General features: G+C 43.0%; 1 protein-coding gene and 1 pseudogene across 4 annotated transcripts; one reads left to right on the top strand and one right to left on the bottom strand.

The window, feature by feature from the left end:
• The first annotated feature begins 31,744 nt into the window (after nt 1-31,744).
• UGGT1 (UDP-glucose glycoprotein glucosyltransferase 1) lies at nt 31,745-138,513 on the top strand. 4 transcript variants are annotated; one of them, XM_015109807.3, is made up of 42 exons: nt 31,745-31,970; nt 35,851-35,973; nt 37,455-37,590; nt 45,194-45,276; nt 49,614-49,744; nt 51,660-51,772; nt 55,720-55,894; nt 57,555-57,651; nt 58,674-58,752; nt 62,958-63,058; nt 63,804-63,903; nt 65,830-65,890; nt 70,036-70,127; nt 71,842-71,992; nt 76,254-76,373; nt 77,962-78,047; nt 81,906-82,041; nt 86,227-86,358; nt 91,603-91,767; nt 98,933-99,053; nt 101,618-101,716; nt 102,525-102,548; nt 103,388-103,482; nt 105,880-106,086; nt 106,827-106,958; nt 107,582-107,712; nt 110,836-110,931; nt 116,362-116,464; nt 117,283-117,362; nt 118,856-119,045; nt 120,061-120,219; nt 121,041-121,126; nt 123,065-123,149; nt 124,079-124,167; nt 124,723-124,827; nt 126,052-126,136; nt 127,155-127,337; nt 128,382-128,542; nt 129,923-130,037; nt 133,506-133,622; nt 134,259-134,424; nt 136,816-138,513. In XM_015109807.3, exons 3-42 carry the CDS (start codon nt 37,469-37,471, stop codon nt 136,839-136,841), a joined length of 4,599 nt encoding a protein of 1,532 aa, XP_014965293.1. In that variant the 5' UTR covers nt 31,745-31,970; nt 35,851-35,973; nt 37,455-37,468; the 3' UTR covers nt 136,842-138,513. The 4 variants fall into 4 exon arrangements, 3 of the variants coding, with proteins under 3 accessions (XP_014965293.1, XP_014965294.1, XP_028686436.1); XR_003721203.2 differs by lacking the exon at nt 129,923-130,037; XM_015109808.3 differs by lacking the exon at nt 35,851-35,973.
• On the bottom strand, nt 82,909-83,773 carry LOC106992532 (spermidine synthase pseudogene; annotated as a pseudogene).
• Nucleotides 138,514-144,179: the final 5,666 nt, after the last annotated feature.

The following is a 144,179-nucleotide window of genomic DNA, read 5'->3' as shown; positions in this document are numbered from 1 at the left end:
ATGCTCTTCACAACTGAGACAGCAGTTCGGACCACCGAGAAGGGCTGGACTCATCACACTCAAGTTAAGCGGGCACCACCCTTCCCAGAATCATGGACCATTGTTCCAGGACCAACTCTTTCCAAACTAAGTCTAAAGCGGGTTTAACCCTCTTATTTTGTATTTCTTTCCTCCCCGCCCCACCACCATCACTAGTCCCATTATCATTAATGTAACCAAGTCAAGCTTACCCCAAACTATTACCTTTGATGCTTGCCTTGTTATACCCGGCGGAGATTTGTCAAGTCAAAAGCAACTCTCCTCCACCTCAGAAAAGTGTCTCTGTCCTTCCTGGCTCTCCTCAGATTGGACATTTGTTAACTGGGATAAGTTAGTTTGGGAAGAGTTTGATAAAGATTCCAGTATCAACTGGGAATCTTGTCCTCTTAGAGCAGAGCTTCTCTGCTGAAGTTGGTCCAATGTTCTATGAAATACTAAAGAACAAGCGTGGACCGCCCCAGCTAGCACTTGCAGTTTCTTAAAACCATATACTCATTTTACTAAAGGAATTACCCTTCCCAACTGTCAGTTGAACCAATGTAATCCAGCACAGATTACCATCTCTGCTCCCCAGAGTTCTTCCCCTTCATTAACCATTTCTATGATATAGGAGCAGAAGTGTCGGGGAAGGACCCCATAGGAGTCCAATGTTGTACTTTTATTCCTAATAACATCATCCCCAATGGAACAATAACAAAATCTTTACAAGGCCTTACCTCCTTATCAAATTAGCTAAAAATTCTAGAATAAATGACCCCTTTACAAGCCTCATGGAAAAATGTTAGGGAAATGGAAAGGAATTATGACCTCAGTACTCACCTCCCTTGTAATCATTATAGGTGTGCTCATTCTTGTAGTATGCTGTATCATATACTGTATTCGTGGTTTAGTGCAAAGATTATAGAAACAGCTCTCACCAAAACCTCCCTTAGTTCACCCCCAGCTTATTCAGATAAACTCTTCCTTCTAGATGCCCAAGAAGAACAACAGAGCTGAGATATGCTAAGGCATTTTGAAGAGAAACAACTATAAAATCTAGAGGGGAAAATTTGCAGAGATGATAAATTCCTCTTCAAAAGGTTTTAATACCCTGTTCTTCCAGTTCTTTGTTTCTCTAGTTTCTATAGTTACCAGTGCTTAACCAACCCTTCCCACCCTTGCTGTGCCCTGACATGCCCTGAGAAGCCTTGATATGCCTTCAGATATGCCTAGACATGCCTAATGGATAGCCTTCCCCTTCCCACCTGGAAAGCTGTGTTCAATTTCAAACATTGGCCAATTGGGTTAGTTTAGACTGTGCAGTCCAACCCCAGTCAATGAAGAAAGAACACAGCAGTAGGAACCTATTTCATTAGGGGTAAAAATGCCTGCCCTATCCTGTTCCGTGTGCTCTTGCGATAGTGACCGATGCAAGCTGCACCCTTCTGCAGAAGTAAATTTGCCTTGCTGAGAAAATTTCTGTTCGAGTGCTATTTCTTTTGTGGCACCAAAACTTGTTTCTAACACTAGCTCAGTCTTAGGCCAGCCCTATAAAAAAACAAAAACTAAAGCTAAGCAGGGACACAGCAGAGGAATCCTCCAGGGAAGAGGAGGCATCAGAATATGGGAAAAGTGATGTTCGTATGCAGAAATGCAGAAATGATTCTCTAAAATATGGCACTTGGACATGCTGAGTATATCTGAAAATCTAAATGCCTCAGGAATGAGCCCCAGAATCAAGGACCCTCTAATCTTGTCTCATTCTTTCTCCCCTCCTGTCCCCCAAAGTGCACAGAGGGACTCTCTCTGAAATTTTCTTATCTACACTAAGAAAGCTTCTTATCAAAAGAAACACAATTGCCTCCAAACCCCTTACTGAATCTCATTTCAGACCTAGGGATGTTTGAATTACTAGGTGCAAAAGTAGTTGCAGTTTTTGCATTGTTGGAATTTGCAATTTGATATTGGAATTCATTCTTAAATAAATGTGATTATGGGTTGGGCATGGTGGCTCATGCCTGTAATCCCAGCACACTGGGAGGCCGAGGTGGGTGGCCTCTGAGAGGTTGCTGAAGAACTCAACGTCAAACATTCTATGGTCATTCGGCATTTGAAGTAAGTTGGAAAGGTGAAAAAGCTCAATAAGTGGGTGCCTCTTGAGCTCAGGGAAAATAAAAATAATAAAAAAAATTGTTGTTTTGAAGTGTCATCTTTGCTTATTCTATGCAACAGTGGTGAACCATTTCTCAATCAAATTATGACAGTAAAAATTGGATTTTAGATCACTTGAGGTCAGGAGTTCCAGACCAGCCTGACCAAGATGGAGAAATCTTGTCTTTACTAAAAATACAAAATTAGCCAGGCGTGGTGGCTCATACCTGTAGTCCCAGCTACTCAAGAGGCTGAGACAGGAGAATCACTTGAACCCAGGAGGTGGAGGTTGCAGTGAGCCCAGATCGAGCCATTGCACTCCAACCTGGGCAACAAGAGCAAACCTCCATCTTAAAAAAAGAAAAGAAAAGAGAACAAAAGAGAAAAGAAAAAAGAAAAGAAAAGAGAAAAGAAAAGAAAAGAAAGAAAAGTGGATTTTATACAATGACTGGTGATAACTAGCTCAGTGGCTGGACCAAGAAGAAACTCCAAAGCCCTTCTCAAAGCCACACTTGCCCCCCAGAAAAGGTCATGGTCACTGTTTGGTGGTCTGCTGCCAGTCTGATCCACTACAGCTTTCTTTCTTTCTTTTTAATTATTTTTTTAAATTTCCATAGATTATTGGGGAACACGTGGTGTTTGGTTACATGAGTAAGTCTTTGGTAGTGATTTGTGAGATTTTGCTGCACCCATCCCCGAGCAGTATACACTGCACCCAATTTGTGGTCTTTTATCCCTCACTCTCTTCCCACCCTGCCCCCCTGAGCCTGCAAAGTCCATTGTGTCTTTCTTTTATGCCTTTGCATCCTCACAGCTTAGTTTCCACATATAAGTGAGAAGACACAATGTTTGATTTTCCATTCCTGAGTTAATTCACTGAGAATAATGGTCTCCAGAGGCCAGGCGCTGTGGCTCATGCCTTTAATCCCACCACTTTGGGAGGCTGAGGTGGCTGGATAACCTGAGGTTGGGAGTTTGAGACCAGCCTGACCAACATGGAGAAACCCCATCTCTACTAAAAATACAAAATTAGCCAGGTGTGGTGGCACATTCCTGTAATCCCAGCTACTCGGGAGGCTGAGGCAGGAGAATTGCTTGAACCCGGGAGGTGGAGGTTGCAGTGAGCCGATATTGCACCACTGCACTCCAGCCTGGGCAACAAGAGCAAAACCCCATCTCAAAAAAAAAAAAAAGTCTCCAATCTCGTCCAGGTCACTGCAAATGCCATTAATTCATTCCTCTTTTTTTTTTTTGGAAACAGAGTCTTGTCTTGCTCTGTTGCCTAGGCTGGAGTACAGTGGCACAATCTTGTCTCACTGCAACCTCTGTCTCCCAGGTTTAAGCGATTCTCCTGCCTCAGCCTCCTGAGTAGCTGGGACTACAGGTGTGCACCACCACACCCAGCTAATTTTTTTTTTTTTTTTTTTTTTTTTTTGAGATGGAATCTCACTCTGTCACCCAGGCTGGAGTGCAGTGGTGCAGTTTCGGCTCACTGCAATCTCCGCCTCCTGGGTTCAAGAGTTTCTCCTGTCTCAGCCTTCCAAGTAGCTGGGATTACAGGCATGCAACACCACACCCGGCTAATTTTTGTATTTTTAGTAGAGATGGGGTTTCACCATGCTGGCCAGGCTGGTCTCAAACTCCTGACCTCAGGTGATCCACCCACCTCGGCCTTCCAAAGTGCCAGAAACACAGGTGTGAGCCACCGAGTCCGGCCCTCTTTGTTTCTTTTAACTGCTGTTGCTTTAAAGTTTGTTTTGTCTGATATAAGAATAACTACCCCTGCTCCCTTTTGGTGTCCATTTCCATGAAGTGCCTTTTCCCACCCCTTTACTTTAAGTTTATGTGAGTCCTTACGTGTTAGGTGAATCTTCTGAAGAAAGCAGATGGTTGGTTAGTTCTTATCCATTCTGCTGTTTTGTATCTTTTTTTCTTTCTTTCTTTCTTTTTTTTTTCTGAGATGGAGTTTTGCTCTTGTTGCCCAGGCTGGAGTGCAATGGCATAATTTCGGCTCAGTGTAACCTCCACCTCCTGGGTTCAAGATTCTCCTGCCTCAACCTCCCAAGTAGCTGAGATTGCAGGTGTGTGCCACCAAGCCCGGCTAATTTTTGTATTTTTAGTAGAGACGGGGTTTCACCATGTTGGTCAGGCTGGTCTTGAACTCCTGACCTCAGGTGTTCAACATTCCCTCTATCCACCTCAGCCTCCCAAAGATGTATCCCAAAGATACAGATGTCCGGCCATCTGTATCATTTAAGTGGAGCATTTAGGTCATTTACATTCAAGTTAGTATTGAAGTGTGAGGTACCATTGCATTCATCATGCTCTTTGTTGGCCTGCGTACTTAGTTTTGTTTTTTGTTTTTGTTTTTGAACTTGTATTTTTGTTTTACAGGTCCTATGTGATGTATGCTTTAAAGAGATTCTGTTTTGTTTTTTTTTTTTTTTTTTTTTTTTTTTAAGTTTTATTTTATTATTATTTTTTTTTTTTTTTGAGACGGAGTCTCACGCTGTTGCCCAGGCTGGAGTGCAGTGGCGCGATCTCGGCTCACTGCAAGCTCCGCCTCCCAGGTTCCCGCCATTCTCCTGCCTCAGCCTCCTGAGTAGCTGGGACTACAGGCGCCCGCCACCGCGCCCGGCTAATTTTTTGTATTTTTAGTAGAGACGGGGTTTCACTGTGGTCTCGATCTCCTGACCTTGTGATCCGCCCGCCTCGGCCTCCCAAAGTGCTGGGATTACAGGCTTGAGCCACCGCGCCCGGCCAGAGATTCTGTTTTGATGTGTTTTCAGGACTTGTTTCAAGATTTAGTGCTCCTTTTAGCAGTTCTTGTAGTGGTGGCTTGGTAATGGCGAATTCTCTCTCAGCATTTGTCTGAAAACAATTGTATCTTCCCTTCATATATGATGCTTAGTTTCACTGGATACAAAATTCTTGGCTGATAATTATTTTGTTTGAGGAGGCTGAAGATAGGGCTCCAATCCCTTCTAGCTTGTAGGGTTTCTGCTGAGAAATCTGCAGTGAATCTGATAGGTTTTCCTTTATAGGTTACCCGGTGCTTCCATCTGTCTCACAGATCTTAAGATTCTTTCCTTCATCTTAACTCTGGATAACCTGATGACAATGTGCATAGGCGAAGATCTTTTTGCGATGAATTTTCCGGGTGTTCTTTGTGCTTCCTGTATGTGGATGTCTAGGTCTATAGCAAGACTGGGAAAGTTTTCCTCGATTATCCCCCCAAATATGTTTTCTAAGCTTTTAGAATTATCTCCTTCCTCAGGAACACCGATTTTTCTTAGTTTGGTCATTTAACATAATCCCAGACTTCTTGGAGGCTTTGTTTATATTTTCTTATAATTCTTCGTCTTTGTGGGATTGGGTTAATTGGAAGACCTTGTGTTTGAGCTCTGAATTTCTTTCTTCTACTTGTTCAGTTCTATTGCTGAGACTTTGCAGAGCATTTTGCATTTCTAAAAGTGTGTCCAAAGTTTCCTGAATTTTTTATTGTTTTTTCTTTAAGCGATCTATTTCATTGAATATTTCTCCCTTCACTTCTTGTATCAACTTTTGGATTTCCTTGCATAAGGCTTTGCCTTTCTCTGGTCCCTCCCTGATTAGCTTAACAACTAACATCCTGAATTATTTTTCAGGCAAATCAGGGATTTCTTCTTGGTTTGGAGCCACTGCTAGTGAACTAGTGCAATTTTTGGGGGGTGTTGACGAGCCTTCTTTTATCATATTACCAGGGTTGGTTTTCTGGTTCTGTCTCATTTGGGTAGGCTCTGTCAGAGGGAAGGTCTAGGGCTGAAGGCTGTTGTTCAGATTTTTTTGTCCCACGGGGTGTTCCCTTTAGGTAGTACTCTCCCCCTTTTCCTGTGGATGTGGCTTCCTGTGAGCCGAACTGTAGTGATTGTTGTCTCTCTTCTGGGTCTAGCCTCCCGGCGAGTCTACCAGGCTCCTGGCCTGGTACTGGGGAGTGTCTGCACAGAGTCCTGTGATGTGAACCGTCTATGGGTCTCCCAGCCACGGATACTAGCACCTGTTCCAGTGTAGGTGGCGGGGGAGTGCGGTGGACTCCAGGAGGGTCCTTAGCTTTGGTGGTTTCATGCTCTATTTTTGTGCTGGTTGGCCTCCCGCTAGGAGGTGGCGCTTTCCAGAAAGCATCAACTGTAGCAGTGTGGAGACAGACCAGTGGTAGGCAGCGTCCTGGAACTCCCAGTATTATATGCCCTTTGTGTTCTGCTACCGGGGTGGGTAGGGAAGGACCATCAGGTGGGGTCAAGGCTAGGCACTTCTGAGCTCAGACTCTTCTTGGGCGGTTCTTGCTGCAGCTGCTGTAGGGGTTGGAGGTGGAGTTCTCAGGTCACTGGACTTGTGTACCTAGGAGGATTATGGCCGTCTCTGCTGAGCCATGCAGGTTGTCAGGGAAGTGGGGAAGACGGGCAATCACAGGCCTCACCCAGCTGCCACGCAAACTGAAGGGCCAGTCTCACTCCCACCGTGTCCCCTGCAATAGCCCCAAGTCTGTTTCCAGGTGGAGGGTAAGATGGGCTTGAAAACTTGCCCATGGCTTCCCACCTCCCAGCTGTGAAAGAATTGGGCTTTAGTTCCTCCTCCGCCTGTGAAGTCGGTCAGATTCGCACCCTACCGCCACCGCACTCGGTTCTGGCCAGGAGGCTTCTCGCCTGGTTCAAATTGTTACTAAGTTCAGCTACAGAATCCCTTCTCCCTGTGGAGTTTTACCCCCTGGGTGTCCGGCGTTGGTTCCTTCCAGTGGGTTCTTGGTCTCGCTGACTTCAAGAATGAAACCACAGACCTTCACCATGAGTGTTACAGCTCTTAAAGGTGGCACGGACCCAAAGAGTGAGCAGCAGTAAGATTTATTTTGAGGACACAAAGCTTCCGCAGCTTGGAAGGGGACCCGAGGGGGTTGCTGTTGCTGGTTGGGGTGGTGGGACAGCTTTTACTTCCTTATTTGTCCCCACCCACATCCTACTGATTGGTCCATTTTACAGAGCGCTGATTGGTCCATTTTACAGAGTGCTGATTGGTCCATTTTACATACCTATAGCTAGCTACAGAGCGCTGATTGGTGTGTTCTTACAGAGCACTGATTGGTGCATTTTACAAACCACTAGCTAGCTACAGAGCACTGATTGGTGCATTTTACAATCCTAGCTACAGAGTGCTGATTGGTCCATTTTACAATCCTCTTGTATGACAAAAAAGTTCTCCAAGTCCCCACTTGACCCAGAAGTCCAGCTGGCTTCACCTCTCACCTGCTCCTCTGGCCACCCTCCTAATAGATCCCTATCGTGCCAGGCAGGAATGGGCTGCTTCGGGACCCAGTGAGCTACCAGGGCCTTTCTGCTCCTTCCTCTACCCCTGTGTTTCACTGGGCTTGGCTCTAACTTGACTCAGCTCCAGGTAAAGTCGGGAACTTCTCCTGTAAACAGACCTTCAGCTTCTCCAGTGGGGGTGTGTGTTCAGGAGAGGGGGTCTCCCTTTTCCTCTTCTGCAGTTGGGGCGCTCACTGTATTTGGGGTGTCTCACAGGTCCTGCAGGAGCAGTCCACTTCCTTCAAAGGGTCTGTGGGTTCTCTCAGGATTGCTGGTCTGTTCTTGCAGTGGATCTGGAGCTAAAATTCACAGTGCAAGCCTCCGCACACTGCTCTGTCCAGAGCTGCAATCTAGTCCTGCCTCCCATGATCCAGCCCCAGCCAAACATCTATTTTTTTTTATCCATTCCAGCTTTCTGAATCCTTGTGAAACTATTACGTCTGAGAAGTACGCTCACAAAATTGATGAACTGCACCAAAAACTGCAACGCCTACAGCCAGTATTGATCAACAGAAAGGGTCCGATTCTCCATGACAATGCCCGACCACACGTCGCACAACCAACGCTTCAAAAGTTGAACAAATTGGGCTATAAAGTTTTGTTGCATTTACCGCATTACCCTGACTTCTTGCCAACTGACTACCACTTCTTAAAGCATCTCGACAACTTTTTGCAGGGAAAATGCTTCCACAACCAGCAGGATGCAGAAAATGCTTTCTAAGAATCACGGACTTTTTTTTTTTTTTTTTTTTTTGAGATGGAGTTTCGCTCTTGTTGCCCAGGCTGGAGTGCAATGATGTGATCTCGGCTCACTGCAACCTCTGCCTCCTGGGTTCAAGCGATTCTCCTGCCTCAGCCTCCCAAGTAGCTGGTATTACAGGCATGTGCCACCACGCCAGGTTAATTTTGTATTTTTAGTAGAGACGAGGTTTCTCCATGTTGGTCGGGCTGGTCTCAATCTCCCAACCTCAGGTGATTCACCCACCTTGGCCTCCGAAAGTGCTGAGATGACAGGCATGAGCCACCGCGCCTGGCCCTGAAGCATGGATTTTTATGCTGCGGAAATAAACAAACTTATTTGTCATTGACAAAAATGTATTGATTGTAATGGTTCCTATTTTGATTAATAAAGATGTGTTTGAGTGTAGGTATAATGATTTAAAATTCATGGTCCAAAACTGCAATTACTTTTGCACCAAACTATATCTGGATGAACTTTTACACAAGATTAATGCATGCCTCTGAGGCTCATTCAAAATCCAAACAGAATCATTTGCAAATTAATTTTTATTCCCCTTGTCCATTCATTCTCCCTAATTATCATTTACTGCCCTTCAAAAGAATTGTCTACATTCCCATGTCCTCCCTCTCCTATGAAAAAGGATAGGTACAGCCAGGCACAGTGGCTCCTGCCTGTAAACCCAGCACTTTGGGAGGCCAAGGCGGGCTGATCACCTGAGGTTGAAAGTTCGAGACCAGCCTGACCAACATGGAGAAACCTCGTCTCTACTAAAAATACAAAATTAGCTGGGTGTGATGGCACATGCCTGTAATCCCAGTTGCTTGGGAGGCTGAGGCAGGAGAATCACTTGAACCCAGCAGGCAGAGGTTGCAGTGAGGCGAGATTGTGCCAGTCCACTGCATCCTGGGTGACAGAGCAAGACTCTGTCTCAAAAAAAAAAAAAAAAAAAGAAAGGAAGAAAGGTTGATCAAAGACTCAAAAGGATACAGGCACTTGCCTTTTACCTATGCACACCCTTTTAAAAATTACTTCTTCTCTTGGCCGGGCGTGGTGGCTCACGCCTGTAATCCCAGCACTCTGGGAGGCCAAGGTGGGCGGATCATGAGGTCAGGAGATCGAGACCATCCTGGCTAACACGGTGAAACTCCGTCTCTACTAAAAATACAAAAAATTAGCCTGGCGTGGTGGCGGGCACCTGTAGTCCCAGCTACTGGGGAAGCTGAGGCAGGAGAATGGCCTGAACCCGAGAGGCGGAGCTTGCAGTAAACTGAGATCGCGGCACTGCACTCCAGCCTGGGCGACAGAGTGAGACTCTGTCTAAAAAAAAAAAAAAAATTACTTCTTCTCTCTCCAATACCCTCCCTTTTCCCTTTAAATATTGAGACCCCTTAGACTCTCTTTGGAAAAAGCATGGACCACAGTTTTTCCTGTGGACCTAAGGTCTTTCCTGGGAGTGTCCTTAACTTTGGCAAGTAAGCCTCCTCAAACATTGAGACTTACCTCCGTCATTTTCTTTGATTTACAAATGGGAGAAAAAGATTTGTGTGACTAGTTGGGTATAGAGACTCTGGATATTTTTGGTATGAATATTCATATTGTCTGACCCCTTTCCTCCCAGAAATAGTCTTGTCATTTGCCACTGTCTTTCTGTGTTGTCCCGTCCTAAAGAGAGATACCAGGAGGGGGAGAACCTGGCCTGAAACCCCCGTAAGCCCGTTGTTGCAGTTGGCGCTGCACGCTGGTCAGTTTTGTGGTTCTGACCACACTGGCATCCATTTAGATAAACTTCGTTGTCGGTCCCCAAAATAAAAAGCCTCATCTTGTTTTAGGTCCCTGAGAATTTGACTTGTGACCGAGTGGGAATACTCTCGCTCTCCACCATCTGAAAGGTGTCATTTTTGGGGCATGTCCGGTGGCCAATCTAAAAATGGCTGAGAACCTGGAGACATGTAAGGTTTTAACCAGCACATTCTTTGTTCCAATCCGTAAGAGTCTTTTGTCATCTCAACTCTTATTTCCTGGTTCGTCCTGGGGAAGTCCAAGCCCTGGAGGACCTACCAGGTGTCATAGATTAATGGGTCCCTGACTGGTGGCCCTCCACAAATTTGTGGGATACTAGAGGTATTGTGTGCACAAGCACCATCCTTAACCTTCTGTGGCAACAAGTCTTTTGCCATCTTAGCCTATTCCTGGGAATGAATTTCTTGAAGTGAGGGGGTTCGATCATCAGGACTGCCTCTTTGATTTCCTCTCCAGGAAACACCCAGTTTACATGGTAAAAAGTTACACTAAACCAGGAAAACTACCTCTAAGTTTTCCATGAAGAAGCTTATTGAATTGAGTCACTATTGGAATGAGTACAGCATGGGAAATTCTAACCATCAGTGGCCAAAAGATGAATCCTATCAATTAGAAAGACCCTTAAATTGAAGAAGAAAAAAAAAAGATTTTAGAGTGATCTCTTGTTCTAAACAATCGCCCTTTTTTGTTTGTTTGTTTGTTTTTTTGAGACAGAATGTCACTCTGCTGCCCAGGCTGGAGTGCAGTAGCGCCATCTCAGCTCCCAAAGTGCTGGGATTATAGGTGAGAGCCAATGGCCCAGCCAAGACCCTGTCCTTTTTCTTTTTTTTTTTTTTTTTTTTTTGAGACAGAGTCTTGCTCTGTCGCCCAGGCTACAGTGCAGTGGCCTGATCTCAGCTCACTGCAAGCTCCGCCTCCCGGGTTCACGCCATTCTCCTGCCTCAGCCTCCCAAGTAGCTGGGACTACAGGCGCCCGCCACCTCGCCCAGCTATTTTTTTGTACTTTTTAGTAGAAACGGGGTTTCACCGTGTCAGCCAGGATGGTCTCGATCTCCTGACTTTGTGATCCGCCCGTCTCGGCCTCCCAAAGTGCTGGGATTACAGGCTTGAGCCACCGCGCCCGGCCTCTTTTTTTTTTTTTTTTTAAAGTCTGTTTTTTAAGCCACCCAGTCTTTTTAAGCCGCTGCAGCCTCGGCCTCCTGAGTTCAAATGATTCTCTTGCCTCAGCTTCCAGGTAGCTGGGACTACAGGCACGCACCATTGCAACATACCACGTAGGGCCAGGAAGCATGATTTTAGCACATTCAGGATATTTAATGGCTCAAAGGACATTATTTTTACAGTAAGTTAAAAAATAAAAAGGATGATTGCCTTGGCTACAATATGAAGCAACCGTTACAGTGAAGATAGGTTGAATAAACAAAATGGGAGGTATTGTTACATCTCACATTATCTGTCTTACTTTAACTTTTGCTCTTGCCATTCCACAAGAAAAATGTGAAACATTAAAGAAAAATATTGAGATAAAAGTATCCATGTGTTGATAATTGAATTAAATGCGGAGCCTGAAGGACAAGCTGATTTCTTATTTACACTAAGGAATGATTATGAAACATTAAGATGAAAAAATGTAACTATCAAGTAGAAAGATTGTAGTGTTATTATTATCACTGTTTCCAGTGACCTTCCAATGTCAAACACAGAGGCAACCCTGACCTGATTAAAGTCAAAAGCGAGTCCTGGCTCTTGTGCCTGGTGTATTGTCCACGTGTTTCAGGCTGTACTGAATTTATCAAGAAGCAAGGACACTCATTACAAAATATATGGAAAATATAATGTAATATATACATTAATATAAAACTATAAAATATATGATATAAGAAATTTTTTTTCCGAGTGGAAGAGAAAGGATTTGTTGATCTGTTTGTTACGTACTGAAGGGTTGTGTGTCTCCTCACATTCCTATGTCCCCGTTGTGATGGGATTCAGAGGGGGTCCTTTGGCAGATAATGAGGTCATTAGTGCAGAGCTCTTATTATGGGATTAGTTCCCTTATAAAAGAGTCACAAGACAGATGATCCATCTCTTTCTCTCTTTACCATTTGAGGATACAAGGAGCAGATGGCGTTCGCAAACCAGGAAGAGCGCCCTTAGGAGACACTGCATTTGCTAACACCTTGATCCTGGACTTCTAGCCTCCAGAATGAGAAATAAACGTCTGTTGTTAGCCACGTGTAGTGGCATGCACCTGTAGTCTCAAGCTACTGCTGGGACAGGAGTCCAGGAGTTCCAGGCTGCAGTGTGTTACGGTCATGCCTGTGAATAGCCACTGTACCCTAGCCTAGGCAATGTAGACAGAGCCTGTCTCTTTGTTTGTTTTTTTGAGACAGGGTCTCACAATATTGCCCAGGCTGGAGTACAGTGGCAGCATCACAGCTCACCGCAGCCTCAACTTCCCAGGTTCAAGTGATCCTCCCCACTCAGCCTAACCAGTAGCTGGGACTACAGGCACATGCCATCAGCCCGGCTAATTTTTTCGTATTTTTTATAGAGACGGGGTTTTGCCATGTTGGCAAGGCTAGTCTTGAATTCCAAACTCCTGACCTCAAGCAATCCACTCACCTTGGCCTCCCAAAGTGCTGGGATTATAGGTGAGAGCCAATGGCCCAGCCAAGAACCTGTCTTTTTTCTTTTTTTTTTTTTTGTCTGTTTTTTAAGCCACCCAGTCTATGGCTTTGTTATAGTGGCCCAAATGGACTAAGACACTGCTGTATTTAAAGAATATTTTGGGCCGGGCACGGTGGCTCATGCCTGTAATCCCAGCACTTTGGGAGGCCAAGGTGGGCAGATCATGAGGTCAGGAGATCAAGATCATCCTGGCTAACATGATGAAAACCTGTCTCTACTAAAAATACAAAAAAATTAGCCGGGTGTGGTGGCAGGCACTTGTAGTCCCAGCCACTTGGGAGGCTGAGGCAGGAGAATGGCGTGAACCCAGGAGGTGGAGCTTGCAGTGAGTTGAGATCGCGCCACTGCACTCCAGCTTGGACGACACCTGTAATCCTAGCACTTTGGGAGGCTGAGGTGGGCAGATTGCCTGAGCTCAAGAGTTCAAGACCAGCCTGGGCAAAAAGGTGAAACTTCGTCTCTACTAAAATACAAAAAATTAGATGGACGTGGCAGCGTATGCCTGTAGTACCAGCTACTTGGGAGGCTGAGGCAGGGGAATTGCTTAAACGTGGGAGGTGGAGGTTGCACTGAGCCAAGATCATGCAACTGCACTCTAGCCTGGGTGACAGAGCGAGACTCTGTCAAAAAAAAAAAAAAAAAAAAAAAGGAAGAATGTGGCCGGATATGGAGTCTCATGCCTGAAATTCTAGCACTTTGGGAGGCCGAGGAGGGCAGATCACTTGAGGTCAGTAGTTCGAGACCAGTGTGGCCAACATGGTGAAACCCCATCTCTACTAAAAACACAAAAAATTAGCCAGGCGTGGTGGCGGGTACCTGTAATCCCAGCTACTCAGGAGGCTGAGGCAGGAGAATTGTTTGAACCCAGGGGGCAGAGGTTATAGTGAGCCAATATCATGCCACTGCATGGCAGCCTGGGCAACAGGGCGAGACTTGGTCTCAAAAAAAAACGAAGCAAAGAATATGCTTATGTAAATATAATTGTTTTTCCTTACTGTATATTACGGGTAGGATAATGTTCCCCCTAAATTCATATGTTGAAGTCCTAGCCCCAGGATGACAGAATGTGACCGTATTTGGAGGCAGAGCTTTTAGGTGATTAAGTTAAAATGAGGTCATTAGGGCAGGCCCTAATAGAATCTAACCAGTGTCTTTTTTTTTTATTTTTTGAAATGGAGTTTTGCTCTGGTTGCCCAGGCTGGAGTGCAATGGAGCGATCTCGGCTCACCGCAACCTCCGCCTCCCCGGTTTGACTGGTGTCTTTATAGGAAGAGGAAGTCTGGACGCAGAGCAACTTCAGGAGCATCCAACTATGTGGAGGAAACATCATGCGAGGAAGTGGCTACCACGAGAAGAGAGGCTGGAGAAGAAACCAGCTCTGCTGAGACCTTGATCTTGAACTTCCAGCCTGCAGAACTATGAGAAAACAAATTCTGTTGTTTGAGCCCCCTAGTCTGTGGCATTTTGTCATGACAACGCTAGCAAATTAATGCACTATATGGAGTAGAATATTCTTTTCTGAAATTGCAGTTTCAGCTGTGAGTATGTGTACTGGGTGTCAATACAAGATGCATTTCTTTTTTTTTCTTTTCTCTTTTTTTTTTTTTTGAGATGGAGTCTCACTGTGTCACCCAGGCTGGAGTGCAATGAATGGCATGATCTCGGCTCACTGCAACCTCCGCCACCAGGTTCACGCCATTCTCCTGCCTCAGCCTCCCGAGTAGCTGGGACTACAGGCGCCTGCCACCACACAGGCTAATTTTTTTACTTTTAGTAGAAACGAGGTTTCACTATGTTGGCCAGTCTGGTCTCAAACTCCTGACCCAAATGATCTGCCTGCCTCGGCCTCCCAAAATGCTGGGATTACAGATGTGAGCCACTGCGCCCAGCCAAGATGCATTTCTTATTATGGGGTGTAGGTCAAAATGTTTGAAAAATACTGAGCTAGAAGAAAGGAAAGCTTTTGCCTCTCCCTCTGAAAGAAGACGGTTGGAGTAGAAACTTCCACAAGGCAAACTTAGAGAAACCCTAGTCCCACATTTCCCAGGGGAGGACTGAGAAAAAGAAATGGCCTCTATGGCTTTGGATTCTGTAGGTAAAAGACTCTAGAGCACTGTTCTAAAGTGGAGTCGTCGAGATAGGATCTAGTGGGTCCGTGAACTTGGATGGGAAAAAAGTGCATATTAATTTTCATCAGTGTCTCTGAAAATTGCCATTTCCTTCCATTATAAATACAAGAACAGATTTTGGTAATATTAGCAGTACCTGTAATTTTGTCACCAATAGAAGTTACATGTATTTTCAAATCACATTGCACAAACTCTATGTCAAAATACAAATTGCAATCATCACTATCTTGAAGGTATATTGGTTATTAGATTTACTGATAGAGGTTGCTCCTTAATACATTGATAAAGAAGCATAGGTATTACTATGCACAAATTTGCCTTGCCTTGCCTTTCCCTTCCTTTCCTTTCTTTTTTCTTTTCTTTTTCCTTCTTTTCTCTTCTATTCTCTTCTCTCTTTGAGACAGGGGCTCCCTCTGCCACCCAGGCTGGAGTGCAGTGAGGCAAAATTGGCTCACTGCAACCTCCACCTCCCAGACTCAAGCAATCCTCCTGCCTCAGCCTCCCAAGTAACTGGGTCTACAGGTGTGCACCACCACATCTGACTAACTTTTGTATTTTACTAAAGACGGGGTTTCACCATGTTGGTCAGGCTGGTCTCGAACTCCTGACCTCAGGTGATCCGCCCGCTTTGGCCTTTCAAAGTGCTGGGATTACTCACCGTGCCCAGCTAATTTTTAAATGTTTTTGTAGAGATAGGGTCTCACCATGTTGCCCAAACTGATCTTGAACTTCTGGACTCAGGAGATCCTCCCACCTCGGCCTCCCAACATGCTGGGATTGCAGGCACGAGCCACCATGCCTGGCCCAGATTTGTTTTCCTACATTTTGATAATAAACATGTGTGTATATAATTTGTTCCCTTTGGGGCCCTATGTATTTTATCTTACACACTTAAGGACATTTTTCTTTCTTTTTTCTTTTTTTTTTTTAAATTGAGACAGAATCTCGCTCTGTCGCCCAGGCTGGAGTGCAGTGGCTCGATCTCGGCTCACTGCAACCTCCACCTCTGGGGTCCAAGCGATTCTCCTGCCTGAGCCTTGCGAGTCGCTGGAACTACAGGCGCCCTGCTGTAGAGAGGGGGTTTCACCATGTTGGCCAGGCTGGTCTCGAACTCCTGACCTCATGACCCGCCCACCTCGGCCTCCCAAAGTGCTGAGATTATAGGCGTGAGCCACTGCGCTGGGCTGAGGACGTTTGTCTTAAAAGGATGATTGGGTTTCTTAAGACTGTCAAAGGTGGTCTGTGGCAAATAAAAGGTTAAGGACACTTCTACAGCTCTATTCTTAGAGACTCAGGCCCTGCCTCCTCTGCACTTCACCTTGATTCTTGTCTTATCTGTTTCTTTCAACTTCCATCCTTTTGGCGACTACGAGAACTCTCCTTCTGACCAGTCTCTTTTAACTGAGGATTTCTTTGGTCCTAACATTGACTTGACATCTTCCTGAGGCTGCCTCTTCATTTTCCATCTCTGCTCTGGCAGTGCAGCTCAAGGGTAGCGGTCCTGCTCTGGCACCTGGCCCAGGCAATGACCCACAGTGCTGTGACTTCAGGACTGCCATGCACCAGCCAGAAGATATGTTAGCCACCCAAGGCTACGAGGCCACCCAAGAAGCCAATCGCCCTTAGAAAAACAGCTAATAGCATCAGGCTGGGAGTGGTGGCTCATGCCTGTAATCCTAGCAATTTGGGAGGTCGAGGCGGGTGGATCACTTGAGGCCGGGAGTTCGAAACCAGCCTGGCCAACATGGTGAAACCCTGTCTTTACTAAAAAAAATACACAAGAAATTTAGCCAGGCATGGTGGCAAGAGGGAGGCTGAGGTAGGAGAATCGCTTAAACCCAGGAGGCGGAGGTTGCAGTGAGCTGAGATTGTGCCACACTGCACTCCAGCTTGGGGGACACAGTGCGACTCTATCTTAAAAAAAAAAAAAAAAAAGAAAGAAAGAAAAAGAAAAACAGCTAATAGCATCAGCAGTACAGAATGGGAATTCCTGTGGCCCCACGCCCCGTGGACCTGTTCCTGCCTCCGGAGGGTGTTGGCCCTACTTCTGTGGCTTCCCTGACCATGTCATTTCATATTTTGACACCTGGCTCATGACCTGCATTTGTAGTGCCACACATGGCCTTCTAGATTGAAGACGTCCGCATTTCCATTGCTCACTTAACCCCGTCAGTGGCCATATGGAACATATCCACCTCCCACAGAGCATCCTTGCATAGCCCGTCTGCCAGTTCGCAGTAATTAGGTTCGCCACTCCCTTGGTTTTCCTTAGCATTTCCACTGTGGCACCTGCTCAGCATTTGGAGGAATTCCACGCTCCCATAAGACCAGAATGATGCCTTCAGGTGGCTGGAAAGAACCACTCCTAAATCTCCAGCCAACCAACCCCATTTGTAGGAGAGGTCATCCCAGAGAGAACCCTGTGCAGCTCAGCTCCTGCACTCCCCGTGCGTCAGTGGCACACTCTGGCCTCTAGAGGGATCTCCAAGAACAAGGAAGAGAAGGAGGCTCTGCACTGTCACAGAATGGGGGTCCAGGAGCTTACCTCACCAGCTGCCCTGGAAAAGGGGGCTCATGTCCTGACGGTGTCTCTAAATGCACTGATGTCCTTTGGTATCCTTTGGGCAAGCACGTCCTGCTTGATTTACCCCGCCTGGCCTGTTTTTTCTCTCTGGCCGCTGGCAACATTCATCTGTGACTGCTTAGGCTGAGCCTGGCCTCACCATCAGTACCCAAGCGCTCCCTTAATGGAGACTCCAGAGTTTGGCCAGGCGCAGTGACTCACTCCTGTCATCCCAACACTTTGGGAGGCCGACGTGAGTGGATTACCTGAGGTCTGGAGTTCGAGACCAGTCTGGCCAACATGGTGAAACCTTGTCTCCACTAAAAGTACAAAAATTAGCCAGGTGTGGTGGTGCATGCCTGTAACCCCAGCTACTCAGGAGGCTGAGGCAGGAGAACCACTTGAACCTGGGAGGTGGTTGCAGTGGGCCGAGATCACGTCACTGCACTCCAGCCTCGGCAACAGAGCGAGACTCTGTCTCAAAAAAAAAAAAAAAAAAAAAAAAAAAAAAAAAAAAAATCCCGAGTTTGACAAACAGGTAAACCAGGTACAGTGGATATATCTAGAAAGCAACATGGGCAAATGTACATATCCAATCTCATCTAGGCATCTGTCTAGGATGAAACAGTGTTCTGCATTATGTTTAGTTTTGACTTTGTCCTTTAAGTTTACTGTCTGAAGTACTTAAAAATATTTTTCTTTTTCCATCTTATTTTGAAATTTCCAAACATCATAGAAGAGATGGGAAAAAAAGTATAGTGAGCAGCTATATTCCACCTACCTAGATTCAACCTTTTTTTTTTTTTTTTTTGAGACAGTTTCCGTTACCCAGGCTAGGCTGGAATGCAGTGATGCAATCAGGGCTCACTGCAGCCCCAAACTCCTGGGCTCAGAAGATCCTCCTGTCTCAGCCTCCCAAGTAGCTGGGATTACAGGGTGCATGCCACCACACCTGATTATTTGTCTCTTTGTTTGTTTTTTGTAGAGATGGGGGGGGTCTCACTTTTTTTTTTTTATTTTTTTTTGCCCAGGCTGGTCTCAAACTCCTGGCTTCAAATGATGCTCCTGCCTCGGCCTCCCAGAGTACTGAGATTCCAGGTGTGAGTCACGATGCCTGGCTGATTCAACCATTTTTAACATTTTGGACATCTGCATTTCTTGTACCTTCAGTCATCCCCCTATACATGTATATAATTGTGTACATTTGTATACACCCACTTTTTTCCCCTGAACTGAATATACGTTCAGTCGTAGTTGCTTCACTATAAAATACTTCAGCCGGGCACGGTGGCTCAAGCCTGTAATCCCAGCACTTTGGGAGGCCGAGGCGGGCGGATCACAAGGTCAGGAGATCGAGACCACAGTGAAACCCCGTCTCTACTAAAAATACAAAAAAAAATTAGCCGGGCGCGGTGGCGGGCCCCTGTAGTCCCAGCTACTCAGGAGGCTGAGGCAGGAGAATGGCGGGAACCCGGGAGGCGGAGCTTGCAGTGAGCCGAGATCGCGCCACTGCACTCCAGCCTGGGCAACAGCATGAGACTCCGTCTCAAAAAAAAAAAAAAATAAAAAAAAAAAATAAAATAAAATAAAATACTTCAGTAAGCATCCCCTAAGAAGGATAATTTTCTCCAACACTGACTTGCTACAATGAGCTCCAGGGTCCCCAGAGAAACTGGGTCCTTTATTATTCAGTTATCCCCGCAGGTGGCTTCTCAGCAGGTGGATCAGTAGGGGCAGGCAGGCACCCAGTGCCAGGCTGTTGCCTCCAGCTGTTCCCAAGGGCCAGCCACTGAGCCTCTCTTTTAATGGTTCGGTGGGGCCTAGTCCTGATTCTAATTAAGAGGCCAGTCATTCAGATTCCAGGCTTCCCAGGAACAAAAAACCCAGTAATCCCTTTATTTTATGTTTCACATTTTATTCTTTTTCAACAGGCCTTGCGGCCGGGTGCTGTGGCTCATGCCTATAATCCCAGCACTTTGGGAGGCCGAGGTGGGTGGATCACTTGAGGTCAGAAGTTTGAAACCAGCCTGGCCAACGTGGTAAAACCTCACCTCTACTAAAAATACAAAAATTAGTTGGGCATGGTGGCGCACGCCTGTAATCCCAGCTACTCGGGAGGCTAAGTAAGGAGAATCGCTTGAACCCAGGAGGCAGAGGTTGTAGTGAACTGAGATCATGCCACTGCACTCCAGCCTAGGTGACAGAGCGAGACTCTGCTTCAAAAAAAAAAAAAAAGAGAAAAGAAAAGAAAAAAAAAAAAGGCCAGGCATGATGGCTTACACCTGTAATCCCAGCACATTTTGGGAGGCCAAGGTGGGCGGATTGCCTGAGGTGAGGAGTTCAAGACCAGCCTGGCCAACATGGTGAAACCCGATCTCTACTAAAAAAAAACATTAAAAAATTAGCCAGACAGTGGCTTGTGCCTATAGTCCCAGCTACTCGGGGGGCTGAGGCTGGAGAGTCTCTTGAACCAGGGAGGCAGAGGTTGTGGTGAGCCAAGATTGCACCACTGCACTCTAGCCTGGGTGACAGAGTGAGACTCTGTCTCAAAACAAAACAAACAAACGAAAAATAGGCCCTGCATTCACACATTTTAAATGTATGTACATGGCAAAGTCTTCCCACTTCTGCCTCTTGCTTGCTCACTTCCCTCTGGAGGAAACCAAACTTACCAGCTCTAGTGTGTCATTCCCAAGGTTGCCGACATGTTTACAAGCAAATCTGTGTATATATATATGGTCCTTTTTTGTTATAGAAACAGTAGCACATTATATATGCTGTTCTGCACGTTTCCAACAATACTTTAAAAGCATGTAACTAGAATGAGGGTCTAAGTCCACGCAGCCAAAGACCATGGTTAGCAAGATAAAGATGTGCAGATGAGCCGGGCGGGGTGGCTCACACCTGTAATCCCAGCACTTTGGGAGGCTGAGGCAGGTGGAGTACCTGAGATCCAGAGTTGGAGACCAGCCTGGCCAACCAATATGGTGAAACTGGCTACTAAAAATACAAAAATTAGCTGGGTGTGGTGGCGGGCACCTGTAATTCCAGCTACTCGGGAGGCTGAGGTGGGAGAATCACTTGAAGCTGGGAAGCGGAGGTTGCAGTGAGTCAAGATGGAGCCACTGCATTCCAGCCTGGGAGACAGAGCAAGACTCCTTTTCAAAAAGAAAAAAAATGAAAATAAGGTCGGGCGTGGTGGCTCATGCCTGTAATCCCAGCACTTTGGAAGGCCGAGGCGGGCAGATCACGAAGTCAGGAGATCGAGACCATCCTGGCTAACATGGTGAAATCCCGTCTCTACTAAAAATACAAAAAGTTAGCCGGGCGTAGTGGCACATGTCTGTAGTCTCAGCTACTTGGGAGGCTGAGGCAGGAGAATCGCTTGAACCCAGGAGGCAGACGTTGCAGTGAGCAAAGATCACGCCATTGCACTCCAGCCTGGGTGACAGAGCAAGACTCTGTCTCAAAATAAATAAATAAATAAATAAATAGCATGTGACCAGAGTGAAGGTCTAAGTCCAGGCCGCCAAAGAGTATGGTTAGCAAGATAAAGATGTGCCGATGAGCTGGTGCAGTGGCTCACACCTGTACTACTAGCACTTTCGGAGGACAAGGTAGGCAGTTCACTTGAGGTCAAGAGTTCGAAACCAGCCTGGCCAACATGGTGAACCCTCATCTCTACTAAAAATACAAAAAATTAGCCCGGCGTGGTTGTGGATGCCTGTAATCCCAGCTCCTTGGGAGGCTGAGACAGGAGAATCACTTGAACCTGGGAGGTGGAGGTTGCAGTGAGCCGAGATTGTGCCGTTGTACTCCAGCTTGGGCAACAGAGCAAGACTCCCATCTCAAAAAAAAAAAGATGTGCAGATAAGAGCAGAAATTAACCAAAAGTCGATAGAAACTGCAGAAAGAAAACACCTCAAAGAGTTGCTGAGAGCTAAATTAATTGAATGTGGCTGGAATTGTAAAAGTAGTTAAAGAACTGGAGCACATTACTGTTGATGACTTGGTGGTTGAAATCACTCCAAAAGGCAGAGCCCTGGTACCCGACAGTGTAAAGAAGGAGCTCCTGGCCAGGAGCAGTGGCTCATGCCTGTAATCTCAGCACTTTGGGAGGCCGAGTTAGGTGGATGGCTTGAGCCCAGGAGATCAAGCCCAGCCTGAGCAGCATAGCAAAACCTTGTCTCCCCCCCCACTAAAAAAAAATTAGCTTGACACGGTGGCACATGCCTATAGTCCCATCTACTTGGGAGGCTGAGATGGGAGGATCACTTGAGCCCAAGAGTTTGAGGCTGCAGTGAGCTATGATCACTGCATTCCAGCCTGGGTGATAGGGCAAGACCCTGTCTCAGCAACACACACATGTAAAACAAAGAGGGCGACTGTGGTTTTGACTGCTGCTAGTTAGTTTCCAAAGTGTCAGAGGCCAAGTACAGGCCAAGCACCATTAGAAATAGGGTCATCTTGCTGGTCCAAGTGCAGTGGTGTTTACAAACAATTGATCAAAACCAGTTACAGATTTCTTTGTTCCTTCTCCACTCCCACTGCATCTCTTGACTAGCCAAAAAAAGAAAAAAAAAAAAAAAAAGAAAGAAATAGGGTCATCATTATCATAGTGGACAGTAAGTATGGATGGACAATAATCAGAATGACTTTACTCAAGATATTCTCCCCGATGTCTCACTGATTGTGATGTCCCTAGGCATAAAACATACGGGAACTGCACTAAAGTCTTGCTTTCTTTTTTTTTTTGAGACAGAGTCTTTCCCTCTCTGGAGTGCAGTGGCGTGATCTCGGCTCACTGTAACCTCTGCTTCCTGAGTTCAAGTGATTCTCCAGTCTCAGCCTCCCGAGTATCTGGGATTACATGTGCACACCACCATGTCTGGCTAACTTTTGTATTTGTAGTAGAGATGGGGTTTCACCATGTTGGCCAGGCTGGTCTCGAACTCCTGACCTTGGGTGACCCTACTGCCTCAGCCTCCCAAAGTGCTGGGATCACAGGTATGAGCCACCGTGCCTGGCCTTACTTGATATTAAGAAGTACAAATGTTCTTCCCCCACCCCTGACCCCCCACCAATACAGGGTCTCGCTCTGTCACCCAGGCTGGAGTGCAGCAGCATGATCTTGGAACCTCTGTCTCCTGGGCCTCAAGCCATCCTCCTGCCTCGGCCTCCAGAGCAGCTGGGACTACAGGCATGTGTCACCACTCTGAGCTAATTTTTCTATTTTTTCAGTAGAGACAGGGTTTTGCCATGTTGCTCAGGCCTGGTCTCTAACTCTTGAGCTCAAGCAATTCACCCAGCTTGACCTCCCAGAGGGCTTAAATTACAGGCATGAGCCACCGCACCTGGCCGAATAAGTACAACTGTTATAATTATGGAGTCCCCAGACCTGATTGTAGGGTCATTGTCCCTCATCCAATTCTCACACCTGAGCCAGTTTATAGACTTAGTGCTTCTTGAATAAAGGGGAGGAAAAGCCCCGGGGAGGATGACCCTGCAGCGTGGCCACACAGACATATGCCCTCTTCTTCCTTGCCTTCCCACGGGGGATCTGTGGCCTTTTACCATAGAGATGGTGCATTGTAGAAAGGAAAATACCCAGAATTGTCAGGGATTGCTGGATGCGGTCTCTTAACTGATGCTGTGTCCTGAGGAACTTTTGTGTGGTGGGCTGAATAATAACCCCCCAAAATGTAGTCCACTTCCTAATCCCTGGAGTGGAAACTGGGAATACGTGGCTTGGCAGATGTCATTAAGCTGAGGATCTTTGATGGGGGCATTATCCTGGATTATCCATGTGGAACCAACGTGATGGCAAAGGTCCTTATGAGAGGGAGTCGGGAAGGTCAGAGAGAGAGAAGGACGTGCGACAACAAAGGAGAGGTTGGAGTATGTGGGGCTACGATCCAAGCAACGCGGACAACTTCTAGAGGCTGGAAAAGGCAAGCAAACAGACTCTCCCCTAGAGCCTCCAAAAAGAATGCAGCTGGTCAACCCTGACCTCCACAACGGTAAGACTTTGAATTCTAATTGTTTCCTGAAAGGGCTGTAGGCACTGTGCATATTGACTCGCGCAGGTAATTCTAGTATTTTGGGAGGCCAAGGTGGGATGACTGCTTGAGCCCAGGAATTCGAGACCAGCCTGGGCAACATAATGAGATCCCATCTCTTAAAAAAAAAAATCACTGGTTGGCTGGGCGCAGTGGCTCACGCCTGTAATCCCAGCACTTTGGGAGGCTGAGGCGGGTGGATCACTGGAGGTCGGGTGTTCGAGACCAGCCTGACCAACATGGAGAAACCCCATCTCTACTAAAAATACAAAATTAGTCAGGTATGGTGTCACATGCCTGTAGTCCCAGCTACTCGGGAGGCTGAGGCAGGAGAATCACTTGAACCGGGGGGGGGCGGTGGTTGCCATGAGCCGAGATCGCACCACTGCACTCCAGCCTGGGTGACAGAGCGAGACTCCATCTCAAAAAAAAAAAAAAAAAGTAAAGGACGGTTGAAGGCAACCCTCCAAGGAGAGTACATGAGTCATGGCCTATAATTTGATAACATCAAGGTTGACACGCTCTTACGCTAAAGACAGTAAATAAAGTGGAAATCCTGGAGGCATTCCCAGGACGCGGGTTAATCAGAAGTCAACACGGAAGATTAGCGTCCAAGATGGAGTCACTAGAGTCTCCACACTGGTCAAAGTGGCGACTTTTGGAGTCATGATAAATGGAGTTATCGTCTACGTTCATCCCACAGTAAGTCTAGTGTTCTGCGAACCCACTGTGTATTTTTTTTCTATACTCAATAACTGGTAAAATCCTCACAATGGCTCTCTGACCCATGGAAGGAAAGCTGCTGTTATGGTACGAAGTGCCAAGTGGAAGCCCCGAAATTGCCCCCACACCCCTTCAAAAGCAATACAGCATCCCTTGGGAAACTTCAGAGATTAATATCACCATTAAAGAACACAAAGATGTGGAATTAGTGATTCCCCACTTCATTTACCTATTAGTTCTGTGCAAAAAAATGATTTTGAGGAGGACAACGGATTGTTGTAAATTTAAATTCCAATTGTGGCCGGTCGTGGTGGCTCATGCCTGTAATCCCAGCACTTTGGGAGGTCGAGGCAGGCAGATCACAAGGTCAGCAGATCGAGACCATCCTGGCTAACACGGTGAAACCCCATCTCTACCAAATATACAAAAAATTAGCTGGACATGGTGACGGATGCCTGTAGTCCCAGCTACTCGGGAGGCTGAGGCAGGAGAATGGTGTGAACCTGGGAGGCGGAGCTTGCAGTGAGCCAAGATCGTGCCACTGCACTCCAGCCTGGGCAACAGAGCAAAACTCCATCTTAAGAAAAAAAAAAAAAATCCAATTGCTTGCTTGCTTGCTTTATTTATTTATTTATTTATTTATTTATTTATTTATTTTAAGATGGAGTCTTGCTCTGTTACCCAGGCTGGAGTGCATTGGTGCAATCTCGACTCATGGCAACCTCTGCCTCCCGGGTTCAAGCCATTCTCCTGCCTCAGTCTCTCAAGTAGCTGGGATCACAGGTGCCCACCACCATGCCTGGCTCATTATTTTGGTATTTTTAGTAGAGATGAGGTTTCACCATGTTGGCCAGGCTGGTCTTGAACTCCTAACCTCGGGTGATCTGCCCGCCTTGGCCTCCCAAAGTGCTGGAATTACAGGCGTGAGCCACCACGCCCAGCTGCAAATGCTTTTTTCTAACAACCAATTAAGAAAAACCGTAAGGTGTTACTTGTTTTCACCTAGAAAGAATAGTGGTCCTATTTGCTGGAAAGCATTCAGCTCTTCTAAGGGACTCCACTTCACTAAGACAGACTGTTTGGCCATACTTTTCTCCCTCCTGCTCTGAAGTCTAGGAATTAGAAGGAAAACAACCCCCAAATCTTCTTCTTCTTTTTTTTGGGGTGGGGGATAGGGTCTTGCTCTGTTGTCCAGGCTGGAGGGCGGTGGTGCAATCATGGCTCAATGCAGCCTCGACCTCTTCAGGCTCACATGATCCTCCCATCTGGGCATCCCAAGTAGCTGGGACTACAGACACGAGCCACCATGTCTAATTTTTTTCTAATATTTTGCGGTGGGGGGTGGTTCACCATGTTGCCCAGGCTGGTCATAAACGCCTGGGCTCAAGCGACCCTCTGGGCTCAAGCGACCCTTCTGCCTCGTCCTCCCAAAGTGCTGGGATTGCAGGTATGAGCCACCTTGCCCAGCCCTCAAATCTTGATCTCAGTGATTTCCTCCTGTTCCTCTCTGATGAACTAATCTTCCCCCTCTGGGTTACCCTCTGCTTTTCATGGCTGAACAAGTTTCCCCCGGGATGGGTACTCTATGGAGCATAATATTTTAGTGACCATAACACTTTTTCTGCATTTTGTCTCACCAACTTGGAGTGCAAGTGATGGCCTTCTCATGTGTCACCTTTTGCACATGTGCAGTCCATCACTATAAATTTTTTTTTTTAGACACGAGTCTTGCTCTGTCATCCAGGATGGAGTGCAGTGGTGTGACCTCGGCTCACCACAACCTCCACCTCCCAGGTTCAAGCAATTCTCCTGCCTCAGTCTCCCAAGTAGCTGAGATTACAGGCACGCACCACCACACCTGGATAATTTTTGTATTTTTAGTAGAGACAGGGTTTCACCATATTGGCCAGGCTGGTCTCGAACTCCTGACCTTGTGATCTGCCCACCTTGGCCTCCCAAAGTGCTAGGATTAAAGGCATGAGCCACCACACCCGGCCTCATCACTGTAACTCTCATTGAGTTGCACTCCTTTTCCATCTGGAAATCAAACATTAAACGCCAACTTTGCTTTCCACAATCAATTTGGCTATTGTATTAGGCCACTCTTGCATTGCTATAAAGAAATAACTGGGACTGGGTAATTTAAAAAGAAAACAGGTGTAAGTGGCTCACAGTTCTGTTGGCTCTACAGGGACCATGATGCAGGCATCTGCTTGGCTTCTAGGGAGGCCTCAGGAAGCTTCCAATCATGACAGAAGGTGAAGGGGGAACAGGCATGTCACATGGTGAAAGCAGGAGCGAGTAAGGGGGGGGATAAGGTGCCACTCACTTTTAAATGACCAGATTTTGAGAGAACACACTCAGTATCACGAAGATAGCACCAAGCCTTGAAGGATCTGCCCCCACCCCAGACCCCTACACCTCCCACAAGGCTCCACCTCCAGTACTGGGAATTATAGTTCAACATGAGGTTTGGGTGGGAGCTTAGAAACCTAGAGGATTCTATGCTGTGTCTCCAGCAGCTCAAGGGGCATTTACTGATTTCAAGGTGTGTCCTTTGCCCATCAGCCACCTGGATGTGAACAGAACAGCCGGCCAGCTCAGTTGAGTGTATCCTCATGGATAGAGGAGGGAGGTGCAGAGAGAACTGTTCATCCAGTATTGGTTGAGCAATGTCCTAGGGGCTAAGGATGTAGCACTGAACTAAATGATGTCCCTGTCCTCATGGAGTGATACCTACGGGGGGATGCAAACTATCAACATACATAAAATGGAAAAAAGTTAAAAAGGTGGAGGAGCGATAGTAAGTTTGAGGACTGAACTTCAAAAAGTCAGGAAAGGTCCTTTGTTTTTGTTTGTTTTTTTGAGATGGAGTCTTGCTCTGTCCCCCAGGCTAGAATACAGTGGCATGATCTCAGCTCACTGCAACCTCTGCCTTCCGGGTTCAAGTGATTCTCCTGCCTTAGCCTCCCGAGTAGCTGGGATTACAGGCTTGTGCCACCACGCCCAGCTCATTTTTGCAGTTTTAGTAGAGATGGGGTTTCACTACATTGGCCAGACTGGTCTGGAACTCCTTTGAGATCAGGTGATCCACTCGCCTCAGCCTCCCAAAGTGTTGGGATTACAGGCGTGAGCCACGGCGCCTGGCTCTGGTGAATAGTTCTTAGGCACGTCACTAAAAGCAAGATCCATAAGAGAAAAATGGATAGACTGCACTTCACCAAAATTAAAAACTTTTGCTCTAAGAAAGATCCTGTTAAAGGCATGAGAGAACAAGCTATACACAGGGCGCAAGTGTTTCCAAACAACGTATCTGACAAATAACCTGTATCTAAAATATATAAAGTACCCTCAAAACTCAATAGTGGAAAACCAAATAATTTAATTAGAGAATAAGCTAGGGCATGACGAGGCACTCCACCGAAGGATATACAGATTGCAAATGACCATGTGGAAATATGTTCATCACCACCATTAGGGAAGTGCAAATTGAAACCATGATGAGGAATTACTATATGCCTATCAAAATAACAAAAATTTTTAAAAAATGACAGTACCAATTGTGGGTAAGAATGCAGAGAAAATGGATCTCTCATACACTGGTGATGGGAATGTAAAATGGTACAGCCATTCTAGAAAATAGTTTGGCAGTTCCTTACAAGCAAAATGTACATTTACCATATGATCAAGTAATTGCACTCTTGGTCATTCATCTCAGATAAACAAAAACTTAGGTCTAGGCCAGGCATGGTGGCTCATGCCTATAATCCCTGTATTTTGGGAGGCCAAGGCAGGCAGATCACTTGAGGTCAGGGGTTCGAAAACAGCCTAGCCAACGTGGCAAAACTCCATCTGTACTAAAAGTAAAAAAAGTAGCTGGGTGTGGTGGCACACACTTGTAATCCCAGGTACTCGGGAGGCTGAAGCAGGAGAATCGCTTGAATCCAGAGGCGGAGGTTGCAGTGAGCTAGATCATGCCACTGCACTCCAGCCTGGGTGACAGAGCAACACTCCATCCCAACAAAAACAAAAACATACAAAAAGCTTGTGTCTATGTAAAAAACCTGTACATAAGGCTGGGCGTGGTGGCTCACGGCTATAATCCCAGCACTTTGGGAGACCAAGCGGGGAGGACTGCTTGAGCCCAAGAGTTCGAGACCAGCCTGGGTAACATGGTAAGACCTGATTTATTAAATAAATAAATTTTTTTATTTGAGATGGCATCTTGGTCCTCACCCAGGCTGGAGTGCAGTGGCGCAATCTCTACTCACTGCAACCTACTCCTCCTGGGTGCAAGCAATTCTCTTGCCTCAGCCTCCTAAGTAGCTGGGATTACAGGCGCCCACCACCATGCTCAGCTGATTTTTGTAATTTTAAATAAATAAATAAATAAATGAATACATAAATACATAAATAAAAATACAAATCTGTACATGAATGTTAATAGGAGCTTTATCTGAAATAGTCCTGAACTAGAAAAAACCCAAATGTCCTTCAATAGGTGATGCTAAAATGAATCCGTGTTTGTACCATGGAATATTACTCAGTAATAAAAAGGAAGAAACTATTGATATCTACAACTTGTATGGCTCCACAGGTGGCTATGCTGAGTAAAATAAATAAATAAGCTACACACTAGATGATTCTATTCATATAACATTGTAGAATTGGAAAATCTTATATTTAGTGATCAAAATGATGGTTGCCACAGTCTAGGGGTCTTGGGGGTGGGAAGGTAGTTCTGACTTCATAAAAGGGTGGCACGAGGGAGATCTTTGTGGTGCTGCAATAGTTGCGGGTCTTCATTTTGGCAGTAGTTACAGAAATGTACAGACACATACAAAACTATGGAAATACCCCTGTCTCCCCCACACAATGTACCAAGTCAATTTCTGGTTTTGATACTGTAACATAGATACTTGAAATGTAATCATCGGGGGAATGGGCTTAAGGGTACAAAATACCTCTGTGGGCCGGGCACAGTGGCTCACGCCTGTAATTCCAGCACTTTGGGAGGCCAAGGTGGGCGGATCACAAGGTCAGGAGATCGAGACCACGGTGAAACCCTGTCTCTACTAAAAATACAAAACATTAGCCAGGCGTGGTGGTGGCGCTTGTAGTCCCAGCTACTCAGGAGGCTGAGGCAGGAGAAGGGCGTGAACCCGGGAGGCGGAGCTTGCAGTGCAGCCGAGATCGCGCCACTGCACTACAGCCTGGGCGACAGAGCGAGACTCCGTCTCAAAAAAAAAAAAAAAAAAAACAAAAAAACAAAACCTCTGTGTACTATCTTTGCAACTTCTTGTGAATTTACAATTATTTCTAAATAAAAAGTTTAAGTTTTTTTAAAATCTGTTTTTGTTCAAATAAGGTAGCACTTTTCAGAGAAAGGTTTGGAAAAGGTGAAATCCAACTTTCTTAGAAGCTCTGCACTACCACTTAGTTGTATTTTAAAACTAAGCAAACTTTGGTTTTGTTCATGTATCACATAGCAGAAGATCAAGATAAGGCCAAGAAAAAGTATATAATCAACTTTGTAATATGGTGAATTAACAATTTCCTTTTTATGGAAGCATTAGCTGATGTGATTTTAAGAGGGCTAGAAAACACGCTAAGGAAAGCTAACGCAACAGCTCCCTTGTGAAATAAATTTTAAAATGCTCATTGTTTTTTCTTTTTGTGTGTGTACACATTTAGTTTTATTGTAAGAAAGCAACTTGTACACTTTTAACCCTTAAAACTGAGCATGAGCTTTCCTTTCCAGTGAAACAAAATTTAAAACTAAACAGCAACAAAATTACAATCGAGAATGTCAATTCCAAATAAGATCCTAGGGGTTCTGCTGATTCTCCCACTGAGTGGCAGGGCTCAAGTCATCATTAGGAGATAATTTATTTTAAAAGTGTCATCTTACGCAAGGATGTCTATCAAACATCACAATTAAACATGCCAAAGGAGAAGCCATGTTGTAAAATGTCCACTGAACCCATCCAAACATCTCAGACCCATTCTTTGCTGAATTCTAGAATCCCATTTTAAAAAAGTTTTTCTTTCTTTTTTTAAACACGAGAAAGTAGACAGAAAGATGTTGGTAAATGCTAACTGTCCATATTCACTAGAGACCCAGTGTACTCTCCGAGCCCAACATACAGAGCCAGCAGGAAGAAAGCTAGAATTGAAGGCTCTGCTACGCAGGGGCCTAGAGCCCTCCAGCTTCCAGCAGAGCGAAGGAGGTAGGTTTTTCTTTTTTTCCACAGAGCTGGGTGGTGGTGATTCCATACAGTTTTTGCTCAGACAGGCAAGGGATAAAAATGAATTTCGAACAGAAAGCGTTAGAGCCTCTTTTCCCATTGTATTCTGCTCAAGGTATTTCCCCCAAAATAAGTTGAGAACCAGAGTGTAAAGAAACCTCAAGAACAGGGAGACTGAGCACAAGTAGGGGGCGGGGGGAAAGACTGCAACTTGCTCCCAGGGACTGGAGAAAATGTTAAAAAAAAAAAAAAAAGGAAGGCTGGAATCCATCAGTGTTCTATTACTCATCTCCTTCATCCTCCTTTCCTTCCTCCCCTTCATCATCATCTTGGCTCATGTTTATTTCCTAAAATTATCTTGGGCCGGGTGTGGTGGCTCATGCCTGTAATCCCAGCACTGGGGAGGCCGAGGCGGGTGGATCACCTGAGGTCAAGAGTTCGAGACCAGCCTGGCTAACAGAGTGAAACCCCGTCTCTACTAAAAAGACAAAAATCAGCCCGGTGCGGTGGCGGGCGCCTGTAATCCCAGCTACTGGGGAGGCTGAGGCGGGAGAATCGCTTGAATCCGGGGGCGGAGGTTGCAGTGAGCCGAGATTGCGCCACAGCACTCCAGCCTGGGAGATAGAGCCAGACTCCAAATCCAAAAGAATACAAAAGTATTTTTGGCTTTTCATTCACTTTGACTTAATATAGTTAAACACATACCCTCCAAGAGACATTCATTTCTGGGTGGGTTAAATGCTACCTATTGCAAAACAATTTTAAACTGGTTTACATTAGTTAAAAATAAATAAATAAATAAATAAATAAATGGACAAAGCAGTCCCTGCAGACTAAGCTGCCGCTGCCCGAATAAGATAAGCTAAATCGGCTCCTAAAATTTAAAAAGTCTTCCTTTCATCCTGCCCCCCTGGAAGGTAGCTATCAACATTTTAGGGTTTAGTATAAAGTCGAAGATGCTCAGAAACATTAAGCCAAGTGTCCTTACTGTGCCACCGAAAGGCTAAAGGGAGTCAGCTTTTAACAAACGTTTAACGGAGTAGGTCCCAGAGTCCAAATTGGATTTCATCGACTGTTAAAGGTTTCGGGTCTCAGCTGCTGGCACAACGAACCTTCCCAAGACCTTGAGGACTGGCAGCCGACCCGCCACCCAGGAGAGCGGAAGTGCGGAGAGACGCCGGACGCCCCCGCTCGGGGATAAGACGCCGACCGCCCGACGCTCTGGCCTGCTAGGTCTCGACTCGGTAGCCGGAAGTCCTCTAGCGTTCGCCTTTAGGAAGCGGAAGTAAGAGGGCGGCCGGCAGCCGGGCAATTGCTTTGCGAGACTGGGTGTTGAGCCGAGCCGCGGGAAAGGCGCGTGTCGGCTTCTCACTGGCGCAGCCTGCACCGCCGCTGCAGCCCCGCCCCGCCCTGGCGTTGTCCCTGGCCCTGTGGCGGACTAACCACGGCCCGGGCATAGGCGGCAAGGGAGACGCGAGCGGTGCGTGTGCCGCGGCTGCGCTGCCGGTGACAGGTACCCAGGGGTGGCGTGAGGAGGCCTCATGGATGGAGAGAGGGTTTGGAGCGCAAGGCGACCCTGTGCCCCCGTCACATTGAGCTTTCGCCTCTACCGTGACTCAGTTTCCCCTCCGGTGTCCTATCCCTTCCCCTATTCGCGAGCGCCCTGAGTTGCCCTCAGTGGTGGTCTTGGCAAGGTATCGCTTCCGCGGGGGTGGCGGCTGGCTCTGTTCAGAGATCTTGAACCTTTTCTGAAGAGCTTTGGATCCTTGTGCCCAAGTGCAGAAGGAAGTGGGGGAAGTGTCCTACCATGAATTTAGACCAAGCTTGATCCTCAGTGAGTTGAGAACCAGCACTTTGCTGGACCCTGATTGCAGAACGACGTGCCTTTTAAAATAGATTTCTATTTTTCCTAAAATGAATTCGGGTTGATGTGCCTTGGTTGCTGTTTTCGTTTAATACTGTGATCTGTTGGCTGGAAATTGGATGATCCGGTTTCACTTTTAGTGTGGGACCTGCCAGATTGAGATCTGCAGCGTCGCCAATAACTTATAGATATGAACTGTTTTTGTTCCTTGGCCAGAATCTGCAGTTGTTTTGCATTTCTTGCCAGATTTGAGAAGGAGCATATTTTGTTCGTTTGAAGTCCTGGGGTCTTTTGCCTTATTGTGCCACACTAACTGTTTCGGAAACATTCACTGATGCACTTGCCAGCCAATTTTAGTGTAAAGTGCGCTCTTTCTTTCAATAATCTTACACTTGGCAAGCGTTTGAAGACAGCACCAAAAAACTTGGAATGATTGTAGCCTTTCACTTTGCTTTTTTTTTTTTTAAAGCAAGTCGAATTTAGCAACACTTGACTTCCTTTTGATAAACTTAGCTGAAGCTTATTTTTAAAAATTCTTATTTATTTTTTTGTAGAGACGAGGTCTTGTTATGTCCCAGTCTGATCTTGAACTCCTGGCCACATGAAACTTACTAAAGGAAGTGAGCATAATACTCGTATAGTAGCATAGCACATTTATAATGCACATTGAACTTCAGGGGAATATATTAAACTATGAAGAAAATTCTTTTAGAATTTTCCTGCAGCTGTCTGTGAGCATTTTCTTTTTTAAGTTTCCCTGTAACAATACAAGACAATGTGATAATTTTCTTTTTTCTTTTTTTTTTTTTGAGATGGAGTTTCGCTCTTGTCTTCTAGGCTGGAGTGCAATAATGAGGCGATCTCGGCTCACTACAACCTCTGCCTCCGCGGTTCAAGTGATTCTCATGCCTCTGCCTCCCAAGTAGCTGGGATTACAGGCACGTGCCACCACGCCCAGCACATTTTTTGTATTTTTTGTAAAGATGGGGTTTCACCATGTTGGCCAGGCTGGCCTCGAATTCTTGACCTCAGGTGATCCACCCGCCTTGGCCTCCCAAAGTGCTAAGATTGTAGCAGGACAAGCCACAGACAAAACCCCTCAGACACCGAGTTAAAGGAGGAAAGGTTTTATTTGGCCGGGAGCTTTGGCAAGACTCACATCTCCAACAATGGAGCTCCCCAAGTGAGCAATTCCTGTCCCACTTTAAGGGGGTCCGCGTGAGAGGATCGTGATCGATTGAACAAGCAAGGGGTATGTGACTGGGGGCTGCATGCTCCAGTAAGAACAGAAGAGAACAGGACAGGGATTTTCACAGTGCTTTTCTATAGAATGTCAGTAATCTATAGATAACATAACCCATTAGGTCAGGGGTCGATCTTTAACTACCAGGCCCAGGGTGTGGTGCGGGGCTGTCTGCTTGTGGATTTCTTTTCTGCATTTTAGTTTTTACTTCTTTCTTTGGAGGCAGAAATTGGGCATAAGACAATATGAGGGGTGATCCCCTCCCTTAGGATTACAGGTGTGAACCACCACGCCCGGCCTGATGTGATCATTTTCATATCAGATGTATAATAACCACTTCTAGCTGAAATTAGATTTATGTGGTTCACAGGAAATGGCTTTGCTAATAGATACATAGTAAATGTGTGTTATGCTTAATAATTTGAGAAGTTAATTTGTTTTTTTAAAAAGATACTTCCTAATATTTTTCCTTGCTACTATCTCATATATAGAATCTCAGATGGCCGTGTATAAACTTGCAGATTGCATTTTTTTTTTTTTTTTGAGACAGCTGTCACCCAGGCTGGAGTGCAGTGGCACGTTCTTGGCGCACTACAGCTTCTGCACCCTCCAGGCTCAAGCGACCACCATGCCTGGCTACTTTTTGGTATTTTTAGTAGAGACGGGGTCTCATTATGTCTCCCAGGCTGGTCTTGAACTCCTGAGCTCAAGCGATCCATCCACCTGCTTTGGCCTCCCACAGTGCTGGGATTACAGGTGTGAGCCACCCTGCTGGGCCTGCATATTGTTTTTTAAGAGTCTGGTTTTTTTTTTTTTAACTAAAAAAAACTATTATTTTAGTTTAAAAACGGGAAAAGAAAAAGTTGGTGATGACTTAGAATTTTCATTGCTCTCCTGTTTTCCAAAAAGGGTAAAGGATTTTTTTTTTTTTTTTTTGAGATAGGATCTCACTGCCCAGTGTGCAGTGGTGCTGTCCCGGCTCATTGCAGCTTTAAGCAATCCTCTGATTTCAGCCTCCCAAGTAACTAGGACCATAGGCGTGTGCTACCCTGCCCTGGTAATTTTTTTTTTTTTTTTTTTTTTTTTTTTTTTGAGACGGAGTCTCGCTCTGTCGCCCAGGCTGGAGCGCAGTGGCCGGATCTCAGCTCACTGCAAGCTCCGCCTCCTGGGTTCATGCCATTCTCCTGCCTCAGCCTCCTGAGTAGCTGGGACTACAGGCGCCCGCCACCGCGCCCAGCTGGTTTTTTGTATTTTTTGTAGAGACGGGGTTTCACTGTGTTAGCCAGGATGGTCTTGATCTCCTGACCTCGTGATCCGCCCGTCTTGGCCTCCCAAAGTGCTGGCATTACAGGCTGCCCTGGTAATTTTTAAATTTTTTTGTAGAGATGGGATCCGTGTCGCTCAGGCTGGTCTTGAACTGACCTCCAGCAATCCTCCTGGGTTGACCTCCCTAAATGCTGGGATTATAGGTGTGAGCCACCATGCCTGGCACATAATATTTATTAATATTCCCTATATTTTACTGCAGATAAATAAGCAAGAGATAGTGTTTTAATTTTTTTATTTTTATTTTTTGTTCGTGAGACAGAGTCTTGCCCTGTTGCCCAGGCTGGAGTATAGTGGCATGATCTTGCTCGTTGCAACCTCCACCTCCTGGCCTCAGGCGATCCTCCCCGCTCAGCCTCCTACAGATGGTTGTTGATAGTTGGGCCTAGAACTTGTTAAAGAGTGTTTTCTGTTTATTCATCATGCCGCAAGTATAATGCCTATGATCATGCAACACCACATGGCACATTCTGATGGCCATTATCTCAGACTGTTTGTCTTTATAAGCAACATTTAAGGACCCCTAGGGTCAGAGTGATAAGGGAGCCTATAAAATGAAGACATACTCAAACCAGAGACCGCTCCTCTTCCCGTTCCTCTTCCCCTTCTCCTCCTCCTCCTCCTTTCTTCTTTCCTCCTCCTCCTGTCCCGCTCTCCTCCTGTCCCGCTCTCCTCCTATCCCGCTCTGTTGCCCAGATGCAGCATGGACCTCCTGGGCCCAAGCTATCTTTCCACCTCGGCCTCCCAAGTAGCTGGGACCATAGGTGCATGCCACCATGCCTGACTGATTTATTAATTTTTTTTTGTTTCAAAAGAAGCTGGCAGTGCCTAAACTTAAAATGCTTCTAAAAGCCACTTTTCTATTTGGTGTAGTTTATTTTGCTTTTGCCCATCGTTCTTCAGAGATATTGTGTGTTATATGAAGCAGGATGTTAACACAAATGATGCTTTTTATAAAAGGAAGGTATTGACTGGTCCCCAATGTGGACGGCCTCCCTCGATAGATTTTATAAGCAGTACGAAGGAACTGGGATGAGACGGAAGTGAACCTTAGCAGAGCGAACATCCTGAAGCCAAGGACAGGTTAGTGCTTCCCACATAGTCATCCCCCTTTAGCTCTCATTCAAATGGGTAGAGCTTGGATACTGACTTTTCTGTGGCTCAGGGGAGGTCTGATTAGGGTTCTGTTAGGTGGACTTTTGGGATGAAAATCAGAGACATCTGCAGCTGGACACCTTTTTCTGAAATTGTCTGGATGCTGTCTGTGAGGATCTTGACAGGCTTGGAGCGGCTACTGAGGGAGTCAGGAGGCCTGCATTCTGTGGCCATCCACTTTGCCAGTGACCCCAGATCCCTCATTTTGTGGATGGGGACAGTTGGCTTGGCAAGCCACTAAAATTTTACATTTATTTCAGAACCTGTCTGAGTTTACATTTGAGACCCGTTATGTTCGTTTCCTAGGGCTACCACAACAAAGTATCACAAACTGGGTGCCTTAGAACAACAGACATTTACTGTCTCACAGGGCTAGAAATCCTTAATCAAAGTTTCACAGGACCATGTTCCCGCTGAACTCTTCTTAGGAGAATCTGTCTTTGACTCTTCAGCTTCTGGTAGTTTCAGGCATTCCTTAGCTTACAGTATAATTTTAGTGTGTGCCTCTCTCTTCCCCTGGTGCTTCCCTGGGTCTCTACATAGTTGTCCCTCTGTGCTGTCTATCTCTGTCCAGATTTGTCCTCTTTATAACGTCAGTCATTGAATTAGTGCCCACCTAATAACCTTGTTTTAACTGATGACCTCTGTAAAGACTGTATTTACAAATAAGTTGACATTACGAGGTACTGGGGGAGAGGATTTCCATATCTTTTTTGGGGGACACAGTTCAACCCTTAATATCCATCATTTATATTTTCATCTATCTCAGCTTTGCTTTCCTGCTTTATAAAGAATGGTTGTGTGCAAGCTGGGGTGCCACCAACTGATTTTTATACCCCTGTATAGTGTAGATTCCTTGGGAAATGAAGCAGAGCCTTTGTAGGAAAGAATGTAATAACCTAAATGCCTTCAGTTACAGTATCAGTCACTCAGCAAATATCTGTTGGACTAGCTAGATATTAAGTGCTATTATATGTCAGAAGCATTTCTGTTTTGCTAACTTATGTTATTTTGTGTCTCCAAGTATTAGCATTGTTATTTTGTGTCTCCAAGTATGAGGTTAAAATTACTTTGTAGCAGGCCGGGCGTGGTGGCTCATGCCTGTAAGCCCAGCACTTTGGGAGGCTGAGGCCTGCAGATCGCGAGGTCGGGACTTTGAGACCAGCCTGGCCAACATGGTGAAACCCTGTCTCTACTAAAGATACAAAAAATTAGCAGGGTGTGGTGGTGCATGCCTGTAATCCCAGCTACTCGGGAGGCTGAGGCAGGAGAATTGCTTGACCCTGGGAGGGGGAGGTTGCATGAGCCGAGATCGCACCACTGCACTCCAGCTTGGGCGACAGAGTGAGACTCCGTCTCAAAAAAAAAATTTCCTTGTAGCAAAACTTTTTTTCTTTTTTTCCTTTTAGGAGTTTGCTATAAAATGGGAGTTCTGATTGTACTCACTGTTCTGTGGCTGTTCCCCTCAGTAAAGGCCGACTCAAAAGCCATTACAACCTCTCTTACAACAAAATGGTTTTCCACTCCATTGTTGTTAGAAGCCAGGTAAGAGAACGTTTTTTTCCCCTCCACGTATTTGAGTATAAATATAGGCTCTGACAGTGAACATTCAGGAGCTTTTTAAGCAGTGAGATTATCATCAAATGCATTTATGAAGAGCCTCTTTCAGTGTGCACTGTGGTATGTACTGTACAAAGGCTGTTAGGGCATAGCATCATTCAGTAGGACAAGGGCTATGTGGGTTTATAGAGATATGTAGAACTTTAGACAAATAACTGTTGGATAAGTTAGTATGTTACTTTCCAAAAAGCATAACAAGGGAAGACAGAGTTGTGTTTATTTATTTATTTATTTTTGGAGACAGGTCTCGCTCTGTTTCCCAGGCTGGAGTGCAGTGATGAGATCTTGGCTCACTGTGACCTCCGCCTCCTGGGTTCAAGGGATTCTCATGCCTCTGCCTCCCGAGTAGCTGGGATTACAGAAATGCTCCACCACACCCTGCTATTCTTTGTATTTTTAGTAGAGATGGGGTTTCACCATGTTGGCCAGGCTGGTCTTGAACTCCTCAGTCTCATGTGATCTGCCCACTTTGGCCTCCCAAAGTGCTGGGATTACAGATGTGAGCCACTGTGCCTGCACAGTTGTATTCCAATTTTCTCCTTATTTGAAGGAAGTTTTAAGAGGTGATTGATAAAAGGAAAAGAAGAGGGCTTAGCAACGTGGGGGAAAGAGGACTTATTTCCCATAAGAACCTGGAAGAAGGCTGGGTGCAGTGACTCTCGCCTGTAATCCCAACAGTTTGGAAGGACAAGGTGGGTTGATCACCTGAGGTCAGGAGTTCGAGACTAGCCTGTCAACAATTAGCTGTGCGTGCTGGCGCGTGCCTGAGCATCAGATTAGGAGATTATGCCCATGCAGTTCAATCTTTCTTTTTTTTTTTTTTTTGAGACGGAGTCTTGCTCTGTCGCCCAGGCTGGAGTGCAGTGGCCGGATCTCGGCTCACTGCAAGCTCCGCCTCCCGGGTTTACGCCATTCTCCTGCCTCAGCCTCCCGAGTAGCTGGGACTACAGGCGCCCGCCACCTCGCCCGGCTAGTTTTTTGTATTTTTTTAGTAGAGATAGGGTTTCACCGTGTTAGCCAGGATGGTCTCGATCTCCTGACCTCGTGATCCGCCCGTCTCGGCCTCCCAAAGTGCTGGGATTACAGGCTTTCTTCAATTACAAGATTGCGCCCGGCCTCAATCTTTCTTTCTTTTTAAATGATAAAAATGGTGGCTAGGTACAGTGGCTCATGCCCTGTAAATCCCAGCACTTTGGGAGGCTGAGGTGGGTGAACTGCGTGAGTCCAGGAGTTTGAAACCAGCCTGGGCAACATGGGGAAACCCTATCTCTCAAAAAAAAAAAAAAATAGCTGAGTGTGGTGGTTCGTGCCTGTAGTCCCAGCTACTTGGGAGGCTGAGTGAAAGAATCACTTGAGCCCAGGAGGCGGAGCTTGCAGTGAGCCAAGATCACGCCATTGCACTCCAGCCTGGGCAACAGAGCAAGACTCCGTCCAAAAAAAAAAAAAAGAGAAGTTACCTTACAATTAAAATGGGTAGAATTTTTCATAAAACAACAGTTGTCTTAAAATTAGTGAAACACAATATAGTAAATAATTTCATGAGAAATTTTGTATTCCAAGTGTGCTTTTCAGTGAGTATTTGTAAGTAAATATAATGAGATATCTGTCTGTATAGGTAGGGCTTAAATGCTTATGGATGGAAACTTATTTGATTGTATCTCAAGTAACCTAGAGGTAGAACTAGCAGAGACTATCCAAAGGATAAGTGTGGGTAGACTGAGCAGCAAGCACTTGGTAAGTCTCAGCGTTTGAATGTGCTAGAAATTTGGGCTGTCACATCACTTCGATCAGCCTTGTGGTCTGCCTTCTTCATCTTCAATTTAGAATTTTTTTTTTTTTTTTTTGAGAGTTTTTGAGACAAGGTCTGTCTCCTGTTTTTCAGGCTAGTGTAGTGGTGTGATCTCAGCTTACTGCAGCCTCTGCCTCCTGGGCTCGAGCCATCCTCCCACCTAGGCCTCCCTAGTAGCTGGGACTACAGGCGTAAGCCACCACCCCTGGATTATTTTTGTATTTTTTATAGAGACGGAGTTTTACCGTGTTGGCCAGGCTGATCTCGAACTCCTGAGCTCAAGTGATCCACCTGCCTCGGCCTCCCACAGTGGTGGAATTACAGGTGTGAGCCACCGTGCCTGGCCTCTAGAGTTTTGTATTCTAACATTTTCCCCTTAATTCCTAGAAAAATGTGGATGAAGAGTTTTGCTATGTTGATTATGTGAATGAATGGTTGCACCTCTTAAAGAGAAAGCCCCATTTGATATTGCCAAAAGGACCAGTGGGAAGGGGCATGCAGCATCCAGTCTTGACTAGCTCAGGAGCCTAGCAGACTTTCTGCTAAATAGACTTCCTTCCATCGCCTCTCTCTGCCTTTCTTTCTCAGCATGGAAGTGGCAAAACAAAGACAAAACCATTGTATATATTTCATAGTGATAACTAACTTGATAAATGGGTCCAGCTTCTCAAATGTCTGAACTTTATTAGATATGGCATAGTAGTAAATGTGAGGTGGCTCTTTTTTTAGAGTTCTTATGGTGGGGAAAAAAAGCCCAATAAAGCAAATAACAAACAAAAAAACAGTGACTGAAGATATTTTGAGACTGCCTGAGCTAGACCACCTGAGCTTGGACCCTAAAAACTAAAGTTTTTCTTTTCCTTTTTGCTAATCTTATTTTGGATGATTTGTTTGGTATAAATCTGTCATTGAGATTTACAACCCCTCCCCCCAGCCCCACTTTGTTTTTGAGACAGAGTCTCATTTTGTCGCCCAGGCTGGAGTTCAGTGGCGCCATCTTGGCTCACTGCAACTTCTGCCTCCCAGGTTCAAGCCCATTCTCATTCTCCTGCCTTAGCCTCCCGAGTAGCTGGGATTACAGGCATGTGCCAGCACGCCTGGCTAATTTTTACACTTTTAGTAGAGACGGGGTTTTACCATGTTGGCCAGGCTGGTCCGAACTCCTGACCTCAGGTGATCTGCCCGCCTTGGCCTCCCAAAGTGCTGGGATTACAGGCGTGAGCCACCGCACCTGGCCAAGATTTACTATCACTTTCTGATTCATTTTGTAAAATTAACTGTAACAGTTGTTTTTGTGAGAGTCTGTTTAACATTCTTTTTTTTTTTTTTTGAGGCGGAGTCTCACTCTGTCGCCCAGGCTGGAGTGCAGTGGCGCAATCTTGGCTCACTGCAAGCTCCACCTCCTGGGTTCACGCCATTCTCCTGTCTCAGCCTCCCGAATAGCTGGGACTACAGGCGCCCGCCACCATGCCCGGCTAATTTTTTGTATTTTTAGTAGAGACGGGGTTTCACCGTGTTGGCAAGGATGGTCTTGATCTCGTGACCTCGTGATCCGCCCGCCTCAGCCTCCCAAAGTGCAGGGATTATAGGCGTGAGCCACCACGCCCGGCCAACATTCTTTTTTTAAGATGGAGTTTGCTCTTGTTGCCCAGGCTGGAGTGCAACGGCGTGATCTTGGCTCACCGCAACCTCCGCCTCCCAGGTTCAAGCTATTCTCCTGCCTCAGCCTCCTGAGTAGCTGGAATTACATGCATGCACCACCACACCTGGCTAATTTTGTAATTTTTTTTTTTAGTAGAGATGGGGTTTCTCTATGTTGGTCAGGCTGTCTTCTGGAACTCCCCACCTCAGGTGATCCCCCCTCCTTGGCCTCCCAAAGTGCTGGGATTACAGGTGTGAGCCACTGTGCCCGGCCTCTGTTTAACATTCTTACCCCGAATTACATTTCATTACTTTCACTTTTATTTACACTAACTTCTTGATATTTGTACATTCTTGATCATTGTACTAGAAGATTCCTATGGCATAAAACTATGGAGTTTTGAGAAAGAATGCTAAATTTGCCAGCCCTAATTGCTCGATATTTTCAGTTTCTTTGGTCACTGTGAGGTGAACAGGGTATACTGTTTTCTTCATCAACTTGCTTATCACAAACATTTCCCCCTTTCATGATATCCCTGGTCATTTGCCATTTTGTTTTATTTTTATTTTTATTAATTTTTTTCCTTGGCATGTGAAGTAAGAGCTACATTTGCCATTTTGGTTTACTATTTTTAGGCCCCTTCTCCTGTGGCTGTTTGTATACAGTTTGCCAAGGTAATACGACATGTAGGCAACTCATAGAAATGAACTATACTTATTTGAATCCACTTAGTATTCACCTCCAGAGCTAGCAGAGCCCACTATTCTTCATTCTCATGTCTGTGGGAGACCCTGATGAAGGATCCAGGTACTCTGTCCATCTGGTTAAGGATGAAGGGTCAGAATCTTTTACTACACTTTATGGCATGCGGCCACCACAGATCTTTTGCCTTCCTTGCATCTATCCCTCAGGGACTAAAAATATTCCTGTTGTGTATTTTTAGATTGGACCTGATGTTTGTGAAGGAGTTGTAGCTTTGTGGTTGTCAATGAAGTGACACTTATCTTTAATTGAAGTAAAACACTAAGTGTGTTTTCTGCAGCTGTAGCTACAGAAATATTACATAAGCAGGTATTATTAAAATCAAAACTAATAATCATTTATTGAGTGCTAAATTTTGTAATGACCCAGAATGTAGCATGATAGAAGTATAAATTAAATGGACATGAATTTATATTCCAGCTTTTCCATTGACTCACTCTATGTCTGTAAGCAAGTTAGTAGCATCTCTGAATTACAGCTTATTTACTTGAAAACCGGTTATATCTGAGGGTGGCTGTGTGGATTTGAGGACACAAGTAAATATGCCAAGCTTAGTGACCGTCACGTCATAGACCCTCCTTAAATATTAGTTTCTTCTCTCCTTCTAGTTCTACATAGAAGGAAGACCAATGCTGATCTCCCACAATAGCTTTGGAAATCTAAGAAAACAAGTTGCTACCCTATTTGTACTATCTTGTGGGCATTCATTCTGGTTGTTTGTAGCTTTTTTTGTGTTGTAGATTAAAAACTTGTCCTAGATTATGGCATTTCAAAACATTTACATATGGAGAGAATGGTATAATGTACTCTCTCTGCACCCATCACCCTGTTTTAACAATTATCAATTTAAGTACAATTACCACCATCACCACCACCTTCTCTCCTCCCGCACTAGAATATTTTAAAGCAAATCCCAGACATCATATAATTTATAAAATCATGATTTTTGGGGGGAGGGGGAGGGAGTTTCACTCTTGTTGCCCAGGTTGGAGTGCAATGGCATGATCTCGGCTCACTGCAGTCTCCCCTTCCTGGGTTCAAGTGATTCTCCTGCCTCAGCCTCCTGAGTAGCTGGGATTACAGGCGCCCGCCACCACCCTTGACTAATTTTTTCTATTTTTAGTGGAGATGGGGTTTCACCATGTTGGCCAGACTGGTCTCGAACTCCTGACCTCAGATGTTCCACCTCTGCCTCCCAAAGTGCTGGGATTACAGGTGTGAACCACCGCGCCCGGCCTGTAAAATCATAATTTATACTCGGTGGAATAAGTGTTAGATAAGAAGCTAAAAAAACAAAAAGCAACAAAAATATGCTTTTAAAAAAGGCAGCATTTCTTTTTTTTTTTTTTTTTTTTGAGACGGAGTCTTGCTCTGTCGCCCAGGCTGGAGTGCAGTGGCGCAATCTCGGCTCACTGCAAGCTCCGCCTCCCGGGTTCACGCCATTCTCCTGCCTCAGCCTCCTGAGTAGCTGGGACTACAGGCGCCCGCCACCGCGCCCGGCTAATTTTTTGTATTTTTAGTAGAGACGGGGTTTCACCGTGGTCTCGATCTCCTGACCTTGTGATCCGCCCGCCTCGGCCTCCCAAAGTGCTGGGATTACAGGCGTGAGCCACCGCGCCCGGCTCTTTTTATTTTATTTTATTTTTTTTTTGAGACAGAGTCTCGCTCTGTTGCCCAGGCTGGAGTGCAGTGGCCGGATCTTAGCTCACTGCAAGCTTCGCCTCCTGGGTTTACACCATTCTCCTGCCTCAGCCTCCCGAGTAGCTGGGACTACAGGCGCCCGCCACCTCGCCCGGCTAGTTTTTTTTGTATTTTTTAGTAGAGACGGGGTTTCACTGTGTTCGCCAGGATGGTCTCGATCTTCTGACCTCGTGATCCGCCCGTCTCGGCCTCCCAAAGTGCTGGGATTACAGGCTTGAGCCACCGCGCCCGGCCTTGGCAGCATTTCTTTAATAATATCTTGTATTGTTCTTCTCTCCCCTGGGTTGTTTCAGTGGATCTAGTAAGCAATATTAGGACTGTTCCAAGTTTAGACCTTGTAAGACTTATGTAGGCAGTGGGGTGAAAAGAATGTATGTTTCAAGAAGCTTCCCTGTAATTGTATGAAAAGCATGTATTTGTGTGTGGCCTTTACTGGGAGAGTCTTCGCCTGATTGAATCTTAGTTTTCACCACACTGGTGAGTGTGTCACCTTCCCCCTCTCTGCTTATCTTGTGAATGTGCCTTTAATTAATTAATTTAGTGTTTATTTGCACATCCTGGTGTATCTGTCTTAGTACTTGTTTTCTTAGACTATAAGCTATGCTAAGCTTGGTGTGGTGTCTATGTCAGTTACTAGAAAGCCTAGAAAAATACTACTCTCAAGGAGGCATTAAGAAATTTAATATATTATGATAATGAGTATTTTCAGAAACCTATTTTTAGAGAAGCTGTGCATTACCTGGAAATGTGTCTTATTTTTCCCATATTTCTGTGTCTAGCTGTGGAGTAGAGTGAGATTGTACACCTCAGTGTTGACAAGTAATGGGAAGGTCTTCCTTTGGCTAGGTAAGCTGAGGTCCAGATCTGTAGTTTGCTTTAAGACAGTGAAAGATCACTACTGCATTAGTATTATGGCTCAGAGGAGAAGAGAAGCAGTTGACATGAGTCATTCAATTACTACATGCATTTCCTTTTAGGGGTTTTAGACTCTTGAATGAAGGGAAATTTAGATTGGCCATTATTTTAGTAGTGTAAAGTTGAAAAACAATTAAGATGGCATTAAGTTCTTGGATCTGATTTTGTTAGATCAGTGCTAATTTTAAACTAAGTTTGGTGATCTTGAAAATTTGGATTTAGGGGTGTTAAAAGATTACAACATGCTGCCTTTAGTCTCCCAGAAATTTTTCTGTGGTTCATATTTTACTGTGGGAGAACTTTAGGCAAAACATATTTTTTGTTCTTTGTAAGGCCTTTCAGAAAATAAGTAAACAGAACTAATACTAGAATCATCAGTTCCTAGTTCTGCTTCCACTACTCATAGTATTTTTGTCAGTGGGGTTTCATAAGCTTTCTTTATATTGAGACTTCCCTTTTATGTTTTTATTATTCCAAGTTTCTTAAGAAATAGCTATTGGGTGAAAAAGTTCATAGGCTAAGTTAGTAATAACTAATATGCTGGTAGGACTTGCTTATCATTAAAAACATATTATACATAAAGGAGTATTATGTATTATAGATTAAAAGTCAAACTACGGACATTTGGAAACTTCAAAACTTATTTTTACTCTCTTTAGTCATATAGCTTATATTAGAAAATTTTATTAAGTTGTTTTATTTCTGATCTTTTCTCCCAGTGAGTTTTTAGCAGAAGACAGTCAAGAGAAATTTTGGAATTTTGTAGAAGCCAGTCAAAATATTGGATCATCAGATCATCACGGTAAAATTGAAGCAAATTCCTCTTTGACTTTGGTGTCTGGGAATATATTAGGAGAAAATGGTCTCTGTGTAGTATGTGTGGCATGGCCGTTAATGGAAAACATTGTTGTCTTTAATGATTGGAGTTATGATCGTGGTCAGGAAGAGCCAACACAACACAAATAATTAGTTTTGAAGCAGTTTATAACTTTGGCTATAAGTGGTACCTTTGTTTTTTTCCCCTTTTGTTTTTGTTCTGTCATGATCTTTTATTAAAATGCTATGTGAATATTTTGTGGAAGTACATTTCATTTTAAGTCATTCAGTATTAATAACCATCTAATCTGATTCACTGTTTTTTTTTGTGTTATGAACTAATTACACAACTGATCTATTATCTATTAAGTTCATTGTCATTAAGTTAGTATCATCCAGAATGTTTTCCACTATGCCTGCCAGCCACCCACAACTTGAGTGTTAAGGTGTCAAATTAATGATTATCCTGTAAAACCTCATTTACAGTTTTTATGATGTGCTTTCACATTTTTTAAACTTAGTATAAGCTATATAGGGTGTAAACATTAATAGTTGGAGATGCTGATATGTGAGTAGTTAAAACCTTGAATATTAATTTACATTGACAGATACAGGTTATTATTATTTTTTTAATTATTTTTTGAGACGAAGTCTTGCTTTGTTTCCAAGCTGGAGTGCAGTGGCGTGATCTGGGCTCACTGCAACTTCCATCTCCCAGGTTCAATCATTTCTCCTGGTTCCAAGTTGCTGGGATTACAGGCATTCGCCACTACACCTGGCTAATTTTTGTATTTTTAGTAGAGATGGGGTTTCCCCATGTTGGCCAGGCTGGTCTCGAACTTTTGACCTCAAGTGATCCACCCGCCTCAGCCTCCCGAAGTGCCGGTATTACAGGCATGAGCCACCTTACCTGGCCAGATACAGGTTCTTACAGAATAGGAACTGTTTCAAAATTGTGTGACTGCTGTTGATGTTAATGGGTTGGTTTTTTTTCTTCTTTTAAAATTATTTAATTAAAAAAAAAAAATACAATGGAGATGAGGTCTGTCCCATTGTGTTGCCCAGGCTGGTCTCAAACTTCTGGGCTCAAGTGATCCTCCCAACACAGCCTCCTAAAGTTCTGGGATTATAGGCATGAACCACTGTACCTGGCCTGTATTGATTTTTTAACTTTTTAATTTTTTATTAAAATAATACATATTTTAAAAGTTGTCTGAATCTTTTTGTTTTGTTTTTATTTTATTTCACTTTTTTCACTCGGTGTGATCTATCCAAATATTTATTTTATTTAATTTATTATTATTTTTTATTTGGGCTAATTAAAAATTTTTTTTTTTGTAGAGACAGGGTCTTGTGTGTTGCCCAGGCTGGTCTTGAACTCCTGAGACTCAAGCGATCCTCCTGCCTCGGCATTCCAAAGTGCTGGGATTACAGGCGTGAGTGACTGCACCCAGCTAGATTTTATTTATTTTTATTTTATTTTATTGTATTTATTTTTTTGAGACAGAGTCTCGCTCTGTCACCAGGCTGGACTGCAGTGGCGTGATCTCGACTCACTGCAATCTCTGCCTCTTGAGCTCAAGCCATTCTCCTGCATCAGCCTCCTGAGTAGCTGGGATTACAAGTGCCCACCATTGCGCCCAGCTAATTTTTGTATTTTTAGCAGAGATGGGGTTTTGCCATGTTGGCCACGCTGGTCTCAAACTCCTGACGTCAGGCAGTCCACCCGCCTCAGCCTCCCAAAGTACTAGGATTACAGGTGTGAGCCACCAAGCCCGGCCTATTTTGATTTTGGAAACAGAGTCTGGCTCTGGAGGCTGGAGTGCAGTGGTATGATCATAGCTCACTACAATCTTGAACTCCTGAGCTCAAGCAGTCTTCGTGCTTCATCTTCCTTAGTAGCTGGTGTTATAGGTGCGTACAGCTAGGCCTGCCTAAGTTTTAAATTTTGTTAAGATGGGTCTTGCTATGTTGCACTTGCTGGTCTCAAACTCCTGGCCTCAAGGCATCCCTGCCCCGCCTCCCACCTTGGCCTCCTAAAGTGATGGGATTACAGAGGTGGGCCACCATGCCCAGCCTGAATCTTTTTTTTTTTTTTTTTTTGGCAATATAGATATCTAAATATTTTAAACAAGCATCTGTAAGTTTTACTAATTTCAAGGCAACTAGAATTAAGTTATCAAAAAATACTTTATTTTTAAGATTTTATAGAACAAATTTATCAAAGTGGGTTTATAATCAGATTTTAACTTTGACATTTAAAATGACATTTTTTCAGTAAAAATGATAATACATATTCATTAAAGCTATAGGAGTATGAATTCTATGAACAACATAAAAGCGTGTTAAACATTTTATTTGTTTGAAATATTATTTATATTCCTGCCACCCAAGATTGACACCATTAACATTCTGGCATCATTTTGAGATATTTCTTATCTATTTTTTACGTAGAGGATGCTATTGCAGTATAGAACCTTTTATATTCTGCCTCATAAAATGTTAATATTTGTATTTTCTTTTTAAAATGGAACATTTTATTTTATTTCTTTATTTTTTGAGACAGAGTCTCCTCTTGCTCAGGCTGCAGTGCAGTGGCGCGATCTTAGCTCACTGCAACCTCTGCCTCCCGGATTCAAGTGATTTTCCTGCCTCAGCTGGGATTACAGGCGCTTGCCACCTCCCATGGCTAATTTTTATATTTTTAGTAGAGATGGGGTTTCACCACGTTGGCCAGGCTGGTCTAGAACTCCTGACCTCAGGTGATCCACCCACCTCCCCCTTCCAAAGTGCTGGGATTACAGCATGAGCCACCGTGCCCTGCCTATTTTTATTTTTTAAAAAAGAGACGCACTATGTTACCAGGGCTGATCTCTTGAGCTCCTGGGCTCGAATAATCCTCCTGCCTCACCCTCCTAAAGTTTTGGGATTACAAGCGTAAGCCACTGTGCTTGTCCTTTAAAATGCAAAATTTAAGTTTTTGTGCATGGATAACATGTGATTCCCAAGTCAAAGCTATATAAAAGGTTATATGCAAATAACCTTTATATTTATATTTATAAAAATTTGAAATAATTGCATTTGAACTTCGACATTTAAGATGACATTTTTTCAATAAAAATTATTTGTGCCGGGCGCGGTGGCTCAAGCCTATAATCCCAGCACTTTGGAAGGCCCAGACGGGCGGATCACGAGGTCAGAAGATGGCGACCATCCTGGCTAACACAGTGAAACCCCGTCTCTACTAAAAAAATACAAAAAAAACTAGCCGGGCGAGGTGGTGGGCGCCTGTAGTCCCAGCTACTCGGGAGGCTGAGGCAGGAGAATGGCGTGAACCCGGGAGGCGGAGCTTGCAGTGAGCTGAGATCAGGCCACTGCACTCCAGCCTGGGCGACAGAGCGAGACTCCGTCTCAAAAAAAAAAAAAAAAAATTTTTGTATACATATAAAAAAAAATTGTTTCCTCCTTGACCCTGTTCCTTCTGTTTCTTTCCTGCTTTTTATAACATTTTAAATTAATTTGTTTAGCCTTCAGTGTTTTTTACAACAAATATATACATATGTATTCTTATTTCTCATTCTTTCTCCTAGTTAAAAAAAAATAAGTTACTATGTACATTGTTTTGTGTCCTTGCTTTTCATTTATCCTGGGGATTTTTTCACGTTAGTATTTGGATTTTTTTTCTTTAAAATAATTTGGTCCAACTTTTTGTTTAAATGCTTCTTTTCAAACTTTAAAATGTCATCAGTATTCTTTAATACTGTAACTTCCTCATCACACTGCTCAGTTTTGTTTAGTTTTTGGAATAGTTATCATGTGCTAGGCATCATGGATATAAGGATAAATAGGTCATAGCCTCTGCCTCTGGGGACCAGAAGTCTAGGCAGGGTATAGATAGACAGTGAATAAATAATTTAGTAAATGATATGATAAGTGAATGAGGCAAACAGAGAAGTGTTCTGGGATTGAGGAAGAGATGTAACTGGTCCATTGAAGCATGGGGTAGGGACTGTGGAGACTTCCTGGAGTAGGTGATTTCACAGCTGAATTATTTCTGAGGAAGTACGTAACTATCAGTCATCCAGGTACGTGGGAAAATAGTGGTCCAGGGGAGGGAATAGTTTGAAAGGGAAGAGGAGAGGAAGAGCCCAACTGCATTGTGTATTCCAGGGAATTTTAAGCATTTGATGAGAGTTCAAGACAATATACTGGTAAAACTTGCCATCACATACCTTTGTAACACAGCTTTGTGCTTCATGAGCTATCTTCTTTAGATTTCTCCAGTCATATGCAATTACTTTGGTTAATGTTCTTCCTTGACAGGTACTGATTATTCCTATTATCATGCAATACTGGAAGCTGCATTTCAGTTTCTGTCACCTCTCCAGCAGAATTTGTTGAAATTTTGTCTGTCTCTTCGTTCCTACTCAGCTACGATCCAAGCCTTCCAGCAGGTGGGTCCCGTGCTCTTAAAGAACAGCATTTTATGTCACGGTGAATGGATGTCATGATGAATGGATGTCATGATGAATGGATAGACTGCAGCTGTCCTGGAATTGAATTACAGAGCTATCACTTTTTTGCCTGAAATTTTCTAGGATTTATGATTTAAAAAAAGAAATAATAAGCAAAATTGATGTTAAGTCTTCAACCCGCAGATTTAAAAAAAATAAGAAAAAGAATATCGGTATGGAAAAGAGACAGCAATATTTTATTTATGCATTGCAGCCTGGGAGATGTAATCTTGTTAAACCAATGAACCAGCATCTAATCACAGCCTGTAGTTCTAAAAGCAGTTCACAGGAAATACAGGAGGCAAGAAATGTTTAGCATCACCACAGGGATGCAGTCAGGAAAATCAAGAATACAGGAATCGTTGTAATCCAGTTTCTTCAATAAATAAATTATGGAAATTTCTATTGTAATTGAAAAGAAAAAGAGGGACAGAGGAACCTCAAGTTAAGAGAGACTTAAGGCCGGGCGTGGTGGCTCACGCCTGTAATCCCAGCACTTTGGAAGGCCAAATTCCAAAAGTTGGATCACGAGGTCAGGAGATCGAGATCATCCTGGCTAACACGGTGAAACCCCGTTTCTACTAAAAATATAAAAACTTAGCCAGGCCTGGTGGCAGGCGCCTGTAGTCCCAGCTACTCGGGAGGCTGAGGCAGAAGAATGGCGTGAACCCGGGAGGCGGAGCTTGCAGTGAGCCGAGGTCATGCCACCACACTCCAGCCTGAGCAACAGTGAGACTCCGTCTCAAAAAAAAAAAAAAAAAAAAGAGAGAGACTTAAGAAGAGACAGTCAAAGGTGTCTGCACCAACTAGATATTTGATATAAAAGCAAAGTTGATTTTAAAATTATTTTTTATTATAAAATAAAACATAGAAAAACCACTCACAAAAAATATATAGTAATGGATTATTATAATGTGAACAGCCTTGTAATTTTCACCCAAGTCAAGAAGCAGCACTTGATCTGGTGCCATGGAAAGCCCTCTACGTACTGTGTCCTGACTGTGGCCACCTTTCGCCCTCTGAAACCAACCACCCTGTTAACTTCTGTTGGAATCACTTGCTGTGTTACTGTATTGTTGTATTGCCCAAGGATACATCGTCATAATATGAAGTGGTTTGTTTTTTTTTTTTTTCATTTTTCTTTATTTTGGGACAGAGTCTTGCCCTGTCGCCCAGGCTGGAGTGCAGTGGCGCAATCACAGCTCACTGCAACCTCCACCTCCTGGGTTTAAGTGACTCTCCTACCTCAGCTGGGGTAGCCTGCTACCACACCCAGCTAATTTTTGTATTTTTAGTAGAGACAGGGTTTTGCCATGTTGGCTAGGCTGGTGTCGAACTCCTGACCACAGGTGATCCACCCTGCCTCCGCCCCCCAAATTGCTGGGATTACAGGCGTGAGCCACTGTGGCTGGCCTGTTTTTGCGTTTATTGATTTTGTTTTTTTGAGACAGGGTCTTGTTCTGTTGCCCAGACTGGAGTGCAGTTCTGTGGTTATGGCTCACTGCAGCCTTAGCCTTTCAGGCTCAAGCAATCCTCCTACCTCAGCCTTCTCAGTAGCTGGGACTACAGGCGTATGCCACTGTGACTAACTAATTTTTTATTTATTTTATTTTTTGTAGAGATGGGGTCTCAATATGCTGCCCAGGCTTAAGTGGCAGGCTTAACTGCTCAGGTTTGGGCTTAAGTGATCCTCCCACTCTGGCCTCCCAAAGTGCTGGGATTACAGGCACGAGCTACCACACTCAGCCACTTTCACCAATGTTGTCTTGTCATAATTTAATCACCTGTTTTGATTATACATGTCTTTATCTCATCCTTGGTTAGAACTTTAAAAAGTGTGTGTCTTCTGTGACAGATCGCAGCTGATGAACCTCCACCGGAAGGATGTAATTCGTTTTTTTCCGTGCATGGAAAGACGACTTGTGAATCTGATACCCTGGAGACTCTTCTACTGACAGCCTCTGAAAGGTAGATTGTGTGTTCCTTTGTTTTCATATCACGCATTTCCAGTGCTGCTTCTGTATGTCATCTACCTTCTGATTTTCTCATCTGTTTTGTATCATTAGGTGTAATGGTTTAGAGTATGGCTTCTGGAACCAGACTGACTAGATTTGAATCTCAGCTCCGTCACTTAAAATCGTTTTGTGAAATGTGGCAAATTAATCTCATTTCAAAATGGAGATAATACAAGTATTCAGTATTAACTGTTATTATTTAGTAATGACTGCATCTGAGCAATGACATGGGCTTTGTCATTAGCTTAGTAAGAAATACTGTGTGTGTTAAAGCCAGTGCCTGAAATAATGACATTAATGATAATATCTCTCAGGATATTATTAGTTTCAGACAAAGGAGGATATTTGAAAGATAATTGCAGGCTTGATTTGAATATTAATTTGGTAACTAATGTACCAGCTTTTTTGCCCAAAGGTAGGTTTCCTGTGGTAGACAACTCGGCTGTGTATCATTTTGCTGACTGGCGAGGGCAGCAAGCCGCCTGTACCTCCTCTAATGCTGTTCATAAACACAACAGTGAGCTCTACATGGGGCTGGCCTGCCCTGTCAGCACTGCTAATGGCAGTGAGGTAGTGCAGGTCTTCTTTAGTGAGATTGTCTGCCCAGCACCCATCCTCTGCCCACCAAACGTCAGTAGTGATTCTTACTCAGAGTGCTAACCAAAAAACACAGTGTGCACTCCAGCCCTCTCAGGGTCAAGACATGGACATTCAGAAACGGCTGCATGTGATACATTCGTGCTCTCTCGGGGGAAACAACATTGATGGCTTTGTAATTCTTTTAAAAAACTTTATTTGATTTGCTACAACAATAATGCACACCTTTATAAAGAAAAGAATAATAGTGTCTCCAAGTGGTAACTACTTTTAATGGTTTGGCATATATACCTTCAGACTTTTTTCTATGGTTTTAAATTTATACATGTAGGTAGTTCTATTTTTATAAAAGGCATCTTTCCATGTAGTACGAGTGGGTGTATCTCATCATTTTGAACACATGCATAACCTATGTAAGACTGCCCCATAATTGATAATTTATCTCTTACTGATGGATTTTTAAGTCATTTTCTTTTTTTACCCCTGTTACAATAAGGTTATATGGAGCATCCTTATTCATGTCTTTACTTTCTGCTGAGTTATTGGTAGGTCATAAAGTCTGCATTAAGATCTGTTAATATCGGCCGGGCGCGGTGGCTCAAGCCTGTAATCCCAGCACTTTGGGAGGCCGAGACGGGCGGATCACGAGGTCAGGAGTTCGAGACCATCCTGGCTAACACGGTGAAACCCCGTCTCTACTAAAAAAATACAAAAAACTAGCCGGGCGAGGTGGTGGGCTCCTGTAGTCCCGGCTACTCGGGAGGCTGAGGCAGGAGAATGGCGTAAAAACCCGGGAGGCGGAGCTTGCAGTGAGCTGAGATCCGGCCACTGCACTCCACCCTGGGCGACATAGCGAGACTCTGTCTCAAAAAAAAAAAAAAGAAAAGATCTGTTAATATCTTGATGCCATCCTTAGATAAGTTTTTTGGGGAGAAGTTTTAAAATTTATGAGGAAAACTGAAATGTTAAGTCCATTAGAGGCACAAGCCTGTAGTCCTAGCACTTTGGGAGGCTGAGGCAGGAGGATTGCTTGACCCCAGGAATTCCAGACCAACCTGTGCAACAAAGTGAGACACTGTTTATCCAAAAAGTAGCTGAGCGTGGTGGCAGTAACTGGGCACACGCCTTTGGTCCCAGCTATTGGGCTGTGGTGGGAGGATCACTTTAGCCTGGGAGGTAGAGACTGCAGTGAGCTGTGTTCATGCCACTGCACTCTAGCCTGGGCAACAGAGTGAGACCCTGACTCCAAAATAAAAACAGAAATAAAAATGTCCATTAGGAAGATCATAGTAGTAAAAATAGTAGAGGAGATAGACTTAATATAATTGGCAAGTAATATGCTTAATGTTAGCCTCTGCTTTTTGCATTATTTATACTTACTTTTTTTTTTTTTTTTTTTGAGACGGAGTCTTGCTCTGTCGCCCAGGCTGGGGTGCAGTGGCCAGATCTCAGCTCACTGCAAGCTCCGCCTCCCAGGTTTACGCCATTCTCCTGCCTCAGCCTCCCGAGTAGCTGGGACTACAGGCGCCCGCCAACCCGCCCGGCTAGTTTTTTTTTTTTTGCATTTTTTAGTAGAGACGGGGTTTCACCATGTTAGCCAGGATGGTCTCGATCTCCTGACCTTGTGATCCGCCCGTCTCGGCCTCCCAAAGTGCTGGGATTACAGGCTTGAGCCACCGTGCCCGGCCTACTTTTTTTTTTTTTTTTGAGACAGAGTCTTGCTCTGTCACCCAGGCTGGAGTGCAGTGGTCGGATCTCGGCTCACTGCAAGCTCCGCCTCCCGGGTTCACGCCATTCTCCTGCCTCAGCCTCCCGAGTAGCTGGGACTACAGGTGCCCGCCACCTCGCCTGGCTAGTTTTTTGTGTTTTTTAGTAGAGACGGGGTTTCACCGTGTTCGCCAGGATGGTCTTGATCTCCTGACCTCGTGATCCGCCCGTCTCGGCCTCCCAAAGTGCTGGGATTACAGGCTTGAGCCACCGTGCCCGGCCTATACTTACATTTTTAAATGAAAAGGTAATCATATTCTATTTATAGGGTAGAAAAAAGTACTTGGCCAGCCGTGGTTGCTCACGTCTATAATCCCAGAACTTTGGGAGGCAGAGGCGGGTAGATTGCTTGAGCCAGGAGTTCGAGACCAGCCTGGGCAACATGACAAAACCTCATGTCTACAAAAGATACAAAATTTGGCTGGCATGGTGTCATGCACCTGTAGTCCCTCCTTGAGCTCTGGAGGTCGAGGCTGCAGTGAGTGGAGAGATCATGCAACTGCACTCCAACCTGAGCGACAGACTGAGGACTTCTTAAAATATAACATAGTATATAACATATTATATTGACCGGGCGTGGTGGCTTATGCCTGTAATTCCAGCAATTTGGGAGGCCGAGGCGGGTGGATCACCTGAGGTCAGCAGTTTGAGACCAGCTTGGCCAACATGGTGAAACGCCATCTCTTACTAAAAATACAAAAATTAGCCGGGTGTGGTGGTAGATGCCTGTAATCTCAGCTACTGAGGAAGCTGAGGCAGGAGAATCACTTGAACCCAGGAGGTGGAGGTTGCAGTGAGCCGAGACCATGTCATTGTACTCCAGCCTGGGCAACAGGAACGAAACTCCATCTCCAAAAAAACAAACAAACAGAAATATTATATTATGTTTTACACACACACACACAAAAAAAACACATACATACATACTCAAGATTTAGTGGTCATTTGAATATGTGTCCTTTTTTGGCCCTTTTCCTCCCTTTTTAGGAATTGGTAGCTATTATTAATTGAGGTTTATTTTATTCTTTTTTTTTTTTTTTTTTTTTTTTTGAGATAGGGTCCTGCTCTGTCACCCAGGCTGGAGTCCAGTGGCATGATCATGGACTGTTGCAGCCTCAATCTCTGGGGCTCAGGTGATCCTCTCACCTTAGCCTCCCGGGTAGCTGGGACTACAGGTGAACGCCACCATACCCAGCTAGTTTTTGTTATTTATTATAGAGTCGAGGTTTTGCCATGTTGCCCAGGCTCTTCTTAGTTATGATTACAGGCATCACACACTGGACCTGGCCAGTGTTTACATTTTATAGTTAGTATTTTGTATAATGTACTTTTGTTATTTTTAATTATGAATAAATAAGACTTATACCTGATAGTAATTATTTAAGAAAATATTACTTAAATAATATCATGCTGCCCTTCATATTAAGATGCTTATAATCTTTATTTAAATTTTCATAGCTGTACTTTATATTTTGTGACATTTTTAGTGTTTCACAATTATTCTTAAAGTTTTAAGCTTTTATTATTTATTTTCAGACCCAAACCTTTATTGTTCAAAGGAGATCACAGATATCCGTCATCTAATCCTGAAAGCCCAGTGGTGATTTTCTACTCTGAGATTGGCTCTGAGGAATTTTCTAATTTTCACCGCCAACTTATATCAAAAAGCAATGCAGGCAAAATCAATTATGTATTCAGACATTATATATTTGTAAGTATTGATGTATTTTACACCTGTTTTGAATGTAATTTGCCCAGCGTGACCTTAGAACATAATAATCTCCCTCTTTATAAAATAATCTAGTTATTTGAACCCCTTTTTTGAGAAATCCAGTAGTTTCATTGAGTTTGTTATTTGCACATAAGATGTGCTTTGCTTCACTTTCTGAAGAAATAAAAAACATGCTAAAAAAATGGCTTTATAAAGTTTACATTTTATTTCAAAGTGAACCATGTAAATAATCTTTTCTAACTTTAATATGGTCATTATACTATGGAACTGATTGTTGAATTCAGTTTCTTTTCCAATCTTTTTTCTTCTGTTTTCTCTTTGCCACCTTTTTATGTGCTGGAAGCGGGAGGATTTTCTAAATAGGCGATTCATAGGTAGACTTGATATAATATTAAGCTTTTAAGACTCTGTGTAATATTTAGTCATTTAAAATATTTATATGTAAAGGTTGTTAGCCCTTTAAAGTTTCTGTGTCATAATAAGCTCAGTACTAAGTTCATGCCAAAAAAATAAAAATTTTATTGATTGATTCATTTATTTTTGAGAGGGAGTCTCGCTCTTGTCACCTAGGCTGGAGTACAGTGGCACAATTTCAGCTTGCTGCAACCTCTGCCTCCTGAGTTCTACTCTCCTGCTTCAGCCTCCCAGTAGCTGTCATTACAGGCACATGACACCATGCCAGCTCATTTTTTGTATTTTTAGTAGAGACGGGGTTTCACCATGTTGGCCAGGATGGTCTCGAACTCCTGACCTCAGGTGATCTGACCGCCTCAGCCTCCCAAAGTGCTGGGATTACAGGCGTGAGTCACATTTTATTATTATTATTATTTTCATAATTATTTTTAATATTTTAATAATTGTTTTAAATTATTTTTAATTCAACATTTTTAATATTTAATTTTAATATTTTTAATAATTATTTATAATTATTTTTATAAAATTGTAAATGAAAATTTGTACAAGCAGAAAGTTTTATCAAAGTCCAGTTTTTGACTCTCCCTCTGCCCCCTCTATTGCTGTTAGGATAGATGTTAATGTCTGAAGGGCCATCTTCAGTCAGGATGCTGGTGAGTCTGTGACATCTGGTCAGTCCAAGCTCCGCTCAAAGGCATTTAAGTTTAATAAAAAGCAGACTCCCATGGGCCTCAGAAACATCTCTGGGATTGAGACCTCACCACCTTTCAACCCTGCTCTGTAGGTTCTGGAACTTCTTCTTTTCTTTCTCCATTTCTTGTGGTTGGGACCTTAGCACTTTCGGCTATCCATTCTTCTGGTTTTGCATCTACCTTGAATTCCATTCCCATAGTTGTGGCAGCCTACAACATGTAAGGGAGCCTAGGATTTTATAAGGAGAGAGATACAGACTCTGAATTGATTTTTAAAACGTATGATCAATATTTTAATGGTAGATAAGTGCTTTTATTACTCTTGATTTTTTGGTAGATTTTGGACTAAAAAAATTTATTTAGTGAACTTTCTTAGCTATATAGTTAATACCCTTAAAAAACAATTTAAAGATATTTTGAGTGCATAATCCTAGGTAAAGGCTAGTAGATGCAACATTAACATGGTCATGCTGTGTACACTGTGACATAGAAAGAGCTAGGTGGTAATGGTGGAATTCTTGCTTTCCTTGCAGAATCCCAGGAAGGAGCCTGTTTACCTCTCTGGCTATGGTGTGGAATTGGCCATTAAGAGCACTGAGTACAAGGCCAAGGATGATACTCAGGTGAAAGGTGAATTGGTAAAAGTGGGACCAATGTGCTTTCTTCAAATATGAGTTAAAGGGGAGTTTGTTTCCTTATGAAAAGTTTAGGCGTATGCTGAACCTGTGTTTGCATCCTGGTTCTGTTACATCTGAGTGGGTGACCCTGAAGCAAGTTCTCTAGGTCCCAGTTTTCTCTTGTGTAAAATGCAGGTAATGATACATGTCTCTTCCAGTATTGGGGAGGAATAAATAAGATGTGTAAGTAAAGAATTTTTTCATGTACTGAAAAAAAAAAAGAAAACACACCAAGAAAGAACCTGGCACAGTTTGCCCAAAAACGTTCAGCAAGTAGTAGCTATTGTTGTTGATGTTATATGGGGTTTACAAATAGCCATTTATTTGTGACTCCAACGTGAAATCTTAAAGTATCCTATATTTAGCAAACAATTTTGTGGTGTTTATTAGTTCTGTACATGGAACAGTTTACTGTGGATACTTTCTGTTGTAATACTCTAGGGTTTTGAATTTATTTTATCTACAAGTTTTAAATGCTGTTTTTTTCATTTCTTTCTTTTAAGCTCATTTTAAAGATAAAAAATCTGAGTAGTAAAGCAGATGGAAAATAAACTACTACCTCATCCTTCTGTTTTCTTCAATAATGTGTTTAGGATTAAGTTGACTAATTATAAATTCTTCAGAATTTTGATATTGAAAAATTCTTTGTTCATAGTGTTTAAAACTGTTAATTTCATAGTTGTCCATAATGTTTAAATCTGTTAATTTTGAAGATTTTAGCATATAAAATTTTCCAAAGTTTAAGGGAAAAATGCATTCTTTATCCAGGAACACAGGAGATACTAAAATGCATTTGTTTGTTTAAAGAACCATTGCCAAAGGGTAATTGTGATAGTCAACATTTTAAATGGTATAATTTCAGGGGTTTCTGATTTTTTTCACATTATTCAATTTTATGATGTTTATGAGACTAGTAACATTTTTGCTTCAAATGTGAGCAATTATTAATAATATGGATTTTCTGTTCTTTCGTAGGAACTGAGGTAAACACCACAGTGATTGGTGAAAATGATCCTATTGATGAGGTTCAGGGATTCTTCTTTGGAAAATTAAGGTATGTATGTTCTGTGTATTTTGGGAAACGCCCTCATTTTCCTTAAGCCTCCAGGCTTTCTTGCATTTTAAGCATCATCTTGTTGATTACTGTCTGAGTTACCCATCTCCTAACAGTACTTCATGTATGCAATCCTATGTGGAGAGTCAACCACTTAGTTTATAGTACAGTTTATGATTTCACATTATTCTGAAGCACATTATTCTTTTTTTTTTTTTTTTGGAGTCAGTCTTGTTGTGTTGCCCAGGTTGGAGTGCAGTGGTGTGATCTCAACTCACTGCAACCTGCACTTTCCAGGTTCAAGTGATTCTTCTGCCTCAGCCTCCCGAGTAGCTGGGATTACAGGTGTGCACCACCACACCTGGCTAATTTTTGTATTTTTAGCAGAGATAGGGTTTCACCACATTGGCTAGGCTGATCTCAAACTCCTGGCCTCAAGTGATCCACCTGCCTCAGCCTCCCAAAGCGCTGGGATTACAGGCATTAACCACTGTCCAGCTTGAAGCACATGATTCTTAATTGATACTTTGGCTACCTGCCCACAGTTTAAGTGCATTTTTCTTACCTCTCAGTTGATGGCATTAAGTTACATACCATTTTTTGATTGCCGTAAGAGGAGAAATTGAATTGTTTCACTTAATATTTTCCCAGGAAAAAAATGTATTTAAAAGTTTTTTTCTTTTTTTTTTTTTTGAGACAGAGTCTCGCTCTGCCGCCCAGGCTGGAGTGCAGTGGCGTGATCTTGGCTCACTGCAAGCTCCGCCTCCCGGGTTCACGCCATTCTCCTGCCTCAGCCTCCCGAGTAGCTGGGACTACAGGCGCCCGCCACCTCGCCCGGCTAGTTTTTTTGTATTTTTTAGTAGAGACGGGGTTTCACTGTGTCAGCCAGGATGGTCTCGATCTCCTGACCTCGTGATCCGCCCGTCTCGGCCTTCCAAAGTGCTGGGATTACAGGCTTGAGCCACCGCGCCCGGCCTAAAAGTTTTTTTCAAACATAGTCTGAGCAAAAATGCAAAATAGATACAGTAAATTTTATACATGCTCAATGGAGAAAACATTTTACTATTATTACTATTTTTATTTATTTATTTGTTTATTTATTTTGAGACCAAGTCTTGCTCTGTTGCCCAGCCTGGAGTGAAATGGCGCAATTTCAGTTCACTGCAAGCTCCACCTCCTGAGTTCAAGTGATTCTCCTTCCTCAGCCCCCTGAGTAGCTAGGATTACAGACACCCACCACCATGCCTGGCTAACTTTTATATTTTTAGTAGAGACAGGATTTCACCATGTTGGCCAGGCTGGTCTTGAACTCCTGGCCTCAAGTGATCTGCCCGCCTCACTCTCCCAGAGTACTGGGATTACAGGTGTGAGCCATGGCGCCCAGCTCAGAAAAAAACGTTTTATTATAATTTGCTTTATGTGAAAGGAAATGGTATTTTTTAAAATTCCGTAATTACATAATGATTTAATGAAAGCATCATAACCAATTAATGTAAGTATCATAGTGTTTTTTAGCTGGAAAGTCATCTTCTTAGCTGTTGTTCTTTTTTTTTTGAGACGGAGTCTTGCCCTGTTGCCCAGGCGGGAGTGCAGTGGTGTGATCTCGGCTCACTGCAAGCTCCGCCTCCCAGGTTCACACCGTTCTCTTGCCTCAGCCTCCCAAGTAGCTGGGACTACAGGCATCCGCCACCACACCTGGCTAATTTTTTGTATTTTTTTTTTTAGTAGAGACAGGGTTTCACTGTGTTGGTCAGGATGGTCTCGATCTCCTGACCTCGTGATCCACCCGCCTCGGCTTCCCAAAGTGCTGGGACTATAGGCCTGAGCCTCCGCGCCCGGCCTGGAAAGTCTTCTTAGCTGTTATTCTAAAAGTTGAAGTTATTTCCCTCATGGCTTGATAATTGTTTAGAGCCCTGAATTCTGCTTTATCTGGAAATTTTTATTAGGACATTGTGTGTGTGTGTGTGTGTGTGTGTGTGTGTGTGTGTGTGTGTGTGTGTGAGAGAGAGAGAGAGAGAGAGAGGGAAAGAGAGAGAAAGTGATCAAATAGAAATAGTATATGCTAGGCTCAGTTTTATATACTTCAGCTCTGAGATTTGGCCAAGTGAAATAACCAGATTAACAATTTAGAAGATGTATCTTAGTTTACATTGAATTACATGTTGAGTTCGTCCTGCACATATATACATTTCTTGTTTAACATCAGTTTTGGCCTCATTAGAATGTAATCATATTCTATTTTTATTTGACTCAGGCTTTCAGAATTCTTTTTTTAAAAAAAATTTTTGAGACAGGGCTTTGCTCTGTCATCCAGGTTGGAGAGCAGTGGCACAATCACGGCTCACTGCAGCCTTGACTTCCTGGGCTCAAGGGATCTTCCCACCTCACCCTCTCGAAGAGCTGGGACTACAGGTGTGTGCCACCATGCCTGGCTAATTTTTAAATATTTTGTAGAGATAGAGTCTTGCTATGTTGCCCAGGTTGGTCTTGAACTTTGGGTTCAAGTGATTGTCCTGCCTTGGCTTCCCAAAGTGTTTGAATTACAGGTGTGAGCTACCACTCCCAGCTTCAGAATCTTTTTTTCACATTTATGTTGTTTATGTTTATTTTTTGGGTAGCATTATGATTTTATGCATTCACAGCACAAAGGTATTATCAAGAATATTGAGGCTGTTTTACCTTTTGGACATTCAGAATAGTTATTTAGCTATCCAAAGTAATTAGGCCGTTTTTTTTGTTTGTTTGTTTGAGACAGGCTCTCAGCCTGTCACCAAGGCTGGAGTGCAGTGGCGCCATCATGGCCTGCTGCAGCCTCCACCTCCCCAGGCTCAGGTGATCCTCTCACTTCAGTTTTTGTATTTGTGATAGAGATGGAGTTTTGCCATGTTGCCCAGGCTGGCCTTGAACTCCTGGGCTCAAGGGATCTGCCCACCTTGGCCTCCCAAAGTGCTAGGATTACAGGTGTGAGCCACTGTGCCTGGCCTCATTTTTGGTATTTAAGAGTTTATATAGGTTGAGTGTCTTTTCTGAAATGTTTAAACTAGAAGAGTTTCAGATTTCAATTTTGAAATATTTCCATTATGCTTAGCAGTTGGGCACTCCTAAGTCTGAAAATCTGAAACCTGAAGTGGTCCTATGAACATTTCCTTTGATGTCATGTTGACATTTAATGAGTTTTGGATTTTGGAGCATTTTGGATTTCAGAATTTTAGATTTGGGATGCTCAGGCTGTAGTAACTGACAGGAAGTGGGTTGGTTGGACAGTGAACGGTCTGAGGGAATTCTAATTTCTGTATTTTGTATTAAGAAATTTTGAGTTTATAGCATTTAAAAGAAAAAAGTAATGTACTAACCATCTGTCTGTCTGATGTAAATGTTATATCTCTGCCCCAGATCACCTCTCCTTTACTGTAGTGGAATATGCTATATTTAAAGATAAAACTCAGTAACTATGGTTAGCCTAAATTGTATTCATGTGACTAAGAGATTTATGAGCATGTAGGCTAAAGGAAACTCATTTTGGGACTGGTAGCAGTTTTTTTCCCCTCAGTTTTACTTTGAGAAATTAAAATGATTCACAAAAGCATAGAGGAGAATTTATTCCCACATACTTACGACCCAGAATAGATTGCTGTTACCATACTTGCTTTTCTGTCCTATAGAACTATTTATTAAGCTTTCTTTTTTTTCCTATATAAGCCTTCTTTTACTTTAAGAACAAAAGAAAACAAAATAAAACAGATCCGTAAACACTGCAGGTATAGCTGAAGTCTCCTTTGTTCCTTTCTTTTTTTTTTTTTTTTTTTTTAAGAGACAGGGTCTTGCTGTGTTGCACAGGCTGACCTGGAACTCCTTGGCTCAAGCAATCCTCCTGCCTTGGCCTCCTCAGTGACTGGGATATCAGGCGTGAGCCACCACACCTGGCCTGAAAAGTCTCTTTTGTTAACCACTCCCAGTCTCCTTATCTACCTCACAGGGAATTGCTATTCTAGCAATTTTTCTATAAATTTTGTGAGTTTTAAACTAACTTCTAATTTTCTATTTTTTTTAAAGAGGAATAATTATACTTCATTTTTTCCCCTTATATTGTAGAAAATTTCCTAGGGTTGGAAGAGGAAAACCATGAAGATAAAGTTGGTTTACTTCTTCTTGTGTTCTGGGAAAGAAAAAATAATGAAAAGGACTGATTTTTATGTTTCTTTTAGAGATCTGCACCCCGACCTGGAGGGACAGTTGAAAGAGCTCAGAAAGCATCTTGTGGAGAGCACCAATGAAATGGCACCTTTAAAAGTTTGGCAATTGCAAGGTAATGAAAACAGGGAGAGGTCATTGGCCAACTTTTTGGCTAAGTTTTATGGCTTTAAAAATGCAAAATTTGGGTTTAATTGCATGTAGTATGTGATTCTGAGGGTGCCTCTGATTTTAAAGATAAGAATGGTTAATTACGATTAGTCAGGGAAGAAAGGAAATCCTTTTGTAAACAGACAACACTAGGTGGAAGTAATATATATAAACAAGCGGCAAGTCTTTCTGTGTGACCATACATAAACTTGTAATACGAGAAACAGGTCATAGTCTTTAAGTTCCTACATATATATACACATTTCTTCAACTGTTTCTCTATAGAGTGTTAAAGACATGTTATTGACATGTCATTGTGGCAGGACGTGTGTGTTTTTCTCTGTTCCAAAGAACTATTTTTCAAGTATTTTTCACAACATCATTTGCTGAAAGTCTCCATGCTGTATTTTGTGATGTACTGTAAATTTAGAACAGGGAAAAGGACTTGGGCCTGATCCAGCCTCTGCTGCGTGCGTTAGTGTGTGCCCTAGTGTCTTCTGCAGGTTTATCAGAAACGGCTCAGCTGCACGCTCCAGGGATCTTTGAAGTGAATACAACCTGAAATAAAATCCTGGGCACTCTCTGGAATGGTTGCATTCTAAGACGTTCTTAATTACCAAGAAAAGAGTGGGAAGTAAATGTGGATTTTGTTTTCTGCTTCTCATTGCGTTAGATTAATCCACTTTTAATTATATTTGACATCATCGCAGATCTCAGTTTCCAGACTGCTGCTCGAATCTTGGCTTCTCCTGTTGAGTTGGCTCTGGTTGTTATGAAGGATCTTAGTCAGAATTTTCCTACCAAAGCCAGGTAATACAGAATAATGCTCCTCTCCTTAACATCATACCCAGTTGTCGTCATGTTCACTTGCCAAATGAGGTAATAAAAATATGAAAATGCTTAGAAAATTAAGTTTTTTTTTTTTTTTTTTTTTGAGACGGAGTCTCGCTCTTGTTGCCCAGGTTGGAGTACAGTGGTACGATCTCGGCTCACCACAACCTCCGCCTCCCGGGTTCAAGTGATTCTCCTGCCTCAGCCTCCCAAGTAGCTGGGACTACAGACGTGTGCCACTATGCCCGGCTAATTTGTTGTAGTTTTAGTAGAGACAGGGTTTCACTGTGTTGGCCAGGCTGGTCTCGAACGCCTGACCTCAAGTGATCTGCCCACCTCGGCCTCCCAAAGTGCCGGGATTACAAGCGTGAGCCACTGCACCCAGTGAAAATTAAGATTCTTTATGACCACCACCACCACTACTACTGCAGATGGTGCCCTGTGTCTTGAAGATGGCAAAACCATGCGTCGTGTGGTTGAAGTGACAGATTTAGGTTATGTTCCTGGCACTTCTGCTTATTAGTTGTGTGACCTTTGCAAATAAACAACCTCTCTTTACCTCAGTTTCCTCAGCAGTGGAATGGGAATAAAAATACCTGCCTTTCAGGATTGGATGGGTCTTGCTCATGTAACTGACTAATCTAGAGTCTGTCCCAGACCACAGTGGTTTTCTTCACGGAAGGTTTTATATATGTCATCTTACTGAATCTTGAAGACACTGAGCCATAGAGGCTAAGTGACCTCTAGGCTAAGCCGTAGAGGCTAAGTTCATAGTGACAGAATAAGATTTTGTTTGCGCCGGGCTTGGTGGCTCACGTCTGTAATCCCAGCACTTTGGGAGGCCAAGGCCTGGCTAATTTTTGTATTTTTAGTAGAGACAGGGTTTTGCCCTGTTGGTCAGGCTGGTCTGGAACTCCTGACCTCAGGTGATCCACCCACCTTGTCTGGTACCCAAAAGGGGGAAGTGGACCAGGCGCGGTGGCTCATACCTGTAATCCCAGCACTTTGGGAGGCCGAGGTGGATGGATCACTTGAGGTCAGGAGTTGCAGATCAGCCTGGCCAACATGGCGAAACCCCTTCTCTACTAAAAATACAAAAATTAGCTGGGTGTGGTGGCGGGCGCCTGTAATCCCAGCTACTCGGGAGGCTAGTGCAGGAGAATCACCTGAACCCAGGAGGCGAAGGTTGCAGTGAGCCAAGATCATGCCATTGCACTCCAGCCTGAGCAACAAGAGCGAAACTTCATCTAAAAAAAAAAAAAAAAAAAAGATTTTGTTTGTACATTTTCTGGCATTGCCTTCAATTCTGTAATATTGCTGCACGTCACATAAATGCAAGGCAAAATTGTTTTACAAGCCAAATCTTTAGAAACTATTGACTTGAATGGTTCCCAGTCATTTTCTTGAGTCACTGAATGAAGTGTTTTGACTTCTGATGTGAGATATTTTGTAACTAAGTTTGTTTATTTGGGACTTAGACATCATGTAGTGAATTCTCATTTAGTCCAGCTGCTACTTGAAGGTATACATGAATGATTCCACCTCCACCATAAGTGCTTGAGTGGGAAGAGCAATCTGCTGCCTTGGTGTATTCGACATTATCCTTTTAGCCTGAGAGTAGTACAGATCATATATAGAAATGGGGTGCATATGTTTAAGAACTTGGAAGCAACTGCACCTGTTTTATAATGCTATGGCTGCTACATTTCTTTGATTTTGTATCTTACAAAAAATATACACATCTGAGAAAGGAGAAGTGTATTTATCAATTATAAAGATTTAAGGTTTTTGCCATCTAATTTTTTCTAATCTGTTGAATAATGTGTTTCATATTTTAAAATATGGAAATTGAAGACTTTATATCAAATACTAAGCCAAGCACTCATAATGTTTTTATTTCCTTAGAGCAATAACAAAAACAGCTGTGAGCTCAGAACTTAGAACCGAAGTGGAAGAGAATCAGAAGGTATTCACCGATAGAAAATACTGACCTGTTTTGTATTCTGTCTTTCAAGATAAAGAAATCTGAGTTTAATCAGCAGCATTTAACAGTGTCACTCTTCTTTTATCTAAGATTGTGATTTTTTTCATTTCTGTGATCTTTGTATTTTTAGTTTTTAATCAAAGTTCAGTATGCATATAACTGAAAGCATGAGATGGTGCTACCATGTTGTTTAGAAAAGCCGCACCCCTAACATGTTTCACCCCATTCCTGAAAACATACACTTTCAACATTTTGCTGATTCTTCTGATATTTCTCTCCAGATTTCTAGCTTACATCGGTACTTTATTTTTCCCGTTCAGACGTTATATATTGGCCTTTTATTTAAACAATGAGGTTTAACTTTCTTTCAGTTCTCTCCCTCTGTCCCACCACTGTTCCATATTGGCACGGTTCCTGTCTATCTGTCTTCCCAATATTGGAGGTTTTGATTTTATCTAGTTTTGACGTGGTCTAACATGGACTGGTAGCTCTATATACCCGGTGCGTGCTGGTCATCCTGGGACCTTCCTTTAACCTCTTTTGTTGGATCCACTGTTGCTTGATTCCACGTCATCTTTGTTTTTGGTTAATTTCCTTATTTTGGTACAGCTCATCATTCTCTGTGAGAAAAGTTGCCTGGGAGGCAAATTTGAAATTCTGAGAAATCAATTTTCTACTTGTTTTTATTGATAGCTCATTATACAGTATTGGCAGATTATACAATTCTAGGTTGGAAGTCATTTCGAAATTTGAAACAAGACTTCGCCTCTTGGAATTTTAGTTTCCATTGTGGCTGTTGAGAAGTCTGAAGCCTTTGTATGAGATCTCTCAAGGATCTTTTCTTTGACTCTAGTTATCTGAAATTTCATAATTATATGTGTTTTTTAAAAAAATCTCTCCTGTAGGATGGTTCATGGGCCCTTAAAATCTGGAAAAATCATTGCCTTTAGCTTTGGGAAACTTTCTTGAATTCTTTTTTGTGTTTCTTCTCTCTGGTTTCTCTCTCCTCTTTTCCTAGAAATATTTATTTATTTTTTCAAATGTTGCACCTCTTTGACTAGTTGGCCTTTTAACTTTAAAAGTCTTTTATTTCCTATTCTTTTCTCTTTTTCTTTTTTTTTTTTTTTGGAGACGGAGTCTCACTCTGTCCCCCAGGTTGGAGTGCAGTGGCACCATCTCAGTTCACTGCAAGCTCCGCCTCCCAGGTTCACCCCATTCTCCTGCCTCAGCCTCCCAAGTAGCTGGGACTACAGGCGCCCGCTACTATGGCCGGCTAATTTTTTTTGTATTTTTAGTAGAGAAGGGGTTTCACCGTGTTGGCCAGGATGATCTCGATCTCCTGACCTCGTGATCCTCCCGTCTCGGCCTCCCAAAGTGCTGGGATTACAGGCTTGAGCCACCGCGCCCAGCCTCTTTTTCAAAAAAAAAAAAAACAACAACTTTCTGGTAAGAGTTTTCAACCTGTGTGTGTCTTTTTTCCTTTAGTTGTCAAATATTTAATTTTCAGGTGTTTCTGTTGTTCTTTTTATGCTGTTCCTGTGTATCTCTGAAGACAGTGGTGCTTGTGTTTTCTGTCTGAAGACAGTGGTGCTTGTGTTTTCTGTCTGCAAAGTCTGTTTCCTCTTAAGCTCCGTTTTCGGGATTTGGTCTCTTTAGTGGTGGAGGCCTTCCTTAGGTGTCTGGCAGTCACACCCAGAGTGAGGCACTAAGGACCTGGTTGGAAGTCCTAATGATTGGCTTTGTGACTGTAAGGTGTTGTGTTGTGACCGTTTCCTAGGGAACCCCAGTGACAGTATCTTTGTTCCTTTTCTTTTGGGTTGGTCAGTCCTTGTCAGTCTCCAGAAAAGGATCCGTTAGTCTTCTGTCTGGAGGGTGAAATCTGTTTGCTAGAGCTGTAGAAGCACAGTAGGGAAGAGCATTTGGTGACTTGCCTTCTGTTCCCCATTTTGTGTGTGGGGGTCCCTGTCCTCCTTGTGCTTGATTTGCTGTTGTCCACAGATGTTCTGTTTTGTTCTTTTCCAGGGAATGAACCTTCCTTTTGCTACAGTAGAGGGTGGCACTGACTGCAGTCACCTGGCTGTGGGAAATCAGTTGGGGGACTGAGGGGTTTTGTCTTAAAGGGCTTTATCTCAGAACTTAGCTAAGAATCACCCCTTGTACACGTCCTGTGTGCTGCCAGTTCCTGAGCCTTTGGTGAGTTCCGCGGGGTGACACAGGTTTCTTGTTGAGCTTGCCCGTTGTTGGTCTAGCATTCAGCTTTCTCAGGGCTACTGGGACAGTAACTCCTCACGCACCTCTCTTCCAGCTTCCAAAATTTGGTGGCCTTTTTCTTTCCTGTTCTCTCTGTCTTTGTGGATTTATAACTGAAAAAGTTGCTCTACTGACATTGCAGTAGAGTTTCAGGAGGGAAAAAAGTTCTTACGTTCAATTCACTATCTTTACCCCAGATTTCCTTGATCTTCATGTCTGAGATATTAGTGAATTAAGTACATCTGAGGGATAAATAAATGCTTCTCAAATGTTTACTAAATTGAAAAACCTTATTGGGAGTTTATATTTACTTTTTAATTTCCAAAATTAAAACATCAAATATTATCTTAAATTTAGGGCCTTTTTCCCCCTAAGGAAGACAAAATTATTCTATATTGCTGTTTCATGGAGTCTTAATTTTTTTTGAGTAAAACATTTTATTAAAGCATAAATATATACTTCTGTTTTTGAGATGGAGTCTTGCTCTGTTGCCCAGGGTAGAGTGCAGTGGCATGATCTTGGCTCACTGCAACCTCCACCTCCCGGATTCAAGTGATTCTCTTGCCTCAGCCTCCCAAAGTAGCTGGGACTACAGGTGTGCGCCACCACGCCCAGCTAATTTTTTTGTATTTTTAGTAGAGATGGGGTTTCACCATGTTGGCCAGGATGATCTTGAGCTCCTGACCTTGTGATCCACTCACCTTTGCCCCCCAAAGAGGTGGGATTACAGGCATGAGCCACCATGCCTGGCCAAATTTTTTTTTTTTTTTGAGATGAAGTCTTGCTGTGTCACCCAGGCTGAATGCAGTGGCATGATCTTGGCTCATGGCAACCTCTATCTCCCAGATACAAGCAGTTTTCCTACCTCAGCCTCCTGAATAGCTGGAATTACAGGTTTCTGCCAACCACGCCCAGCTAATTTTTTGTAATTTTAGTAGAGATGGGATTTCACCATGTTGGTCAGGCTGGTCTCAAACTCCTGACCTCAGGTAATCCACCCACCTTGGCCTCCCAAAGTGCTGGGATTACAGGCATGAGCCACTGTGCCCAGCCCAAAATGTATGTATTTTATATGAAACATAAAGAAAGAAGCACACAAATTTTCATTCATTTGATGAACTTTCCCAAAATGAACCCATGTATATTACCAGTGTCCAGACCTAGAAATAGATAACGACTGTATTCACCAGCTCAGGGTCAGTCTTGTTTTTTTTTCTGGAGACAGCGTCTTGCTCTGTCATTCAAGCTGGAGTGCAATGGTGCTATCTCAGCTCACTGCAGCCTCTGCCTCCTGGGTTGAAGCGATTCTTGTGCCTCAGCGTCCCAAGCAGCTGGGACTACAGGTGCAGGCCACCATAGCTGGTCAATTTTTGTATTTTTAGTAGAGACGGGGTTTTGCCACATTGTCCAGGCCGGTCTCCAACTCCTGGCCTCCAGTGATCCACCCGCCTTGGCCTCCCAAAGTGCTGGGATTACAGGTGTGAGCCACTGCGCCTGGCCTGGGTCAGCCTTTTTGTATCGTCTGCGGGTGCTGTGCACGTAGCCGGGGCGTGAGAAGATACGAATTCCTCTCTCCCTTGGAAGAAATTCCAGTTCTCGATTGACTCACCTTTCCATGATCTCCTTATTGTTTTTTCTCCTCTTTTTAAAATTAAAAAGTAAAAAATGCATATTTTTGTGGTGTACAACATATTTTGAAATGTGTATACACTATGGTATCCCCTGTCTTGCTTGCCATTGAATCCCAACAGCATCTTGAAGCAAATCTTAGCCCTGCTTTAGGATGCCAAGATTTGTACAGGTAGTGAAGCCCAGAAACACTTAAATTTTTTTAAACATTCTCTCACAGCTCCCTAATAATCATTAAAATTTTTCAGTATTTCAAGGGAACTTTAGGATTACAACCTGGAGATTCAGCCCTCTTCATCAATGGACTTCACATTGATTTAGATACACAGGATATATTCAGGTAAGGATAATATTTTTCATTCTCTGAAAAGTTTTTGTAACGTGTAGCACCTTGTAACATGTTCATATTGCTGTTCCTTGTTGATACGGCGTAATGCAAAGCCTGATGGCTTACCAGGCCCCACTGGATGGATGTAGGTAGTAGGCACATGCTGTGATGGGTGGGCAGGATGACATGTCTCCATCTTGTGTTACAGTGTATGTTCGGGGCCTGAGTGTTTTCTGAGGCTGTCCTTTTAGAAACGATACTTTTCCACTTAACCATGGGAACAGGTTCTTTGACTTTTGGAACAGTGTGGAGTAGATTTATTAAGAATACTGCCTCTGGGCTGCGCACGGTGGCTCACGCCTATAATCCCAGCACTTCGGGAGGCTGAGGCCAGCGGATCACTTGAGGTCAGGAGTTCGAGACCAGCCTGGCAAACGTGGTGAAACCCCATCTCTGCTAAAAATACAAAAATTAGCCATGCCTGGTAGTGCGTGCCTGTAGTGCCAACTACTTGGGAGGCTGAGGCAGGAGTATCACTTGAACCTGGGAGGTGGAGGTTGCAGTGAGCCAAGATTGTACCCATGCACTCCAACCTGGGCAACAGAGTGAGACTCCATCTCAAAAAACAAAAAAAAAAAAACAAAAAAAAAAACCTGTTTCTTGTGTCTCAGAAGGTGTTCTGTCTACATATATTTAATACCACTTTTTGGTAAAATGTGGTTCAGTATTAAATTGCATTTGATTGTCTTCATGATTTTGGGGTGGGTAGCAGACAGTCAGGTAGAATTCAGACTTTATTCATTTGGTTTTTTTTTTTAATCACATCTTATTTCTCCTTCCTATCTTTTTTTTTTTTTGGAGAGGGAATGTCACTCTGTTCCCCAGGCTGGAGTCCAGTGGCACGGTCTCAGCTTACTGCAACCTCTGCCTCCCAGGTTCAAGCAATTCTCCTGCCTCAGCCTCCTGAGTAGCTGGGATTACTGCACCTGTCACCATGCCCAGCTTTTTTTTTTTTTTGTATTTTTAGAGAGATGGAATTTCACCATGTTGGCCAGGCTGGTCTTGAACTACTGACTTTGTGATCTGCCCACCTTGGCCTCCCAAATTGCTGGGATTACAGGCGCCTGCCACCATGCCCAGCTATTTTTTCTGTATTTTTAGTAGAGATGGGGTTTCACCATGTTGGCCAGGCTGGTCTCGAACTACTGACCTTGTGATCCACCTGCCTTGGCCTCCCAGAGTGCTGGGATTACAAGGCGTGAGCCACCGCTCCTGGCCCTTCATCTCTATCTTTTCTATATCTCCCAGCAAACCTGTAAGTTGAGTGTGGATTCTTCCAGGCTTTTTTCTGTGGTCATGTTTGTCTGTATGAACTGGTACTGACATTGAAACATATATTGAGCATATATAATGTAGTATCTCTTTTTAATCTTTATTTTGAGATAATTGTAAATTCACATGCAGTTATAAGAAAGAATACAGAGAGATTAATATACTGTTTTTAAAATCATGTCGTGTAAAAGTACAGATTTGGGGTTTTATGCTCAATTTGTGTGTTTATTCCCTTTTTTAATTTCTCAATTAATTTGGAGAAGAGTTCCCTTTTTAAATTTCTCAATTAATTTGATTTGGCATTGAGGTTGAACTGATACATTTATTTTCATGGTAAGAATTTGTTTTAAAAGCTTTTTTTTCCTAGTAAATGCCTTTTTTTCTTTCCCCCCAGTCTGTTTGATGTGTTGAGGAATGAAGCTCGGGTAATGGAGGGTCTGCATAGGTTGGGAATAGAAGGCCTTTCTCTGCATAATGTTCTGAAGCTGAACATCCAGCCCTCTGAGGCAGACTACGCAGTAGACATCCGGAGCCCTGCTATTTCAGTGAGTATTCTGTTAGGGTGATCAAAGGACTTTCCGACCAGGAATCTTTTTTATGGTTTTCTAATTTGTCTCCTGTGAGGGTGGAGTTCCTCCCACCATCTCTTTTGCTGGTGTGAAAGATTCACTGTTGCTTGTGGGGCTTAGTGAATGTAATAAAGTAGGCCCTTAACTGCTTCAAAAACTTGAGTCATTGTTGCTAGTGTGGTTAAGACAGGGATTTTTTTTTTTTTTTTTTTTCTGAGACGCTCTCACTCTGTTGTCCTGGCTGGAGTGCAGTGGTGCAATCTTGGCTTACTGCAAGCTCTACCTCCCGGGGTAAAGCAGTTCTCCTGCCTCAGCCTCCCGAGTAGCTGGGATTACTGGCGCCTGCCACCACGCCTAATTCTTGTATTTTTAGCAGAGGGGGTTTCACAGTGTTGGTCAGCCTGGTCTTGAACTCCTGACCTCAGGTGATCCATTCACCTCTGCCTCCCAAAGTGCTGGGATTATAGGCATGAACCCACACGCCCAGCCAAGACAGTGATTTTTTTCACTTGAGCATGCCCCTGGGATTCAGCTGAGCATCTCTCGGGAAAAAGTGTTTAGTCTGTATTTTCTCAATGGCATACGATCTGGTGTGCTTCTGTGACCTCTGTAAATTAAAGCTATTATTGAAAATGTCACTTTTTAGCTAAGAACCTTCTTTAGTAGGATTTTGATATCTGGGATTTGAAGGATTTATATAGATTTTTGCCTGCTGTATGATCTTTCTGAGCCTTTGTCTCATCATCTGTCAGAGGATGTGGGGTATAGGGTTGGGCATGGTGGCTCGTGCCTGTAATCCCAGCACTTTGGGAGGCCAAGGCGGGTGGATCACCTGAGGTCAGGAGTTCAAGATCAGTCTGACCAACCAACGTGGTGAAACCCCGTCTCTACTTAAAATACAAAAATTAGCCGGATGTGGCATTGTGCACCTCCTAATCTCAGCTATTTGGGAGGCTGAGGCCGGAGAATCACTTGAACCCGGGAGGTGGAAGTTGCAGGCAGCTGAGATCATGCCACTGCACTCCAGTCTGTGCGACAGAGCAAGGCTCCGTCTCAAATAAAAAGAGAGGATGTGGGGATAGTGCCATCTTGGGCAGTTGTGGTAAAAATAAGATGGGGGGAGAGCTGCTCTTATTTTTTCTTGGTTTCTATACTGCATTCATTTTAGAAAAATTTTATTTAGGAGAAATAATGTAGAATGTAGATAATCATTACTTGAATTCATACTTGGTGATGTAACTTATTTTGATGAAGACATTGTTAATGTCATTTGCTTTTCTGTTAAAAGTACTTATAAAGAGTAAAAGATAATAACATTAACATGATATATTTATGCAAACATAAAAGGACTAACAACCATACGACCCATCATCATGCTTACTAAATGTTAACGTTTAATCATTTTGTGTCAGATTTAATTGTTTTCTTGGAAAAAAAAAAGGCAGTTTTAGTTGAAGCTCTTCTTTGTCCCTTACCAGCCACCCCTCTCCTTCCTGAAGTTCTTATCTTTTCTCAAGTTGGTGTGCATTCCCTTGTCCCTTATTTTATCCTTTTCTTTTCTTTCTTTTTTTTTTTTTTGAGACAGAGTCTTGCTCTGTTGCCCGGGCTGGAGTGCAGTGGCCGGATCTCAGCTCACTGCAAGCTCCGCCTCCCGGGTTTACGCCATTCTCCTGCCTCAGCCTCCCCAGTAGCTGGGACTACAGGCGCCCGCCACCTCGCCTGGCTAGTTTTTTGTATTTTTTAGTAGAGACGGGGTTTCACCGTGTTAACCAGGATGGTCTCGATCTCCTGACCTCGTGATCCGCCCGTCTCGGCCTCCCAAAGTGCTGGGATTACAGGCTTGAGCCACCGCGCCCGGCCTGTCCTTTTATTTTCTATCAAATATATTTTTCTTTCTTTCTTCTGTTTTTTTAGAGACAAGCCTCACTATGTTGCACAGGCTGGACTCAAATTCCTGGGGTCAAGCAATCCTTTTGCTTCAGCTTCCTGAGTAGCTGGAACCATAGGCATATACCACCTTGCCTGGCTCCTATCTAATACTCTAAAAATTTGAGGCCAGGCACAGTGGCTCACACCTGTAATCCCAGCACTTTGGGAGGCTGAGGCAGGTGGATCATTCGGGATGAGGAGTTCGAGACCAGCCTGGCCAACATGGTGAAACCCCGTCTCTACTAAAAATACAAAAATTAGCCGGGCGTGGTGGTACACGCTTGTAATCCCAGCTACTTGGGAGGCTGAGGCAAGATAATTGCTTGAATCCAGGAGGCGGAGGTTGCAGTGAGCCAAGATCGTGCCACTGCACTGCAGCCTGGGCGACAGTGAGACTCTGTCTCAAAAAAAAAAATTGGATAATCCAGTCAGGCGCGGTGGCTCACACCAGTAATCCCAGCACTTTGGGAGGCCATGGCGGGTGGATCACTTTAGCTCAGGAGTTTGAGACCTGCCTGACCAACATGACAAAACCCTGATGGAGTGCAGGGATGCAATCATAGCTCGCTGCAGCCTTAAACTCCTGTGTTCGAGAGGTCCTCCTGTCTCAGCCTCCTGAACCATTGCTCTTTGCGGACATGAAGTTGTTTCTGATTTTTTGCTGTTGTAAACACTATTTTAATTAGGCTCTTTTTTCCTCTCTTTTTGTGTATACATGTGAATTTATTTGGGGTAGATACCTGGAACTACTTAGTGGTGCTGCTGTTGTGTTATGTTATGTTATGTTATGTTATGTTATGTTATGTTATATTATGTTATTTTTAGACGGAGTCTTGCTCTGTTGCCAGGCTGGAGCGCAGTGGTGTGATCTCAGCTCACTGCAACTTCCGCCTCCCAGGTTCTAGCGATTCTTCTGCCTCAGCCTCCCGAGTAGCTGGGACTACAGGTGCACATGACGATGCCCAGCTAAGTTTTGCATTTTTGGTAGAGACAGGTTTTCACCATGTTGGCCAGGATGGTCTCGATCTCTTGATCTTGTGATCTGCCCGCCTTGGCCTCCCAAAGTGCTGGGATTATAGGCATGAGCCACTGCACCCAGCAGTACTGCATTCATTTTAGAAAAATTAGTACTAATATAGTCTTCAACTTTATTAGATCCAGTTCTCTGAAGTGATTGTCCACACACCAGCATTTCATGAGAGTTCTCTTTGCTCTGTATCTTTTCCTGTTCTTGGATCTTGACAAACTTTCACTTTTTTTGTCTAGCAGGTATGAAATTTCATTGAGGTCTTAGCTCATGGTTCCTAGATTACAGTTGAGGGTGTACACATTTCTTATGTTTATTGCCCATTTGGGTTTCCTCTATATATTTCTTATTCATATTTTTTTTTCCAATTGTTTTTTTACTTTTTCTTTTTTCCTTTGTTCTTAAAAAGTTTAGGGCTGGGTGCTGTAGCTCACACCTGTAATCCCAGCACTTTGGGAGGCCAAGGTGGGCAGATCACTTGAGGTTAGGAGTTGGAGACCAGCCTGGCCAACATGGCGAAACCCCGCCTCTACTAAAAATACAAAAATTCGCCGGGTGTGGTGGTGGGCGCCTGTAATCCCAGCTCCTCGGGGGGCTGAGGCACAAGAATCGCTTGAACTTAGGAGGCGGAGGTTGCAATGAGCCGAGATTGTTCCACTGCACTCCAGCCTGGTCAACAGAGAGAGGCTTCATCTCAAAAAAATATATATAGATCTATATAGCTTCTTCCTCTTATTTTTATGTATTTCTTCATTCTTTACATTAGTCCTTTATTGGGTTTGTAGGTTACAAATGTCTTTATCTATCCTGTGGCTTGTCTTTTAGTCACTTATTTTTCCACTCAATCTTTTTATCTTTTTTGTTTGTTTTTCTGAGATAGGGTCTTGCTCTGTTGTTCAGGCTGGAGTGCAGTGGCACGATCATGGCTCACTGCAGCCTCGAACCCCTTGGGCTCAGGTGATCCTCCTGCCTCACCCTCCTGAGTGGCTGGGACAGCAGCCACCATGCCTGGCTAATTTTTATATTTTTTTTGCAGAGATGGGTGTCTCATAATATTGCCCAGGCTGGTCTCGAACTCCTGGGCTCAAGTGATCCTCCTGTCTTGTCCTTCCGAGGTGCTAGGATTACAGATGTGAGGCACTGCACCCAATCTTTTTATCTTTGAAAATGGTCTTGTCTCATGTGATTCTTCTTCAAATAATTCAAAGTCTTATTGTTGTTATTGCAGATTTTACACCTGGTGACTAATGTGCATACATCCTGTTGTGTTATTTTTTGTAGTGGGTCAACAACCTAGAGGTTGATAGCAGATATAATTCATGGCCTTCTAGTTTACAAGAGTTGCTTCGACCCACCTTTCCTGGTGTTATTCGGCAGATCAGGAAAAACTTACATAATATGGTAAGTAACTCTTATTGTCTGCCTGTGAATTCTGTTTCTCCCTTGGCCTAGTCCCTCTTTTTTTGTCGTGTAGAATGGTCACGTCTCGCCTTTACTAGCTGCTTCCTCCCCCACCCTCCACCAAATACTCTCCCTGTTCACACTGGGAGGGCTTTGTAGTGTACTGGCCTCTTGTGGGGCTGTGGGACGTAACAGGAGCGTTACAGCCCCCCTCAGAGTGTGGGGAAATGCTCATTTCTAACATGAAGGTTTAGACTGTTGTTTTACTCTTTTAATTTGTTTTTAATTTTAAAACACTTTTTAGTTTTTAATTTTTATTTTTTCTCATCAGCTTTTCCAGATTGAATAAGTTTTCATACTCTTCACACCATTCAGTGATGTGTTTGTTTTTAAGACTATATTTTTTAGAGCAGTTTTAGGTTCATAGCAATATTGTTTTATTAGTTTTAAGATAGCTCTTTTTTTAAGTAAGAAGGTGCATATTGCTGCTGTTTTTCTTTAATATCGTAATCCCTAGAATTCAGCAGTTTCATTTATTCTCTTAAATAAGGCTGTTTGCCAACTCCTACTTGTTACTCCTTCTTGCGCTGCTTTAGAGAGAGAGAAAGGGTTCTTAACTGGCCCACTTTTTCCCGCTCGTTTCTTTCCCTTCCCTCACATAGCTGGGAAAGAGATAGTGGTAGGGTTAGTGCCAAGGCTGGCCTCCTCAGAACTTGCAGGGAAAATTGCCGTCTTTACCTTTCTTCTTCTCTCTTTTTTTTTTCCCCAGAAAGAGTCTCGCTCTGTTGCCCAGGCTGGAGTGCAGTGGCAGGATCTTGGCTCACTGCAACCTCCGTCCCCCCGGGTTCAAGCGATTCTCCTGCCTCACCTCCCAAGTAGTAGGAATTACAGGCGCATGCCACCACACCTGGCTGATTTTTGTATTTTTAGTAGAGACGGGGTTTCAACACATTGGCGGGGCTGGTTTCAAACTCCTGAACTCAGGTGATCCACCTGCCTTGGCCTCCCAAAGTGCTGGGATTACAGGTGTGAGCCACCACACCTGGCCACTTTTCTGTCTCTTGAAACCACTTTTTTCCTTTCTGGTCAGAATTTAAATCTCGTTCTGTTTTACCATATGCCTGAACTTTATTAAGTGAGAGAATATGTCTAAGTTGCTTAGCACCTAATACGTGTTTATGTGCTTACCTGACAGCTGTGACTGTGGTCTAAGAATTAGGTTCTAAGTGAATTCTTAATTCAGAGATCCTCAGAAATGAATATACAAAAAGGCAGGCTCCATTTTTTAAGGTGAGAGAGTTGCTAAACTTGGTTTTTGTTTGGTGTAGTAGAAGAACCAGCATCAGCACTCTGGAGTACAGTTCCCTTGTTATCAGCCTAAGTCCGTGAGAAAATCGCCTAGCCCTTCAGTACCACGTATTTTGAACTTAGAGGGAGGTAGCTGCTGTTTGTATAATTCATCTTTTATGTGGTTCAACCGTAGCTCGAAAAAGGTTGACTTCATGTACAGTGACTCATAACATTTTTCTCAGCCCACGGATACTCGAATAAAAGTCATTTCATGTGTTCTTTTCCCTTTCTTCAACAGGTTTTCATAGTTGATCCTGCACATGAGACCACAGCAGAGTTGATTAACATAGCCGAGATGTTCCTTAGTAATCATATACCACTAAGGTAACACTGGTATTGATTTGATGATATATCTAATTTAGCTGAGGTTTTATTTGTCATTTTTAAATGCAAGTGTGGTGCTACTGAGTTGTAGGATAATTAATAGTGCACATCACTAATGGCAATTTTATCTTCTGGTCAGTATGAAGCCAGTGTCTTTTGGGACTGAGAATTTGCTTCTCAATGAATAGAAGCTTACCACCATTGAATTATCAATAAATAGCCCATGTAAAAGTAGTTTCTGGCTGCAGCTTGCTTCCCAATGGAAGGGAATTTTCCTAGGTGAGTGTCCACATCACAAAACCTATTTCCACTTTCAGCAGAGGTACAGAGCATTGCCAATAACTTGTTAGCCTGTCAAGGACTAAACATATACACAACCTTTTGTAGATGCGAACAGTAACAGTTACTTCTCTTGTGTTGCCAGACCTGCCAACAGGGTACTGAATGATTGGATTTCCACTGTCCTTTTAAGAACAGTTTATTTTTATTTTTTATTTTTTTATTTTTTAAAGGTTTTACATATAAATGCTAAGGTATTTTCACCTACATTTTGAATAATTCTGGTAATTTTACATGTTGGTGAAATTTTAATTCTTAGAAAATTTGAAAATAAGAAAACAACTCTTTATTCAATAAATATTACTATGTGTTCCATGATTACTACTGGGCTAAATGCTATAAATATATATGCCTTATTCTACCTTCTTGGAAAAGATCCTCTGTATACTTTCAAACCCTTTAGGGAGATACGTGATCAACTGCTAGGTTATGTCCTACTGGTTAGTTATAAGTGCATTAGAATTTCAGAGAAACAAAAACATCATTGAGATATTTGGGAAGCACAAAGCTTTATGGAGAAGCTTGATTTCAGATAGGCTTTGAGGAAAACAGAGAGTTCTGATAGTTGGAAATGCAGATATTTTGAGTTTGATGACATTTTTCATATAAAGCATGATACATCTGGTTAGATGGAAGAACCTATTACTGGATCACAACCAGAGCTATGTTTTGATTAAAAGAGGAATATAAGAACACAGAAGAAGTTGGGTCGTGGTCGACAGTTGGCACTAATACAGTATTTCTTGAGTTGAGGAACAAGAAGAGGGCATGTGGTCTTCAGATTGCAAAGGCAGATGCGAAGAAGATACTTGAACTCCTAGGCACCTGAGGAGATTGTGAATAGCTGGAGAGAGCCGGGTGTGCAGGCTCCTCTTCCCTTCTTTGTAGGAGCTCATGTGGTCCTGCAAGTTGACTACTAAATATTGATACATTATTATTAACTAAACTCTGTAGTTTACATTAAGATTTGTTATTTGTGTTGATGACACAAATGTATGATGTCAAGTATTCATATTACAATACAGTTTAATACAGATTAGTTTCACTGCTCTAAAAATCTCCTGTGCTTCAGTTGTTTATCTCTTCCTCCCTTCCCCTAAATCTTTGGCAACTACTGGTCTTTTTACTGTCTTCATAGTTTTGCATTTTCCAGAACGTTCTAGGTTGCAATCATACGGCATGTAGCCTATTCAGATTGGTGTCTGTCACTGAGCAATGTGCATTTAAGCTTCTTCCTCTGTGTCTTCTCATGGCTTGATAGCTCATTTCTTTTTATCACTGGATAATAGTCATTATATGGATGTCCCCCATTTATTTATCCATTCACTTAATTGAAAGATACCTTGGTTGCCTACAAGTTTTGGCGGTTATGAATAAACCTGCTGTAAACATCTGGGCGCAGCTATTTGTGTGGACATGTCTTCAGCTTCTTTGGGTAAATACTGAGGAGCGTGATTGCTCTATTGTGTTAAGAGCATGCTTAGTTTTGTAAGAAACTGACGAACTGTGTTCCAAAGTAGTGGCACCATTTTGCATTTCCACCAGCAGTGAATGAGAGATCCTGTTGCTCCACAGCCTTACAAGCATTTGGTTTTGCCAGTATTTAGGATTTTGGTCATTCTGATAGGTGTGTGGTGGTATGTCATTGTCGTTTAATTTGCCGTGCTCCACAGCCTTGCAAGCATTTGGTTTTGCCAGCATTTAGGATTTTGGTCATTCTGATAGGTGTGTGGTGGTATGTCGTTGTAGTTTAATTTGCCGTTCCCTAATGATATATGATGTTCAAGATCTACTTATATTTATCATCTGTCTGTATATCTTATTTGGTGAAGTGTCTGTTCAGATCTTTTGTCCTTTTTTTTTTTCCCCCTGCCCTTTTGTCCGTTTCTAAAACTTTGGTTGTTTTCTTATTGTTGAGTTTTAAGAGTTCTTTGTAGGCCGGGTGCAATGGCTCACGCCTATAATCCCAGGACTTTGGGAGGCCAAAGTGGGAGGATCGCTTGAGGCCACAATTTGAGATCACTGTGGGCAACATGGGAAGACCTCCATCTCTACAAAGACTTAAGAAAGAGTAGCCATGTGTGGTGGCACACACCTGTAGTCCCAGCTACTTGGGAGGCTGAAGTGGAGGATTGTTTCAGCCCAAAGGTTTGAGGCTGCAGTGAGCTGATCGTACCACTGCACTCTGGCCTTGGCAACAGAGCAAGAACCTGTTGAAAAACAAACAAGAAGAGTTGCATATTTTGTTTACCTGTCCTCTATCAGATGGTGGTTTTGCAAAGATTTTCTGCCACTCTATGGTTTGTCCTTTCGTTCTATTAATAATATCTTTCACAGGGCAGACATTTTTAATTTTAGTGAAGTCCAAATTAACCAGATGTTGTCTTTCATGGATTGTGCTTTTGGATCTAAGATCATTGCCAAGCTCCATACCACCTAAATTTTCTTCTCTGCTGTTATCTAGGAATTTTAGTTTTTGTGTTTTACATTTAGACCTGTGATCCACTTTGAATTTTTGTGAAAGATATAAAGTCTGTGTCTAGACTGATTAATTTGCATGTGCATGTCCAGTTGTTCAGCACCATTTATTGCAAAGATGATTCTTTGTCCATTGAACTGCCTTTGCCCCAGTATGGTCAGTGCGATGTCTTTTTTGCCAGCCCATCTATAGATATATAATGGTATGTTTGTGGTTAATTCCTTTATTTTAAAATGTAAAATCTGGTAAACGTTAACCTTGATTATTGCTTTTTGTCGTGGGACAGTTGTAAACCTTTTTTGGCTTTTCTTTTACCAATAATTCTCATACTGTATGTGCTAAATGTCACAATCCCCCCCCCCTTTCTGTTTACTTTGAAAGTGTGAAAATTTTTGTTTCTTCTAATTTTTGTTTAAAAGCAGAAAAAAATTTCTTAAAACTATAGCAACACTCTTCATGTCAGTGAAAGCAATCTTTTCATGACGTGGAAATGGCTTGCTTTAACAGTAGAAAGGCCTAAGCCACATTTGAAAGCCTGCTTTTTTATTAATACTTTGTAAGTGGCCGGGTGGTGGCTCATGCTTGTAATCCTAGCACTTTGGGAGGCTAAGGCTGATGGATCACCTGAGGTCAGGAGTTCGACACCAGCCTGGCCAACATGGTGAAACCCCGTCTCTACTAAAAATACAAAAAATTAGCCGGCAGTAGTGGCCTGTAATCCCAGCTACTTGGGAGGCTGAGGCAGGAGAATCACTTGAACCTGGGAGATGGAGGTTGCAGTGAGCTGAGATTGCACCATTGCACTCCAGCCTGGGCAACAAGAGTGAAACTCCGTCTGAGAAAAAAAAAAAACTTTGTAAGTCGTGTATGTATATCTTTGCCAATCATGTTAGAGGAGAGTGGGCTGTGAACTGTGCTTTTCTCTCAACGGGTTTTCCTCTGTTAGCTATAATGTATGAGAAGGGTGCAAGGATGTCATGCTTTTTAGCCGTTTGCATTATTTGACATGTTTCTTTTTCTTCTTTTCCCTTCCCCTCCAGAATTGGTTTTATCTTTGTGGTTAATGACTCTGAAGATGTTGATGGGATGCAAGATGCTGGAGTGGCTGTTCTTAGAGCGTATAATTATGTTGCCCGAGAGGTGGACGATTATCATGCCTTCCAGACTCTGACACAAGTACGTTTTTGTTCAGGATGGCACATAATTTTTTCAGATCCAACTTACTCTTAATAGCAACGTGTGGCCATTGTAGGCTGGATAGCTGTGGTATCTAGAGCTCAGGGGTGGATCCTGAATTTAAAAGTCATGTCTGCTGCAGTGTGTAGAGATAGATCTGAGGAAGGGCAAAGCAAAGTGGCAGGGATGCCAGTTGATGAGCTGTTGCAGTGATCTCCATGAGAAGTAATGGGGAAGGTAGCAGCAGGGCTGTGGAGAATGAAATGGGTTCAAAAGAAGTCACTCAGAGTAGTAAGTATTTTATACTTTGTTATTTTATTCACTTTGTCTGTGCCTAAGGTTTGCTTTTGTTTGTTTGTTTTAATATATCTTCCACAATGGCTACCTTAACATTTTATTTATTTATGTACTTTTTGAGACCAGGTCTTGTTATATTGCTCAGGCCGGTCTCAAACTCCTAGGCTTAAGGGATCCTCCCATGTCAGTCTCAAATACGTGGGATTACGGCTGGCTGTGCACCACCATGCCCAGAGAATAAGTATTTTAACTCTGCTTTTTAAAGTTTTTATTTATTTATTCATTCATCTATTTTTATTGTTATAAGTACATGTGTTTGATTGAGGGGGCCGCAGAAGACAGAGAGATGGTACTGTATGCCGCTGGTATAGGCTTGGAGGCCGAATGCCACACACAGACAGACACAGAAACAGTCCAGCACTCAGCAGGGAAGGCTGGGCATTATTCTGAGGCGTGTAACACTTGGTTGGCAGGTGACAGTCAGCAGGGGATCTGGCCTAGGACTGAAGGGGCCCAGGCACCCTGGAGGCTCCCAGATCTGAGGTCCCAGGTGGCATCCGCTGTGGCGCCTGGGCTCAGCTCACATTATTCAGGGACTTGCAGACAAATGGGGGCGGTACGAAGGCAGCACTACACGTCTGAGCAGCTGCACCTGCTCCACCTGCTGCCGTGTCACTTGTTGCTTGGGCTTCTGGAAGTTGGTGCTCAGGTTTTTGCTGCAGAGCATGAAGCCAGTCTGGCTGCTGGGATAGGTGGGGACAGTGCAGTAGGCGTGTGCCACCATGGGGAAGAGTGACTGGCAGAACCACCGTGTCTCCTTGATGAGGTCCAGGTGCAGCCACTGGTCCTTGCCCTGGCAGCAGAGAATGCTGTCCTCATTGAGGGCCATCTTCATGAGTGGTAATAGGATTCCTTGAAGAGGCTTTCATGGATCCCAGGAGTCAGTGATCATATTGAAGGCATCCTGGTTCTGTTTCATGAAATCAAAATTGTCACCCATATGCAGGGTCAGCTTAGCGCTAGAGGAGCCAATGGCCATACCCGGCAGGAATTTCTTAAGAGACCTGAATGCCATCCTCTTCAGCCTGTCATTGGACCACAGACTCCACAGAGGGGTGCTTCACCACCTTGTGCAGGATGCTGTCTCTGTCCCCGATGATCAGCACCTTTTGTGGGATGGGGTGGTTGCAGAGTGGCAGGTTGATTCTCATCTAGTAGAGAACTTACCCCTGTCCATGCAGGGGATGATGCCATCCAACACCAGCACACTGCTATGGGTCTTACTGTGGGGAACAAGGATGTCCTGGATGCGTGAGTGCTGGCAGTGGAGCAGCTGCTCCATCTGTAGGAACAAGGCTTCCTTGGGCCTCAGGCTGCAGGTCTCATGGAACCAGCCCTCCTAAATGGCAGCGTGACCACTGAAGCCGGGCTCCATGTCTTTTGGGTCCTGTGGCCTGAGACTGCAGGCTGTGCAGAGCCACAGCACAACAGGACCAGCTACACCCACCACCCGCTGTTTATTTTATTCTATTAAAAGGGTTGTTGTAGAGACAGGATCTCACTGTTGGCCAGGCTGGAGTACGGCAGCGCAGTCAGGGCTCACTCCCGGCCCTAGGTGATCCTGCCGCCTCAGCTTCCTGGAATAGCTGAGACTACGGGCACGCATCACCATACCCAGCTAATTTTGTTGTTGTCGTTTTTAATTTTTGCTGGGGATGATGTCTCACTGTGTTTGCCAGGCTGGCCTCGAATTCCTGAGCTTAAGCAATCTTACTGCCTTGGCCTCCCAAAGTGATGGGATTTTCGGTGTGAGCCACTGGTGCTTGGCTGCGGTTTTTTTTATTTCAAAGTTCAGGCCAGGTGCAGTGGCTCACACCTGTAATCCCAGCACTTTGGGAGGCCGAGGGAGGCAGATCACCTGAGGTCAGGAGTTTGAGACCAGCCTGGCCAACATGGTGACACCCCGTCTCTACTAAAAATACAAAAATTGGCCATGCCTGGTGGCTCATGCCTGTAATTCCAGCACTTTGGGAGGCTGAGGTGGGTGGATCACTTGAGGTCAAGAGTTCAAGACCAGCCTGGCCAACATGGGGAAACCTCATCTTTACTAAAAATACAAAAATTGGGCTGGGCACGATGGCTCACACCTGTAATCCCAGCACTTTGGGAGGCCAAGGCGGGCGCATCACGAGATCAGGAGATAAGAGATCAGACCATCCTGGCTTTAACGCGGTAAAACCCAATCTCTACTAAAAATAAAAAAAATTAAATGGGCGTGGTGGCGGGTGCCTGTAGTCCCAGCTACTGGGGAGACTGAGGCAGGAGAATGGCATGAACCCAGGAGGCAGAGACTACAGTGAGCTGAGATAGCGCCACTACACTCCAGCCTGGGCAACGGAGTGAGACTCCATCTCAAACAACAAAACAAAACATAACAAAAATTAGCCAGATGGTGGCAGGCACCTGTAATCCCAGCTACTTGGGAGGCTGAGGCTGGAGAGTCTCTTGAACCCGGGAGGCGGAGGTTGCAGTGAGCCAAGATCGTGCCATTGCCCTCCAGCCTGGATGATGAGTGAAACTCCGTCTCAAAAAAAAAAAAAAAAAAAATTCAAATAAATAATATTCGTGTCGATTTCGATTTCTCCGTCTCTCCCCTCTCCCTTTCCTCATCCCTCCTAAACATCATGGACATAGTTTTTATTTCAATGACTACTTAGAAGTGTTCAGATTTCTCTCTCTCTCTCTCTTTTTTTTTTTTTTTTTTTGAGACAGTCTCTCTCCATCATCTAGGCTGGAGTACAGTTGTGTGATCTTGGCCCACAGCAACCTCTGCCTCCTGGGTTTAAGGGATTCGCCTGCCGCAGCCTCCTGAGTAGCTGGAATTACAGGCGTGCACTACCACGGCAGGCTAATTTTTGTATTTTTAGTAGGGTTTCAACATGTTGGCCAAGCTGTTCTCGAGCTCCTGACCTCAAGTGATTGACCCTCGTCACCCTCCCAAAGTGCTGGGATTACAGGTATGAGCCACCATCATACCTGCCTGGCCTATTTAGATTTTTCTTAACGTATTTTTTTGTTTGAGACTTAACATGACTGAGCTGATTCCAGCCGGGCACGGTGGCTCACGCCTATAATCCCAGCACTTTGGGAGGCTGAGGTGGGCGGATCACAAGGTCAGAAGTTCAAGACTAGCCTGGTCAGTATGGTGAAACCCTGTCTCTACTAAAAAATAGAAAAATTAGTCGGGCATGGTGGCATGTGCCTGTAGTCCCAGCTACTCAGGAGGCTGAGGCAGGATAATCCCTTGAACCTGGGAGGCGGAGGTTGTAGTGAGCTGAGATTGCGCCGCTGCACTCCAACCTGGGTGACAGAGTGAGACTCCATCTCAAAAAAAAAAAAAGAATATTTAATTTCCAACCTAGAAAGCCATCTTAATAAGGAAAAGGAAGAATTGCTAACATGTCCCAATTTGACCTTTCAAGAAAAGTAATCGGCCAGGCGCAGTGACTCACGCCTGTAATCCCAGCTTGGGAGGTTGAGGTGGGCAGATCACCTGAGGTCAGGAGTTCAAGACCAGCCTGGCCAACATGGTGAAACCTGTCTCTACTAAAAATACAAAAAATTAGCTGGGCGTGGTGGCAGGCATCTGTAATCCCAGCTACTCTGGAGGCTGAGGCAGGAGAATCGCACAAATCCAGAAGGCGAAGGTGTAGTGAGCTGAGACTGTGCCGTTGCACTCCAACCCGGGTGACAGAGCAAAATTTCATCTCAAAAAAAAAAAAAAAGAAAAGTTATCATATTTTCCTCTAAATTCAGAAAAATGTGGAATAAACACTTTGAAATTTGAACTTAAAAGTGTAGTTAACCAACTGTTTTTTCTTCCTTCAGATCTATAACAAGGTGAGGACTGGAGAAAAAGTGGAAGTTGAACATGTGGTCAGTGTCCTGGAGAAGAAATACCCGTATGTAAAAGTGAATAGCATTTTGGGGATTGATTCTGCTTACGATCAGAATCGGAAGGTAAAAAATTTCTTTGTTTCTTATTTGATTGCAACCCTGTACTGTCCTTAACCCCCTGTTTGGGGGCTTTGGTAAATAATGGTGTTGGTGGTTAAAGTGTTTCAGTACTTAGCGTTTAAAAGTTTAGAAAACAGATCACTTTTTCAGTGTTTGAAAAAGTTGTTTCAGTCTTGTGAAGATAGGACTGATTTTTAACTTGCTTATTAGCTATTACATTGAAAAATAATTTTTTTTTCATAATGAATGGTAGTACCTCCATGAAGTTTGCTGTGGATAACATCTGCTGGCTGTATAGAGCCAGGATATGATGTACAGCTTAATATATATCATACTGGCTTTATTTCGTTATTTAGGCTAAGGATGGAAGCATATTAAGAAATGTAACAGAATGGCAAAGTATTGTAGTAATAAGGATATAATAAGAAAGTTTAAAATTTTTAAACTTAAAGATAATTTTTTTTCTTTTGAGGCTTTAGACACAGTCAAGGGTCTTTACCTATTGAAAGCACAAATTGTTGAAAATGTATTAACGAAAGGAATTATACATTTCTGAAACATTCTGATTTTAAACATATCAAAATGCATTTATTTACTAGTGTTTCAATGTTTTTTCTCCTTTTTTAAGGGAGGATTTTTTCCCCCAAATGAAAAACAGCCTGTGATTCCTGTTTTAAGATCTGAGCTATCATCCGTTTATAAATGATATTCAGCATGAATTGTTTATGAGTCCTGTTTCATCTGATACAGAATCCTTGTAGAGTTTTATAATCTCCCTCCCAAGTCTTTATGCTAGTTGTTTGACAGACACTCAGTTCAATATCATTTGGTTTTAGCCTCTCATCTTTATGAGTTTTCTAGTCATTCAATTCGTTTTAGTGGGAAGAGTAACCTTCTTTTTGTACTCATATTTTATTGGTTTACATACTATTAAATCATTTCACTAACAGGAATAGTCGGTTTGGGAACAGACACAGCTAATCCTTGGTAAGCAGATAGCTCAACTGGGAGGAGCAAAAGGTTGTGGGCATCCTATTCCCTGTATCTAAAATGCTGCCTTTTACTTGTTGACAGGCATTTTAGTGTGGTTTATGTGTAATACCAAAGAAAGAATATTGGACACCTCTCACATTTTATAGATGATCTTTAAGGTCAGATGTTTTTAAAGGTCAGTGTGACAAAAATAGTAGCAAGTTAAACTTTCGAGTTACTAAGTTAGACTAGTTTATACTTTAGGATTGTCTTCAAACAACTATTCAAAAACACGTAGAACCCTGGAACTGCTGCGTATGTGTGCTTGTTAATGGCGCTTTTGCCACCTCATTGGAAAGTTTTAAGTGGAGGAGATAAACAGTTAAAAATTATGTGTGATCATAAGGCTTAAGATAATTACAAACAAAATCACACATCAAAAAAACAAAATATAGGCCAGGTGTGGTGGCTTATGCCTGTAATCCGATCACTTTGAGAGGCTAAGGTGGGAGTTTGAGACCAGCCTGGCCAACATGGTGAAGCCCCAGCTCTACTAAAAAATAAAAAATAAATAAAAATAAAAATAAAAACGTATGTGGGCGTTCTAGAGAGTAGCTCACCAGTGTAAGTGTTCAGCATACTTTAATAGCTGGTATTTGTTAATCAGATAAATTCGTTAATTGGGATTGGTTGAGAGATCTGCTCCTGTAAGTCAATTCAGGTTTTAGAGGGAGAGAACAAAATCATCTTTAGCAAGATCAAAACACAAGAATTTAACAACTAGAGAAATTTCTGAATTGCTTTAGAATAAGTAACAGAGTTTCAGTTTTAAAACGGTAGTATTGAGTCATCGTGCCAGTCCTAAGACTAGAAAGTTGAACAAGATGTGGTATGAACTTGGGCAGTTCACACAGCCTCGCTGGGGGAGACAACACATGACAGCAGTATGGCTTTGGTGATGGTGAGGTTCTGAGTGTTTACACTTTGTATGTGGAGGCTTAGTGGCCGCCGAGCTAGATGGCAGCTAAGCTGGATGGGCAGCTCTGCTAGTTTGGGACAAGGTGATTATGGAAGGCTTCCTAGGTATAGCGACAGCTGCCTGCTCTGTGAATTCAAGTTCATAGAGGAACACATATTTATTGTGTGTGTAAGCTGATGTTGAATACAAGGCGAATTAAAATACTAGCTCTGTACCAGCTCTTTTACAAAGGTAATCTCATGCCAGGAGCTGGAAGGTCTTTGAGCATGCCAGTCTGCCTCTCTTCTTTCTCTTTTCTGTTTTTGATTCTGTGCTTTGGTATTGTATCTGCTCACTTTAAGGTATATCCAGTCAAGCTTGGAATTGAAGCTGGAAGTGACATCTACTCAGTATAGCCTGAGAAGGGTTACTATTATTATTATTTATTATTTATTTTTTATTTTTTGAAATGGAGTCTCGCTTTTGTCTTCCAGGCTGGAGTGCAGTGGCGTCATCTTGGCTCACTGCAGCCTCTGCCTCCCGGGTTCAAGCCATTGTCCTGCCTCAGCCTCCTGAGTAGCTGGGATTACAGGCGCTCACCATCGTACCTGGCTAATTTTTGTACTTTTAGTAGAGATGGGGTTTCACCATGTTGGGCAGGCTGGTCTTGAACTCTTGACCTCAGGTGATCCACCTGCCTCGACCTCCCAAAGTGCTGGGATTACAGGCATGAGCCACCGTGCCCGACCGATTACCATTATTTTATTGTAGCCTTCTGTCCAGTCACTTATCTTTTCTGGGTTTTTAAGTAAAATAATATTGCTGTGGGTACCTAGTAACTATTTTTCTCCCAGATAGACACAAACAGCAATAATAGTAGTCTGTAGAAAAAGAATTTAAGTGAAGTAAAAGAAAAAGGCCACTTTGAGAATATGAAAGTTTTGAGGGACTTTGTGGAATTTTTTTTATATTTCATATTTAGAAACTGTTTAAGTCTCATTTTCTCTTACCCTGCTGAAGAAAAAGTACCAGTAGCTTTTTATTGTGGATGATTACAATATCAAAAGTATTTACTCGAAAAATATTGAATAGAGTGGACAAACTGGAGAAAGGGGTATTTTTATATCTTTACCTGTGTTGAAATCTTGATTGTGCTGAAAAATTGAATGAGAGTATCACACACCATGCTCCTTGGTTTGCTAGACGTGGCCATCTGTACTGATTAGAGGCTCTTCTGTATGCAAACAGGTCATATTATTTATATTTCATCCATTTAATTGTCTAGCTGTTTGAATAGAAGTACTCCCAAGGCAGGGATGTGGAGAGTATCGCAGAAGTCCTAACAATCTAATGATTCATGAGATTTTTTTTTTTTAAACTACAGGAGCTTTACCCCTATACAAAAAATCCAATGGAATGGATTCTTTTGAAATGGTTAATTTTAGGAAAAATGACTGCTTCTAATAAATGTCATTGCACTTGTAAATCTGTTCCTTTTGTTACAGTGAAGCTATGATCTTCTGTGTCTGAAAGAAGTAATTATTTTAAAAAGTAGGCAATGCAATTAAAGTTGAAATTTTAAACAGGCGAGAATATAGTCTGATAGGTGTATATTTATATCTTTCAAAGCCGGTAAGATAATGACATTAGGAAAAGTTCTAGCCTGCACATGCAAACACTTTACCTTTAGAATATTATCTTTGAGTCCTTACTAATCTCAGTTGCATGTGAGTGGCTCAGTATACAACTACCAAAAATTAATGTTTGTATATTATTTATCATTATTGAATATTTTTAGTTAGCTGTTGATAGAAAATTTGTCCATATGAATTTTCAGTTTGGCTGTTTGATAATTGTGCTGCATTCTGTTATTTGGTCTTGTAAACTATTTCTGAGTGGTGGAAAAGGAAGCTACATAGCAAACACCTCCCTCTCACTCCTGACTTCTACTCAGTTACCGTTTGCAGAGAAAACCAATGTTATTTATCTTATTGTCACTTGGAATTATAATGCAAGTTTTCTGGTCTTGTTTTAATTGGTTGACGGGGATGATTTTCAAAACTAAAGTTAGATTAAAATTGAGTTTTAATGGATATCTATGAAATAGTTGAGATGTCAAAGAACAGAATTAACATGGTAAGAGTTTTAGGGGTGTATATTTAAAACATTTAAACTATGATGTAGAGAAATGGCTGAAACCAACCTAGAAGGGTTTTTTTGGCTGTGCCATGTTTTAGGCTGTCCGTTTCTGTGCCGTTATCTGTTACCGTACTAGTCTGATGAGAAAGTAAGCAGTCTGTTACCGATGGCTCGGATTAGTTACCCGATGGGAGTACTTTTCTATTGGTGCTATCTAAAATGGTTATAAATAATTACATTCTGCTGTTTTCAGAAAACGGCAATTACAGGGTGTGCGATAGGCATTTGTAAAGTGGCCCACTTTACAGCTTGGGTGGTAATAGTTTTTACTCCGGAAAGCTCGTCTGAGGGATGAGCGCCTGTGTTGACAGTCAGGAAGAATGTCCATCTTGGATACATTTGCCGTTTTGTTGCTCCAGTATTTTCTGGCCAGTACTTTTGTCCTGGAGAAGGGAAAAGATTGGGTGTATTGTGTCTTAGAGCAGTTGTTGAGCACTGTTTCCCCACAAACCTTGTTTTGTTTTCTGCAGGTGCAATTTCTTTGTTAGTGATATGGACCCTTATTTAGAATTGGGTGCAAATATTTCCCTCAGGCTTTTTGCATAGAGCGCTTATAATTTATGGTAGTCAAAACCTGTGTACTTCATTTTGGCAACCCATGGTCACATGTAGATTTTTAAATGGAAATTAACTAAAATTAAAGATTTAGTTACTTGGTCATAGTTGGCAGGTTTCAGGTGCTCAGTAGTTACATGTAGTTAGTAGTGGCCACTGCATTGGACAGCACAGACAAGCACAGATAGAATATTTCCATCACTGCAGAAAGTTCTGTTGTGTAGTGCTGACCATAGTATATGTAGTTCAGTTTTGATAGCCTGTGCCACACACAGACACACACACACACACACACACACACACACACACAGACACACTCTTCATAATCTGCAAGCTTTTGTGGTTTTGTAAAAACTCCAACTCAGTAATTCAATCTCAGATTTACATAGTAGGATATTAACTGTGATGCCATTTTTCATTGTTTTAAAAAGAAGTATCTTATTTTTTCTTTACAATATTTCTGTTGATTGTTGTTAGAACAGTCATGTAAGAAAAATATGCTCTGTTCCATTTGTCTCACAAAAGGCAAAAATCTGCTGTTTTTCTTGTTCCTTCTGTTTCAGGAAGCAAGAGGCTACTATGAGCAGACTGGGGTTGGACCCCTGCCCGTTGTGCTGTTCAATGGAATGCCCTTTGAAAGGGAACAGCTAGACCCTGATGAGTTAGAAACCATCACAATGCATAAAATCCTGGAGACCACCACCTTCTTCCAAAGAGCGGTGTACTTGGTGAGTCGTGTTTCAAGGTGGGATTTTTAGAGACAACAGTTGGCTTACATTTTTTGTTGCCTCTATAGTAGGCAGTAAAATTCTTAGTATCACTATTTGGGAGGCTGAGGTGAGAGGATGGTTTGAGGGTAGGAAGTCTGAGACCAACCTGGGCAATATGGCAAGACCCCATTTCTAAAAAAAAAATGAAAAAATTAGCTGGGCTTGGTGGTGTGCACCTGTCGTCCTAGCTACTCAGGAAGCTGAAGTGGGAGGATCGCTTGAGCCCAGGAGTTTGAGGTTGCAGTGAGCTGTGACTGCCCCGCTGTACCCCAGCCTGGGTGACAAAGTGAGACCCTGTCCCGTTAAAAAAAAAACAAACAAAAAAACTATTTTCTGTATGTCACTAGTAATTGGTTTGCAAACTCTTGGCAAGTCCTGCTATGATGAAAATATTCATAAATTTTCTGTATATGGTAATTGAAATAACTAGTATTATTGATTTCAGGATTAAATGTTTATCTTAAAAATTGCAAGCAGTTCTAAGAAACGTTTATTCTGTTTGTAGGAAATTTTGACTTTGGAGAGACTCAATCTTATTTTTCATTTATATATAAATATTAATATATATAGTTCTTGAGCTATAATTCAGACAGCATAAAAGTCAGCTGTTTAAAGGGTAGTTTAATTCAGTAGTTTTTATTCTCTATACACAGTTATGTAACTACCACCTCTAATTTCAGAACATTATCATCACCCCCAGAAGAAACCCCATATCCAGTAGCAAGGACTCCTCTCCATTTTGCCCATTTTGTCCTACTCCCTGCCACCCTGCCACTGGCAAACACAGACCTACTTTCTGCTTCATGAATTTGCTTGTTCTGGACATTTTATACAAATCAAATTTGCAGAGAACAGGATATTACTAGACAGATAGCCTATTGCTCAGAACCCCAACTCTCTAATCATGGTTGGTCTTTCTAGTGTTACCATCCCCCAATCTGAGTCATGGCATTAGCACAGTCTCTCAGGCCCCACTGTGCATCACCCCGGAGTAGAAACCATCACATGTGAGCTGAGGGGCTCACCATGAATCACTGGATTTACAGTTTACATCCCAGGAACTAGGGCCAGCCAGATTATTTACCACACACTGTCCTTTTCTCTTCCCTCCTCTCATTCTGGAAATATGCGTATGTTGGTACTCTCTCATGTCCCATAGATCTCTCTCTTTATGTCCCTCAGACTGGATAATCTCAGTTTATCTTCAAATTCACTTATTCTTTCTTCTGTCAACTAAAATCTGCTATTGAGCCTCTCTAGTGAATGCTTCATTTCAGTTAGTATAAATCCAGATTTCTATTTGGTTCTTTTTGATAATTTCCTTAGGTTTATAGATACTATTTTGCGAGACGTAGGTCTTAAACTTTACTTTGGTAGACTTCGTTTCTTTTAGTTCTTGAGTATATTTGAAATCATTTATTTAAATTCTTTGTCTAATTAAGTCCAATGTTTGGACTTACTCAGAATAATATATGAACATAATGTAAGAATATACATTATGCATTTTACTTATATAATAATAAGAATAGTATGTCTTGGCTCCTTCTCTTCCTGAGTATACACCATACTTTTTTTTTTTGAGACGGAGTCTCACGCTGTCGCCCAGGCTGGAGTGCAGTGGCGCAATCTCGGCTCACTGCAAGCTCCGCCTCCCGGGTTCCCGCCATTCTCCTGCCTCAGCCTCCTGAGTAGCTGGGACTACAGGCGCCCGCCGCCGCGCCCGGCTAATTTTTTGTATTTTTAGTAGAGACGGGGTTTCACTGTGGTCTCGATCTCCTGACCTTGTGATCCGCCCGCCTCGGCCTCCCAAAGTGCTGGGATTACAGGCTTGAGCCACCGCGCCCGGCCACACCATACTTTTTTCTTTCTGCATGTCCTTTTTTTTTTTTTTTGTTACAGGGTCTTGCTCTGTCACCCAGGTTGGAGTACAGTGACATGATCTTAGCTCACTGTGGCCTCCAACTCCTGGACTTAAATGATCTTCCCACCTCAGCCTCCCAAGTAGCTGGGACTACAGGTGCATGCAACCATACGTGGCTAATTTTTGTATCTTTTTGTGGAGACGAGATCTTGCTGTGTTGCCCAGGCAGGTCTCAGATCTCGAACTCCGGGCCTCAAACGACCTTTCTGCCTTGGCTGCCCACAGTGCTGGGATTACAGGCATAAGCCACAATTTCTGCATATTTAATAATTTTGCTTTTGATAACTAGGACTTTGAAATAATGTGACACTTCTTCACCCTACCAGGGTTTGTTTGTGTTGTTCTTTGTTGTTGTTGCGACTGTTATTTGTTTAGTGACTTTCCTGAACCAATTCTTTCTTTTATTTTCTTTCCTTTTTTTGAGACAGAGTTTCGCTCTATTACCCAGGCTGGAGTGCAGTGGTGCCATCTCGGCTCACTGCAACCTCCGCCTCCTGGGTTCAAGTGATTCTTGTGCCTCAGCCACCCGAGTAGCTGAGATTACAGGAGCACACCACCAAGCCCAACTAATTTTTGTATTTTTTCTTTTTTTTTTTTTTTTTTTTTTTTTTTGAGACGGAGTCTCGCTGTGTCGCCCAGGCTGGAGTGCAGTGGCCGGATCTCAGCTCACTGCAAGCTCTGCCTCCCGGGTTTTTACGCCATTCTCCTGCCTCAGCCTCCCGAGTAGCCGGGACTACAGGCGCCCGCCACCTCGCCCGGCTAGTTTTTTGTATTTTTTAGTAGAGACGGGGTTTCACCGTGTTAGCCAGGATGGTCTCGAACTCCTGACCTTGTGATCCGCCCGTCTCGGCCTCCCAAAGTGCTGGGATTACAGGCTTGAGCCACCGCGCCCGGCCTAATTTTTGTATTTTTAGTAGAGATGGGGTTTCACCACATTGGCCAGGCTCTAATTTCAGAACACTGGTCTCGAACTCCTGGCCTCAAGTGGTCCACTCACCTCGGCCTTCCGAAGTGCTGTGATTACAGGCGTGTGCCACCGTGCTCGGCCCTGAACCAATTCCTTAACATCTGTATTCTTTTTCATGTGTGGCTTCTGAAGTTTCAGCTTGTTTAACTTACTGGTCAGCTGATGAATGAACAGAGATTTCCTTTGATGCATGAATTCAAAAATCTCCCAGTTTTGCCAAGGGTCTCTGTGTTGCATTGGGGCACACTTTCCACACTCAATCAGGCAGTTGGCAACTTGGCCTTAGTCTTCTGTTTTTGCTGCACAGAGCCCCAAGGTTAGAGGCAAGGGTTTAAGGCCTTCTGAGATTTTTCCTGGTCATTCACATACCCCTGGGCATGATGCTTATGGTCGTTCAGATTCCAAGAAGTTTGTCAGAGCTTTTCTTTTTTTTTTTTTTTGAGACGGAGTCTTGCTCTGTTGCCCAGACTGAAGTGCAGTGGCGCAATCTCGGCTCACTGCAAGCTCTGCCTCCTGGGTTCACGCCATTCTCCTGCCTCAGCCTCCCGAGTAGCTGGGACCACAGGCGCCTGCCACCACACCCAGCTAATTTTTTGCATTCTTAGTAGAGACGGGGTTTTACCCTGTTAGCCAGGATGGTCTCAATCTCCTGACCTCATGATCCACCTGCCTCAGCCTCCCAAAGTGCTGGGATTACAGGCATGAGCCACCGCGCCCGGCCTGTCAGAGCTTTTCAAAGTCCCTTATGGACATCCCATTCCCCGGCCTTTTTTTTCTTTGTTTTTTGACTAGCTTCATGTTAGCCCATGTGTTATCTGCCACCTCAGGCAGCTGAGATGTTAAACCATTGTCCAGTTGTGTTTGACAGATACCCCTAGGGAAAAGGCTGTTGGCACTGAGTGAGGTCTGCTTCAGCCCAAATAAAGAGAAACCCTGAGAATTATCTAGTGTCCTAGTTGTTTTATTTTGGGGCCATTGATTTTCAAGGCTTTGTGCAGCTGGGGAGATGTACATAGTGGGGCAAATCAGTTGTCACAAGGGTCACTTTCCTTACCAAAACTTTTTTGAGACAGGGTCTCTCTGTCACCTAGGCTGGAGTGTAGGGAGTATGATCATAGCTCACTGCAGCCTTGAACTTCTGGGCTCAAGCAATCCTCCTGCCTCAGCCTCCCAAGTAGCTGGGACCATAGGTGTGTGCCACCACACGAGGCTAATTTTTGTATGTTTTGGAGAGTTGGGGTTTTGCCAGGTTGCCCAGGCCGGTCTCCAACTCTTGGGCTCAAGCATTTTGTCTACCTTGGACTCCCAAGGTGCTGGGATTATAGGTGTGAGCCACTGTGCCTGGCTAATATTCCATTATAAAAAATAAATAGCTGGGCGTGGTGGTGCATGCCTGTAATCCCAGCTATTCGGGAGGCTGAGGCAGGAGAATCGCTTGAACCCAGGAGGCCGAGGTTTCAGTGAGCCAAGATTGTGACATTGCACTCCATCCTGGGTGACAAGAGCGAAACTGTCTCAAAAAATATATAAATAAAATAAACATTTACTTTATTCCCTAGTATTGGACATTACTTCTACATTTTCACTAGTTACAAACAGTGCTACAGTGAATATTCTAATATGTATATACCTTTGTACATTGTCTTGAAAAATACCAAGTACTAGAAAATTTGAACTAAATACACTACAGAAAGATATGTTACCAGCCAGTTGTGGTGGCTGACGCCTGTAATACAACACTTTTGAGAGGCCGAGGCTAGAGGATTAGTTGAGGCCAGGCATTGTGGCATGTACCTGTAGTCTGAGCTACTTCGGGAGGCTAAGGCAGGAAGGTTGCTTGAGAATTGAAGCTGTAGTGGGCTATAATCATGCCACTGCACTGAGCCTGTGCAACAGAGCATGACCTTGTTCCTTTAAAAAGAATTAAGAGATACGCTATGCCAATGGTATGAAATTCAAAACATAGAGATGTAAATGAAGAGAAACTTTTAGCTATACACTCCTGTCCTGTATTACTCATTATTTCTTTCTCAAGACAACTACTGTGTGTGTGTGCATGCATGTGTGCATGTGTGTGTATACAAGAGCTGGTTAGAAGGTATTACATTTACAATTATTTAACAACTTTTTTAAACAAATGTTTATTCTTATATGTACAACAGGCTTCAAAACACTTCATTCCAGCTATAGATGGCAAAAGGTGCTATGGCAGGGAATACAGATGTTTAAATAGGAATGAAATCAAGGGTCACCATCTCCTCAAGGCACAAGGCACAGCTTACTTGTTGCCAGATTTTTTTTTCTTCTCTTTTTTTGAGACGGAGCCTCGCTTTGTCACCCGGGCTGGAGTGCAGTGGTGTGATCTTGGCTCACTGCAACTTCTGCATCCCAGATTCAGGCGATTCTCCTGCCTCAGCCTCCTGAGTAGCTGGGATTACAGGCGCCCGCCACCAGGCCTGGCTAATTTTTGTATTTTTAGTAGAGACAGGGTTTTGCCATGTTGGCCAGGCTGGTCTTGAACTCCTGACCTCGGGTGATCCACCCGCCTCAGCCTCCCAAAGTGCTGGGATTACAGGCATGAGCCACCGCACGCGGCCCAGATTTCTTAATTTCACCTGCGGCCGGGGGACCCTTTCCCATAGACTTTGATTTTAGCTCCTGCTTTTGTTTATTCTGCTCGAAAGTCTTACCTTCCTCGTCCATCTCTTTGGCCTGCTTCTTGGGCTGTTTCAGCAGCACCTTCACAGCCAGACGTGGCTCCTGCCATGCCTTCCCCAGGCCCTGCCCCCTGCATTTAAAAGTTTTGTAGACTTTGGCAAATTCCCCTCCTTGAACTAGATAGGCTTCTAATTGGAGTCAAGTCGATTTGTAATCTTGACCAAAGTTGTGTACATGGGCCAACATGGACAGTGAGCCATCTAATACCTTTGTCTTTTGATTTGTGTGGTTGGTTCATATGCTCCTTATTAAATAGCTACAAACAATGTCTAATTAGAATTATTTAGACTTAAATGTGTATATTTGATTCACATCTTTATCTTGAAAATGACTTTAGGTGGGGCCCAGTGAGAGAGGATCTCTTGAGCCCAGGAGTTTGAGACTAGCGTGGGCAATGTGGTGAAACCCCATCGGTACAAAAATGCGAAGGTCAGCTGGGCGTGGTGGCACATGCCTGTAGTCCCAGCTATTTGGGAGGTTAAGGTGGAAGGATCCCTTGAGCCCTGGAAGTTGAGGCTGCAGTGAGCTGTGGTTCTGATTATACTGCTGCACTCCAGCCTGGGTGACAGAGCAAGACCTTGTCTCAAAGGAAAAAAAAGAAAATGGCTTTAAAGTGTGTTTGTATGTTAAATATTTTAAGTGTGATAAATCTGCACATTTGCATAGTTGTTGACATGTGGCTCTGAGATCACCCTCAAGAAGTGTGACCATTTCTGTAATATGAGCTGTGCGAAAGGGAAGAATGAATAACGAATGATCTCTCATCCTCTCATTGTAATTCTGACTCCGGAGATATAGGGTTACTTGGATGGCTGAGATTGAACAAAGATGGGAGTATTTTTATTACAAAGTATATTAACTGCTTGAGAGAAGACCTTTGGCTTTCTCTTTTTTTTTTTTTCCTTGAGACGGAGTTTCGCTCTGTAGCCCAGTGCAGTGGCGTGATCCTGGCTCACCGCAACCTCCGCCTCCCAAGTTCAAGTGATTCTCCTGCCTCAGCTTCCCGAGTCGTTGGGATTATAGGCACCCGCCACCACGCCCGGCTACTTTTGTATTTTTAGTAAAGATGGGGTTTCATGGGGTTTCACCATGTTGGCCAGGCTGGTCTTGAACTCATGACCTCAAGTGATCTGCCTGCCTCAGCTTCCCAAAGTGCTGGGATTACAGGCGTGAGCCACCACTCCCGGCCTGGGTTTGCATTTCATAATCACTTTGCATTGGCTTTGTGGGTTTGAGTAAGTTATTTAACCTTCTATGCCTTAGCTTCCTCATCTTTGCAATGAATGTCAACAACAATATCTGCCTCACGTTGTTGATAGAGGTAGAGATGCTGTAGGTGACGTGCCCAGGTATGCTTGGCAGTGACAGGGACCAATAACATACTAACTTCTGTCTTAACTATTATTAGCACAGAGGAAGCAGTTTATAAAGTTCATAATTTTTTAGTTCCTAATGAATTATTATTGCTAACATTTGCTTTACACTCCCCCCTCAACCTCCTATTTTTTTTCTTGCAGGGTGAAGTGCCCCCTGATCAAGACGTGGTAGAGTATATCATGAATCAGCCAAACGTTGTTCCACGAATCAATTCTAGGATTTTGACAGCTGAACGAGACTACCTGGATTTAACAGCGAGTAGTAAGGAGCATTTCAGGAACAACCTTACACTTTTTTTGACTTGTGCTTCAGAGTCTTTACATTTTTCAGATTTTAATATTCCAATTATCTTCTGCAGTGTTCAGAGGATAGCCCAAGATTGTGAAAAAATTTTATGTGTAAACTCTTTGCACCTTTAGTTCATGGTATGAGCTTCTAAATTCACAAGAGTTTCCTCCTAAAGAAGAAAACATCTTCCCGGGCAAAAGTCTGTGAACTTTGAAACATATTTAGTGCCATTAAAATGCCAACTGTATAGACAATAGATGATGAGAATGGACCTGGATTGTTGGCTCCCCTCGTCAAAAAGAGTTCTCTTTCTTCATCCTCATTCTAGAATCAGTCAACAAATTTCTCACTGAATTTCACTGTGAGAACTTAGGAAGGCCTTTAGCAGCTTCATCAAGATATAATGTATATGCTGTAGAACTCAACCTTTTAAAGTATACAATTCAATGGTTTTTTAATGAAAAAAACTCCACAAACTTTGTGCAGTCATCACCACTGTCTAATTTTATATCATTATCATCACCCCCCAAAATTCCCCAAAATTCCATATACCTATTAGTAGTCACTCTCTGTTCCTCCCTTCCCCTATCCCCTGGCAACAACTAATCTCCTTTCTGTCTCTATGGCTTTGCCCATTCTAGACATTTCATATAATTGGAAGCCTTTTGTGCCTGGCTTCTTTAATTTAACGTGTTGTTAAGGCTTATGCATGTTGTTGTGTATGTCAGCATTTCATTCCTTTTTATAGCCCACTTTATGGATAGTCCACATGTATGTGTTCCTCAGTTGGTGGACACTTGGGTGTTTTCTGCTAGAATACCTTACAAGGGCCAAATATGTTAAGCCCAGGTGCCGTTTGTTCCTTGTGCCTTCCTCGAGACTCTGAGGCCTCTTCAGCAAACACCTGGAAATAGATGGAGCTGTCATCACTAGCCCATGAAATCTCACTGGGGAAGGAGAGATGTGTATAATGAAGTCATAACCAGCTATTTATTGTTATAGTGGAGTATAATGAACATATCAATCTGTTTATGGTTGTTAACTTAAAGCATTATCTCTAATATACTTGAAACTGAAAGTTTCTTTTAGGTAGAGGAAAAATACATACATATATGCACACACACACACACACATACCCATACACACCTCCATACATAAGCACACACACTGAGGAAAAAGTATAAATGTAGGCTTATATTTGAGAAAGAAACTACCCAGAAAGTGAGCTTTTTCTTCACAGCTGGGTTTTCCTTTCTTTCCTGAAGTTTCAGTAGAGCAAGGTGAGCGTGTTGCGGCTCTTTGTCCTGTTTGTTGTTTTCAACATGTTTATTCGAGTTTAAGACAACCGTTGAACTTGAAGGGTTGTCTCTGGAATACACATGAATAAGGAACATAATAGTGGTTTTCTTTTAGAATTTCCTTTTCCATTGAGTGTTGCAGCAGTGAGCTATGAAACAGCGCTAGTCCGCAGTGGCAAAGATGCCACCTGTCAGCTGAACCCAGTGCAGACATCAATTAGGAGGCACTGGCATCCTCCTGACCTGGTGGTGGTGGCACTATCACCCAGGTTTCTTTGGCTTTTGGTGTCCTGGAACCTTTTTAGTAGGATACTAAGTTTTACTGGCATGGTGTTCTCTCACTTCCCCCGCATGATATCATGGACCGTGTGTGACTTATTTTCTACTGTTTTCCTGAATAGTATGCTATGGATAGTAGGTGTTCAGCGTGCATTGTCGAGTAACAGTGTAGATGGATGAGCGTGTGCACAGATGAATAGATGGGTGGGTAGGCAGGCAGGGTGTGTGTGGCAGACTGTGATGAGAAGGCTGACATTTGTATAGGGTGCAGTAATGTTTAAGACTGGGGAGATTGTTAGAGGGTTTACACTACTAGGCTGGAGACCATTTTGTAGCCTGTAAGAAATTACTGGGTGGTTTAGAGCAAGAGAATGACTTGATGAAACTGGAATTCTAGGAATAATAATCTGAGGGGAAATGAATAATGAGGATTGCCCTTTGACACTAATTGGAGAAGGGACATATCTAAAAAGAGTGGAAATGACCTTTTATTTCTGTTAAGGGTCTAAAAGGTGATATTTTGTTAGACCTGAAAAATAAAAATCAGTTTTCTTATGTATTTTCTCTTTAACCCCTGCTTCCTCCATAGGAGCAGGAAGAGCTTACTCTACTGGTTGGACTAGGGAAGGGAGAAATGAGTTAAGGGGATCTCTTTGAGACTGTTCTCCAGTTGACAAGTGACAGGAATGGGAATGGGATGAATTTCAACCATTAAACTGACACGTACTTATATGATAGCTGTGTGAGATATGTATGTTTTCATCAGCCTTGTGTCTTTGATGTGCGACTTCAATAGGGATAGGGGCCGTGCTGTGAAGTTGTTCAGTAAACATGGAACTTAATATACTTCACTCATGCATTTCTATAAACCTTATATGATGATCAAGTCAGGTTATCAGTTGAATATTAAGAATAGATTGGACTGGAACTAATATATATGTATTTCATTTTTTCTCCCAGATAACTTCTTTGTGGATGATTATGCTAGATTTACTATCTTGGATTCCCCAGGCAAGACTGCTGCTGTAGCCAATAGTATGAACTATCTGACAAAGAAAGGTAATCCATTTGAGGCTTATTATCTTGCATTCAACATTTTTTTGAAAGTATTTGCATATTCATCTTAGTGTGCAAATCAAGAGAAAAAAGGGAGAGACTTCATAATTTTTCTTATTATTTCTTATAGTGCTTTGAGTCTAGAAAATATCTATTTAAAATTTAATTCTTTGTATATTTGTTGAAAATATACGTTTGTTTAAAACTTCAAATGTCTTCATAAATTTCATATTACCTGTTTTGCGTTTTGACTTTAGTCAAAAGGAAAATATTTCATAGTTCAAATGGAAAAACATTTGTGATATAAAAGTGGGTTAATGGATTAAAAATGACAGTACAGGGTTAATATTATTTTGGGGTTTATAAGATAAAGTTGGTTTTAGAAAGCCTTGTATAATCTTTGAAGCTGATTTTAGGTAGAGGTATTTATTTAGGCTAAGATTGTGTAAAATGACGCCCTGTTAGTGGCGGACAGATTCTGTCCCCTTTGGGTCAGTGCTTCAAAAAAGCACTGGCTGTCTTTTAAGGCAGCTATTTTTACCGCCTTTTTAAATCCCCGCTGTGGTTTCTCCCTGAGAGAAGTTCTGGTTTCCCAGCTATATGTAAAGTACAAGCAATTACTCCATTTGGTTCTTTAAAGAAACTGTTTCTTAGGGTACTGGGACAGCACCATGATGCTGACAGGACTAAGCAGCAGGAAGAACCATAGACCATGTTAGCCATTGTTTAGACTTTTGACTGTTACAGTAGGCATTCATTACAGAACTGATACTTTCTTTTTTTCTACTCTCTTCTCTTTACCTTTGTCCAGGAATGTCTTCCAAGGAAATCTATGGTAACTTAAAACTTCAAAATGTTCTATTTCTTAATTTTCTTCTTTGATTTCTGCGACCATTGTAATTTAGAATTTATCAACACTTAATTATACTGTTTCTGGAATCTGTGGGTAACAGGAAGCTATATCAATGTAGATTATTATTATTATTATTATTTTTTTTTTTTTTTTGAGACGGAGTCTTGCTCCATCACCCAGGCTGGAGTGCAGTACCGTGATCTCGGCTCACTGCAAGCTCCGCCTTCTGGGTTCAGGTGATTTCAAGTGATTCTCCTGCCTCAGCCTTCCAAGTAGCTGGGATTACAGGCGCCTGCCACCACGCCCAGCTAAATTTTTTGTATTTTTAGTAGGGACGGGGTTTCACCATGTTGGCCAGGCTGGTTTTGAACTCCTGACCTCAAGTGATCCACCCACCTCGGCCTCCTGAAGTGCTAGGGTTACAGGCATGAGTCACCGCACCTGGCCAATGTAGATACATTCTGTATAAACATTTGCGAAGAATTATTTTCAGAAAATAACAAATTAATATGATTAAAAATGACAATATGTTACCCACATGTTCAAAGGCTGTTTTTCATTTTACATGCTAACAGATGCCCAGACCACAGTAGACTTAATCAGTGCATGTTCCTAGTCTGTAACTAAATTCTATGGGAAGATTCCCCTGCTTTCATTATAGTAAAGGTTTACCAGTTTTTCTTCTATCTTTATTAAGCTTGTCATTTTCTTCTTTTTGCATGGTTCTCACAAATTATTTGGTCAATTTCATTTTCAGAATGTTGAAACACAGAATGTGCTTTTCTCCTCCAACTCAATTAACTGTTTTTGTTTTTCTACAGATGATTCTTTTATTAGGCCAGTCACTTTTTGGATTGTTGGGGATTTTGATAGCCCTTCTGGACGGCAGTTACTGTATGATGCCATCAAACATCAGGCAAGTATCTGTGACTTCATTTTATGTTTTCGTTTGCAGCTGTAGCTGTCCTCATGGGCATGCGGCTTGGGTTGTTCAGTGGGAGTTCGGAGTCCTGCTTTCTTAATGCTCGAGGGAACGGAGCATCGTTTCTGTAGAGCTCTGCCAGCTCTCAAGAAAAGAGATCTAAGACTACAGTATCCAGGCTTTGTTGAACGGGGTAGATTCTTACAGAGAAAAAAATAAATAGCGAGATCCTCATCATAGACAAGTTTTATCACATGCCTGTTCATGTTCTTGGAGCAGAGTTGCTCCAACAATTGTGTTGTCTGCTGTATCGGGGAGATGGGGTCCTTACCACGACAGAGGTCTGGACGTGGGGGTAGTAGCACACAGGAATGGTAGTGTGTGTGTTTAGTAGAAGTAGATCCAGATGCACTGAGGGATACACACATAGACGTTCTGAAAAGATACGCTGCCGTGAATAGCTGGGCTTGAGTGAGTGGCAGTGGCAGGTGGTTGGGAAGCAGTTGATTGTTCTGGAGAGTGTCATTGTTGGAGGATGAGATGGCAAAATTATTCTTCCTGAGCTGTTTCAGTTTGCGTCTTCATCCATGCCTCACAACCCTCCTCATGGTCCCCTTTCCACCCTATACCTGGGAAGGCTTACTGAAATAAGGAACTATCCAGGTGGTTTCAGTTTCACTCATGTGCCGAGTGCCTTTATTGTCCAAGGAGTGAACCAAATGCTGTGGTCAATTCGAAGTTAGATCAGGGCAGTTCTAGCTAAGGGCAGTAGTTATATGTGAAAGGCACTAACACAAATGCATAAATCTTCACATGGTGGTAAGGTGGGAGAATGGGGAAGGAGAGTTGCGTTTTTTAATAACTATTTTAATTGAAGTAAAATGTAGGTTCACAAGAAGTGCTCAAATCATAGGATACACAGTGTCACAAAGAGAACACACTCTTGTGACCACCACTCAGGTCAAAAAATAGAGAACTCTCAAATTCCTGAAAGCCCTCCCACACTTGTGCCCAGACAGTACCCCTCTTCCCTCTTCTCATATTAGTGAATAGGTGTGCCTATCTTTTAGTTTAGTAAAATGGAATCTTACGCAATTTCATTTGTGTTTGTCTTCTTTGCCCAATCTTTTGTGAGATTTATTCATGTTGTTACAGGTAGGTGTGTATAATCCTTTTTCATTCTGTAGTATTATATCGTATGGCTGTACCACAAAGTTTTGTTTGTTGAAGTTATTTGAAGGACAATTGGGTTTTTAGCTTGGTGCTATTCTAAGACTGCTGCGACGAATATTCTTGGATGTCTTTTGGTACACCCAAATATAAATTTCTATTGCTTATGTTATTGGTACGAGCCCTGTTTTGGCTTTTTGTGTCCCAAAATGTGGGAAGGCCATGTGAATGAAGAAGGGTTTGAGCAGAGCACTGAAAACACTTCTAACACAAGTGTGTTAGAAGAAACAACATGTGTGGTAGAAGAATATAAAATGTGTTGAGTAGAGATGGGACTCTGAGGGTCTGTAATTTATGCTATATTTACAGGGGTGGTAAGAAATGAAGTTGGAAAGGTGGGCTGGGGGCCACTTCATGTAAGGTTTTGAGTGCTTGATGATGGCATTTTAATTTTATTCTGAATGCAGAGAACTACTTGAGAGGTTTTTTTTTTTTTTTTTTTTTTTTTTTCTCTGAGACGGAGTCTCCCTCTGTCGCCCAGGCTAGAATGCAGTGGCGTGATCTCGGCTCACTGCAAGCTCCACCTCCCAGGTTCATGCCATTCTCCTGCTTCAGCCTCCCGAGTAGCTGGGACTACAGGCGTCCACCACCATGCCTGGCTAATATTTTTGTATTTTTTTAGTGGAGACAGGGTTTCACCGTGTTAGCCAGGATGGTCTTGATCTCCTGACCTCGTGATCTGCCTGCCTCGGCCTCCCAAAGTGCTGGAATTACAGGCATGAGCCACTGTGCCTGGTCGAGACTGGTTTGTTTGTTTTCTTTTTTGAGATGGAGTCTTGCTTTGTCACCCAGGCTGGAGTGCAGTGGCGTGATCTCGGCTCACTGCAACCTCTACTTCCCAGGTTCAAGCGATTCTCCTGCGAGAGCCTCCCGAGTAGCTGGAATTACAGGCGCCCGCCACCATGCCTGGCTAATTTTTTATATTTTTAGTAGAGACGGGGTTTCACTCTATTGGCCAGGCTGGGCTTGAACTCCTGACCTCGTGATCCACCCGCTTCAGCCTCCCAAAGTGCTGGGATTACAGGCATGAGCCACTGCGCTCAGCCTGAGACTTTTAAGAGAGATATTATTTGCTACTTATTGAACATGACCAATGTTAATGCTGCTTTTTAAGTTCAAAAATATTTACAATATGACTCCCATTTCCCATTTTGTGAACAGAAATCCAGTAACAATGTTAGAATAAGCATGATCAATAATCCTGCCAAAGAGATAAGCTACGAGAACACTCAGATCTCCAGAGCAATCTGGGCAGCTCTCCAAACTCAGACTTCCAACGCTGCTAAGAACTTCATCACCAAAATGGCCAAGGAGGGGGCTGCAGAGGCCCTGGCTGCAGGAGCTGACATTGCGGAGTTCTCTGTTGGGGTAAGGCTCCGAGCCTCTCATGAGGCTGCCCCATTCTGTCTGCCACGGAAGCTCACCCACTACAGCTTCCGTGGTCCATTCATGATCGTGATTTGTCATTTTAGTCCAGAGTCTCAGGGAATTCTTTTTTAATTTGGAAGAATATTTCCAAGAAATAATTCTGTCACGTTCCCTTTATTACTTTTAACCTTGCCTAGCTTTCGTGCGGTGCATGATTGGGGTTTTTGTGAGTTTTAAGCGTGGGGCCATTTGTTAGGCACAGTTTTTAAAAGAGACAATATGGCTTATTTATAGAGCAACTTGTGAGCCAGTTACGGGTTCAAGGCTTATGTGTTCTTGATGTGTTTCCAGAATAAGCCTGTGTTTATTCATTTATATTTTGTTACTTATCACAGTTTTGTAGTTTTTAAATTTTTTACAGAATGATGAGTATACACTATTTGACGTTTCAGTTAGGAAAAGAGGCTGTCTCTGGAAATTAGCAAGATTTAAAAATGCAGAGTAAAGGAATGATGAATAGTCTGCCAGTCGAACAAATCACAGGAAAAGATAAGGAAATAGCAGTTACTCTAAGTAGTAGGGAGATGGCGGGGAGACTGGAGAATTGACACATCTTAATTATGAAAATTAGTTATTACTTCCCAGGGAAAGAAAATTTTGTGGTTTATTCACTGTGTTTATTTGTTTATATGATTTGCTTAATAACGACTATTTTTCCTTAATAATGATTACTTTCCTAGGGAATGGATTTCAGTCTTTTTAAAGAGGTCTTTGAGTCTTCCAAAATGGATTTCATTTTGTCTCATGCCGTGTACTGCAGGGATGTTCTGAAGCTGAAGAAGGGACAGAGGGCAGTGATCAGCAATGGAAGGGTGAGGATTTGTCAAGCTTGACTTCACATTAGATCCGTGAACAGTCTTTGCAGCATTCTCCTCTGAAGCTAGTAAACTCTTCAAACAGAGCCACTCTTTTTTCAAAGGTGATTGGGGTTTATGAAGTGCCGTTGATGTTTCTGCCTCCTATTTCCAAGGAGCTGTGCTTTTTGACACAGACAAATATCCCCGTATGATAGAGCCTTCCTGCTGTGGATTTGTGTCCTGCGATTGTGTGAGGCGGTGAGAGTGTGGTGGCTCTCAGAAAGTCAGGCGGTACGGCCTTTGTACATAAAGTAGCCTTTGTTGTTTTTATTCAGGGAGAATTAATGAAAACTACGTTACGATTTTATTTTACTTTGGAGTTTGCTTACTGTAATATACTGTGATGCACACAGTTTTACACTGTGTCCTTGAGGAATTGATAAGTAAATAACTACAAGTATTTGTTTTGGGCTTCACTTTCTATTATTTCACTGATGTTATCTAGACATGTACCTGTCTCAGGTCTTTAGGGTGATCTGGTATATGAGGTAGCCCGAGGACGCCAGAGGGTTCCTTACCAGCTTGCTGAGTGCAGGCAGCCTTCCAGCTCTGAGCGCCCGTTCTTCTCTCCTTCACAGATCATTGGGCCACTGGAGGATAGTGAGCTCTTTAATCAAGACGATTTCCACCTCCTCGAAAATATCATCTTAAAAACCTCAGGACAGAAAATAAAATCTCACATTCAACAGCTTCGGGTAGAAGAAGATGTGTAAGTTTTGCCGTACGAGGAATTACGGGGTTATATAATTGGACTTTCCTCATTGATCAGTTAGGATTGTATGTTGTTTCTCATACTACATATCCCAAGGTGTTTTATTTCCAGTTTTAAAATCTAACAGTACTCTTCAATTCCAGTTTTAATGTATGCTTCTGTTGAAACAAGATAATTTATTTTGTAGGGTACTCTTTAAAGAACGGAATTAGTTCTCTCTGTTTTTATTTTTATGATTTTTGGTTGTGGAAAATTTCAAATATATGCAGAAGTAAAGAGGCTAGTTTATTTATTACCTGGAATACTTATGTAAAATGATACTTTTCCTCATTATCTATTTGGTTACCCTTCAGTTTTATTGTGTTCAGGAAAGGAAAGGCAGTTTAAATCTTTCTTTTATTTACCAGTGCAGAATACTGAGTTGTTTCCCTTGTATCTTCAAAGCTGTGATGAATTGGTTGTTGTTGGTTTTTTAATTTTAATTCTGTCAGTATTATTATAAGCTGATTATTTTAGTGTGTTATTTCTCTTAATGGAAGAAAATGAATTGTTTGGATGAATCCCTGGAGTCCATAGTTATATATACGTAGATTCTGCGTTAAACATCAAATAACTGGGTAGTTGGAAGATCTATTTCTGTGTTTAATTTTTGAGGAGCCACAATACCTTTCCCACAGTGGCTGTACATTTTACATTCCTGTTGACAATGCTCAGGGTTCCGGTTTCTCCACATCCTCACAGCACTTGTAATTTTCTGGTGGGGGGAGGGGTTGGTTTGTTTGTTTGCTTTTCATAATAGCCATCCTTGTGGGTATGAAGTGCTGTCTCCTCGTGGTTTGATTCACGTTTCCCTAATGATTGGTGATGCTGAGCATCTTGTCATGTGCAGATTGGCCGTTTATATATCTTTGGGAAAATGTCTATTCAAGTCCTTTGCCCATTGTTAATTGTGTTGTTTTTCGTTGTTGAGATGTGGCAGTTCTTCGTACATTCTGGATGTCACTTTCTTACCAGATACATGATTTGTAAACAGTTTCTCCCGTTCTGTGGAGATGTGTTCTTTGATGCATAGTTGGAGGACATAAAATTTAAAAGTTCTGCTCGGGAGGTTGCAGTGAGCCGAGATTGCGCCACTGCACTCCAGCCTGGGTACAGAGTGAGATCTGTCTCAAAAAAAAAAAAAAAGTTCTGCTGAGTTTTTTTCTTACGTCCTCATACTACAGAGTTCAAGAGAAGTGTTGACTTGGATAGCTGTCAGAGTCAGCTGTTGCCATATCTTGTATGACCTGGGAAGAAATCTTTTCTCATTTTGGCCAGTACTGGGGCTGCAGATGAGGATCCCTCTTACCTCAGTGACTCCTGAGTGATGCCCCTTGTCCCGACCTGTGAAACGCTTCCCTTGATGCAGGCCGGGAGGTACTCGTGACTCGAAGCAGCCACGTCACAGGCATAGGCTTGGTGTGGCGTGCTGTTGGACCATTGCAGGGAGCTCCTTAGAGTCTTTTTGGGTGATGTAATTGCCAGACTGTGCTTTGAAGACCTGCCTTTTGCCAATGAGAGATGGCTGTCTATCTTTCCTGGGTGAATTTAGGGAAATCAGGTAGTCATGGGGCCAAAAGACGAATGCTAAAACTCTTAGGCTTCCCAAAATTACCTTGTCTGCGTTGGGTTTTCATTAGTGCCAGAGCTGCTCCACCTTGGAGTGGCCCCTTCCCCGTGACAGCCACAGCTTTCATTCATGACCCAGTCTGCATCCCCATGGCTGCCCTGAAGCTTAGCTCTGTACACTTTGATCATTGTACTTTGTCAGCCTTCAGGGAGTTTCTTGTTGGCCTGCTCACCCCAGTCCACGTAACCAAGTGCCCCTTGACATGTTTTGTAACCCTGTGACCCATCACAGGAAGAGAATGGCCTGTATTATATATATTTGGCATCTATATTGAGATGTTAAACCAAAATAGTTAATTTGATGTATTTGCTGGGTTCAAAGAAAATGTATGGGCTTAATTACAGTTCAAATACATTTCGCAAGTGCTCTTTTAAAATTCTTATTCAGGATTTAGTCTTTGGTTCAGCAAGTTGGAGTTTGTTTTTTTTTTTCAGGTTTAGTTCAAGATCTTTTTCAGTTGGAAATCAATTTTAGAAGGGGCAGGGACAATAGTGGTTTACTGCAGTGTTGATTATAATAGTGAAATTAGAAACAACATAGATGTTCAGTAGTTGGTTGGTTGAATATTTAGATTATTTTGTGTCCATAAATATAACATTATGCAGTCATAAATATATTGAAATAGGCCGGGCACGGTGGCTCACGCCTGTAATCCCAGCACTTTGGGTCGAGGCAGGCAGATTGCGTGAGCCCAGGAGTCCAAGACCAGCCTGGGAAACATGACAAAACCCTGTCTGTACTAAAAATACATGAAAATTAGCTGGGCCTGGTGGTGCACGCCCTGTAGTCCCAGACACTCGGGAGGCTGAGGTAGGAGAATAACCCGAGCCTGGAAGCTCGAGGATGCTGAGATCGAGCCCTGGGCAACTAGAGTGAGACCCTGACTAAAACAAACAAGCAAAAATATTGAAATCCCACTGTATTTATTAACCAAGGAAAGGATTTTTATAATATGTTTTAAGTGAAAAAGCAGGCCGTCGGTTAGTATAATTTGTTTATGTTTTTAAAACTATACAATTATAAGCCAAAATATTGGAGCTTATTTCTTGATATTATGTGTAATTTCAGTTTTTGCCTTTGTGTTTATTTTCCAGTGAATTATTACTCTAATAGTCATAAAAAGTAATAGTTTTAAAAGGACAAGGGAGAATGTAAATAATAGTGACAGCCTGTAATGGGGCAGGGCCTCAGCTAGGTGCCTTACAGAGTTTTATGCAGTTTTACTAGAGTCATGCAGAGTGGGTGCTGTCTCCATCTCACGTGTGGGAAAATGAGTAACTTCTCCAAGGTTATGCTACTAATCACTCTTTCTTAGTCCTGTCAGTACAGACTTTATACCTGGTTCAAACCATCTTGCTAGCATTCAGTATTTGGGCTGATGATATGTTTGGCAATAATTGGAAAACTTTCAGTTAAAAAGATGCTAAGATTTCTCTGACCCCTTCTTTCAGGGCAAGTGACTTGGTAATGAAGGTGGATGCTCTTCTGTCAGCACAACCCAAAGGAGATGCAAGAATCGAGTATCAGTTTTTTGAAGACAGACACAGGTATAGAATTAATGTTGAATTTGTGCATGTTCTTGAATATTAAACTCTTACATTTGCCTTTACCTCAGCTCCTTCATTTTACCATATAAGATTTATATGTAAGTTCTTATAGGAATCGAACATTTGTTTGGTATGCAGTTTATAATACATATATTTGCGTTCATAGATAAAATTCATATGCAAATCTCATTGCATGAAAACTGGCATTTATTTCTAACTAAATCTGAAATAACTCTTAGTGCACCCTTGCAGTAGAAAACAGACTGCATTTATTAAACAGAGCAGTTGTACTTTTCTTAAATTCAAGTATATACAAAGGCAGGTCAGGGTAGCTCATGCTTGTAATTCCAGCACTTTGGGAGGCTAACGTGGGAGGATTGCTTGAGCCCAGAAGCTCGAGACCAGTGAACAAAGGGAGACCTGTCTCTACAAAAACATTTTAAAACATTAACTGGGTGTGGTGGCATGAGCATGTTGTCCCAGCTACTCTGGAGGTAGAGGCTGCAGTGAGCCATGATCGCATCACTGCACTTCCAGCCTGAACAACAGAGTGAGACCCTGTCTCACAAAAAAATAGATTGGCTGGGTGTGGAGGCTCACGCCTGTAATCCCAGCACTTTGGGAGACTGAGGCCGGCAGATCACCTGAGGTCAGGAGTTTGAGACCAGCCTGGCCAACACGGTGAAACCCCATCTCTACAAAAATACAAAAATTAGCCAGTCGTGGTGGCAGATGCCTGTAATCCCAGCTACACGGGAGACAGACAGGAGAATAGCTTGAACCCAGGAGGTGGAGGTTGCAGTGAGCAGAGATCGTGCCTGGGAGACAGAGCAAGACTCTGTCTCAAAATAATAATAATAATAAAATAAACAGATTATTAAAGTACTTGTCTCATTCATCTTTTATTGAAAACTTTTTTTAAATAAAAAACAGGGTTTCAATCTGTCCTCTGCGCTAGGATGCAGTAGCGTGATCTCAGCTGACTGACTGCACCCTCCGCCTTCTGTGCTCAGGTGATCTTCCTACCTCAACCTCCTGTGTAGAAGGGACCACAGGTGCTTGCCACCATGCCTGGCTAATTTTTGTATTTTTTATAGAGATGGGGTCTCACTGTGGTGCCCTGGCTGGTCTCAAACTCCTAGGCTCAAGTTATTCACCTGCCTCATCCTCCCAAGGTGCTGGGATTATAGGCGTGAGCCAAGGTGCTTGGCCGAAAACTTTTGTTTTAAATAAGCTTAGCATAATGAGGGAGTTTGCCTTTTTGTTCTTCACTTTTTTGTTTTGAAAAGTTTAAAACCTAGAAATAGTTGAAAGACTAATATAATGAGCATCCAAATGTCCTTCACTTAGATTCACCAGTTGTTAGTGTGTCACATTTGCTTTATCTCCATCATCTGCACGTGTGCATGGTGTGTGTGTGTGTCTGCATGTGTGTGTTTGTGTAGTACTTACAGTAACTGCATTAGTAGTTTATTTGTATGTTTGCATACACACATGGTCATACCTTTTCCTGCGCCATTTGGAAATACATTGCAGACATCCTGACATAACATGTCTGACGTTTCCCGCATGTGTATCCCGAGTGCTAGGACTTCTCCAGAGTACTGTTAGCTGACCTCAGAAATGTAACCTTGATATAGTAATATTAAAAAACTATTTCTATTCACATGTCTCCGGTGTCTTTGTAATGACCTTCTACAACTGTTTTTTGTATTTGTTTTGGTCCAGATTACATATTACAGAGTTGTGTCTCTTTGGTCTCCTTTAATCTGGAAGAGTTCTCTGCCATTTTTTTTTCTAGTCTTTTGTCTTTTACAATGACATTTTTTAAGAGTCCAGGACAGTTGTCTTATGGGATATCCCACAGTCTGAGTTGCTTCTTCATGATTAGATTTAATTGTTTCTAGGAGAGAGCCCTGCACAGTAATGTATGTAGCCTTTGCCGTAGCTGGCAAGTATATACATGTACACTGATTGTGCCTTGGAATCCCCAGGGAGGCTTTAGATATAGAGGCCTGTGTCCTACTCGTCTGTGATTCTGACCTGATTAGTCTGGCATGGATTGGACTTTGGTTTAGTGGACCTGTGTTTTCTCATGACCAGTCCTCCTGGGGATGAGGTTTGTGTGGTCAGATCATTTGATGATTGTAGGCTGGAATGGAGGCCCTCTGTTTGCACTAGTTGTGTGTCCTAGTTTTTTGTGTCAGCAGTGGGTGAAGATTCTTATGGCTCCTGGATAATCTTGTGGAATTTGGCCATTAGCACCCAGATTGCACCCATTTTCTCAAGGTTTTGTGAACTCTCAGGTAGTAACTCATTAGTCACCAGCGGGAGGAAACCTTTCCGAATCAACCTGCCGTCTTGTTTACCCTTCTCGTCAGAGGTAGCGAGTCCTGAGCAAAGACCTCTTCCCTTTATAGAAATCTTCTTCTCCATGGGTCTCCATGTTTTGTATAATTAAAATACCTTAATTATAAATTCTATTATGAGACAAATTATAATTACTATTAGAGAAATTCCTCTTACTGGGAGTTGTGTCAGTTAAATTAATGTTTATTACATTTAACTCAGGAGTTTCTCATTTATGCTAGAAATGGAAAGATCTGAACCATCAGTTATGTATATTCTTGCCCTCAAAGTGTGGTCCATGGAGCAGCAGCAAGACATTGTCTGGGAGCCTGTTGGAAATGCGGGCTTTGGACCCACAGCAGTCCTGAGGAATGAGCGTCTGCGTTTTAACAGGTTGCTCCTGGGGGATTCCCGTGTGCATTAATGCTAGTGAGCACAGTGTTCTTCGACATTTACTCTACGCACCCTAGGCAAATGTGTGTAATCTCCAAATCTCGTTCCTGTCTTTGTCACTTTTAGTTTTATTCTGGTCTTTGACCAATATAGTGAATACACTTAAACATAATGTTGTTCATATTGTTTCCATTTCCACACAAATACTCCTCGTTCCTTGCTTTTTTCCTAGTCCCTTTTTCTTGTTCTGGAGATGTGGGGTGAGTAAAGGAGCTCACAGGGTCAATTTCTGGTATGCCTGTTGCTGATCACCTAGAACACTGCTGGCTCGGAATGTGAACATGTGTAAAACTCTACCCCAAACCTGGTGTGGGCAGGCGTGACTTGAGGTTACCCTCTTGTGTAGAGTCCTGTTTGAGACTCTCTGGTTCCCTTGTGAGCCTTTGTAGAATGCCGTTTTCTAATGAGCTTTTCCTTCTGGAATTCTAGAATAGCAGAGAGGTGCAAATCATATTAGGGCAGTGGCTCTCAAAATGTGGCTTTTACTTAGAGAGCTTGTTAAAATGCAGATTGCTGGACCCGTCCCCAGAGTTTCTGATTCAGTAAGTCTGGGTTGGATCCTGTCTTGCTGCTCACCAGTGCCCAGGGGAAGCTGATGCCGCTGCTCTGGAGCCGCACGGTGAGAACAGTTGTGTTAGAGTAACAGAAGTTTTGTTGTATTGGAAAAATAATCACCGGCAGTGGATTTAATCTGAAATTGTTAATAATACCAGAGATTGAAAGCACCCACCTCAACACGGTCCCAAAGCTATTCTGATGGTTATTTCCAAAGCAGTTAAGATGTGAAATAACCTTCATGAGCATGTAAATTGTTTCCAGTTTTCTTGGTTATGCTGTTTTGTAGTATTCTTTTGTATTCATTCCACTTAGGTAAATGTTGTTTGGTAAAAAAATAAAAGTAGTGGTTAGTATCGTAACCACATTATAGTATTGTTCAGAGCAAACAAACTAAAATGGTTTAAACAGTTAACGGTTTTCAAAAATTGGGTATAATTTTAAATCCTTTCAAGTCGAGTCCTTTTAAACATTCATTAGAGGTCCCTGCTCCTTTTAAGTCACCAAAGTCAGTGTGACTTCACAGGGAGTCCATGCAACAGGAAGTTACGGTTCAGTTAAGAACAGACAAGGGGGCTGGGCATGATGACTCACGCCGGTAATCCCAGTGCTTTGGGAGGCCAAGGCAGGCAGATCACTTGAGGCCAGGAGTTCAAGACCAGCCTGGCAAACATGGCAAAACACCGCCTCTACTAACAATACGCAAATTAGCTGGGCATGGTGCCATGTGCCTGTAATCCCAGCTACTTTGGTGCTGGGGCACGAGGATTGCTTGAGCCTGGGAGGTGGAGGTTGCAGTGAACTGAGGTCATGCCACTGTACTCCCAGCTGGGTGAATGAGCGAGACTCTGTCTTTAAAAACAAAACAAAACAAAGACGAGGACCAGGTGTGGTGGCTTATGCCAGCGCTTTGAGAAGCCAAGGCAGGAGGGTCACTTGAGGCCAGGAGTTTGAGACTAGTCTGGTCAATATAGTGAGACTCCCATCTCTACAAAAAAATATAAATTAGCCCGGCATGGTGGCATGTGCCTGTAGTCCTAGCTACTTAGGAGGCTAAGTTGAGAGGATCATTTGAACCCAGACGTTAGAGGCTTCAGTGAACCACGATCACACCACTGCACTCCAGCCTGGGCCACAGAGTGAGACCTTGTCTCTAAAAAAGTAAATAAGGAAAAGAACAGGCAAAATATCTATAACTTAATGCTGACAAAGGATATGGTGAAATTTATTTTTTGGCCTTGTAAATTTGTTTAGTTCTTCAGGAAATGTGCTTGACAATACTTATTAGCCACAAAAGTATTTGTATCCTTTGACTCTGTCATCTCATGTCTAGCACTTCCTTGACTCTAAAGAAATTTCCAAATGTGGAGAAAGTTGGTCGTACAAATTGTTTACAGGTTGGAAGCCATCTGTATGTCCAGCAGTAAAGAAAAGCTGGAGTAAACTCTGACAGCTTCATTTGGTAAATAGCGTATTATTTCTTACTCAGGGTGCTTGTTGTGTAACAGCATGTGGAAATCTTTATACTACAGTAGTGGGAGATGGAAGGAAACTGTTTTGAAATTGCTAATCTGTATCTACAACTAATGTTTATACAGGGATCTAGAAAGGATTACATAGACATGCAGCTCAGTGGGCTGAGATAGTGAATATTTTGTGATATTTTTCCTTTTTCTTTGCTTTGCAGGTTTTCTGGAATGCTCTTTTATTATTTTTTAAAAATTGATTTATTCCTTTTCTCTTCGTACTCTTCTTGCCAAGAAGTAAAAATTGGCATAATGTTTAATGACTATCACAAGCTAACTTCAGTAGCTTTTCTCAGTTTTTGGTTAAATACAATTTCAAGCTGTTCTTCCTCTCTTCCCATGGACCTTTCAATCCATTTCAGATCCATTATTAAGGTTTTGCAATCTTTGGGATAGACAGAATCATATAGTTGGCCATTATCAAGGTCTAGTCTTTCTAGATCTAAAGTTCTTTGAAATGCTAAGAAGGTTGAAGGTTATATTGTACAAAAAAAGCTTTTGTTTCCTGTGTCCTCCAGGTTAATGTTTTATCCTTTTGATCTTTCAGTGCAATTAAACTGAGGCCGAAGGAAGGGGAGACGTACTTTGATGTCGTGGCTGTCGTTGACCCTGTCACCAGAGAAGCACAGAGACTTGCTCCCTTGCTCTTGGTAGGAACGCTGTGCAGGCAGTGCACATCACCTTTGTTTGAAGTTGTCACATGCTCTGAGATTCACTGAGAGCTTCATTTTCCTTGAGTTACCTTCAGCAGGCACTGGACAATGCTATATGGGGTTCTAGGGCAGAGCAGTCTTCACAGAGATTGACAGTGGCTCTGAAATAGCTTCACAGCCCTGGAACGTTGGTGCAAATGTGGGTGGCTGCCTCATGTAATTTAAAAAAGTGATTAACATCCTCATTTACAGTAAAACATCCTGGAATTAAGTTGTGCTGTATTTTAATTTATAATGGCAAAGAGGTAAAATAACTATGCTTTTTCATTTTTCCTTTTTTATAACTGCCATGGATTATTTGTTTTGGCATGTGTTTTAGACATGTATAGTGTGTTACAATTTTAGGACATTTAAAAGAGCTTTGACAAAGACAGTCAGTCCAACATTCATTGCCGAATAAATCCCTAACCTTTTTTGTGAGTGTTGGTATCTCTGTTTTTTCATCGTTTGGCATGTCAGTGGTGACTCTGAGGCCTGTAGTTTTTCCACGATCTGCCTGCTGCTTCCCCACAGGAACTGCCTTTGTGTGAGGAGCAGTGAGCTGCAGCAGCCTACTTCCCATTATTTTTGGCTACGTCCTATGTATGTGTGATGTAGATTGTGCAGTAGAGTTGTGTTTTCCAGAAGTTTCTCCAGTGCAGACTCTATGGCTGTTATCTTTATATCTTTTCTTGAGATATTAATATCTCAGTGTCAAATAATAAATTTCTGAAGAAACAAATCCTAAGTATTTTGTCATCTGGTTTTCCTTCTAGGTTTTGGCTCAGCTGATAAACATGAATCTGAGAGTATTTATGAACTGCCAATCCAAACTTTCCGACATGCCTTTAAAAAGGTAAAACATGCTATGTAAGAAAACAGTTGAAGAATAGTACTGAATCCAAGGTCTGATATTGCATGTCGGAGGATCAGATGGATTTATAGGTGGACATCATGTTTGAAATGGTCATTTACTAAATGTTCAGTTTTGCCAGATTTCACTGTAATCAGAAGTTCTAGGAACATAGTGTGTTTGTAGCATTTAGGTGGCATTAATCCAGGCTGCTTGCATTTGTGCCTTTTCTTTTTTTTTTTTTTTTTCCCCCGAGATGGAGTCTTGCTCTGTCACCCAGACTGGAGTGCAGTGGCATGATCTTGGCTCACTGCAGCCTCTGCCTCCCAGGTTCAAGCGATTCTCCTGCTTCAGCCTCCTTACTAGCTGGGATTACAGGTGCACACTATAACGCCCAGCTAGTTTTTGTATTGTTAGTAGAGACGGGGTTTCACCATGTTGACCAGGCTGGTCTCGAACTCTTGACCTCAGGTGATCCATCTGCCTCACTTCCCAAAGTGCTGGGTTTACAGGTATGAGCCACCACGCCTGGCCCCATTTGTGCTTTTCATCTTAAAAGAAGAATATTGGCCAAGCGCGGTGGCTCACGCCTGTAATCCCAGCACTTTGGGAGGCCGAGACGGGCAGATCATGAGGTCAGGAGATCGAGACCATCCTGGCTAACACGGTGAAACCCCGTCTCTACTAAAAATATAAAAAAAAACTAGCCGGGCGAGGTGGCGGGCGCCTGTAGTCCCAGCTACTCAGGAGGCTGAGGCAGGAGAACGGCGGGAACCCGGGAGGCGGAGCTTGCAGTGAGCCGAGATTGCGCCACCGCACTCCAGCATGGGCGACTGAGCAAGACTCTGTCTCAAAAAAAAAAAAAAAAAAAGAAGAAGAATATTCATTTCAAGTTGGAATATACATGTTAGAGGAAGCTTGCTTAGCTGTATATTGTCATGAGTTTAGGAATGGTTATTTATGAAAAAAGTGATACAAAAAGCAGTTAATGTTGTGGCTGTGGGAAATTTCTAACTTGCCAGTGTGCTGTGTTTTATAGATTAGCTTCTAGGTGGATTGAAACAGCATTTGCAAGTAACCAAAGGGTTCCCAGCTTCCACCATTATTCTTGTACAGGGGAAACGTTTAAATTATTAGTGTTTTCAGGACTAGCCTGGGAGTCCAATCAGCTTTTAGGAATGGGTTTTAAAGAGAAAAATGAATCCTCCCTGAAGGGAGGAAAATGCCCAGGACCTAATTGTGACCCTGACGGCCATCCATGTGAAAGAGTGGCCTCCTCCTCAGTGCCTTTTCTTGTTTGCCTTTTCTTGCATCTGTAGCAACCACAGGAGGCATCATTAGGTCAAAGATGGTTCTGGAAACACGTTTCCCAATCTGGAAGGGTACTCCTCCAAATCTAATTTGTTTTAACCAGTTGTTTACCTGTGTAAGGGCTTGTACACTCAAGTACCGTTGTCACATAGAAAAATATCTAACACTTTCCTTTTCAATTTCAGCTTTTACCGTTATGTCTTAGAACCAGAGATTTCTTTCACTTCAGACAATAGTTTTGCTAAGGGTCCAATAGCAAAATTTTTGGATATGCCTCAGTCTCCATTGTTCACTCTGAATTTGAACACACCTGAAAGCTGGATGGTAGAATCTGTCAGAACACCATATGATCTTGATAATATTTATTTAGAAGAGGTAAGACTATCATATCATTGCTTCCAAATACCTAATCATGTGTAATAGAGCAGATTGAATCCCAGTCTAGGGGGCCTCTGAGACATCAGTGTTCAGGGAAGATATTTTTTAAAACAACAGCTTTGTTCACATGGAACTCATGTACCATAAAATTTTCCTCATTAACGGGTACAGTTGAGAGGTGTTAGTGTCCTCACAGAGTTGTGCAGCCATCACCACTATGTAATTTTAAAATGTTTTCAGTATGGGGCAAAGGCCCCATACTCATTAGCAGTCACTCTCCATTTCCCCAGCCCCTGGCAACTGCTAGTCTACTTTCTATCTCTGTGGATTTGCCTCTTCTGACATTTTGTCTGAACAGAATCAAATGTGGTCTTCTGTAGCTGGCTGCTCTCACGTAACAGATTGTTTTCAAGATTCATCCATGTTGTAGTATATATCGATGCTTCATTCTTTTTAACTTGCTAGATAATATTTCATTTATGGACATATCACATTTTATTTATCCTTTCACAAATGGACATTTGGGTTGTTTTTACTTTTTGGCTGTTGTAAATAATGCTGCTATGAATGTTGTGTGCAAGTTTTTCTACTGATATGTGACTACAGGATGTCTTTGCATATAGGTCTTCAATTTTTTTCAACGTTTAGTGTCTTATCCTCATTTGTATTTTTAGAGTAACTTCGTTATTTTTTTTTCTCCTTTCTCTTTCCAACCCAGTTTTTATAATTGTATGCAGTCATTAACTACCACCATAGCCAAGATGCAGAACATTTCCATTACCCCAAAAGTTATTTTATACCCCTTTGCAGACATTAGCCTCCTCTCGCCTGGTTTCAGGCAGCAACTGATCTGCTTTCTGTCATTATAGTTTTGTCTTTTCTTGAATTTCTTAAAATATGATCATATATTATGTAAGTCATTTTTGTCTGCTTCCTTTACGTTGCATAATGCATTTCAGATTTATTCATGTTGTCTCTGAGTGCCTTCAGGTGATTGGATTTTGGCTTGCAGGTGGACAGTATAGTGGCTGCTGAGTATGAGCTGGAGTACCTGTTACTGGAAGGTCATTGCTACGACATCACCACAGGCCAGCCTCCACGGGGACTGCAGTTTACCTTAGGAACTTCAGCCAACCCGGTCATCGTGGACACCATTGTTATGGCCAATCTGGTAAATAATCTATTCATCAGATAGCGATATTGTAGTTACGTTAATTTGGGCCCTGTAATTTACGATGGAGCAGTTAGCGTTCTTAACCACAGAGTGAGATTAAAATTCATTATGGGGTGAATTTGGTCAATATAGAAATCATTAGTTCAGCTAAATTTGTAGGTTGGAATTACATGTCGAAAGAAAAAACATGCTGGAATACTATAACTGAATTGGCTCCTGAAAATAGATTGCTCACGAGCTGACAGCCTTTTTCTTTTCTTTGGAAGTGCGACACTTAAATTCATGCATCACACGTTGATTCTTCCCTGAAGCACAGCTAAAGAGCAGACGATTTCTTGGTGCGACTGGCCTTTATTGTACCAGATTTTTGTTGTTGTTTTTGAGACTCCTGCCCAGGCTGGAGTTCCGTGGTGTGATCTCGGCTCACTGCAACCCCCACCTCCCAGGTTCAAGCAATTCTCCTGCCCCAGCCTCCTGAGTAGCTGGGATTATAGGCACCCACCACCACGCCCAGCTAATTTTTGTACTTTTTTAGTAGAGATAGGGTTTCACCATGTTAGCCAGGCTGGTCTCGAACTGCTGACCTCAAGTGGTCCACCTGCCGTGGCCTCCCGAAGTGCTGGGATTACAGGCGTGAGCCACCGCGCCTGGCCTGTGCTAGAGGTTTTAATGTGTAGTTTAAGAGTTACATTGATTTGTTTACTGTGTTATTCACATTATAGTTGATTGATATTTCAGAGATAGAAGTAACTGTTCCTCAGAAATAGCATTTTGGTGTTTTGAAGAGAGCTAACATTGGACTTTTCTTCTTGTCCTAGGGCTACTTTCAGCTGAAAGCCAACCCAGGAGCTTGGATCCTCAGACTTAGGAAGGGACGCTCTGAAGATATTTATAGAATTTACAGGTAGGAGTAAGTGATGCAGGTACATTTTCCCAGAACATTTAGAAATGAGCAGTAGCTCTAATTGAATTCTACCCTGGCAGTCAGGCAACCTGAATTTAATTTGCAGTTGTATGTGTGATGAAACCGTGGTTTTCCCAGGAAATTAAATAGAGAAGAATTGTTAGAGTAGAATTAGATAATAAGAGGTATAGATGCTAATGAGTATAGTCAGGCTTTATTCTTTAATTATTCCTTTGTGCTAACAATATCCCAGAATCTAATCATTCTATCACTGTGATGCAGCTCATAGACAGGCAGATGAGAAACTTGAAGAAAGGAGAAAAGAAAGAAAGAACAGCCAAACTTTTCTGCCCAGGGAGTGTGTGTGTTGACCCTGAGTGATGTGCAAATGCACCATACATGGAAACTTCGTGCTGTTCGTGTGGTCTTCCTTGGTCTGTGGTGGTATAGTAAGAACATTCCCTCTGTGGCCAGCTTTTACCTTAAGCTGTACTGCACATATTTATTAGTTTAAAAATAATTATGTTGCCTTTAAAAGAGTTTGATATAAATTCTGCTTAACACAATTTAAATTAGTTTTAAGCTGTGTGAAAAGACCTCCTGCCGGTTTGTTTAGGTGATGATTTCCATTAGGGCACATTGGAAGCACCCTATAGTATATCCTTGCTTTAATTAGCTCCGTAGTGACACACATGAAACAGTGGATTAGTGCCTGGTTCTTACCTAGGAAAGAGAAGCATTCTGTGTTATAATAACACCATTGTAAACAGTAGAAGGTTTTTTTTCCAAATAACATTTTCTTCAGATAAGGTTTTACAAAATTTTGGATGCACTTCCAAACTCCTTCCCTTTTGGATGCCGTGGCCCTTGCCAGCCCTCCCCTTCCCAGGAGCGTGGTGCCCCCTCTTCCTAGCTGTTCAGGGCTCCCCCCCACAGAATCTTCCTTTGTCTGAGAACCCCACTCTCTGCTAGCTGACAGCAAATGCAGTGAGTTCATGTTGTAATTATCACTTTCCGCACCTTGAAATTTGGTGACTGGAAATTTTAGGCATTGCTGTTGATTAATAGGGAAACATAAATTTAATTTTTCTTCCTCTGCTCCTGTCTGCCTGCAAATAGAGTTTGTTGTAGTTCTTCTCATAGCGTATAGACACTGAGTTGAGTACAGGGCCTGTTGTTGACTGATTGTTGCCTCCAGGCAGAAATAGCAAGCAGATTTTCTTTACAACACTGTTCCAGTTAAAGAGTAGTGGCCGGGCGTGATGGCTCATGCCTGTAATCCCAACACTTTGGGAGGCCGAGGAGGGTGGATCACTTGAGGCCAGGAGTTTGAGACCAGCCTAGCCAATATGGTGAAACCCTGTCTCTACTAGAATACAGAAAGTAGCCAGATGTGGTGGTGGGCGCCTGTAAACTCAGCTACCTAAAGGCTGAAGCAGGAGAATCACTTGAACCTGGGAGGTGGAGGTTGCATTGAGCTGAGGTTGCTCCACTTGCACTCCAGGGTGACAGAGCAAGACTCTGTCTCAAAAAACAAACAAACAAACAAACAAAAAAACGGAAGCAGTGTGGTTCCAGTAATGGTTCAGGGGTCCTGTTCCCCCTGCACTCCTTTACCAAAGACACTGCTTGGCTCAGAGCTTCTGAACACAGGCGTTTGTTTAGTACTCACCATGTGGTTACCACACATCGGTTCCTCTCACTGCGTGATGGGTAATTTGAAAGAGGACTCACGAAGGAGGTTTGGGCATGCACCTTATATAAAGAGAGATTTCAACACGTGCTTCTGTGCAGCTTGAAGGAGCTTAAGGAGCAAGAAGATAGTTGGATCTGGAAAACTCCTTTATGAGAAGGATGATGGACTCAGATGCTCTGAGAGCATTTGCTGCCTTTTGAGAATTGTACCTTGTAAATATTGACCTTTCTTTTCTCGCAAAGCCATGATGGCACCGATTCTCCCCCTGATGCTGATGATGTGGTTATCGTCCTCAACAACTTCAAAAGCAAAATTATTAAAGTGAAGGTGAGTTTGGTAAAAGTAGTGGCATTCTGTTATTGGACAGCTGTCATGTAAAAATATGTATCTTGGAACCAGCCCAAGAGTGTCTTTGGAATTTGCTGTGGCAATTACAGGGATACTGCTTTAAGGCAAAATGTCTTGGTAAGTGTGAGTTTGTGGCTTTCCTCAACTGGAAGATTGTACCTTTTGGGTAATCTCAGTGTGCAGAGCATGTCCCATTTTCTATAAAATATTCTCACAGATGCTATGTTGTTTATATAGCCACAATTCATAGTATTGTTGATGATTCTCTTCTCAGAATATTGGGAGAAATGGCCATGAAAATTTTCAATAATAAAATGATAGTCCTATTTAATTTATTTTGACTTCTACTTTCCGTTCTCTGAATGTTGAAGCGTTTAGTACCTTAAATTCAAGTACAGTGTATTCTGGAATAAATGATCATTACACACAGCGAAACCTAAAATAGGCCATGCATAGTCGAGCAGAAAAATGGTCACTGTGCTGCCAAGAAGAAACCCCTGTTTGTGCCAGTGAATCTGAAAACTGGTTGTAGCATGAAATACCTCCCTCCCAACAGCTAGCGCCCCAGCACCACACTCTTCCCTGGAACTAGCTGTTGGCTCATTGAATCGTGCTTCTGATTTCACTGCACAGTTGAGTTTGCGGCTCTCTGCCTATGTTGCAAGCTGAAAATGGGGTTCATCTAATTAAAAGTGGTTGCTGTCTCCTCACATAAGGTTATGATGTGAATGTCCTGGTGGAGATACTTCTGTTGAATCCTTCTAGACTCTGGGTGGGGTCGTGCCTGTTTGTGAGAGAATTGGTTGATAATTCCCTGTTGATGACAGGCTCACAGTGTACACCCAGTGAGAGGCAGTTTTATGCCTGTGAGACATACTGGGAGTAAGGTTTACCACGTTTGATTGCAGGTTCAGAAGAAGGCAGACATGGTGAACGAAGACTTGCTGAGTGATGGAACGAGTGAGAATGAATCTGGATTTTGGGATTCCTTCAAATGGTAAATTGACATTATAAAGAGTTATGTTTTTAAGGAAAAACTGAGATATTAGCACCGTCCATCCCTTCTTTTTGCATCTTGGGATCCCGTCTGGGCCTTTCACATTCTACTTCGTGCAGCTACATCTCACACTTACATTTGGCATAGATGAGTATTTTCACTTGATTAATCCAAAAGAGGTTCGTGTCTCCTAATGGGGAAGTTACTTCTGCTCCATACTTTGTGACTCTCATTACCTGTTCCTGCTCTTTGGAAATTTGACTGCTCCCTGCTCAGCTGACTTCCCGTTGTGTAAGTTGTATTCTGGTGCAGCCTGTGTTCAGTCTCTTCCTAAAGCAACACTGTCGGGGAGTGAACATTCTTTTTGTTTTCCCATAGGTTGGTTTTGTCTGTCTCGTGCTCTCTCTAGGATGTGAGGGAAGCTTCATAACTGCTCCTGCTGCAGCTCACCTGCTAGGGAAGGATGGGAAGCGCCATCTCTTTCCTCTTACTTTAAAAGTCTGTGTGTCTGTACCAGTGTTTCAAGTGGTCTTGTTTTTACTCTTATTGTTATAGGGGCTTTACAGGAGGACAGAAGGCTGAGGAAATGAAGCAAGATAAAGATGACATAATTAATATTTTCTCCGTTGCATCTGGTCATCTCTACGAAAGATTTCTTCGGTCAGTCTTGATGATTTCATTATGTATGAATGAATTTGTCAGTGTTCTTATTTAGAGAGGAAAGGTTTTATGGGATTCTGCTCATACTTCTGTGTCTTTGAAGCACTCTGAGCATTGTGACTGGCTTGCCATTTATAATTGGATTTGTTTTGATCCCGTCATCTCTGTGAAGTTGAGCTATGTAGTGAGTGCCTCTGGATATTACAAGGCTGTAGCCTTTTAACATCACTGTACACCTTCATAGACTGTGCTAATGTTTACTGCCTGCCAAACATTGCTTAACCCAGAGATTAGGAGGTTGACATAGAGAATAGAATGAGAACAGAACCATGGTACTTCGCTGCCTTCTAAAGATTCACAGGATTTTAGAGCCAGGAGAGACCTTAGTTCTTACATACGAACACTTCTATTTTATAAACAGGTTGAGGCCTCAAGTGTGAAGGGACTTGTCTAAGGTCACACAGCTAGAGGCAGAAGAGGCCACAGGCCAGGGCTGACTGATGTAGTGGTGACCAGAGGCACTCGGGAGTGCCTTGTTACAGTGTCAGGAAGGCCTGAGAGTCACTTTTCTCATTGCCAGTGCTCTGTCCACTCTTAATTTTTCACTACAGATCTAGTATAGAAAATCAAAATGTCATTTTTCATATTTTTAGCCCTCTTATTTCCAAGAAATAATAGCCTACCTAAAATAGTGACACTAATAACAACTGAATTTTAAATTCCTCGGTTCATAAATGTGGTTTTGTTTTCTGAGTAAGGAGGCGGGAGCTGGTAGCCTTCCTCTCTGAAGCAGGACCTCTGTGTAGGCTGCAGGAGGCGCTGTGGTTACACATTCTTCCCTCAGCACCAGATGCTGCTGTGTGTGACAGGGGTTTTGGAGAGTGATGTCAGTTACCCCCATCTCCAGTGTTCATCTGGACCATAACCAACATATCAGTTCATGAAGCAGTTTATTTAGAGGTGTAACAGAATTAAAACATTTGCCTCTGTCAGTTAAGTGTAGTTTTGTAGGTGAGGAATGCCCCTTCTTTTCAGTGATAACTTAATAAGCTGGAGTAAGTACCATTTTTCATTTTCCATGACTGAGCATCTCCCTCTGCCTAATTGAGCCATTAGTTAGCTCTGCCATAAAGAGCATTTAGGTGTCTCGTGATTGACTCTACATCATGTGGAGGTTAAATCCCATTGGAAAACTATTATTAATTTTCTGCTTTTGTTTGGCAGCATAATGATGCTATCCGTGCTGAAGAATACCAAGACTCCTGTGAAATTCTGGTTCTTGAAGAATTACTTGTCCCCCACATTTAAGGTTTGTTTCGCAGAGGAAGGGAAAACATTCTTATTAAGGAGATATTTACTGTATATGTTTCATGACTTTTGTTTTATCTGTATACTTTAGCAAATTTTCCATTTACTAAGATACCCTAATTTGGTTGCATATTTCTATTTTGGTTATTCTTCCAGATTGGTCTGTTTGAGGGAAACAGTTAAATTGTGTTTAAAAACTTGGATAATATAGTAGGAGAGCGTGTTGTTGTTGTTATTAGGAGCGGTGTCTTAGGAGATAACGTTTCCTTCCTCGGAAGCCTGCGTGCTTGCTTTCAGTTAGAAAGCACAGCAATGGTTTACATTCAGGAGCATGACTGGTGTGAGCATGAACCACTCCCAGATGATGTATGGAAGTCATGCTTCCTCTGTGCCAAACAAAACACGTCCTTGGAATGCTTTCTGCATTATTTATATCAGCCAGTATTTGTCATCTAAGTTGATTTATTTGCATCCTTTTTTTTCCTGTAGAATTTACTAAATGACTTTTAATATATTCAATAACCATTCTCCTTGATAAGCACTTTCCTGCTGGGCCCCTAAAGGTGCTTGTACTTAGAATCTGAAAGACTTATTCATAAAGGACAACGTATTTGTCCAGAGTTCTGGCTTTGCAGTGTTATTCCCCGGATTAGATCTGGCCTTGAGGAAGGCTTGTCATCAAGCTCGGTAAATGCCTTACTGAAATCAAGTTCAGACAAATGGGCTTAAAGTTCATGTGCGGTAAAAACACACACAGAGGGATGTACATCTAAAATCCTTCTCTTGAACATTCTCTGATTTCATGTGGTGACCAGAAGTCATAAAGAAATGGGGATTTCACACAGGTTTATATCTGTTCTTCTCTATAGTCATGAGTGGGTCAGGGCCAGTCTTTGTAAGACCACTGTTTTGGTAAATGTGTTTTATTTGTCCCGTATCATGGTGGTTGGCTTACATTATGAAAGCAGTTTTCTTAATCAGAAGAAATGATTATTTGTTGTTCTCATGTCTCAAAACAGGAGTTTATACCTTACATGGCAAACGAATACAATTTTCAGTATGAGCTTGTTCAGTACAAATGGCCCCGGTGGCTTCATCAACAGACTGAAAAACAGCGCATCATCTGGGGCTACAAGATCCTCTTCCTGGATGTACTTTTCCCGCTAGTTGTTGACAAGTTCCTGTTTGTGGACGCTGATCAGGTAGCCCTTAAAGGCCAAGTTTTGACAGTTTGTATTAAAAGCAACAAATTGCTGCTTTTTAAATGCTGTTTTTTTCCAGTTATGGAAAAGGACATGCTTATTTTACATTTAGAAAATATGGAAATATGTATCACACAGATGTGATCACTTTTTAAACATTTAGCTCATCTCCTTTACATCTTTTTCTCTGTCTTTTTAACATCGTTGTGATAACATGATGTGTGCAATTTTGTATCTGACTTAATTCATTTAACTTGAAAACTAAAAATTAGAAAATTAACGTTTAGCAGTGCTTGTCATCATCTCTAATTATCTGCCCAAAAGGTAGGAGTTATTGTCACGGGTAATAGACGAAACTTAAGTGGATGCATGGCTTTGGCAATAGGGAACCTCCGGATATTCTTCCAGCTGTCAGGGTTTGACTTAATGAAAGGGAACATGTGATTTTAGAGTGTACAGACTCAAACAGCATAAATGTATTTCTGCCCACAGCCTTCCACTTCAGCCCAAGCGGGCGGAAACCTGAGTCAGCCACCTGAGTGGAAGGATGTAATGTGTGTGAAAGTCACTGGGACGGAGACTTCACTCACCTCTTTGGAATTCTCTTCCACTGGCTCAGCCTGAAGTGTGCCTTCCTGATTCTAACATAGCCACATTTAATCCTTGTTGAGTACTTAAGATGGGCAAGGCATTATTCTACATCTGTCCATCCGTGTGTTAACTTACATAATCCTCCCAACAACCCCATGACATAGGTACTGTCATTATCTCCATTTTATAGATGAAGAAACTGAGGCACAGAAAGCCTAAGCAATTGAAATTTGTTTTATTCCTACTCCCACACACCTTGCTAAGCGTCTTATATGCTAGTGAGTCAACCTACTAACAAGTGGAGGAAGCAAAGTCCATCTGCCGGTAGTGCCTGTGCCACTCACCACTGAGCAGCCTTCCATGCTGCTTTAAGCGAGCCACTCTGTATCTTAAGAAAACGGCATTAGAGCTGTCTGCATGGTTGCTTAACGAATGACTCTCGATATCCTCCAGATTGTCCGAACAGATCTGAAAGAGTTGAGAGATTTCAGTTTGGATGGTGCTCCTTACGGTTACACTCCCTTCTGTGACAGCCGAAGAGAAATGGACGGCTACAGGTTCTGGAAGTCAGGGTACTGGGCCAGTCATTTAGCTGGGCGAAAGTATCATATCAGGTACTGAAAAGAAGCACTCCTAACACCGTGATGGGGTTTTCCTAAAATTGATTTTGTGTGGTTAAAATTGTGAATAGGTAATACATTGGTATGGTTGAAAAATAAAAATTATAAAAAATACACAGTGGCTGGGTGCAGTGGCTCATGCCTGTAATCCCAGCAGTTTGCGATGCCTAGGCAGGCAGATCACCTGAGGTCAGGAGTTCAAGACCAGCCTGGCCAACAGGGCAAAACCCTGTCTCTACTAAAAATACAAAAATTAGCTGGGCGTGGTGATGGGCGCCTGTAATTCCAGCTACTCGGGAGGCTAAGGCAGGAGAACTGCTTGTACCTGGGAGGCCGAGGTTGCAGTGAGCTGAGATCACGCCACTGTACTCCAGCCTGGGTGACGGAGAGAGACTGCATCTCAAAAAAATAAAAATAAAATAAAATAAAATAAAATACACAGTGTAAAAAAAAGTCCTAATCCTGTCTCTCTCTTTCCTACTCAGTTCCTGTTCTCACAACAGATAACCTCCCAACTTTTGACTGTCTGTCTTTCCAGATTTTCTTAATTCTTACAGAAACAGCTGTGAATGTGTATTCTTTTTTCACACAAAATATGCTACCTATTTATACATTTTGTAACTTGGCTTTTTTTTTTAACTTAATGTCATATACATCTTCTAAGTGAATAGAAAGAGACCTGATTCCTTTTCATAGCTGCATATTATTCCAGTGCGTGAGTGTTATTTATAGTTTTTTCCTATGACCTACCATGTTGCAGTGAATAAATAAATTATTTTTCATATCAGATATGTTTGTGGGATAAATTCCTCGAAGTAGACCTTTTAGGTCGAACTGTGTGCATTGTTACATTTCTAATGAGCACTCCATTCTCTTCTCTGCGAGAAGTGTGATTTGAAGACGTGCAGGGAAGAGGAGCCTGTAGAAGGCGGCTCGTGCATCACTGCTGGGGTGTAGTGATGGCGGCTTCATTCTTTACAGTCCTGGTCCAAAAGAACTGTAAGGACTGAAACACTCTGGGATTTTTTTCTCTCCCTTGTAACATTGAAGACATCATCAGGATATCATTGAATAATAGTTACCAGTTACTATGGCTTTTATTACTGCCGCATTTGCTAGAAATCTTTTGTCTGAGATTATTTCTTTTGGATGGCAAATACGGAACAGTAACAACAGCATGGCACAGGATAGATTTTGCAATGACTTTCTTAGAGATCTTAAAGCAGCACAGTTTAACTCCACTGTAGGGCTGCAGCATACCTTTTCAAAGAAAAGCCGGAATATTTGGCTAGTGGCCTGTTCCATTACTCACGGGGTTTAGTTTTGCTGTCGTATTCCGTGGTTGGTTGTAACAAGCGGGTCTTCTTTGTTCAGTGCACTGTATGTTGTGGATCTGAAGAAGTTTAGGAAAATAGCTGCTGGTGACAGACTCAGGGGACAGTACCAAGGTCTGAGTCAGGACCCTAACAGCCTTTCAAATCTTGATCAAGTAAGTGTCCGTTTTTTATGGTTAACTGTGAGTGGCGGGTATACAGAGCTGCATCAGAAAATGAAGTATTATTTGTGTCCTCAATCCTCTCCTCTCAAGACGGTGTCTTGTTTTTTCATGGTGTGTGTGTGCGTGTGTGTGTGAGAGAGATTTTTATCTGCCCTCAAGAGAAGACGTATCGGCATGAAAAATGTCGTAGATCTGATGCTGGCTGGGGAGAGAGATGGAAGGAGGATGCTGCCTCTCTGAACCATTAGCATATCTTTGTATTTTGTACTCAAACTAACCTCGTAGGTCTGTTTTTCTACCAGCTTGGGTCAGTTTGTTTTTCTGCTGTAGGAACTAAATAGCTCAGGATTCGTAGTAGAGAATCACAGTATAGTATCACAACTTCCCCTTTTTCTATGTCAGAAACCATGATGTGTTTCAAGGCTAGCTAAATTACTGTTTGTTAATGTGAAGCATTTTTCAGAGGTGAGATTGTAGTTTAAGGGTTTTGGATACATATTTCACATATTTTAAGCATTTTGTTCTGCTTAAGTCTACTTAAATTTTTTTAAACCTTTATTGTGATATGTAACATCCATAAAGAAAAGTATACAAAAAACATGCACACATATTCACATACATCCAGGAGTTATTGTGAAGCAAATACCCAGATACCACAACCTAGTTCAAGAACTAGAGCATTCTCAGCATCCCAGAAGCCACCCGTCCTCCCTAACAAAAGTGTCTAGCATCACGACTTTTATGGTAATCATTTGCTTTTCTTTATAGATTTACTGTTGAAGCCTGTATCTGTAAACACGAGTTTAATTTGTTCATTTTCTTCTCTTCTATCACCGTGGAATAGTAAAAGATAAATTTTTTTTTCTTTGGAGACAGAATCTCACTCTGTCCCAGGCTGGAGTGCAGTGGCATGCTCTGGGTGGCACTCACTGCAGCCTCCACCTCCCGAGCTCAAGCGATTCTCCTGCCTCAGCCTCCTGAGTAACTAGGATTACAGGCGTGTGCCACCACGCCCGGCTAATTTTTGTATTTTTAGTAGAGACGGGGTTTCACCGTGTTGGCCAGGTTGGTCTCGAACTCCTGACCTTGTGATCCACCCGCTTCGGCCTCCCAAAGTGCTGGGATTACAGGCATGAGCCACAGTGCCTGGCTCTACTTGCTTTAAAATTTGTGCGATACCTGGTATCTTCTAATTTGTGGAGCGACTGTGGATCTGATTCTGTTGTATTATTTCTGTTATTCTTTTGTTCATATTATCTATCACATATCTGTTTATCTTCTGTAGTGTGTCAGGCGCTGTTTTTGCAGAACTATTTTGGGAAATAATTTGAGTTCAAAAATGGTATCACCTAACAGTTTTTGTTTCTCTCTCTCTTTTTTTTTTTTTTTTGAGATGGAGCTTTGTTCTCGTTGCCCAGGCTGGAGTGCAGTGGCACAGTCTCGGCTCACTGCAACCTCAGCCTCCCAAAGTAGCTGGGATTACAGGTGCCAGCCACCTCGCCCCGCTAATTTTTTTATATTTTTAGTAGAGATGGGGTTTCACCATGTTGGCCAGGCTGGTCTCGAACTCCTGACCTCAGGTGATCCACCCGTCTCGGCCTCCCACAGTGCTGGGATTACAGACGTGAGCCACCGCGCCCGGCCTTGTTTCTTTTTGTCACACTTTTTGTCAGAAACTTGGCAATGGCTATCCAGGAGTGTTTTAATCCGTTTTAAAGATTCTGATGATTGGAATTTGAGCTGCATTCTTCTCGGGCCTTTTCTGGCTCACTCGAAATCGGAGTGTATGTTCTTTTGGTATGCCAACCCAAAGCAAAGGGTTTCGCTAGAACTCCCCTCAACCGCCACAGATCTTCCATACAAAGCTTTGTTACCTCAGGCCTGAGTAGCTGTCGAAAGCCTCAGAAAGCCTCACCAAGCAGCATAGATCCTGAGGGAAAAACCTGATTCCAGAGTTATCTTTTCTGGCCGTTGTTCTCCCCCGGACCAGTAATTACTGTCTTGTAGTTCTCTGGTGCCTTCAAAAGGTGTGTGCTTTTTGTAATTCATTCAGCTATTCTAGTTTTCCTCAGGAGGTGAGCTAGTCTCATTTACCTAAGTCCACCAATGCTGAAAGTAGAGTTCTGCTCTTTTTCAAGCAGAGTACAGAGTTGGAACTCATATTGTGTTCTTGATTCAGCTTTCTATAGCAGTACCACAAGGTCAACAGTGTGTAAGACTTTTAAGTGAAATTAAGATAAATCAAGATGAGTATGTGATACCTTAATCCACCTTTCTTTTTTTTTAAGACAAGGTCTCACTCTGTCACCCAGGCTGGAGTGCAGTGATGCGATCGTGGCTCACTGCAGCCTTGAACTCCCAGGCAAAGGCGATCCTCCCACCTCAGCCTCCTGAGTAGCTGGGACGACAGGCTTGCACCACCAGGCCTGGCTAAGTTTTTGTAGAGATGGGGTTTTGCCACGTTGCCCTGGCCAGTCTTGGAACTCCTGGGCTCAAGCGATCTACCCACTTCAGCAGGTATTTTTAAATTTTAGTTTGTTGACAGGGTTTTGTAGAGAAGTATCTATTTGTTTTTGTACCATCATGGAACATTCTTTACGAGTATGGCAGTCAATCATTTCTGTACATTTCCTTGTTCCACGTAAGTCTTAGGACAGTGGAACATTTTATTGTGGCAAAGTCAGAAGGTCTCCTCAGAAAAAAGGTTTAAAGCATAGAGTAGAATTGGCTAGAAAATATGTCACCTATTTGGGAGCAAGTCTCAAAAGATGAGGTAGATTCAGAACTTCCTTGACAGAAGCCTGTAAAATTTATGAACCACCACTCTAGTTGACGTTCAGAAGTCAGTAGGAGTATTTTTCTTAGGATTGCCCTAATGAAGGGAGGGTTAGGTGCAGGCTATTTGTAAGTTTTAAGCCAGAGCTTTTCAGTTGCTTATTATGGGCAGATGTTTTATGGATCCTCTAAAATTTGTAGTTTTGAATAATTTCTCTAAGGCATTGGTAAGGACCTTTTCCATTTTAAACATTTGTGATTGGCATGTGATCCGTAACGAGCAGGTGTACACATCACTGATGTTCTGTGCGTTTAAGCTCCCCATGAACTAGCTGGGCGCAGTGGCTCACGCCTGTAATCTCAGAACTTTGTGAGGCTAAGGTGGGTGGATTGCCTAAGCTCAGCAGTTTGAGAGCAACCTGGGCCGCATGGCAAAACCCCGTCTCTAGTAAAAATACAAAAATTGGCCAGACGTGGTGGCGGGCCCCTGTAGTCCCAGCTACTCAGGAGGCTGAGGAACAAGAATCTCTTGAATCTGGGAGGTGGAGGTTGCAGTGAGCTGAGATCGTACTACTGCCCTCCAACCTGGGTAACAGAGCGAGACCCCATCTCTCAATAAATAAATAAATAAGTACCACCAGAACTTTAGATACATGTGTTTTATTTTTATTTTTAACCAAACAGGATCTGCCCAATAACATGATCCATCAGGTGCCAATTAAATCCCTCCCTCAAGAATGGCTTTGGTGTGAAACGTGGTGTGATGACGCCTCTAAGAAAAGGGCAAAAACCATTGATTTGGTAAGTGTGTGCGGTGCTTCTGCATGTTCATCCAGTGGATGTATGAGCGAATCATGATTAATGATTTTTATTTAGATTCTTAAATTTCAGAATTTCCTAGATTCTTATTTAGACTTTCTCTGTAATTGTATAGTTTTTGTCAGGGCTATAATTATCTTAGAGAATATTCTTATAAATATTCTTATCTTATAGAATAAGTATCGTTTGTTGTATAGTAAGTATAAGTATTTGGTTTTTCAGGGCTATTCTTACAGAATATTCTTACCTTATAGAATACTTCAGTGGTTTTATTTCCCCACTTACGTTAGGAAACCAAACCCCTGAGCACTTAATGGGACTGTTCCCACGACTTACAATCTGCTGAGCCGCTCCTTGGCTTCCAGTTGATCTCTGCGCCTTGTAGTTTTTCCAAATGGACTTTACTTTTTCTGCCTTTCAGTAGCCACTCACACATTCTTTGCAGATGTAAATACAGCTTTCCATAGCGCACTACCATATTGCTTCCGGTAGTGTATCATTTGGTTCCTTACAATTGTGTTTTTGTCTAGTTAGGACTTGTAACCCAAGAACCTTTGAATTCTCTATGATGTGGCCTTTCTTCAACTCAGCTGAAGTGTGTTCTTTTGGTTTTCACAGTGTAATAATCCAATGACCAAAGAGCCCAAACTGGAAGCAGCCGTGCGAATTGTCCCAGAGTGGCAGGACTACGACCAAGAGATCAAACAGCTCCAGCTCCGCTTTCAGAAGGAGAAGGAAACGGGAACGCTGTACAAAGAGAAGGCAGAAGAACCCCGCCGAGAAGGTAAACACAAACCGCTGGCTTTGGGACAGTGCTTCTTTCCATTTATGATTTGTTTGTTGTAAGGACAATAGAATAATGGATAAAAGGAAGAGAAAAATCTCCTATTGATTCTTCCATTCTGACATCGACCGGTGTATATTTTTCATTTTCCTTTTATGTTGGTCTTCTAAGCAGTATTTAGTAATGCAATTGCCTTTTTTTTTTTTTTTTTCAATTTTCTTGTGAGGAAGAGAAAGGGATTTTAATTATGATTATAATTATTTAAGTTCATGAGTTTTGTGATACATAAACCAAACCTTTTGCGGAGTTCTTGTCAGATTCCTTGTTTTTTTCATTAAATCTGTCAGTGTACTAGTGAATGAATAAATTTAGATCAAGACAAATATGTATTTGAAAAAACTATTCTTTTTTTTTTAAGACAGAGTCTCACTCTGTTGCCCAGGCTGGAGTGCAGTGGCATGATCTTGGCTCACTGCAACCTCCACCTCCCAGGTTCACGCACTTCTCATGCCTCAGCCTCCCAAGTAGCTGGAATTATAGGCATGCACCACCATGCCCAGCTAACTTTTTATTTATTTTTTATTTTTTGTATTTTTAGTAGAGACAGGGTTTCACCATGTTGCCCAGGCTGGTCTTGAACTCCTGACTCAAGTGATCCACCCGCCTCAGCCTCCCAAAGTGCTGGGATTACAGATGTGAGCTACTGCGCCTGGCCGAAAAAAGTATTCTTTAAAACAAGCATGTTGGGATGGAGATGGAATGCTTGTATTTAATTTAGCGTTAAGTCTTTTAATGTTTTCCCTGTTGTGTGTGTCTTGAATAATAGCTACTTGAAAAAATCATTAGAATACGAAAGTGACTTAAAATATTAATAAGCTGGGCTCTAGATTTAAGAAAAAATTTAAACATATTTACTTTTAAACTGTCACATAATAATTGTACATATTTGTGCAGTCCATAGTGATGTTTTGATATGTAGATGGGCTCTGGATTTTTTAGATTTATTCTGCTTTAGACGAATTCCAAAAAAGTGCTGGGCGCAGTGGCTCATGCCTATAATCCTAGTCTCTCAGGAGGCTGAGGTGGGAGGATTGCTTGAGCCTGGGAGGTCAGGGTTGCAGTGAGCGACTGCACTCCAGCCTAGGTAACAGAGAGAGAACCTGTGACCGAGCAAGACCCTGTCTCAAAATAAAAATATCCAGAACATGGATCTTGAGTGATTTGCCTGTATATCTCTCAGACTGTACTATGATACTAAATATCACAGCTGGAAGGTTACATAGTAACCATAACAATAATTAATTCAGATTCGTCAGTAAAACCCTGAGAATTTCCATAGATAAATGGGCAAAGAATGTGGACACACTGTTCAAGTAAGAGGAAACACAAATCATAAATGAATTTGAGGAAACTAATCAAATTAAAGCGCTCCGTCACTAGTATCTGCGACGTGGAAGAAAACAGACATAGTGATAATGCCATTTGTTTGGGAGATGGTGACGAAACTGTTGTGGATCTACCTTGATGAAGCTTTGTGCATTCGAATCGCCCTTGTTGAAAAGCAGTACACCTGCCATTAGAAGCCTTCAAGGCGTTATACCCTCAGTAATTACTCTCTTGAGAATATATCTTAAAGAAATAATCAAGTTATATACATGAAAAAAATTTATTTTACTATTACTTGTAAGCCAAAAGCATTAAAAACAGTTTAAACATCCAAGAATGAGCTACACTGATACACAGAAAATGTTTAGATGCTATTAAATGATAAAAGAAAAATCCCGACTAAAAAAATGCATGCATGTTTACTGAAAGTAAATATTGTATTTGTAAAAACAAGTCAGTTGGCAGGGCGCGGTGGCTCACGCCTGTAATCTCAGCACTTTGGGAGGCCGAGACGGGCGGATCACGAGGTCAGGAGATCGAGATCATCCTGGCTAACACGGTGAAACCCCGTCTCTACTAAAAAAATACAAAAAAAAAAAAAAAAAAACTAGCCTGGCGAGGTGGCGGCGCCTGTAGTCCCAGGTACTTGGGAGGCTGAGGCAGGAGAAATGGCGTGAACCCGGGAGGCGGAGCTTGCAGTGAGCTGAGATCCGGCCACTGCACTCCAGCCTGGGCGACAGAGCGAGACTCCATCTCAAAAAAAAAAACAAAAACCAATTCAGTTGGAGTGGGATTTACAGATAGTTTCCATTTTTAAAAAATCCTTAATTTAGTTTTTGCTTTCAAAATACAGTACAAAAACACAAATCCCAAAGATGTAGTAAGTGAGATAAGATGGAGGTGGAGGTACAAAGAGTAAGTTCCGGCGATGAAAAATGCCCACTCAGTGGTGTTTGTAATTTGAAGATCATCTGTTTTCTTTTCTGTGGTTCTCCTTTTCCTTAGGTCCTCAGAAACATGAAGAATTATGATCTCTGGAGAAGGACAGGAAATTACCCCGTTTGAAAAACAGTTTTTATACTAAATATTAGTTTTTTCTGATCTGTCTATACAACTGCTGATAAACTGGCTGGGCAAGAGTGCCACACCTTTTGATTCTGAGCATTTGATTCTGACTTCTGCACTCTGGTGGCCGCTGGATCTTTGGGATTAAAGCTCTATTGGAATTGTACCTCAGAGGAAGACCAAGTGGCTGATCTTCTGGACTCTGTAAAGAGCATTCTTCTAGCCAGAGGGTGGAACGGCAGCAGCAACTGGAAGGAAATGGGTTTTTTGGTGCCCACACCCAAGAGCACACACATGCTGCGGTGTCTCAGAAAGCAGGGCCAGCTAAAGCCGCCATGTTCTTCCTTACCTCAGTTTACCTGCAGCCTGCCCTGTGCTGCAGATGCCCATGCTCCCCAGGGTCTGGCCGGCAGAAGCTCTGTCCAAGGTCCACACATCTCCAGGTTGATGCCAACATGCTCCTTGTGCCCTCCCCACTTTCTCTTCCCACGCATTAGGTGCATTGTTTAACTGAAATCCAACCGACAATTGTGTGTCAAGGCTGGTTCAGTGCAGTGGCTGGGCAAATTAATTTTGGGCCGGGATGGCGGTGGGTTGCAGTGAGGGTAGGGAAAATATCAGGAGTAGGAACGTTCCGGGGGTTATGGGAAGGGAAGGAAGACCAGAACTGGCCATCCTCTTTTATAATCCATTAGTAGCACCACGGCTCATTTGAAATGAAAATGTTACACTTATTCCCCACCCAACCACAGTGAACTTTCTAGGAAATTGTTTTGAAAACAAATTTTATATCTGTGAAAGTCTTTGCTTTTTCTTTCCACTTTCTAGAAAAGTCTGTTACCAGTTTCCTTACTGGATACAGCCATACTCAACCTCCCTCGTATCCAGCCCGTCAGGATCAGGGTCAGGCTCCCTCAAGACGAGCATCGCATTGTCTGCCCTCTCCTGCGCGGGATTTTCTCTCAGACCCAGGGGACATTGCCTTGGACTTTCCTCTACAAATGCCCTCAGATCTAAGACCAGGAATGATTCTGCTTGTGGAACATGTGGCTTTCTGTCCTGTTTTCCTTTTATTTGAGCACTGCAGGTTACCTTTGGCGCCCACAGCAATTCTGTCTTCATGTCTCTGCATCATGAAGCCCCATTTGCCTTTAGTCCCTGCTTTGTGTGTCTTCACTTCCACAGCCAGTGTTGCCCCTCGGGGCAGCCTGTGCTGGTGAACGGGCTGTCGAGTCTTGGGTATGTTGTTGGCCTGAGTGGGCGTGAGGCCTCGGCATCTGACTCCATCTGCCAGGCTGCAGGGCACAGCAGCACTGGCATAGACAGGCACGCTCTGTCTTCCAATGTGCACCAGCCTTTTCTTACATATTTTGCCTGTTTTTAAAAAATAGGAGAGGGTGCAGATGGATAGCTGTGCCCTCACCCTTCTAAGCCAGGTAATATATTGATGTGCAGACTTTTTAAGAAATCTTAAGTTTTATCACAAATATCAAGTAATTTATTTTTTCCATTTTCAAATACAAAAGTTAGCCTAGGAAGCCTCCCAGTCATCCCGAAGGACCTTTTGACTTTGCTTTTATAATTCAAGAAAAAATGGAGGGGATTAACGGGTACAAGGAAAACAAAACAAAACAAAAATTAAGGAGAGGAGAGCTCAAAAAAGGATGAGAGGCTGAAAAGGCACCTCAGAATGGCTGCTGTGGGCAGAGGCTGTGGCATGACTTTTCCCGCCCTGCCCCCCTGGTCAGAGCAGCTGAGAGATGGAATCAGTGAGATTAAAAAACTTTTGTTTGGCCAGGCGTGGTGGCTCACGCCTGTAATCCCAGCACTTTGGGAGGCCGAGGCTGGTGGATCATGAGGTCAGGAGTTCAAGACCAGCCTGGCCAATATGATGAAACACCCCCTCTACCAAAAATAGAAAAATTAGCCGGGTGTGGTGGCTCACGCCTGTAATCCCAGCTACTCAGGAGGCTGAGACAGGAGAATCGCTTGAACCCGGGAGGCAGAGGTTGCAGTGAGCTGAGATCGCACTACTGCACTCCAGTCTGGGTGACAGAGCAAAACTCCGTCTCAGAAAACAAACAAAAAAAACCTTTTGTTCAAGCTGCATCTTCACACTGAATGAAGCATTCAGAGACGTGGCTGCTGCTGTCCACAATGTGGGCAGAAGGGTGCCTTTTCCCGGTTTATCATCCAGGAGGTTGAACGGGAAATACTCAAATCGCCGAGGTGTATGTTTTCCAGATGCTGGCCCCCATGGCACCTTTCCCCATGTCTTTCTACCAAGCCTCTTATGTTTGTTCTGTGCAAGGAAGACAAAGAGTAGACCATGTTCTCTGTGTGCTGTGTATGTCCTGGTGTCACTCATTGCCTCTTCTCTGCCACCACCCTGACAAAAGTCAGCTGAATAGTTGACTCTGAATAATGCAAGACCCAGCTTACTTCCGGAATGGTCCAGGACCCTCCTCCTCCTGCCAGTTTCTTTTTTGGTTCATGTGGCATAGTCATCTTTCAAAATTAACTGAATGCCCCAGAAAATGATGTTACCACTAAAATATTGTCTCCAAGAAGGCATACTGTAACGGAAAAGATAGGTAAGAGATTTTTCCCCCAAAAAGTAAGAATTGATTGTGTTCAATGTTCAGAGTCTGGAAACTGTTCACAGTATGTTGTTCTTAGCTGTTATTTATATATAATGAATTATTTTCTCTCAATCATGCCATAGTGGAGACTTTTGTTTCTGAGTAAGTGACAGCGTAATATGAAATACTGTGATACGTCAGAGTGACATGCAGCACCATGAGCCTGTTTTTGTGTTCTGTGAACAGTGGCATTTGGTTGAGATCAAAGCCTGTCACAGCTGCTGCTGGGGGTGTGGGGATATGCCAGAGTCCTGTGTTTGGTTTTAGAAGTTTACTGAATGTTTCCCACATGGAGAGTAATGGATGGCATGTTAGTTTCTGTAAGAGTGATAAAGTTGTACATCTGTCATTGTTGCATTTCAAATTGAACACATAGATGCTTGCCTGTCTACTTGGGTGAATGCCTCGGGAGAGCACAGATTACATGCATGATGTATGTTAAGAAACAGATTCCGGCCAGGCACGGTGGCTTAAACCTGTAATCCCAGCACTTTGGGAAGCTGAGGTGGGCAGATTATGAGGTCAGGAGATTGAGACCATCCTGGCTAACATGGTGAAACCCCGTCTCTACTAAAGATACAAAAATTAGCTGGGCATGGTGGCGCACGCCTGTAGCCCTAGCTATTCGGGAGGCTGAGGCAGGAGAATCACTTGAACCCAGGAGGCAGAGGTTGCAGTGAGCCAAGATCGCGCCACTGCACTCCAGCCTGGTGATAGAGCGAGACTCCGTCTAAAAAAAAATTAAATTAAAAAAAAAAAACCGGTTTCCATAAATGGAGCTTGATTTGCTCGGCTGTCCTTAAGCCCTCATGAGGTTTTTTGTTTGTTTGTTTGTTTGTTTGTTTGTTTGTTTGAAAGAGTCTCATTCCGTCACCCAGGCTGGAGTGCAGTGTGGTCACCCAGGCTGGAGTGCAGTGGTGCGATCTTGGCTCACTGCAACCTCTGCCTCCCAAGTTCAAACAATTCTCCCGCCTCAGCCTCCCGAGTAGCTGGGATTACAGGTGCCTGCCACCATGCCTGGTTAATTTTTGTGTTTTTAGTAGAGACGGGTTTTACCATGTTGGTTGGCCAGGCTGGTCTCGAACTCCTGACCTCGGGTGATCCGCCCACCTTGGCCTCCCAAAGTGTTGGGATTACAGGCGTGAGCCACTACATCCGGCCAAGCCCTCGTGTTCTGAACCTTGTCAAGGCTCTGCCTGAATGAGTTTTCATCTGATTGTGGGGACCAAGTCCCTGAGTAGAGGGCCAAGAGCTAGGGACAGGGGGAAGATCCTGGCCCAGGTGGTAGAGAGGAAAGAACTCCCAGAGTTTCCCTTAGCCAGGAAACCTACTCCACTGACCCCGTGACCTGGACAGTCAGATGCCACCCTGATAGTGACAAGTGTAAAATGACCCCCTTCCTCCCCCACCCTCCGGAAGTCTAGTTAGATACTTGAAAGCAATCCTTTTCTAAAATTGCCATACCTAATTTGGCCTGAATGATTAAAAGAAATAACTCAAGAGTTACAAGGGAAAAAAGAAAAAGAGTTACAAGGGCATTCTAGTCTTTTTCTGAATAGAATATTAGTACTATGGTATTGCATTTCATGGGAGTGGAAATGTGTTGGTAAAGCCACCTGATGGAAGCCTTCTCTTGGTAACAAAAATGGAGGGTGTATTATGTGCAGTTATTTAAATATTTGTATTCCGTTGTTGAGTGTGTTTTCTTTTCCCCCTGAGACAGAGATTTGCTGCTGTTGCCCAGGCTGGAGTACAATGGTGTGATCTCGGCTCACTGCAACCTCTGCCTCCTGGGTTCAAGTGATCCTCCTGCCTCAGCCTCCCAAGTGAAGCTGAGATTACAGGTGTGCGCCACCACGCCCGGCTAATTTTTGCTTTTTTTTTTTTTTTTGAGACGGAGTCTCGCTCTGTTGCCCAGGCTGGAGTGCAGTGGCACGATCTCAGCTCACTGCAGCCTCTGCCTCCCGGGATCAAGCGATTCTCCTGACTCAGCCTCCTGAGTAGCTGGGATTACAGGTGCCCGCCACCCGCCTGGCTAATTTTTGTATTTTTAGTAGAGACAGGGTTTTGCCGTGTTGACCAGGGTGGTCTCAAACTCCTGACCTCAAGTGATCCACCCACATTGCTCCCAAAGTGCTGGGATTACAGGCGTGAGCCACTTCGCCTGGCCCATTGTTGTGTAATTTTAATAATTAGTTTTTTAAGTACTTGATTTTATGGGCACATTTTTGTGGGATGATTGGAGTTAAATATAGCTTGTCATGTGTGTAGTTTGGCAAGATGACTTTTTTAAATTCATGTTTTCTCTGCCTTGAGGTAGTGAGGGAAAGATCTTAATCAGGATTTTGGTAATTACCTGAATTCAAACAAATGAGACATCATGAAGTTCAGTGGTGGTTGGTATTTCAGGGTATACACCTGAAATGCCTGCAGGATACAGATTTCTCGTTCATTCTTCGGTCTTTCATTTCTCTGTATACAGAAATGACACTTCTGGGAGGCAGTAGTAGCAGGAAGTCTATGAATTGAGTAGAGGGTCCCTTCCCTCAGGCTCTCATTGATCAGTGACAATTTATAAAAACAAACTACAAGTCTGCGTGCGGCAAGCAGCCACCTGCTTCCTAGAAGGAGCCCATGAAGGTTAAACTCCATGGTCAGTGTTCGCAAGCGCCGGGCATGGTGGCTCACGCCTGTAATCCTAGCACCTTGGGAAGCCTAGGCGGGCAGATCACCCGAGGCCAGGGGTTTGAGGATTTGCAAATGGTCCTCTCCTGAGTCTTTCACAGATACTCAGCAGTGCAGGGGCCGGCCGGGGAAGGTTGCAGTGGGACAGGAGTGTACTGTGCGCCTTGCCTTACTTGTCACCTTTGAGATTTCCAGAGAAATGGGCATAACAATTCTTAACAACAACAACAAAAAGCAAAACACATTCACCTAAGGTTGACAACAAAAGATGATCTCAAGTACCATGTTTTTCAGCCAACCAGTTATTCATGGTAATAACAAAAGAAAGGTGGGAAACTGTTAGAATTTTTAAGGAAACTATGTACTTTCTTTATGAATATCCAAATTTACTGTAATCCTGCTCCATTAAATGCAACATTGTTGTCAGGTGCTGCCCTTGCTTGGGAACAGCATTGGGCTTTTAAATGTCTGCAGAATCTCTGCCCTCGAAGGGAACTGAGAAGGAACTTCGTGGTACTGTAATGAAAATAAGGTCTGCTCAACAATAAACTTTTCCTCTCTTCTCTACACCTGCGCAGTCATCCGGCGTTTGTGTTTAGGGAGGGCAGATTGGTAGACTGCAGAGTCCGACCTGTTCATCTGGTGGAAGCTGCAAACCCGATGGAGGAACGAGGGCTTTACCTGAGTCTTGTTTGCTGCTGGGGCTGGCTTCGGGTGGCAGCCAGTTCTTTGGAATCTGAGGATAGCACCCAGGTCTCCTCCAGGTCCTCAGCCTCTGGGAGCTGCCCCAGGCAGAACTCGGCAGGCTGGCATAACGGGTGGGTTGGGAGGGGGAACCTCAAGGCAAGAAGGTGTCATGAGACCCCTGGGCCCGCGGAGTTCCTTAGGCGGGTGGCATGGACTTTGCATTTTGCCAGTTCTCTGAGCTCCTACTCCAGGGTGGATATGCATGGAGGATGTAGGCTCTGTGTGATGATGGGGAGGGCGGGGAGGGGGGCCTGCTGCCTGTGAGGGCACAAGAGAGGGCCCTAAGGTGCAGGAGCAGGGACTTGCTGGTCAGGAACACCTGCTACCAGGAGGTGGTGCTCAGGTTGCAGCCTGAGGACTAAGGAGGGCGATCCCTGTGGGCGAGGGGTGGGCAGAGAGGAGGAGCTTGAGCTAGTGTCATCGAGGGGGTTGCATGGAAGCCTGCTCATGGCCAGGAGAGGGGGAATGGGTTTGATCCTGGGGGCACAAGAAGGCCCCTGAGGGGTTTAAACTGGGTGCTGGCACGAAATGGGTCTTGTAGTAAACTTTGTATTGAGGTCTGTAGCACATGTTGAAAAGGACATAAACATACACCTTGATTGATTTTCACAAAGTGAAAGCACTAGCGTATCTATCATCCAGATAAAGAAAAGGAAGTTGGAGTTTATTTTAACATTTAAACATCTGATTACAGTCTGACTTCCAGGAAGGGCACAGCAGCTTGTATCAGACCAGCCTACGCCTGATCATTACACGCACTATTGACATGCACTGAAGCCTGCTGAGATATAGGCAAGAGGGAGGGGACCAGCCATCAGAAGAAGGGAAGCACACTGGGTCAGAGCCACATCTGAGGGGCTGTTCCTCATGTGGCTCACAGGGAATGAAACAGAAGGTGGCAGTCTTACTAGGCCCAGGAGCCAAGTCACTTCAGGACATTCTTGGCAGCTGCACACTGGTGTGGGGGCACATCCCAGAAAGGAGGAAACCACAGAAGCCCCCAACTTTGCCTTGTATAGTCTCGTCAGGTTCTTGGCGGGTTCCTGTGTTGTACATAAACGGCAGAATTCCAAACGGAAAGCCACACTTGGAAGGCTGGAAAAGCTGAGCAGAGATTTCAGAAGATGTGCTGGGGAGAAGAGGTTTAGAGTTCATGTTTCATCAAATTAGAGGAATTTGGTAACTATTTCAGACTTTCCATTGAAAACCCAGGTTGTAGGCCTTAGGATT

The sequence above is a fragment of the Macaca mulatta genome, chromosome 12 (genome assembly GCF_049350105.2).
Source record: "Macaca mulatta isolate MMU2019108-1 chromosome 12, T2T-MMU8v2.0, whole genome shotgun sequence".
NCBI lineage: Eukaryota > Metazoa > Chordata > Mammalia > Primates > Cercopithecidae > Macaca > Macaca mulatta.
This window is presented reverse-complemented; position numbering and strand designations above follow the sequence as displayed.

Coding starts and splice junctions, on each gene's coding strand:
- UGGT1 (XM_015109808.3), top strand. CDS start 37,469: ATGGGAGTTCTGATTGTACTCACTGTTCTGTGGCTGTTCCCCTCAGTA. Junction 120,220..121,040: donor CCATTGTTATGGCCAATCTG/GTAAATAATCTA, acceptor TTCTTGTCCTAG/GGCTACTTTCAGCTGAAAGC. Junction 121,127..123,064: donor GATATTTATAGAATTTACAG/GTAGGAGTAAGT, acceptor TTTCTCGCAAAG/CCATGATGGCACCGATTCTC.